Genomic DNA, 144,179 nt, shown 5'->3' with positions numbered 1-144,179 from the left:
TGGACAGATATTATATTTTAATCGTGTTGGTACAATTTTTTAACCTTTTTTAATTCACCCTTTTATTTTTATTTTTTTCAATAATGTCAGTATCGTGCGTAGCACGGGTATTCACACTAGTTCTTAGCGTATTTTGGAGTAAAAAACCATAAAACCCTGCATACAAAGTAGTCATAACTTTTCACTGCACAAAACCAAGAAAAATGCAAATGGAAAACTCAAGTATAATGACCTTCCAAGTTCCACCATAAATAGCAAATAATAATAAACCAACAAATAAGAAATGGAATATTTCACTTCTTAAATAGTGCTACAAGACCGTTGAAATTTAGTGGTAATATACCCCAGATGCCTATAAATTTCTACCGTAAGAATACCACATCCAAAAAAAAAAAAAATTTAATATCTTAGAAAGAATACCATATCCTGTTTCTTTACTTACCATAAGAAATTGTTAACTGGGCACAAGTGCATGGGCATGATTCACCAGTTGATTTACCCTTCCACATCTCAATTTCGCTACTATTGCATAAGAGAATATATTTGTTAATCAAATACAACAAAGTTTTCTAGTTTATAAAAAATATTTTTTTTATTTTCGGTATTAATTTACCTGGCGACACTTCTCATCCTCAACCCAACACCATTGTTTTCCTTCGCATTTGTTTTAATCGCCACCTTAGTCTTACCTTATCAACCACTAAAGTTGCCCTTTCGATGCTGTCTCAGAATCTCTTTTGTTCCTCATTCGACCCATTCTCATCTCTTTTCTCATCTTTATCTTTTGAAACACCCACACCCATAGTTGATCTCGAACCTTTCTCTAGACAAGTCCAAGTGATCCCGGTTGGATATGAGATCCTAACAACAAGTTTTTCCTTATCTTCCCAATATCATCCTGCCCCAGTGGGTGCTCCATGAACTTTTGAATTCAAACATTTCTATTATATCCTATATATGCAAATCTGTTAACAAAATAATGTCATCCTGTCCCCAGCGGTGCTCCATGAATTTTTAAATTCAAACATTTCTATTCCATCCTCTGCATGCGAATCTATCAACAAGACTGCATGTGTGCCTCTAGGGCCCTTAACTCTAATCTCTTCCTCTACTGTTGGTCCAGCATAGATTCTATACAAAAGAAAAAAATTAGTTTGATCTTACAAGGTGTATATTTATGAATTCTTATACGTATTTAATACACTAGATTTGAACCTTCTTCCAATCTATTAAACATTCTATATGTGCACTACTCCATCAATAGGAAACTTTGAGATTGCTTCCCTAATTTTTTCATCAATCTTTGGAACAACATAATCTTGGACCAAAAAACAGCTGAGTCTATACATTTATAATGAATTAATAATGTATTATGATCAGTCAATAGACTCCTAGACAATATAAAAAGTTATTCAAAACAAGTTTTTAGTTGCAACCTATGCTTTCACCACGAGATGGGTTAGATCTCTTATCTTGACTATTGAACTAGTAAGAATATTGTGTTGGTACGGATATTATGCACATTTTATCATATTTCAAACTATTATAATTTTTAATGCACATTCTATCATATTTCAAATAATTGTTGGACAGATATTATATTTTAATCGTGTTGGTACAATTTTTTAACCTTTTTTAATTCACCCTTTTATTTTTATTTTTTTCAATAATGTCAGTATCGTGCGTAGCACGGGTATTCACACTAGTTCTTAGCGTATTTTGGAGTAAAAAACCATAAAACCCTGCATACAAAGTAGTCATAACTTTTCACTGCACAAAACCAAGAAAAATGCAAATGGAAAACTCAAGTATAATGACCTTCCAAGTTCCACCATAAATAGCAAATAATAATAAACCAACAAATAGGAAATGGAATATTTCACTTTTTAAATAGTGCTACAAGACCGTTGAAATTTAGTTGTAATATACCCCAGATGCCTATAAATTTCCACCATAAGAATACCACATCCAAAAAAAAAAAAAAACTTTATGATACGGATACGGGTGTGCAATAAATAACTTCAGCCTTGGGTCAAGGATCCTTTGATCAACATTGGTGGTCCGATGACAAGATCAAGATCCAAGAAGGTGAAGGAAGCTTTACGAGCCTTGATCATTCACCATACAAGCAAGGAGTAAGCTAAGTTTGAATAATTGATGGACCATGAAGTTACCTTGCTCACTTGTACGTTTGAAGTAAAGGAATGATCTCCTACTTGGTAGATTAGTTAGTAGTTGTTTTAAGACTGTCTAGTTTAGTAGTTGTTAGGCGTTGAGTATTTTATTACTTATTGGGCCTTATCGGAAAGCCTTAAAGAGCTGGCTCTTTAAGCTCTTTATGCGGACCGAATTTCTTCCAGGTTTATGTGGGCCGGATTTTACCCTAGTTTTAGCCTATAAAAAGGCACCTCTTGTATCAGATAGGACAGAATATTTTACAACCAGAAATCGTGAGGAATTTTCCTTTGAAACACCCACACCCATAGTTGATCTCGAACCTTTCTCTAGACAAGTCCAAGTGATTCCGGTTGGATATGAGATCCTAAACACAAGCTTTTTCCTTATCTTCCCAATGTCATCCTGCCCCCAGTGGGTGCTCCATAAACTTTTAAATTCAAACATTTCTATTATATCCTATATATGCAAATCTGTTAACAAAATAATGTCATTCTGTCCCCAGCGGTGCCCCATGAATTTTTAAATTCAAACATTTCTATTCCATCCTCTACATGCGAATCTATCAACAAGACTGCATGTGTGCCTCTAGGGCCCTTAACTCTAATCTCTTCCTCTACTGTTGGTCCAGCATAGATTCTATACAAAAGAAAAAAATTAGTTTGATCTTACAAGGTATATGTAAGGCCCAAAAACAACCAATGCAAAGATCATAAACGAAACAATAAGTAAATAAAAAGGAAAGGATTGCAAACCAATTAACTACCCAACTCCTCTTGAGCTTGTAGATTAATTGAAACAAGCTACTTCAAGTTGATGAATTACAATCACTCTTGTGTACAAAGGAAAGTTCACCTCCTCCTTGCCCCAAGCAGCACTCGGTCAAGCCAGGACGTTTTACTATCCCTCAGGACAACCCTCACAGAGCTACACTCATGAAAGATTCACTCACAAATGAAAAGCTTACAATGAACCTCACACCACTAAGACTACAAATATTCTTTTTGGAGTATTTTCTCACTAAAATCTCTCTAGATCTTTTGTATCTTCAGTGTGCCAAAATTGTTTGAAGTATCTGACCAACCACTATTTATATAGGACCAAGAAAGAGCCTCATTAAAGCTTCCAACGGATAGAAAGTAGCTGAACAGTCAACTAGCCGTTGGTAGTGTCGGACGTCCGATAGCACTGTTTTATGCGTCCGACAGCAGTCAGTGAGTTTGAGAAATTTTCTTCAATTCTTTCGGACGTCCGATAGGCTGGTTTTCTGCGTCCGAAGGTATGATGTAAAACTGAGAATTTTTCTTCAATTCCTTAGGACGTCCGATAGGCTGGTTTTCTGCGTCCGAAGGTATGATGTAAAACTGAGAATTTTTCTTCAATTCCTTAGGACGTCCGATAGGCTGGTTTTCTGCGTCCGAAGATACTCAATGGTTGTCGGACGTCCGATGCAGTCTTTTTGAGCGTCCGACAGCTTCAGCATACTTTGTCTTCTTCCAATTGCACTTGTTCATGGAATCAAATAATTTCATAACTGAAAATATATCTTGAAGAAATATTAGTATCATCAATTTGTTTTGTAAACATCAAAAGATAGGGATCAAACTCAACAATCTCCCCCTTTTTGATGATGACAAAACAATGGATGGAAAGAAACAAAAATAAGTATAAGCTCCCCCTCAATCATTGCAATCAAAACTTTTAAGAGCCAAACTCATAATCTCATAATAACTCCCCCTTACACATTGCATCCATCTCTCCCCCTTTTTGTCATCATAAGATGAGAGTAATAACCAGCAACCATAATCCAACAACAATAACAGAAAATCCAATATTTCAAACAAAAACAGAGAAATGATAGCAGAATTCAGCAATACCAACATACCAACTTATTACTGAGAAATTAGCAAATCATCGTTAGATCAGAATAGTTCTTTTCTCTCCCTTTTTGACATCATATAGATTCAGTAGTATTCAAAAATATCAGCGAAAACTCAAATCAAAATATCAGAAATATCAAAAGAAGAATATTGTGAACAAGAATCACTGCAATGATTAACAAAATCTCCTACTTGTTAAAGTTAGCATCATGCCTAACTATCCACATGTATTTCATGCCTTTTTTTATATTCTTTCTCACATAGCAATCACTTTTCATATGACCTTTTTGACAACAGAAATTACACATAATCAGGGAATTATTTATATGAACAAGTTTAATAAATCTTACTTGTCTTCTCCTATGGATAGCAAACTCATTTGCAGCAGAATTTATCTTAAAATGAGTTTTTGATTTATTACTTTGAAAACAGTCCTGTTTTTTATGTTGAAGCAACTCATTTAAATCATCCATTCTTCTTTTCAAATCATCTTGTTCCCTTTTGAACATTTCACAAAAACCTGTTTTTCTATCAAGATCCAAGTGTAAAGCAGTCTCACTTTTTTTGAAGTAATCATTTTCAGCTTTCAACTTTTTATTTTGTTGAAAAAGATTTGCATTATCTCGAAGCAAAAAACTAATTTTCTGTTTTAACTCCTTGTTTCTAACATAAGATTCTTTCAAACTATCATGCAATTTTATAATGAAATATTCAAGATCATCATCATCTTCATCATCACTTTCAAATTGAGAGTTAGAAGATGTTACCTCATCATCTCCAATGGCCATGAAAGCCAATTGAGCAGATTGATCTTCCTCTTCAATTTCACCATCGGAATTGCATTCATTCCATGTGAATTGAAATTTGTTTATTCTTGGTTTTCTTCCTTCTTTTTTCTTCATCATTGGACAGTCACTTGCATAGTGTCCAGGTTGGCCGCATTCAACGCACTGATCAGTTTGCTTTTTGTTGAACTCTAGCTTCCCTTTGTTTCTCGAGTTGTTGAACTGATTTGGGAATGAATTGCTAGATCCACCATTTCTGAATCTACTCTTGTTGAGTATTCGTTTGAAACTTTTTGTGATGAGAGCGATATCATTGTCATCACCTTCCACATCTTCTTCATCTAGGGAGGCAGAATCATCTTCATCTTATGAGGCTTTTAGAGCAATATTCTTTCGCACTTTTGCATCCTCTTCCTCTTGCACCTTAGTCTTAAGTTTCAGCTCATAAGAGGTAAGAGAGTTAATAAGAGATTCAATAGGCATAGTATTCAAATCTCTAACCTCCTCAATAGCAGTCACTTTATTTTCCCAATCATTGGACAAGGCATTCAGGATTTTTCTATTTTTCTCACCAAGAGAATATTCTTTTTCCAGCACCTCTAAATCTTTAATGAGATCATTGAATCTACAATACATTTGATCAACATTTTCATGAGGTTCCATCTTGAAAGATTCATACTTTGTAACTAGAATGGACTTCTTTTGTTCTCTAACATTCTCACTACCTTCATGAATTTCTTTCAGTTTGTCCCAAATTTCTTTAGCTGACTTGCAACCCTTGACTCTAATAGATTCATTTGAGTCTAATGCACAATATAACACATTCATGGCTTTTGCATTTAAGGTGAGATGAGCTCTATCCACAGCAGTCAGTTCACTTCTTGTTTTCGGTCTAGATGCATGAGTATTTTCATCTATAAGAGAGGCATCATATGGACCTTCACTAATAATAAACCACAATTCGATATCAATAGATTGCAAAAAGATAATCATTCTTTCTTTCCAACTCATATAATTTGACCCATTAAACGCAGGTGGTCTAATAACAGAATGTCCTTCAAAAAACATAGCATTATTGGTTGTCATCTTTACTCCAAAGCCGATTGAGCTTAATCTCAAGGAGACCAAGCTCTGATACCAATTGTAAGGCCCAAAAACAACCAATGCAAAGATCATAAACGAAACAATAAGTAAATAAAAAGGAAAGGATTGCAAACCAATTAACTACCCAACTCCTCTTGAGCTTGTAGATTAATTGAAACAAGCTACTTCAAGTTGATGAATTACAATCACTCTTGTGTACAAAGGAAGGTTCACCTCCTCCTTGCCCCAAGCAGCACTCGGTCAAGCCAGGACGTTTTACTATCCCTCAGGACAACCCTCACAGAGCTACACTCATGAAAGATTCACTCACAAATGAAAAGCTTACAATGAACCTCACACCACTAAGACTACAAATATTCTTTTTGGAGTATTTTCTCACTAAAATCTCTCTAGATCTTTTGTATCTTCAGTGTGCCAAAGTTGTTTGAAGTATCTGACCAACCACTATTTATATAGGACCAAGAAAGAGCCTCATTAAAGCTTCCAACGGATAGAAAGTAGCTGAACAGTCAACTAGCCGTTGGTAGTGTCGGACGTCCGATAGCACTGTTTTATGCGTCCGACAGCAGTCAGTGAGTTTGAGAAATTTTCTTCAATTCTTTCGGACGTCCGATAGGCTGGTTTTCTGCGTCCGAAGGTATGATGTAAAACTGAGAATTTTTCTTCAATTCCTTAGGACGTCCGATAGGCTGGTTTTCTGCGTCCGAAGATACTCAATGGTTGTCGGACGTCCGATGCAGTCTTTTTGAGCGTCCGACAGCTTCAGCATACTTTGTCTTCTTCCAATTGCACTTGTTCATGGAATCAAATAATTTCATAACTGAAAATATATCTTGAAGAAATATTAGTATCATCAATTTGTTTTGTAAACATCAAAAGATAGGGATCAAACTCAACAATCTCCCCCTTTTTGATGATGACAAAACAATGGATGGAAAGAAACAAAAATAAGTATAAGCTCCCCCTCAATCATTGCAATCAAAACTTTTAAGAGCCAAACTCATAATCTCATAATAACTCCCCCTTACACATTGCATCCATCTCTCCCCCTTTTTGTCATCATAAGATGAGAGTAATAACCAGCAACCATAATCCAACAACAATAACAGAAAATCCAATATTTCAAACAAAAACAGAGAAATGATAGCAGAATTCAGCAATACCAACATACCAACTTATTACTGAGAAATTAGCAAATCATCGTTAGATCAGAATAGTTCTTTTCTCTCCCTTTTTGACATCATATAGATTCAGTAGTATTCAAAAATATCAGCGAAAACTCAAATCAAAATATCAGAAATATCAAAAGAAGAATATTGTGAACAAGAATCACTGCAATGATTAACAAAATCTCCTACTTGTTAAAGTTAGCATCATGCCTAACTATCCACATGTATTTCATGCCTTTTTTTATATTCTTTCTCACATAGCAATCACTTTTCATATGACCTTTTTGACAACAGAAATTACACATAATCAGGGAATTATTTATATGAACAAGTTTAATAAATCTTACTTGTCTTCTCCTATGGATAGCAAACTCATTTGCAGCAGAATTTATCTTAAAATGAGTTTTTGATTTATTACTTTGAAAACAGTCCTGTTTTTTATGTTGAAGCAACTCATTTAAATCATCCATTCTTCTTTTCAAATCATCTTGTTCCCTTTTGAACATTTCACAAAAACCTGTTTTTCTATCAAGATCCAAGTGTAAAGCAGTCTCACTTTTTTTGAAGTAATCATTTTCAGCTTTCAACTTTTTATTTTGTTGAAAAAGATTTGCATTATCTCGAAGCAAAAAACTAATTTTCTGTTTTAACTCCTTGTTTCTAACATAAGATTCTTTCAAACTATCATGCAATTTTATAATGAAATATTCAAGATCATCATCATCTTCATCATCACTTTCAAATTGAGAGTTAGAAGATGTTACCTCATCATCTCCAATGGCCATGAAAGCCAATTGAGCAGATTGATCTTCCTCTTCAATTTCACCATCGGAATTGCATTCATTCCATGTGAATTGAAATTTGTTTATTCTTGGTTTTCTTCCTTCTTTTTTCTTCATCATTGGACAGTCACTTGCATAGTGTCCAGGTTGGCCGCATTCAACGCACTGATCAGTTTGCTTTTTGTTGAACTCTAGCTTCCCTTTGTTTCTCGAGTTGTTGAACTGATTTGGGAATGAATTGCTAGATCCACCATTTCTGAATCTACTCTTGTTGAGTATTCGTTTGAAACTTTTTGTGATGAGAGCGATATCATTGTCATCACCTTCCCAAAGCCGATTGAGCTTAATCTCAAGGAGACCAAGCTCTGATACCAATTGTAAGGCCCAAAAACAACAAATGCAAAGATCATAAACGAAACAATAAGTAAATAAAAAGGAAAGGATTGCAAACCAATTAACTACCCAACTCCTCTTGAGCTTGTAGATTAATTGAAACAAGCTACTTCAAGTTGATGAATTACAATCACTCTTGTGTACAAAGGAAGGTTCACCTCCTCCTTGCCCCAAGCAGCACTCGGTCAAGCCAGGACGTTTTACTATCCCTCAGGACAACCCTCACAGAGCTACACTCATGAAAGATTCACTCACAAATGAAAAGCTTACAATGAACCTCACACCACTAAGACTACAAATATTCTTTTTGGAGTATTTTCTCACTAAAATCTCTCTAGATCTTTTGTATCTTCAGTGTGCCAAAGTTGTTTGAAGTATCTGACCAACCACTATTTATATAGGACCAAGAAAGAGCCTCATTAAAGCTTCCAACGGATAGAAAGTAGCTGAACAGTCAACTAGCCGTTGGTAGTGTCGGACGTCCGATAGCACTGTTTTATGCGTCCGACAGCAGTCAGTGAGTTTGAGAAATTTTCTTCAATTCTTTCGGACGTCCGATAGGCTGGTTTTCTGCGTCCGAAGGTATGATGTAAAACTGAGAATTTTTCTTCAATTCCTTAGGACGTCCGATAGGCTGGTTTTCTGCGTCCGAAGATACTCAATGGTTGTCGGACGTCCGATGCAGTCTTTTTGAGCGTCCGACAGCTTCAGCATACTTTGTCTTCTTCCAATTGCACTTGTTCATGGAATCAAATAATTTCATAACTGAAAATATATCTTGAAGAAATATTAGTATCATCAATTTGTTTTGTAAACATCAAAAGATAGGGATCAAACTCAACAATCTCCCCCTTTTTGATGATGACAAAACAATGGATGGAAAGAAACAAAAATAAGTATAAGCTCCCCCTCAATCATTGCAATCAAAACTTTTAAGAGCCAAACTCATAATCTCATAATAACTCCCCCTTACACATTGCATCCATCTCTCCCCCTTTTTGTCATCATAAGATGAGAGTAATAACCAGCAACCATAATCCAACAACAATAACAGAAAATCCAATATTTCAAACAAAAACAGAGAAATGATAGCAGAATTCAGCAATACCAACATACCAACTTATTACTGAGAAATTAGCAAATCATCGTTAGATCAGAATAGTTCTTTTCTCTCCCTTTTTGACATCATATAGATTCAGTAGTATTCAAAAATATCAGCGAAAACTCAAATCAAAATATCAGAAATATCAAAAGAAGAATATTGTGAACAAGAATCACTGCAATGATTAACAAAATCTCCTACTTGTTAAAGTTAGCATCATGCCTAACTATCCACATGTATTTCATGCCTTTTTTTATATTCTTTCTCACATAGCAATCACTTTTCATATGACCTTTTTGACAACAGAAATTACACATAATCAGGGAATTATTTATATGAACAAGTTTAATAAATCTTACTTGTCTTCTCCTATGGATAGCAAACTCATTTGCAGCAGAATTTATCTTAAAATGAGTTTTTGATTTATTACTTTGAAAACAGTCCTGTTTTTTATGTTGAAGCAACTCATTTAAATCATCCATTCTTCTTTTCAAATCATCTTGTTCCCTTTTGAACATTTCACAAAAACCTGTTTTTCTATCAAGATCCAAGTGTAAAGCAGTCTCACTTTTTTTGAAGTAATCATTTTCAGCTTTCAACTTTTTATTTTGTTGAAAAAGATTTGCATTATCTCGAAGCAAAAAACTAATTTTCTGTTTTAACTCCTTGTTTCTAACATAAGATTCTTTCAAACTATCATGCAATTTTATAATGAAATATTCAAGATCATCATCATCTTCATCATCACTTTCAAATTGAGAGTTAGAAGATGTTACCTCATCATCTCCAATGGCCATGAAAGCCAATTGAGCAGATTGATCTTCCTCTTCAATTTCACCATCGGAATTGCATTCATTCCATGTGAATTGAAATTTGTTTATTCTTGGTTTTCTTCCTTCTTTTTTCTTCATCATTGGACAGTCACTTGCATAGTGTCCAGGTTGGCCGCATTCAACGCACTGATCAGTTTGCTTTTTGTTGAACTCTAGCTTCCCTTTGTTTCTCGAGTTGTTGAACTGATTTGGGAATGAATTGCTAGATCCACCATTTCTGAATCTACTCTTGTTGAGTATTCGTTTGAAACTTTTTGTGATGAGAGCGATATCATTGTCATCACCTTCCACATCTTCTTCATCTAGGGAGGCAGAATCATCTTCATCTTATGAGGCTTTTAGAGCAATATTCTTTCGCACTTTTGCATCCTCTTCCTCTTGCACCTTAGTCTTAAGTTTCAGCTCATAAGAGGTAAGAGAGTTAATAAGAGATTCAATAGGCATAGTATTCAAATCTCTAGCCTCCTCAATAGCAGTCACTTTATTTTCCCAATCATTGGACAAGGCATTCAGGATTTTTCTATTTTTCTCACCAAGAGAATATTCTTTTTCCAGCACCTCTAAATCTTTAATGAGATCATTGAATCTACAATACATTTGATCAACATTTTCATGAGGTTCCATCTTGAAAGATTCATACTTTGTAACTAGAATGGACTTCTTTTGTTCTCTAACATTCTCACTACCTTCATGAATTTCTTTCAGTTTGTCCCAAATTTCTTTAGCTGACTTGCAACCCTTGACTCTAATAGATTCATTTGAGTCTAATGCACAATATAACACATTCATGGCTTTTGCATTTAAGGTGAGATGAGCTCTATCCACAGCAGTCAGTTCACTTCTTGTTTTCGGTCTAGATGCATGAGTATTTTCATCTATAAGAGAGGCATCATATGGACCTTCACTAATAATAAACCACAATTCGATATCAATAGATTGCAAAAAGATAATCATTCTTTCTTTCCAACTCATATAATTTGACCCATTAAACGCAGGTGGTCTAATAACAGAATGTCCTTCAAAAAACATAGCATTATTGGTTGTCATCTTTACTCCAAAGCCGATTGAGCTTAATCTCAAGGAGACCAAGCTCTGATACCAATTGTAAGGCCCAAAAACAACCAATGCAAAGATCATAAACGAAACAATAAGTAAATAAAAAGGAAAGGATTGCAAACCAATTAACTACCCAACTCCTCTTGAGCTTGTAGATTAATTGAAACAAGCTACTTCAAGTTGATGAATTACAATCACTCTTGTGTACAAAGGAAGGTTCACCTCCTCCTTGCCCCAAGCAGCACTCGGTCAAGCCAGAACGTTTTACTATCCCTCAGGACAACCCTCACAGAGCTACACTCATGAAAGATTCACTCACAAATGAAAAGCTTACAATGAACCTCACACCACTAAGACTACAAATATTCTTTTTGGAGTATTTTCTCACTAAAATCTCTCTAGATCTTTTGTATCTTCAGTGTGCCAAAGTTGTTTGAAGTATCTGACCAACCACTATTTATATAGGACCAAGAAAGAGCCTCATTAAAGCTTCCAACGGATAGAAAGTAGCTGAACAGTCAACTAGCCGTTGGTAGTGTCGGACGTCCGATAGCACTGTTTTATGCGTCCGACAGCAGTCAGTGAGTTTGAGAAATTTTCTTCAATTCTTTCGGACGTCCGATAGGCTGGTTTTCTGCGTCCGAAGGTATGATGTAAAACTGAGAATTTTTCTTCAATTCCTTAGGACGTCCGATAGGCTGGTTTTCTGCGTCCGAAGATACTCAATGGTTGTCGGACGTCCGATGCAGTCTTTTTGAGCGTCCGACAGCTTCAGCATACTTTGTCTTCTTCCAATTGCACTTGTTCATGGAATCAAATAATTTCATAACTGAAAATATATCTTGAAGAAATATTAGTATCATCAATTTGTTTTGTAAACATCAAAAGATAGGGATCAAACTCAACAATCTCCCCCTTTTTGATGATGACAAAACAATGGATGGAAAGAAACAAAAATAAGTATAAGCTCCCCCTCAATCATTGCAATCAAAACTTTTAAGAGCCAAACTCATAATCTCATAATAACTCCCCCTTACACATTGCATCCATCTCTCCCCCTTTTTGTCATCATAAGATGAGAGTAATAACCAGCAACCATAATCCAACAACAATAACAGAAAATCCAATATTTCAAACAAAAACAGAGAAATGATAGCAGAATTCAGCAATACCAACATACCAACTTATTACTGAGAAATTAGCAAATCATCGTTAGATCAGAATAGTTCTTTTCTCTCCCTTTTTGACATCATATAGATTCAGTAGTATTCAAAAATATCAGCGAAAACTCAAATCAAAATATCAGAAATATCAAAAGAAGAATATTGTGAACAAGAATCACTGCAATGATTAACAAAATCTCCTACTTGTTAAAGTTAGCATCATGCCTAACTATCCACATGTATTTCATGCCTTTTTTTATATTCTTTCTCACATAGCAATCACTTTTCATATGACCTTTTTGACAACAGAAATTACACATAATCAGGGAATTATTTATATGAACAAGTTTAATAAATCTTACTTGTCTTCTCCTATGGATAGCAAACTCATTTGCAGCAGAATTTATCTTAAAATGAGTTTTTGATTTATTACTTTGAAAACAGTCCTGTTTTTTATGTTGAAGCAACTCATTTAAATCATCCATTCTTCTTTTCAAATCATCTTGTTCCCTTTTGAACATTTCACAAAAACCTGTTTTTCTATCAAGATCCAAGTGTAAAGCAGTCTCACTTTTTTTGAAGTAATCATTTTCAGCTTTCAACTTTTTATTTTGTTGAAAAAGATTTGCATTATCTCGAAGCAAAAAACTAATTTTCTGTTTTAACTCCTTGTTTCTAACATAAGATTCTTTCAAACTATCATGCAATTTTATAATGAAATATTCAAGATCATCATCATCTTCATCATCACTTTCAAATTGAGAGTTAGAAGATGTTACCTCATCATCTCCAATGGCCATGAAAGCCAATTGAGCAGATTGATCTTCCTCTTCAATTTCACCATCGGAATTGCATTCATTCCATGTGAATTGAAATTTGTTTATTCTTGGTTTTCTTCCTTCTTTTTTCTTCATCATTGGACAGTCACTTGCATAGTGTCCAGGTTGGCCGCATTCAACGCACTGATCAGTTTGCTTTTTGTTGAACTCTAGCTTCCCTTTGTTTCTCGAGTTGTTGAACTGATTTGGGAATGAATTGCTAGATCCACCATTTCTGAATCTACTCTTGTTGAGTATTCGTTTGAAACTTTTTGTGATGAGAGCGATATCATTGTCATCACCTTCCACATCTTCTTCATCTAGGGAGGCAGAATCATCTTCATCTTATGAGGCTTTTAGAGCAATATTCTTTCGCACTTTTGCATCCTCTTCCTCTTGCACCTTAGTCTTAAGTTTCAGCTCATAAGAGGTAAGAGAGTTAATAAGAGATTCAATAGGCATAGTATTCAAATCTCTAGCCTCCTCAATAGCAGTCACTTTATTTTCCCAATCATTGGACAAGGCATTCAGGATTTTTCTATTTTTCTCACCAAGAGAATATTCTTTTTCCAGCACCTCTAAATCTTTAATGAGATCATTGAATCTACAATACATTTGATCAACATTTTCATGAGGTTCCATCTTGAAAGATTCATACTTTGTAACTAGAATGGACTTCTTTTGTTCTCTAACATTCTCACTACCTTCATGAATTTCTTTCAGTTTGTCCCAAATTTCTTTAGCTGACTTGCAACCCTTGACTCTAATAGATTCATTTGAGTCTAATGCACAATATAACACATTCATGGCTTTTGCATTTAAGGTGAGATGAGCTCTATCCACAGCAGTCAGTTCACTTCTTGTTTTCGGTCTAGATGCATGAGTATTTTCATCTATAAGAGAGGCATCATATGGACCTTCACTAATAATAAACCACAATTCGATATCAATAGATTGCAAAAAGATAATCATTCTTTCTTTCCAACTCATATAATTTGACCCATTAAACGCAGGTGGTCTAATAACAGAATGTCCTTCAAAAAACATAGCATTATTGGTTGTCATCTTTACTCCAAAGCCGATTGAGCTTAATCTCAAGGAGACCAAGCTCTGATACCAATTGTAAGGCCCAAAAACAACCAATGCAAAGATCATAAACGAAACAATAAGTAAATAAAAAGGAAAGGATTGCAAACCAATTAACTACCCAACTCCTCTTGAGCTTGTAGATTAATTGAAACAAGCTACTTCAAGTTGATGAATTACAATCACTCTTGTGTACAAAGGAAGGTTCACCTCCTCCTTGCCCCAAGCAGCACTCGGTCAAGCCAGGACGTTTTACTATCCCTCAGGACAACCCTCACAGAGCTACACTCATGAAAGATTCACTCACAAATGAAAAGCTTACAATGAACCTCACACCACTAAGACTACAAATATTCTTTTTGGAGTATTTTCTCACTAAAATCTCTCTAGATCTTTTGTATCTTCAGTGTGCCAAAGTTGTTTGAAGTATCTGACCAACCACTATTTATATAGGACCAAGAAAGAGCCTCATTAAAGCTTCCAACGGATAGAAAGTAGCTGAACAGTCAACTAGCCGTTGGTAGTGTCGGACGTCCGATAGCACTGTTTTATGCGTCCGACAGCAGTCAGTGAGTTTGAGAAATTTTCTTCAATTCTTTCGGACGTCCGATAGGCTGGTTTTCTGCGTCCGAAGGTATGATGTAAAACTGAGAATTTTTCTTCAATTCCTTAGGACGTCCGATAGGCTGGTTTTCTGCGTCCGAAGATACTCAATGGTTGTCGGACGTCCGATGCAGTCTTTTTGAGCGTCCGACAGCTTCAGCATACTTTGTCTTCTTCCAATTGCACTTGTTCATGGAATCAAATAATTTCATAACTGAAAATATATCTTGAAGAAATATTAGTATCATCAATTTGTTTTGTAAACATCAAAAGATAGGGATCAAACTCAACAATCTCCCCCTTTTTGATGATGACAAAACAATGGATGGAAAGAAACAAAAATAAGTATAAGCTCCCCCTCAATCATTGCAATCAAAACTTTTAAGAGCCAAACTCATAATCTCATAATAACTCCCCCTTACACATTGCATCCATCTCTCCCCCTTTTTGTCATCATAAGATGAGAGTAATAACCAGCAACCATAATCCAACAACAATAACAGAAAATCCAATATTTCAAACAAAAACAGAGAAATGATAGCAGAATTCAGCAATACCAACATACCAACTTATTACTGAGAAATTAGCAAATCATCGTTAGATCAGAATAGTTCTTTTCTCTCCCTTTTTGACATCATATAGATTCAGTAGTATTCAAAAATATCAGCGAAAACTCAAATCAAAATATCAGAAATATCAAAAGAAGAATATTGTGAACAAGAATCACTGCAATGATTAACAAAATCTCCTACTTGTTAAAGTTAGCATCATGCCTAACTATCCACATGTATTTCATGCCTTTTTTTATATTCTTTCTCACATAGCAATCACTTTTCATATGACCTTTTTGACAACAGAAATTACACATAATCAGGGAATTATTTATATGAACAAGTTTAATAAATCTTACTTGTCTTCTCCTATGGATAGCAAACTCATTTGCAGCAGAATTTATCTTAAAATGAGTTTTTGATTTATTACTTTGAAAACAGTCCTGTTTTTTATGTTGAAGCAACTCATTTAAATCATCCATTCTTCTTTTCAAATCATCTTGTTCCCTTTTGAACATTTCACAAAAACCTGTTTTTCTATCAAGATCCAAGTGTAAAGCAGTCTCACTTTTTTTGAAGTAATCATTTTCAGCTTTCAACTTTTTATTTTGTTGAAAAAGATTTGCATTATCTCGAAGCAAAAAACTAATTTTCTGTTTTAACTCCTTGTTTCTAACATAAGATTCTTTCAAACTATCATGCAATTTTATAATGAAATATTCAAGATCATCATCATCTTCATCATCACTTTCAAATTGAGAGTTAGAAGATGTTACCTCATCATCTCCAATGGCCATGAAAGCCAATTGAGCAGATTGATCTTCCTCTTCAATTTCACCATCGGAATTGCATTCATTCCATGTGAATTGAAATTTGTTTATTCTTGGTTTTCTTCCTTCTTTTTTCTTCATCATTGGACAGTCACTTGCATAGTGTCCAGGTTGGCCGCATTCAACGCACTGATCAGTTTGCTTTTTGTTGAACTCTAGCTTCCCTTTGTTTCTCGAGTTGTTGAACTGATTTGGGAATGAATTGCTAGATCCACCATTTCTGAATCTACTCTTGTTGAGTATTCGTTTGAAACTTTTTGTGATGAGAGCGATATCATTGTCATCACCTTCCACATCTTCTTCATCTAGGGAGGCAGAATCATCTTCATCTTATGAGGCTTTTAGAGCAATATTCTTTCGCACTTTTGCATCCTCTTCCTCTTGCACCTTAGTCTTAAGTTTCAGCTCATAAGAGGTAAGAGAGTTAATAAGAGATTCAATAGGCATAGTATTCAAATCTCTAGCCTCCTCAATAGCAGTCACTTTATTTTCCCAATCATTGGACAAGGCATTCAGGATTTTTCTATTTTTCTCACCAAGAGAATATTCTTTTTCCAGCACCTCTAAATCTTTAATGAGATCATTGAATCTACAATACATTTGATCAACATTTTCATGAGGTTCCATCTTGAAAGATTCATACTTTGTAACTAGAATGGACTTCTTTTGTTCTCTAACATTCTCACTACCTTCATGAATTTCTTTCAGTTTGTCCCAAATTTCTTTAGCTGACTTGCAACCCTTGACTCTAATAGATTCATTTGAGTCTAATGCACAATATAACACATTCATGGCTTTTGCATTTAAGGTGAGATGAGCTCTATCCACAGCAGTCAGTTCACTTCTTGTTTTCGGTCTAGATGCATGAGTATTTTCATCTATAAGAGAGGCATCATATGGACCTTCACTAATAATAAACCACAATTCGATATCAATAGATTGCAAAAAGATAATCATTCTTTCTTTCCAACTCATATAATTTGACCCATTAAACGCAGGTGGTCTAATAACAGAATGTCCTTCAAAAAACATAGCATTATTGGTTGTCATCTTTACTCCAAAGCCGATTGAGCTTAATCTCAAGGAGACCAAGCTCTGATACCAATTGTAAGGCCCAAAAACAACCAATGCAAAGATCATAAACGAAACAATAAGTAAATAAAAAGGAAAGGATTGCAAACCAATTAACTACCCAACTCCTCTTGAGCTTGTAGATTAATTGAAACAAGCTACTTCAAGTTGATGAATTACAATCACTCTTGTGTACAAAGGAAGGTTCACCTCCTCCTTGCCCCAAGCAGCACTCGGTCAAGCCAGGACGTTTTACTATCCCTCAGGACAACCCTCACAGAGCTACACTCATGAAAGATTCACTCACAAATGAAAAGCTTACAATGAACCTCACACCACTAAGACTACAAATATTCTTTTTGGAGTATTTTCTCACTAAAATCTCTCTAGATCTTTTGTATCTTCAGTGTGCCAAAGTTGTTTGAAGTATCTGACCAACCACTATTTATATAGGACCAAGAAAGAGCCTCATTAAAGCTTCCAACGGATAGAAAGTAGCTGAACAGTCAACTAGCCGTTGGTAGTGTCGGACGTCCGATAGCACTGTTTTATGCGTCCGACAGCAGTCAGTGAGTTTGAGAAATTTTCTTCAATTCTTTCGGACGTCCGATAGGCTGGTTTTCTGCGTCCGAAGGTATGATGTAAAACTGAGAATTTTTCTTCAATTCCTTAGGACGTCCGATAGGCTGGTTTTCTGCGTCCGAAGATACTCAATGGTTGTCGGACGTCCGATGCAGTCTTTTTGAGCGTCCGACAGCTTCAGCATACTTTGTCTTCTTCCAATTGCACTTGTTCATGGAATCAAATAATTTCATAACTGAAAATATATCTTGAAGAAATATTAGTATCATCAATTTGTTTTGTAAACATCAAAAGATAGGGATCAAACTCAACAATCTCCCCCTTTTTGATGATGACAAAACAATGGATGGAAAGAAACAAAAATAAGTATAAGCTCCCCCTCAATCATTGCAATCAAAACTTTTAAGAGCCAAACTCATAATCTCATAATAACTCCCCCTTACACATTGCATCCATCTCTCCCCCTTTTTGTCATCATAAGATGAGAGTAATAACCAGCAACCATAATCCAACAACAATAACAGAAAATCCAATATTTCAAACAAAAACAGAGAAATGATAGCAGAATTCAGCAATACCAACATACCAACTTATTACTGAGAAATTAGCAAATCATCGTTAGATCAGAATAGTTCTTTTCTCTCCCTTTTTGACATCATATAGATTCAGTAGTATTCAAAAATATCAGCGAAAACTCAAATCAAAATATCAGAAATATCAAAAGAAGAATATTGTGAACAAGAATCACTGCAATGATTAACAAAATCTCCTACTTGTTAAAGTTAGCATCATGCCTAACTATCCACATGTATTTCATGCCTTTTTTTATATTCTTTCTCACATAGCAATCACTTTTCATATGACCTTTTTGACAACAGAAATTACACATAATCAGGGAATTATTTATATGAACAAGTTTAATAAATCTTACTTGTCTTCTCCTATGGATAGCAAACTCATTTGCAGCAGAATTTATCTTAAAATGAGTTTTTGATTTATTACTTTGAAAACAGTCCTGTTTTTTATGTTGAAGCAACTCATTTAAATCATCCATTCTTCTTTTCAAATCATCTTGTTCCCTTTTGAACATTTCACAAAAACCTGTTTTTCTATCAAGATCCAAGTGTAAAGCAGTCTCACTTTTTTTGAAGTAATCATTTTCAGCTTTCAACTTTTTATTTTGTTGAAAAAGATTTGCATTATCTCGAAGCAAAAAACTAATTTTCTGTTTTAACTCCTTGTTTCTAACATAAGATTCTTTCAAACTATCATGCAATTTTATAATGAAATATTCAAGATCATCATCATCTTCATCATCACTTTCAAATTGAGAGTTAGAAGATGTTACCTCATCATCTCCAATGGCCATGAAAGCCAATTGAGCAGATTGATCTTCCTCTTCAATTTCACCATCGGAATTGCATTCATTCCATGTGAATTGAAATTTGTTTATTCTTGGTTTTCTTCCTTCTTTTTTCTTCATCATTGGACAGTCACTTGCATAGTGTCCAGGTTGGCCGCATTCAACGCACTGATCAGTTTGCTTTTTGTTGAACTCTAGCTTCCCTTTGTTTCTCGAGTTGTTGAACTGATTTGGGAATGAATTGCTAGATCCACCATTTCTGAATCTACTCTTGTTGAGTATTCGTTTGAAACTTTTTGTGATGAGAGCGATATCATTGTCATCACCTTCCACATCTTCTTCATCTAGGGAGGCAGAATCATCTTCATCTTATGAGGCTTTTAGAGCAATATTCTTTCGCACTTTTGCATCCTCTTCCTCTTGCACCTTAGTCTTAAGTTTCAGCTCATAAGAGGTAAGAGAGTTAATAAGAGATTCAATAGGCATAGTATTCAAATCTCTAGCCTCCTCAATAGCAGTCACTTTATTTTCCCAATCATTGGACAAGGCATTCAGGATTTTTCTATTTTTCTCACCAAGAGAATATTCTTTTTCCAGCACCTCTAAATCTTTAATGAGATCATTGAATCTACAATACATTTGATCAACATTTTCATGAGGTTCCATCTTGAAAGATTCATACTTTGTAACTAGAATGGACTTCTTTTGTTCTCTAACATTCTCACTACCTTCATGAATTTCTTTCAGTTTGTCCCAAATTTCTTTAGCTGACTTGCAACCCTTGACTCTAATAGATTCATTTGAGTCTAATGCACAATATAACACATTCATGGCTTTTGCATTTAAGGTGAGATGAGCTCTATCCACAGCAGTCAGTTCACTTCTTGTTTTCGGTCTAGATGCATGAGTATTTTCATCTATAAGAGAGGCATCATATGGACCTTCACTAATAATAAACCACAATTCGATATCAATAGATTGCAAAAAGATAATCATTCTTTCTTTCCAACTCATATAATTTGACCCATTAAACGCAGGTGGTCTAATAACAGAATGTCCTTCAAAAAACATAGCATTATTGGTTGTCATCTTTACTCCAAAGCCGATTGAGCTTAATCTCAAGGAGACCAAGCTCTGATACCAATTGTAAGGCCCAAAAACAACCAATGCAAAGATCATAAACGAAACAATAAGTAAATAAAAAGGAAAGGATTGCAAACCAATTAACTACCCAACTCCTCTTGAGCTTGTAGATTAATTGAAACAAGCTACTTCAAGTTGATGAATTACAATCACTCTTGTGTACAAAGGAAGGTTCACCTCCTCCTTGCCCCAAGCAGCACTCGGTCAAGCCAGGACGTTTTACTATCCCTCAGGACAACCCTCACAGAGCTACACTCATGAAAGATTCACTCACAAATGAAAAGCTTACAATGAACCTCACACCACTAAGACTACAAATATTCTTTTTGGAGTATTTTCTCACTAAAATCTCTCTAGATCTTTTGTATCTTCAGTGTGCCAAAGTTGTTTGAAGTATCTGACCAACCACTATTTATATAGGACCAAGAAAGAGCCTCATTAAAGCTTCCAACGGATAGAAAGTAGCTGAACAGTCAACTAGCCGTTGGTAGTGTCGGACGTCCGATAGCACTGTTTTATGCGTCCGACAGCAGTCAGTGAGTTTGAGAAATTTTCTTCAATTCTTTCGGACGTCCGATAGGCTGGTTTTCTGCGTCCGAAGGTATGATGTAAAACTGAGAATTTTTCTTCAATTCCTTAGGACGTCCGATAGGCTGGTTTTCTGCGTCCGAAGATACTCAATGGTTGTCGGACGTCCGATGCAGTCTTTTTGAGCGTCCGACAGCTTCAGCATACTTTGTCTTCTTCCAATTGCACTTGTTCATGGAATCAAATAATTTCATAACTGAAAATATATCTTGAAGAAATATTAGTATCATCAATTTGTTTTGTAAACATCAAAAGATAGGGATCAAACTCAACAATCTCCCCCTTTTTGATGATGACAAAACAATGGATGGAAAGAAACAAAAATAAGTATAAGCTCCCCCTCAATCATTGCAATCAAAACTTTTAAGAGCCAAACTCATAATCTCATAATAACTCCCCCTTACACATTGCATCCATCTCTCCCCCTTTTTGTCATCATAAGATGAGAGTAATAACCAGCAACCATAATCCAACAACAATAACAGAAAATCCAATATTTCAAACAAAAACAGAGAAATGATAGCAGAATTCAGCAATACCAACATACCAACTTATTACTGAGAAATTAGCAAATCATCGTTAGATCAGAATAGTTCTTTTCTCTCCCTTTTTGACATCATATAGATTCAGTAGTATTCAAAAATATCAGCGAAAACTCAAATCAAAATATCAGAAATATCAAAAGAAGAATATTGTGAACAAGAATCACTGCAATGATTAACAAAATCTCCTACTTGTTAAAGTTAGCATCATGCCTAACTATCCACATGTATTTCATGCCTTTTTTTATATTCTTTCTCACATAGCAATCACTTTTCATATGACCTTTTTGACAACAGAAATTACACATAATCAGGGAATTATTTATATGAACAAGTTTAATAAATCTTACTTGTCTTCTCCTATGGATAGCAAACTCATTTGCAGCAGAATTTATCTTAAAATGAGTTTTTGATTTATTACTTTGAAAACAGTCCTGTTTTTTATGTTGAAGCAACTCATTTAAATCATCCATTCTTCTTTTCAAATCATCTTGTTCCCTTTTGAACATTTCACAAAAACCTGTTTTTCTATCAAGATCCAAGTGTAAAGCAGTCTCACTTTTTTTGAAGTAATCATTTTCAGCTTTCAACTTTTTATTTTGTTGAAAAAGATTTGCATTATCTCGAAGCAAAAAACTAATTTTCTGTTTTAACTCCTTGTTTCTAACATAAGATTCTTTCAAACTATCATGCAATTTTATAATGAAATATTCAAGATCATCATCATCTTCATCATCACTTTCAAATTGAGAGTTAGAAGATGTTACCTCATCATCTCCAATGGCCATGAAAGCCAATTGAGCAGATTGATCTTCCTCTTCAATTTCACCATCGGAATTGCATTCATTCCATGTGAATTGAAATTTGTTTATTCTTGGTTTTCTTCCTTCTTTTTTCTTCATCATTGGACAGTCACTTGCATAGTGTCCAGGTTGGCCGCATTCAACGCACTGATCAGTTTGCTTTTTGTTGAACTCTAGCTTCCCTTTGTTTCTCGAGTTGTTGAACTGATTTGGGAATGAATTGCTAGATCCACCATTTCTGAATCTACTCTTGTTGAGTATTCGTTTGAAACTTTTTGTGATGAGAGCGATATCATTGTCATCACCTTCCACATCTTCTTCATCTAGGGAGGCAGAATCATCTTCATCTTATGAGGCTTTTAGAGCAATATTCTTTCGCACTTTTGCATCCTCTTCCTCTTGCACCTTAGTCTTAAGTTTCAGCTCATAAGAGGTAAGAGAGTTAATAAGAGATTCAATAGGCATAGTATTCAAATCTCTAGCCTCCTCAATAGCAGTCACTTTATTTTCCCAATCATTGGACAAGGCATTCAGGATTTTTCTATTTTTCTCACCAAGAGAATATTCTTTTTCCAGCACCTCTAAATCTTTAATGAGATCATTGAATCTACAATACATTTGATCAACATTTTCATGAGGTTCCATCTTGAAAGATTCATACTTTGTAACTAGAATGGACTTCTTTTGTTCTCTAACATTCTCACTACCTTCATGAATTTCTTTCAGTTTGTCCCAAATTTCTTTAGCTGACTTGCAACCCTTGACTCTAATAGATTCATTTGAGTCTAATGCACAATATAACACATTCATGGCTTTTGCATTTAAGGTGAGATGAGCTCTATCCACAGCAGTCAGTTCACTTCTTGTTTTCGGTCTAGATGCATGAGTATTTTCATCTATAAGAGAGGCATCATATGGACCTTCACTAATAATAAACCACAATTCGATATCAATAGATTGCAAAAAGATAATCATTCTTTCTTTCCAACTCATATAATTTGACCCATTAAACGCAGGTGGTCTAATAACAGAATGTCCTTCAAAAAACATAGCATTATTGGTTGTCATCTTTACTCCAAAGCCGATTGAGCTTAATCTCAAGGAGACCAAGCTCTGATACCAATTGTAAGGCCCAAAAACAACCAATGCAAAGATCATAAACGAAACAATAAGTAAATAAAAAGGAAAGGATTGCAAACCAATTAACTACCCAACTCCTCTTGAGCTTGTAGATTAATTGAAACAAGCTACTTCAAGTTGATGAATTACAATCACTCTTGTGTACAAAGGAAGGTTCACCTCCTCCTTGCCCCAAGCAGCACTCGGTCAAGCCAGGACGTTTTACTATCCCTCAGGACAACCCTCACAGAGCTACACTCATGAAAGATTCACTCACAAATGAAAAGCTTACAATGAACCTCACACCACTAAGACTACAAATATTCTTTTTGGAGTATTTTCTCACTAAAATCTCTCTAGATCTTTTGTATCTTCAGTGTGCCAAAGTTGTTTGAAGTATCTGACCAACCACTATTTATATAGGACCAAGAAAGAGCCTCATTAAAGCTTCCAACGGATAGAAAGTAGCTGAACAGTCAACTAGCCGTTGGTAGTGTCGGACGTCCGATAGCACTGTTTTATGCGTCCGACAGCAGTCAGTGAGTTTGAGAAATTTTCTTCAATTCTTTCGGACGTCCGATAGGCTGGTTTTCTGCGTCCGAAGGTATGATGTAAAACTGAGAATTTTTCTTCAATTCCTTAGGACGTCCGATAGGCTGGTTTTCTGCGTCCGAAGATACTCAATGGTTGTCGGACGTCCGATGCAGTCTTTTTGAGCGTCCGACAGCTTCAGCATACTTTGTCTTCTTCCAATTGCACTTGTTCATGGAATCAAATAATTTCATAACTGAAAATATATCTTGAAGAAATATTAGTATCATCAATTTGTTTTGTAAACATCAAAAGATAGGGATCAAACTCAACAATCTCCCCCTTTTTGATGATGACAAAACAATGGATGGAAAGAAACAAAAATAAGTATAAGCTCCCCCTCAATCATTGCAATCAAAACTTTTAAGAGCCAAACTCATAATCTCATAATAACTCCCCCTTACACATTGCATCCATCTCTCCCCCTTTTTGTCATCATAAGATGAGAGTAATAACCAGCAACCATAATCCAACAACAATAACAGAAAATCCAATATTTCAAACAAAAACAGAGAAATGATAGCAGAATTCAGCAATACCAACATACCAACTTATTACTGAGAAATTAGCAAATCATCGTTAGATCAGAATAGTTCTTTTCTCTCCCTTTTTGACATCATATAGATTCAGTAGTATTCAAAAATATCAGCGAAAACTCAAATCAAAATATCAGAAATATCAAAAGAAGAATATTGTGAACAAGAATCACTGCAATGATTAACAAAATCTCCTACTTGTTAAAGTTAGCATCATGCCTAACTATCCACATGTATTTCATGCCTTTTTTTATATTCTTTCTCACATAGCAATCACTTTTCATATGACCTTTTTGACAACAGAAATTACACATAATCAGGGAATTATTTATATGAACAAGTTTAATAAATCTTACTTGTCTTCTCCTATGGATAGCAAACTCATTTGCAGCAGAATTTATCTTAAAATGAGTTTTTGATTTATTACTTTGAAAACAGTCCTGTTTTTTATGTTGAAGCAACTCATTTAAATCATCCATTCTTCTTTTCAAATCATCTTGTTCCCTTTTGAACATTTCACAAAAACCTGTTTTTCTATCAAGATCCAAGTGTAAAGCAGTCTCACTTTTTTTGAAGTAATCATTTTCAGCTTTCAACTTTTTATTTTGTTGAAAAAGATTTGCATTATCTCGAAGCAAAAAACTAATTTTCTGTTTTAACTCCTTGTTTCTAACATAAGATTCTTTCAAACTATCATGCAATTTTATAATGAAATATTCAAGATCATCATCATCTTCATCATCACTTTCAAATTGAGAGTTAGAAGATGTTACCTCATCATCTCCAATGGCCATGAAAGCCAATTGAGCAGATTGATCTTCCTCTTCAATTTCACCATCGGAATTGCATTCATTCCATGTGAATTGAAATTTGTTTATTCTTGGTTTTCTTCCTTCTTTTTTCTTCATCATTGGACAGTCACTTGCATAGTGTCCAGGTTGGCCGCATTCAACGCACTGATCAGTTTGCTTTTTGTTGAACTCTAGCTTCCCTTTGTTTCTCGAGTTGTTGAACTGATTTGGGAATGAATTGCTAGATCCACCATTTCTGAATCTACTCTTGTTGAGTATTCGTTTGAAACTTTTTGTGATGAGAGCGATATCATTGTCATCACCTTCCACATCTTCTTCATCTAGGGAGGCAGAATCATCTTCATCTTATGAGGCTTTTAGAGCAATATTCTTTCGCACTTTTGCATCCTCTTCCTCTTGCACCTTAGTCTTAAGTTTCAGCTCATAAGAGGTAAGAGAGTTAATAAGAGATTCAATAGGCATAGTATTCAAATCTCTAGCCTCCTCAATAGCAGTCACTTTATTTTCCCAATCATTGGACAAGGCATTCAGGATTTTTCTATTTTTCTCACCAAGAGAATATTCTTTTTCCAGCACCTCTAAATCTTTAATGAGATCATTGAATCTACAATACATTTGATCAACATTTTCATGAGGTTCCATCTTGAAAGATTCATACTTTGTAACTAGAATGGACTTCTTTTGTTCTCTAACATTCTCACTACCTTCATGAATTTCTTTCAGTTTGTCCCAAATTTCTTTAGCTGACTTGCAACCCTTGACTCTAATAGATTCATTTGAGTCTAATGCACAATATAACACATTCATGGCTTTTGCATTTAAGGTGAGATGAGCTCTATCCACAGCAGTCAGTTCACTTCTTGTTTTCGGTCTAGATGCATGAGTATTTTCATCTATAAGAGAGGCATCATATGGACCTTCACTAATAATAAACCACAATTCGATATCAATAGATTGCAAAAAGATAATCATTCTTTCTTTCCAACTCATATAATTTGACCCATTAAACGCAGGTGGTCTAATAACAGAATGTCCTTCAAAAAACATAGCATTATTGGTTGTCATCTTTACTCCAAAGCCGATTGAGCTTAATCTCAAGGAGACCAAGCTCTGATACCAATTGTAAGGCCCAAAAACAACCAATGCAAAGATCATAAACGAAACAATAAGTAAATAAAAAGGAAAGGATTGCAAACCAATTAACTACCCAACTCCTCTTGAGCTTGTAGATTAATTGAAACAAGCTACTTCAAGTTGATGAATTACAATCACTCTTGTGTACAAAGGAAGGTTCACCTCCTCCTTGCCCCAAGCAGCACTCGGTCAAGCCAGGACGTTTTACTATCCCTCAGGACAACCCTCACAGAGCTACACTCATGAAAGATTCACTCACAAATGAAAAGCTTACAATGAACCTCACACCACTAAGACTACAAATATTCTTTTTGGAGTATTTTCTCACTAAAATCTCTCTAGATCTTTTGTATCTTCAGTGTGCCAAAGTTGTTTGAAGTATCTGACCAACCACTATTTATATAGGACCAAGAAAGAGCCTCATTAAAGCTTCCAACGGATAGAAAGTAGCTGAACAGTCAACTAGCCGTTGGTAGTGTCGGACGTCCGATAGCACTGTTTTATGCGTCCGACAGCAGTCAGTGAGTTTGAGAAATTTTCTTCAATTCTTTCGGACGTCCGATAGGCTGGTTTTCTGCGTCCGAAGGTATGATGTAAAACTGAGAATTTTTCTTCAATTCCTTAGGACGTCCGATAGGCTGGTTTTCTGCGTCCGAAGATACTCAATGGTTGTCGGACGTCCGATGCAGTCTTTTTGAGCGTCCGACAGCTTCAGCATACTTTGTCTTCTTCCAATTGCACTTGTTCATGGAATCAAATAATTTCATAACTGAAAATATATCTTGAAGAAATATTAGTATCATCAATTTGTTTTGTAAACATCAAAAGATAGGGATCAAACTCAACAATCTCCCCCTTTTTGATGATGACAAAACAATGGATGGAAAGAAACAAAAATAAGTATAAGCTCCCCCTCAATCATTGCAATCAAAACTTTTAAGAGCCAAACTCATAATCTCATAATAACTCCCCCTTACACATTGCATCCATCTCTCCCCCTTTTTGTCATCATAAGATGAGAGTAATAACCAGCAACCATAATCCAACAACAATAACAGAAAATCCAATATTTCAAACAAAAACAGAGAAATGATAGCAGAATTCAGCAATACCAACATACCAACTTATTACTGAGAAATTAGCAAATCATCGTTAGATCAGAATAGTTCTTTTCTCTCCCTTTTTGACATCATATAGATTCAGTAGTATTCAAAAATATCAGCGAAAACTCAAATCAAAATATCAGAAATATCAAAAGAAGAATATTGTGAACAAGAATCACTGCAATGATTAACAAAATCTCCTACTTGTTAAAGTTAGCATCATGCCTAACTATCCACATGTATTTCATGCCTTTTTTTATATTCTTTCTCACATAGCAATCACTTTTCATATGACCTTTTTGACAACAGAAATTACACATAATCAGGGAATTATTTATATGAACAAGTTTAATAAATCTTACTTGTCTTCTCCTATGGATAGCAAACTCATTTGCAGCAGAATTTATCTTAAAATGAGTTTTTGATTTATTACTTTGAAAACAGTCCTGTTTTTTATGTTGAAGCAACTCATTTAAATCATCCATTCTTCTTTTCAAATCATCTTGTTCCCTTTTGAACATTTCACAAAAACCTGTTTTTCTATCAAGATCCAAGTGTAAAGCAGTCTCACTTTTTTTGAAGTAATCATTTTCAGCTTTCAACTTTTTATTTTGTTGAAAAAGATTTGCATTATCTCGAAGCAAAAAACTAATTTTCTGTTTTAACTCCTTGTTTCTAACATAAGATTCTTTCAAACTATCATGCAATTTTATAATGAAATATTCAAGATCATCATCATCTTCATCATCACTTTCAAATTGAGAGTTAGAAGATGTTACCTCATCATCTCCAATGGCCATGAAAGCCAATTGAGCAGATTGATCTTCCTCTTCAATTTCACCATCGGAATTGCATTCATTCCATGTGAATTGAAATTTGTTTATTCTTGGTTTTCTTCCTTCTTTTTTCTTCATCATTGGACAGTCACTTGCATAGTGTCCAGGTTGGCCGCATTCAACGCACTGATCAGTTTGCTTTTTGTTGAACTCTAGCTTCCCTTTGTTTCTCGAGTTGTTGAACTGATTTGGGAATGAATTGCTAGATCCACCATTTCTGAATCTACTCTTGTTGAGTATTCGTTTGAAACTTTTTGTGATGAGAGCGATATCATTGTCATCACCTTCCACATCTTCTTCATCTAGGGAGGCAGAATCATCTTCATCTTATGAGGCTTTTAGAGCAATATTCTTTCGCACTTTTGCATCCTCTTCCTCTTGCACCTTAGTCTTAAGTTTCAGCTCATAAGAGGTAAGAGAGTTAATAAGAGATTCAATAGGCATAGTATTCAAATCTCTAGCCTCCTCAATAGCAGTCACTTTATTTTCCCAATCATTGGACAAGGCATTCAGGATTTTTCTATTTTTCTCACCAAGAGAATATTCTTTTTCCAGCACCTCTAAATCTTTAATGAGATCATTGAATCTACAATACATTTGATCAACATTTTCATGAGGTTCCATCTTGAAAGATTCATACTTTGTAACTAGAATGGACTTCTTTTGTTCTCTAACATTCTCACTACCTTCATGAATTTCTTTCAGTTTGTCCCAAATTTCTTTAGCTGACTTGCAACCCTTGACTCTAATAGATTCATTTGAGTCTAATGCACAATATAACACATTCATGGCTTTTGCATTTAAGGTGAGATGAGCTCTATCCACAGCAGTCAGTTCACTTCTTGTTTTCGGTCTAGATGCATGAGTATTTTCATCTATAAGAGAGGCATCATATGGACCTTCACTAATAATAAACCACAATTCGATATCAATAGATTGCAAAAAGATAATCATTCTTTCTTTCCAACTCATATAATTTGACCCATTAAACGCAGGTGGTCTAATAACAGAATGTCCTTCAAAAAACATAGCATTATTGGTTGTCATCTTTACTCCAAAGCCGATTGAGCTTAATCTCAAGGAGACCAAGCTCTGATACCAATTGTAAGGCCCAAAAACAACCAATGCAAAGATCATAAACGAAACAATAAGTAAATAAAAAGGAAAGGATTGCAAACCAATTAACTACCCAACTCCTCTTGAGCTTGTAGATTAATTGAAACAAGCTACTTCAAGTTGATGAATTACAATCACTCTTGTGTACAAAGGAAGGTTCACCTCCTCCTTGCCCCAAGCAGCACTCGGTCAAGCCAGGACGTTTTACTATCCCTCAGGACAACCCTCACAGAGCTACACTCATGAAAGATTCACTCACAAATGAAAAGCTTACAATGAACCTCACACCACTAAGACTACAAATATTCTTTTTGGAGTATTTTCTCACTAAAATCTCTCTAGATCTTTTGTATCTTCAGTGTGCCAAAGTTGTTTGAAGTATCTGACCAACCACTATTTATATAGGACCAAGAAAGAGCCTCATTAAAGCTTCCAACGGATAGAAAGTAGCTGAACAGTCAACTAGCCGTTGGTAGTGTCGGACGTCCGATAGCACTGTTTTATGCGTCCGACAGCAGTCAGTGAGTTTGAGAAATTTTCTTCAATTCTTTCGGACGTCCGATAGGCTGGTTTTCTGCGTCCGAAGGTATGATGTAAAACTGAGAATTTTTCTTCAATTCCTTAGGACGTCCGATAGGCTGGTTTTCTGCGTCCGAAGATACTCAATGGTTGTCGGACGTCCGATGCAGTCTTTTTGAGCGTCCGACAGCTTCAGCATACTTTGTCTTCTTCCAATTGCACTTGTTCATGGAATCAAATAATTTCATAACTGAAAATATATCTTGAAGAAATATTAGTATCATCAATTTGTTTTGTAAACATCAAAAGATAGGGATCAAACTCAACAATCTCCCCCTTTTTGATGATGACAAAACAATGGATGGAAAGAAACAAAAATAAGTATAAGCTCCCCCTCAATCATTGCAATCAAAACTTTTAAGAGCCAAACTCATAATCTCATAATAACTCCCCCTTACACATTGCATCCATCTCTCCCCCTTTTTGTCATCATAAGATGAGAGTAATAACCAGCAACCATAATCCAACAACAATAACAGAAAATCCAATATTTCAAACAAAAACAGAGAAATGATAGCAGAATTCAGCAATACCAACATACCAACTTATTACTGAGAAATTAGCAAATCATCGTTAGATCAGAATAGTTCTTTTCTCTCCCTTTTTGACATCATATAGATTCAGTAGTATTCAAAAATATCAGCGAAAACTCAAATCAAAATATCAGAAATATCAAAAGAAGAATATTGTGAACAAGAATCACTGCAATGATTAACAAAATCTCCTACTTGTTAAAGTTAGCATCATGCCTAACTATCCACATGTATTTCATGCCTTTTTTTATATTCTTTCTCACATAGCAATCACTTTTCATATGACCTTTTTGACAACAGAAATTACACATAATCAGGGAATTATTTATATGAACAAGTTTAATAAATCTTACTTGTCTTCTCCTATGGATAGCAAACTCATTTGCAGCAGAATTTATCTTAAAATGAGTTTTTGATTTATTACTTTGAAAACAGTCCTGTTTTTTATGTTGAAGCAACTCATTTAAATCATCCATTCTTCTTTTCAAATCATCTTGTTCCCTTTTGAACATTTCACAAAAACCTGTTTTTCTATCAAGATCCAAGTGTAAAGCAGTCTCACTTTTTTTGAAGTAATCATTTTCAGCTTTCAACTTTTTATTTTGTTGAAAAAGATTTGCATTATCTCGAAGCAAAAAACTAATTTTCTGTTTTAACTCCTTGTTTCTAACATAAGATTCTTTCAAACTATCATGCAATTTTATAATGAAATATTCAAGATCATCATCATCTTCATCATCACTTTCAAATTGAGAGTTAGAAGATGTTACCTCATCATCTCCAATGGCCATGAAAGCCAATTGAGCAGATTGATCTTCCTCTTCAATTTCACCATCGGAATTGCATTCATTCCATGTGAATTGAAATTTGTTTATTCTTGGTTTTCTTCCTTCTTTTTTCTTCATCATTGGACAGTCACTTGCATAGTGTCCAGGTTGGCCGCATTCAACGCACTGATCAGTTTGCTTTTTGTTGAACTCTAGCTTCCCTTTGTTTCTCGAGTTGTTGAACTGATTTGGGAATGAATTGCTAGATCCACCATTTCTGAATCTACTCTTGTTGAGTATTCGTTTGAAACTTTTTGTGATGAGAGCGATATCATTGTCATCACCTTCCACATCTTCTTCATCTAGGGAGGCAGAATCATCTTCATCTTATGAGGCTTTTAGAGCAATATTCTTTCGCACTTTTGCATCCTCTTCCTCTTGCACCTTAGTCTTAAGTTTCAGCTCATAAGAGGTAAGAGAGTTAATAAGAGATTCAATAGGCATAGTATTCAAATCTCTAGCCTCCTCAATAGCAGTCACTTTATTTTCCCAATCATTGGACAAGGCATTCAGGATTTTTCTATTTTTCTCACCAAGAGAATATTCTTTTTCCAGCACCTCTAAATCTTTAATGAGATCATTGAATCTACAATACATTTGATCAACATTTTCATGAGGTTCCATCTTGAAAGATTCATACTTTGTAACTAGAATGGACTTCTTTTGTTCTCTAACATTCTCACTACCTTCATGAATTTCTTTCAGTTTGTCCCAAATTTCTTTAGCTGACTTGCAACCCTTGACTCTAATAGATTCATTTGAGTCTAATGCACAATATAACACATTCATGGCTTTTGCATTTAAGGTGAGATGAGCTCTATCCACAGCAGTCAGTTCACTTCTTGTTTTCGGTCTAGATGCATGAGTATTTTCATCTATAAGAGAGGCATCATATGGACCTTCACTAATAATAAACCACAATTCGATATCAATAGATTGCAAAAAGATAATCATTCTTTCTTTCCAACTCATATAATTTGACCCATTAAACGCAGGTGGTCTAATAACAGAATGTCCTTCAAAAAACATAGCATTATTGGTTGTCATCTTTACTCCAAAGCCGATTGAGCTTAATCTCAAGGAGACCAAGCTCTGATACCAATTGTAAGGCCCAAAAACAACCAATGCAAAGATCATAAACGAAACAATAAGTAAATAAAAAGGAAAGGATTGCAAACCAATTAACTACCCAACTCCTCTTGAGCTTGTAGATTAATTGAAACAAGCTACTTCAAGTTGATGAATTACAATCACTCTTGTGTACAAAGGAAGGTTCACCTCCTCCTTGCCCCAAGCAGCACTCGGTCAAGCCAGGACGTTTTACTATCCCTCAGGACAACCCTCACAGAGCTACACTCATGAAAGATTCACTCACAAATGAAAAGCTTACAATGAACCTCACACCACTAAGACTACAAATATTCTTTTTGGAGTATTTTCTCACTAAAATCTCTCTAGATCTTTTGTATCTTCAGTGTGCCAAAGTTGTTTGAAGTATCTGACCAACCACTATTTATATAGGACCAAGAAAGAGCCTCATTAAAGCTTCCAACGGATAGAAAGTAGCTGAACAGTCAACTAGCCGTTGGTAGTGTCGGACGTCCGATAGCACTGTTTTATGCGTCCGACAGCAGTCAGTGAGTTTGAGAAATTTTCTTCAATTCTTTCGGACGTCCGATAGGCTGGTTTTCTGCGTCCGAAGGTATGATGTAAAACTGAGAATTTTTCTTCAATTCCTTAGGACGTCCGATAGGCTGGTTTTCTGCGTCCGAAGATACTCAATGGTTGTCGGACGTCCGATGCAGTCTTTTTGAGCGTCCGACAGCTTCAGCATACTTTGTCTTCTTCCAATTGCACTTGTTCATGGAATCAAATAATTTCATAACTGAAAATATATCTTGAAGAAATATTAGTATCATCAATTTGTTATTATCTCGAAGCAAAAAACTAATTTTCTGTTTTAACTCCTTGTTTCTAACATAAGATTCTTTCAAACTATCATGCAATTTTATAATGAAATATTCAAGATCATCATCATCTTCATCATCACTTTCAAATTGAGAGTTAGAAGATGTTACCTCATCATCTCCAATGGCCATGAAAGCCAATTGAGCAGATTGATCTTCCTCTTCAATTTCACCATCGGAATTGCATTCATTCCATGTGAATTGAAATTTGTTTATTCTTGGTTTTCTTCCTTCTTTTTTCTTCATCATTGGACAGTCACTTGCATAGTGTCCAGGTTGGCCGCATTCAACGCACTGATCAGTTTGCTTTTTGTTGAACTCTAGCTTCCCTTTGTTTCTCGAGTTGTTGAACTGATTTGGGAATGAATTGCTAGATCCACCATTTCTGAATCTACTCTTGTTGAGTATTCGTTTGAAACTTTTTGTGATGAGAGCGATATCATTGTCATCACCTTCCACATCTTCTTCATCTAGGGAGGCAGAATCATCTTCATCTTATGAGGCTTTTAGAGCAATATTCTTTCGCACTTTTGCATCCTCTTCCTCTTGCACCTTAGTCTTAAGTTTTAGCTCATAAGAGGTAAGAGAGTTAATAAGAGATTCAATAGGCATAGTATTCAAATCTCTAGCCTCCTCAATAGCAGTCACTTTATTTTCCCAATCATTGGACAAGGCATTCAGGATTTTTCTATTTTTCTCACCAAGAGAATATTCTTTTTCCAGCACCTCTAAATCTTTAATGAGATCATTGAATCTACAATACATTTGATCAACATTTTCATGAGGTTCCATCTTGAAAGATTCATACTTTGTAACTAGAATGGACTTCTTTTGTTCTCTAACATTCTCACTACCTTCATGAATTTCTTTCAGTTTGTCCCAAATTTCTTTAGCTGACTTGCAACCCTTGACTCTAATAGATTCATTTGAGTCTAATGCACAATATAACACATTCATGGCTTTTGCATTTAAGGTGAGATGAGCTCTATCCACAGCAGTCAGTTCACTTCTTGTTTTCGGTCTAGATGCATGAGTATTTTCATCTATAAGAGAGGCATCATATGAACCTTCACTAATAATAAACCACAATTCGATATCAATAGATTGCAAAAAGATAATCATTCTTTCTTTCCAACTCATATAATTTGACCCATTAAACGCAGGTGGTCTAATAACAGAATGTCCTTCAAAAAACATAGCATTATTGGTTGTCATCTTTACTCCAAAGCCGATTGAGCTTAATCTCAAGGAGACCAAGCTCTGATACCAATTGTAAGGCCCAAAAACAACCAATGCAAAGATCATAAACGAAACAATAAGTAAATAAAAAGGAAAGGATTGCAAACCAATTAACTACCCAACTCCTCTTGAGCTTGTAGATTAATTGAAACAAGCTACTTCAAGTTGATGAATTACAATCACTCTTGTGTACAAAGGAAGGTTCACCTCCTCCTTGCCCCAAGCAGCACTCGGTCAAGCCAGGACGTTTTACTATCCCTCAGGACAACCCTCACAGAGCTACACTCATGAAAGATTCACTCACAAATGAAAAGCTTACAATGAACCTCACACCACTAAGACTACAAATATTCTTTTTGGAGTATTTTCTCACTAAAATCTCTCTAGATCTTTTGTATCTTCAGTGTGCCAAAGTTGTTTGAAGTATCTGACCAACCACTATTTATATAGGACCAAGAAAGAGCCTCATTAAAGCTTCCAACGGATAGAAAGTAGCTGAACAGTCAACTAGCCGTTGGTAGTGTCGGACGTCCGATAGCACTGTTTTATGCGTCCGACAGCAGTCAGTGAGTTTGAGAAATTTTCTTCAATTCTTTCGGACGTCCGATAGGCTGGTTTTCTGCGTCCGAAGGTATGATGTAAAACTGAGAATTTTTCTTCAATTCCTTAGGACGTCCGATAGGCTGGTTTTCTGCGTCCGAAGATACTCAATGGTTGTCGGACGTCCGATGCAGTCTTTTTGAGCGTCCGACAGCTTCAGCATACTTTGTCTTCTTCCAATTGCACTTGTTCATGGAATCAAATAATTTCATAACTGAAAATATATCTTGAAGAAATATTAGTATCATCAATTTGTTTTGTAAACATCAAAAGATAGGGATCAAACTCAACAATCTCCCCCTTTTTGATGATGACAAAACAATGGATGGAAAGAAACAAAAATAAGTATAAGCTCCCCCTCAATCATTGCAATCAAAACTTTTAAGAGCCAAACTCATAATCTCATAATAACTCCCCCTTACACATTGCATCCATCTCTCCCCCTTTTTGTCATCATAAGATGAGAGTAATAACCAGCAACCATAATCCAACAACAATAACAGAAAATCCAATATTTCAAACAAAAACAGAGAAATGATAGCAGAATTCAGCAATACCAACATACCAACTTATTACTGAGAAATTAGCAAATCATCGTTAGATCAGAATAGTTCTTTTCTCTCCCTTTTTGACATCATATAGATTCAGTAGTATTCAAAAATATCAGCGAAAACTCAAATCAAAATATCAGAAATATCAAAAGAAGAATATTGTGAACAAGAATCACTGCAATGATTAACAAAATCTCCTACTTGTTAAAGTTAGCATCACGCCTAACTATCCACATGTATTTCATGCCTTTTTTTATATTCTTTCTCACATAGCAATCACTTTTCATATGACCTTTTTGACAACAGAAATTACACATAATCAGGGAATTATTTATATGAACAAGTTTAATAAATCTTACTTGTCTTCTCCTATGGATAGCAAACTCATTTGCAGCAGAATTTATCTTAAAATGAGTTTTTGATTTATTACTTTGAAAACAGTCCTGTTTTTTATGTTGAAGCAACTCATTTAAATCATCCATTCTTCTTTTCAAATCATCTTGTTCCCTTTTGAACATTTCACAAAAACCTGTTTTTCTATCAAGATCCAAGTGTAAAGCAGTCTCACTTTTTTTGAATTAATCATTTTCAGCTTTCAACTTTTTATTTTGTTGAAAAAGATTTGCATTATCTCGAAACAAAAAACTAATTTTCTGTTTTAACTCCTTGTTTCTAACATAAGATTCTTTCAAACTATCATGCAATTTTATAATGAAATATTCAAGATCATCATCATCTTCATCATCACTTTCAAATTGAGAGTTAGAAGATGTTACCTCATCATCTCCAATGGCCATGAAAGCCAATTGAGCAGATTGATCTTCCTCTTCAATTTCACCATCGGAATTGCATTCATTCCATGTGAATTGAAATTTGTTTATTCTTGGTTTTCTTCCTTCTTTTTTCTTCATCATTGGACAGTCACTTGCATAGTGTCCAGGTTGGCCGCATTCAACGCACTGATCAGTTTGCTTTTTGTTGAACTCTAGCTTCCCTTTGTTTCTCGAGTTGTTGAACTGATTTGGGAATGAATTGCTAGATCCACCATTTCTGAATCTACTCTTGTTGAGTATTCGTTTGAAACTTTTTGTGATGAGAGCGATATCATTGTCATCACCTTCCACATCTTCTTCATCTAGGGAGGCAGAATCATCTTCATCTTATGAGGCTTTTAGAGCAATATTCTTTCGCACTTTTGCATCCTCTTCCTCTTGCACCTTAGTCTTAAGTTTCAGCTCATAAGAGGTAAGAGAGTTAATAAGAGATTCAATAGGCATAGTATTCAAATCTCTAGCCTCCTCAATAGCAGTCACTTTATTTTCCCAATCATTGGACAAGGCATTCAGGATTTTTCTATTTTTCTCACCAAGAGAATATTCTTTTTCCAGCACCTCTAAATCTTTAATGAGATCATTGAATCTACAATACATTTGATCAACATTTTCATGAGGTTCCATCTTGAAAGATTCATACTTTGTAACTAGAATGGACTTCTTTTGTTCTCTAACATTCTCACTACCTTCATGAATTTCTTTCAGTTTGTCCCAAATTTCTTTAACTGACTTGCAACCCTTGACTCTAATAGATTCATTTGAGTCTAATGCACAATATAACACATTCATGGCTTTTGCATTTAAGGTGAGATGAGCTCTATCCACAGCAGTCAGTTCACTTCTTGTTTTCGGTCTAGATGCATGAGTATTTTCATCTATAAGAGAGGCATCATATGGACCTTCACTAATAATAAACCACAATTCGATATCAATAGATTGCAAAAAGATAATCATTCTTTCTTTCCAACTCATATAATTTGACCCATTAAACGCAGGTGGTCTAATAACAGAATGTCCTTCAAAAAACATAGCATTATTGGTTGTCATCTTTACTCCAAAGCCGATTGAGCTTAATCTCAAGGAGACCAAGCTCTGATACCAATTGTAAGGCCCAAAAACAACCAATGCAAAGATCATAAACGAAACAATAAGTAAATAAAAAGGAAAGGATTGCAAACCAATTAACTACCCAACTCCTCTTGAGCTTGTAGATTAATTGAAACAAGCTACTTCAAGTTGATGAATTACAATCACTCTTGTGTACAAAGGAAGGTTCACCTCCTCCTTGCCCCAAGCAGCACTCGGTCAAGCCAGGACGTTTTACTATCCCTCAGGACAACCCTCACAGAGCTACACTCATGAAAGATTCACTCACAAATGAAAAGCTTACAATGAACCTCACACCACTAAAACTACAAATATTCTTTTTGGAGTATTTTCTCACTAAAATCTCTCTAGATCTTTTGTATCTTCAGTGTGCCAAAGTTGTTTGAAGTATCTGACCAACCACTATTTATATAGGACCAAGAAAGAGCCTCATTAAAGCTTCCAACGGATAGAAAGTAGCTGAACAGTCAACTAGCCGTTGGTAGTGTCGGACGTCCGATAGCACTGTTTTATGCGTCCGACAGCAGTCAGTGAGTTTGAGAAATTTTCTTCAATTCTTTCGGACGTCCGATAGGCTGGTTTTCTGCGTCCGAAGGTATGATGTAAAACTGAGAATTTTTCTTCAATTCCTTAGGACGTCCGATAGGCTGGTTTTCTGCGTCCGAAGATACTCAATGGTTGTCGGACGTCCGATGCAGTCTTTTTGAGCGTCCGACAGCTTCAGCATACTTTGTCTTCTTCCAATTGCACTTGTTCATGGAATCAAATAATTTCATAACTGAAAATATATCTTGAAGAAATATTAGTATCATCCATTTGTTTTGTAAACATCAAAAGATAGGGATCAAACTCAACAATCTCCCCCTTTTTGATGATGACAAAACAATGGATGGAAAGAAACAAAAATAAGTATAAGCTCCCCCTCAATCATTGCAATCAAAACTTTTAAGAGCCAAACTCATAATCTCATAATAACTCCCCCTTACACATTGCATCCATCTCTCCCCCTTTTTGTCATCATAAGATGAGAGTAATAACCAGCAACCATAATCCAACAACAATAACAGAAAATCCAATATTTCAAACAAAAACAGAGAAATGATAGCAGAATTCAGCAATACCAACATACCAACTTATTACTGAGAAATTAGCAAATCATCGTTAGATCAGAATAGTTCTTTTCTCTCCCTTTTTGACATCATATAGATTCAGTAGTATTCAAAAATATCAGCGAAAACTCAAATCAAAATATCAGAAATATCAAAAGAAGAATATTGTGAACAAGAATCACTGCAATGATTAACAAAATCTCCTACTTGTTAAAGTTAGCATCACGCCTAACTATCCACATGTATTTCATGCCTTTTTTTATATTCTTTCTCACATAACAATCACTTTTCATATGACCTTTTTGACAACAGAAATTACACATAATCAGGGAATTATTTATATGAACAAGTTTAATAAATCTTACTTGTCTTCTCCTATGGATAGCAAACTCATTTGCAGCAGAATTTATCTTAAAATGAGTTTTTGATTTATTACTTTGAAAACAGTCCTGTTTTTTATGTTGAAGCAACTCATTTAAATCATCCATTCTTCTTTTCAAATCATCTTGTTCCCTTTTGAACATTTCACAAAAACCTGTTTTTCTATCAAGATCCAAGTGTAAAGCAGTCTCACTTTTTTTGAATTAATCATTTTCAGCTTTCAACTTTTTATTTTGTTGAAAAAGATTTGCATTATCTCGAAGCAAAAAACTAATTTTCTGTTTTAACTCCTTGTTTCTAACATAAGATTCTTTCAAACTATCATGCAATTTTATAACGAAATATTCAAGATCATCATCATCTTCATCATCACTTTCAAATTGAGAGTTAGAAGATGTTACCTCATCATCTCCAATGGCCATGAAAGCCAATTGAGCAGATTGATCTTCCTCTTCAATTTCACCATCGGAATTGCATTCATTCCATGTGAATTGAAATTTGTTTATTCTTGGTTTTCTTCCTTCTTTTTTCTTCATCATTGGACAGTCACTTGCATAGTGTCCAGGTTGGCCGCATTCAACGCACTGATCAGTTTGCTTTTTGTTGAACTCTAGCTTCCCTTTGTTTCTCGAGTTGTTGAACTGATTTGGGAATGAATTGCTAGATCCACCATTTCTGAATCTACTCTTGTTGAGTATTCGTTTGAAACTTTTTGTGATGAGAGCGATATCATTGTCATCACCTTCCACATCTTCTTCATCTAGGGAGGCAGAATCATCTTCATCTTATGAGGCTTTTAGAGCAATATTCTTTCGCACTTTTGCATCCTCTTCCTCTTGCACCTTAGTCTTAAGTTTCAGCTCATAAGAGGTAAGAGAGTTAATAAGAGATTCAATAGGCATAGTATTCAAATCTCTAGCCTCCTCAATAGCAGTCACTTTATTTTCCCAATCATTGGACAAGGCATTCAGGATTTTTCTATTTTTCTCACCAAGAGAATATTCTTTTTCCAGCACCTCTAAATCTTTAATGAGATCATTGAATCTACAATACATTTGATCAACATTTTCATGAGGTTCCATCTTGAAAGATTCATACTTTGTAACTAGAATGGACTTCTTTTGTTCTCTAACATTCTCACTACCTTCATGAATTTCTTTCAGTTTGTCCCAAATTTCTTTAGCTGACTTGCAACCCTTGACTCTAATAGATTCATTTGAGTCTAATGCACAATATAACACATTCATGGCTTTTGCATTTAAGGTGAGATGAGCTCTATCCACAGCAGTCAGTTCACTTCTTGTTTTCGGTTTAGACGCATGAGTATTTTCATCTATAAGAGAGGCATCATATGGACCTTCACTAATAATAAACCACAATTCGATATCAATAGATTGCAAAAAGATAATCATTCTTTCTTTCCAACTCATATAATTTGACCCATTAAACGCAGGTGGTCTAATAACAGAATGTCCTTCAAAAAACATAGCATTATTGGTTGTCATCTTTACTCCAAAGCCGATTGAGCTTAATCTCAAGGAGACCAATCTCTGATACCAATTGTAAGGCCCAAAAACAACCAATGCAAAGATCATAAACGAAACAATAAGTAAATAAAAAGGAAAGGATTGCAAACCAATTAACTACCCAACTCCTCTTGAGCTTGTAGATTAATTGAAACAAGCTACTTCAAGTTGATGAATTACAATCACTCTTGTGTACAAAGGAAGGTTCACCTCCTCCTTGCCCCAAGCAGCACTCGGTCAAGCCAGGACGTTTTACTATCCCTCAGGACAACCCTCACAGAGCTACACTCATGAAAGATTCACTCACAAATGAAAAGCTTAAAATGAACCTCACACCACTAAGACTACAAATATTCTTTTTGGAGTATTTTCTCACTAAAATCTCTCTAGATCTTTTGTATCTTCAGTGTGCCAAAGTTGTTTGAAGTATCTGACCAACCACTATTTATATAGGACCAAGAAAGAGCCTCATTAAAGCTTCCAACGGATAGAAAGTAGCTGAACAGTCAACTAGCCGTTGGTAGTGTCGGACGTCCGATAGCACTGTTTTATGCGTCCGACAGCAGTCAGTGAGTTTGAGAAATTTTCTTCAATTCTTTCGGACGTCCGATAGGCTGGTTTTCTGCGTCCGAAGGTATGATGTAAAACTGAGAATTTTTCTTCAATTCCTTAGGACGTCCGATAGGCTGGTTTTCTGCGTCCGAAGATACTCAATGGTTGTCGGACGTCCGATGCAGTCTTTTTGAGCGTCCGACAGCTTCAGCATACTTTGTCTTCTTCCAATTGCACTTGTTCATGGAATCAAATAATTTCATAACTGAAAATATATCTTGAAGAAATATTAGTATCATCAATTTGTTTTGTAAACATCAAAAGATAGGGATCAAACTCAACAATCTCCCCCTTTTTGATGATGACAAAACAATGGATGGAAAGAAACAAAAATAAGTATAAGCTCCCCCTCAATCATTGCAATCAAAACTTTTAAGAGCCAAACTCATAATCTCATAATAACTCCCCCTTACACATTGCATCCATCTCTCCCCCTTTTTGTCATCATAAGATGAGAGTAATAACCAGCAACCATAATCCAACAACAATAACAGAAAATCCAATATTTCAAACAAAAACAGAGAAATGATAGCAGAATTCAGCAATACCAACATACCAACTTATTACTGAGAAATTAGCAAATCATCGTTAGATCAGAATAGTTCTTTTCTCTCCCTTTTTGACATCATATAGATTCAGTAGTATTCAAAAATATCAGCGAAAACTCAAATCAAAATATCAGAAATATCAAAAGAAGAATATTGTGAACAAGAATCACTGCAATGATTAACAAAATCTCCTACTTGTTAAAGTTAGCATCATGCCTAACTATCCACATGTATTTCATGCCTTTTTTTATATTCTTTCTCACATAGCAATCACTTTTCATATGACCTTTTTGACAACAGAAATTACACATAATCAGGGAATTATTTATATGAACAAGTTTAATAAATCTTACTTGTCTTCTCCTATGGATAGCAAACTCATTTGCAGCAGAATTTATCTTAAAATGAGTTTTTGATTTATTACTTTGAAAACAGTCCTGTTTTTTATGTTGAAGCAACTCATTTAAATCATCCATTCTTCTTTTCAAATCATCTTGTTCCCTTTTGAACATTTCACAAAAACCTGTTTTTCTATCAAGATCCAAGTGTAAAGCAGTCTCACTTTTTTTGAATTAATCATTTTCAGCTTTCAACTTTTTATTTTGTTGAAAAAGATTTGCATTATCTCGAAGCAAAAAACTAATTTTCTGTTTTAACTCCTTGTTTCTAACATAAGATTCTTTCAAACTATCATGCAATTTTATAATGAAATATTCAAGATCATCATCATCTTCATCATCACTTTCAAATTGAGAGTTAGAAGATGTTACCTCATCATCTCCAATGGCCATGAAAGCCAATTGAGCAGATTGATCTTCCTCTTCAATTTCACCATCGGAATTGCATTCATTCCATGTGAATTGAAATTTGTTTATTCTTGGTTTTCTTCCTTCTTTTTTCTTCATCATTGGACAGTCACTTGCATAGTGTCCAGGTTGGCCGCATTCAACGCACTGATCAGTTTGCTTTTTGTTGAACTCTAGCTTCCCTTTGTTTCTCGAGTTGTTGAACTGATTTGGGAATGAATTGCTAGATCCACCATTTCTGAATCTACTCTTGTTGAGTATTCGTTTGAAACTTTTTGTGATGAGAGCGATATCATTGTCATCACCTTCCACATCTTCTTCATCTAGGGAGGCAGAATCATCTTCATCTTATGAGGCTTTTAGAGCAATATTCTTTCGCACTTTTGCATCCTCTTCCTCTTGCACCTTAGTCTTAAGTTTCAGCTCATAAGAGGTAAGAGAGTTAATAAGAGATTCAATAGGCATAGTATTCAAATCTCTAGCCTCCTCAATAGCAGTCACTTTATTTTCCCAATCATTGGACAAGGCATTCAGGATTTTTCTATTTTTCTCACCAAGAGAATATTCTTTTTCCAGCACCTCTAAATCTTTAATGAGATCATTGAATCTACAATACATTTGATCAACATTTTCATGAGGTTCCATCTTGAAAGATTCATACTTTGTAACTAGAATGGACTTCTTTTGTTCTCTAACATTCTCACTACCTTCATGAATTTCTTTCAGTTTGTCCCAAATTTCTTTAGCTGACTTGCAACCCTTGACTCTAATAGATTCATTTGAGTCTAATGCACAATATAACACATTCATGGCTTTTGCATTTAAGGTGAGATGAGCTCTATCCACAGCAGTCAGTTCACTTCTTGTTTTCGGTCTAGATGCATGAGTATTTTCATCTATAAGAGAGGCATCATATGGACCTTCACTAATAATAAACCACAATTCGATATCAATAGATTGCAAAAAGATAATCATTCTTTCTTTCCAACTCATATAATTTGACCCATTAAACGCAGGTGGTCTAATAACAGAATGTCCTTCAAAAAACATAGCATTATTGGTTGTCATCTTTACTCCAAAGCCGATTGAGCTTAATCTCAAGGAGACCAAGCTCTGATACCAATTGTAAGGCCCAAAAACAACCAATGCAAAGATCATAAACGAAACAATAAGTAAATAAAAAGGAAAGGATTGCAAACCAATTAACTACCCAACTCCTCTTGAGCTTGTAGATTAATTGAAACAAGCTACTTCAAGTTGATGAATTACAATCACTCTTGTGTACAAAGGAAGGTTCACCTCCTCCTTGCCCCAAGCAGCACTCGGTCAAGCCAGGACGTTTTACTATCCCTCAGGACAACCCTCACAGAGCTACACTCATGAAAGATTCACTCACAAATGAAAAGCTTAAAATGAACCTCACACCACTAAGACTACAAATATTCTTTTTGGAGTATTTTCTCACTAAAATCTCTCTAGATCTTTTGTATCTTCAGTGTGCCAAAGTTGTTTGAAGTATCTGACCAACCACTATTTATATAGGACCAAGAAAGAGCCTCATTAAAGCTTCCAACGGATAGAAAGTAGCTGAACAGTCAACTAGCCGTTGGTAGTGTCGGACGTCCGATAGCACTGTTTTATGCGTCCGACAGCAGTCAGTGAGTTTGAGAAATTTTCTTCAATTCTTTCGGACGTCCGATAGGCTGGTTTTCTGCGTCCGAAGGTATGATGTAAAACTGAGAATTTTTCTTCAATTCCTTAGGACGTCCGATAGGCTGGTTTTCTGCGTCCGAAGATACTCAATGGTTGTCGGACGTCCGATGCAGTCTTTTTGAGCGTCCGACAGCTTCAGCATACTTTGTCTTCTTCCAATTGCACTTGTTCATGGAATCAAATAATTTCATAACTGAAAATATATCTTGAAGAAATATTAGTATCATCAATTTGTTTTGTAAACATCAAAAGATAGGGATCAAACTCAACAATCTCCCCCTTTTTGATGATGACAAAACAATGGATGGAAAGAAACAAAAATAAGTATAAGCTCCCCCTCAATCATTGCAATCAAAACTTTTAAGAGCCAAACTCATAATCTCATAATAACTCCCCCTTACACATTGCATCCATCTCTCCCCCTTTTTGTCATCATAAGATGAGAGTAATAACCAGCAACCATAATCCAACAACAATAACAGAAAATCCAATATTTCAAACAAAAACAGAGAAATGATAGCAGAATTCAGCAATACCAACATACCAACTTATTACTGAGAAATTAGCAAATCATCGTTAGATCAGAATAGTTCTTTTCTCTCCCTTTTTGACATCATATAGATTCAGTAGTATTCAAAAATATCAGCGAAAACTCAAATCAAAATATCAGAAATATCAAAAGAAGAATATTGTGAACAAGAATCACTGCAATGATTAACAAAATCTCCTACTTGTTAAAGTTAGCATCACGCCTAACTATCCACATGTATTTCATGCCTTTTTTTATATTCTTTCTCACATAGCAATCACTTTTCATATGACCTTTTTGACAACAGAAATTACACATAATCAGGGAATTATTTATATGAACAAGTTTAATAAATCTTACTTGTCTTCTCCTATGGATAGCAAACTCATTTGCAGCAGAATTTATCTTAAAATGAGTTTTTGATTTATTACTTTGAAAACAGTCCTGTTTTTTATGTTGAAGCAACTCATTTAAATCATCCATTCTTCTTTTCAAATCATCTTGTTCCCTTTTGAACATTTCACAAAAACCTGTTTTTCTATCAAGATCCAAGTGTAAAGCAGTCTCACTTTTTTTGAATTAATCATTTTCAGCTTTCAACTTTTTATTTTGTTGAAAAAGATTTGCATTATCTCGAAGCAAAAAACTAATTTTCTGTTTTAACTCCTTGTTTCTAACATAAGATTCTTTCAAACTATCATGCAATTTTATAATGAAATATTCAAGATCATCATCATCTTCATCATCACTTTCAAATTGAGAGTTAGAAGATGTTACCTCATCATCTCCAATGGCCATGAAAGCCAATTGAGCAGATTGATCTTCCTCTTCAATTTCACCATCGGAATTGCATTCATTCCATGTGAATTGAAATTTGTTTATTCTTGGTTTTCTTCCTTCTTTTTTCTTCATCATTGGACAGTCACTTGCATAGTGTCCAGGTTGGCCGCATTCAACGCACTGATCAGTTTGCTTTTTGTTGAACTCTAGCTTCCCTTTGTTTCTCGAGTTGTTGAACTGATTTGGGAATGAATTGCTAGATCCACCATTTCTGAATCTACTCTTGTTGAGTATTCGTTTGAAACTTTTTGTGATGAGAGCGATATCATTGTCATCACCTTCCACATCTTCTTCATCTAGGGAGGCAGAATCATCTTCATCTTATGAGGCTTTTAGAGCAATATTCTTTCGCACTTTTGCATCCTCTTCCTCTTGCACCTTAGTCTTAAGTTTCAGCTCATAAGAGGTAAGAGAGTTAATAAGAGATTCAATAGGCATAGTATTCAAATCTCTAGCCTCCTCAATAGCAGTCACTTTATTTTCCCAATCATTGGACAAGGCATTCAGGATTTTTCTATTTTTCTCACCAAGAGAATATTCTTTTTCCAGCACCTCTAAATCTTTAATGAGATCATTGAATCTACAATACATTTGATCAACATTTTCATGAGGTTCCATCTTGAAAGATTCATACTTTGTAACTAGAATGGACTTCTTTTGTTCTCTAACATTCTCACTACCTTCATGAATTTCTTTCAGTTTGTCCCAAATTTCTTTAGCTGACTTGCAACCCTTGACTCTAATAGATTCATTTGAGTCTAATGCACAATATAACACATTCATGGCTTTTGCATTTAAGGTGAGATGAGCTCTATCCACAGCAGTCAGTTCACTTCTTGTTTTCGGTCTAGATGCATGAGTATTTTCATCTATAAGAGAGGCATCATATGGACCTTCACTAATAATAAACCACAATTCGATATCAATAGATTGCAAAAAGATAATCATTCTTTCTTTCCAACTCATATAATTTGACCCATTAAACACAGGTGGTCTAATAACAGAATGTCCTTCAAAAAACATAGCATTATTGGTTGTCATCTTTACTCCAAAGCCGATTGAGCTTAATCTCAAGGAGACCAAGCTCTGATACCAATTGTAAGGCCCAAAAACAACCAATGCAAAGATCATAAACGAAACAATAAGTAAATAAAAAGGAAAGGATTGCAAACCAATTAACTACCCAACTCCTCTTGAGCTTGTAGATTAATTGAAACAAGCTACTTCAAGTTGATGAATTACAATCACTCTTGTGTACAAAGGAAGGTTCACCTCCTCCTTGCCCCAAGCAGCACTCGGTCAAGCCAGGACGTTTTACTATCCCTCAGGACAACCCTCACAGAGCTACACTCATGAAAGATTCACTCACAAATGAAAAGCTTACAATGAACCTCACACCACTAAGACTACAAATATTCTTTTTGGAGTATTTTCTCACTAAAATCTCTCTAGATCTTTTGTATCTTCAGTGTGCCAAAGTTGTTTGAAGTATCTGACCAACCACTATTTATATAGGACCAAGAAAGAGCCTCATTAAAGCTTCCAACGGATAGAAAGTAGCTGAACAGTCAACTAGCCGTTGGTAGTGTCGGACGTCCGATAGCACTGTTTTATGCGTCCGACAGCAGTCAGTGAGTTTGAGAAATTTTCTTCAATTCTTTCGGACGTCCGATAGGCTGGTTTTCTGCGTCCGAAGGTATGATGTAAAACTGAGAATTTTTCTTCAATTCCTTAGGACGTCCGATAGGCTGGTTTTCTGCGTCCGAAGATACTCAATGGTTGTCGGACGTCCGATGCAGTCTTTTTGAGCGTCCGACAGCTTCAGCATACTTTGTCTTCTTCCAATTGCACTTGTTCATGGAATCAAATAATTTCATAACTGAAAATATATCTTGAAGAAATATTAGTATCATCAATTTGTTTTGTAAACATCAAAAGATAGGGATCAAACTCAACAATCTCCCCCTTTTTGATGATGACAAAACAATGGATGGAAAGAAACAAAAATAAGTATAAGCTCCCCCTCAATCATTGCAATCAAAACTTTTAAGAGCCAAACTCATAATCTCATAATAACTCCCCCTTACACATTGCATCCATCTCTCCCCCTTTTTGTCATCATAAGATGAGAGTAATAACCAGCAACCATAATCCAACAACAATAACAGAAAATCCAATATTTCAAACAAAAACAGAGAAATGATAGCAGAATTCAGCAATACCAACATACCAACTTATTACTGAGAAATTAGCAAATCATCGTTAGATCAGAATAGTTCTTTTCTCTCCCTTTTTGACATCATATAGATTCAGTAGTATTCAAAAATATCAGCGAAAACTCAAATCAAAATATCAGAAATATCAAAAGAAGAATATTGTGAACAAGAATCACTGCAATGATTAACAAAATCTCCTACTTGTTAAAGTTAGCATCATGCCTAACTATCCACATGTATTTCATGCCTTTTTTTATATTCTTTCTCACATAGCAATCACTTTTCATATGACCTTTTTGACAACAGAAATTACACATAATCAGGGAATTATTTATATGAACAAGTTTAATAAATCTTACTTGTCTTCTCCTATGGATAGCAAACTCATTTGCAGCAGAATTTATCTTAAAATGAGTTTTTGATTTATTACTTTGAAAACAGTCCTGTTTTTTATGTTGAAGCAACTCATTTAAATCATCCATTCTTCTTTTCAAATCATCTTGTTTCCTTTTGAACATTTCACAAAAACCTGTTTTTCTATCAAGATCCAAGTGTAAAGCAGTCTCACTTTTTTTGAATTAATCATTTTCAGCTTTCAACTTTTTATTTTGTTGAAAAAGATTTGCATTATCTCGAAGCAAAAAACTAATTTTCTGTTTTAACTCCTTGTTTCTAACATAAGATTCTTTCAAACTATCATGCAATTTTATAATGAAATATTCAAGATCATCATCATCTTCATCATCACTTTCAAATTGAGAGTTAGAAGATGTTACCTCATCATCTCCAATGGCCATGAAAGCCAATTGAGCAGATTGATCTTCCTCTTCAATTTCACCATCGGAATTGCATTCATTCCATGTGAATTGAAATTTGTTTATTCTTGGTTTTCTTCCTTCTTTTTTCTTCATCATTGGACAGTCACTTGCATAGTGTCCAGGTTGGCCGCATTCAACGCACTGATCAGTTTGCTTTTTGTTGAACTCTAGCTTCCCTTTGTTTCTCGAGTTGTTGAACTGATTTGGGAATGAATTGCTAGATCCACCATTTCTGAATCTACTCTTGTTGAGTATTCGTTTGAAACTTTTTGTGATGAGAGCGATATCATTGTCATCACCTTCCACATCTTCTTCATCTAGGGAGGCAGAATCATCTTCATCTTATGAGGCTTTTAGAGCAATATTCTTTCGCACTTTTGCATCCTCTTCCTCTTGCACCTTAGTCTTAAGTTTCAGCTCATAAGAGGTAAGAGAGTTAATAAGAGATTCAATAGGCATAGTATTCAAATCTCTAGCCTCCTCAATAGCAGTCACTTTATTTTCCCAATCATTGGACAAGGCATTCAGGATTTTTCTATTTTTCTCACCAAGAGAATATTCTTTTTCCAGCACCTCTAAATCTTTAATGAGATCATTGAATCTACAATACATTTGATCAACATTTTCATGAGGTTCCATCTTGAAAGATTCATACTTTGTAACTAGAATGGACTTCTTTTGTTCTCTAACATTCTCACTACCTTCATGAATTTCTTTCAGTTTGTCCCAAATTTCTTTAGCTGACTTGCAACCCTTGACTCTAATAGATTCATTTGAGTCTAATGCACAATATAACACATTCATGGCTTTTGCATTTAAGGTGAGATGAGCTCTATCCACAGCAGTCAGTTCACTTCTTGTTTTCGGTCTAGATGCATGAGTATTTTCATCTATAAGAGAGGCATCATATGGACCTTCACTAATAATAAACCACAATTCGATATCAATAGATTGCAAAAAGATAATCATTCTTTCTTTCCAACTCATATAATTTGACCCATTAAACACAGGTGGTCTAATAACAGAATGTCCTTCAAAAAACATAGCATTATTGGTTGTCATCTTTACTCCAAAGCCGATTGAGCTTAATCTCAAGGAGACCAAGCTCTGATACCAATTGTAAGGCCCAAAAACAACCAATGCAAAGATCATAAACGAAACAATAAGTAAATAAAAAGGAAAGGATTGCAAACCAATTAACTACCCAACTCCTCTTGAGCTTGTAGATTAATTGAAACAAGCTACTTCAAGTTGATGAATTACAATCACTCTTGTGTACAAAGGAAGGTTCACCTCCTCCTTGCCCCAAGCAGCACTCGGTCAAGCCAGGACGTTTTACTATCCCTCAGGACAACCCTCACAGAGCTACACTCATGAAAGATTCACTCACAAATGAAAAGCTTACAATGAACCTCACACCACTAAGACTACAAATATTCTTTTTGGAGTATTTTCTCACTAAAATCTCTCTAGATCTTTTGTATCTTCAGTGTGCCAAAGTTGTTTGAAGTATCTGACCAACCACTATTTATATAGGACCAAGAAAGAGCCTCATTAAAGCTTCCAACGGATAGAAAGTAGCTGAACAGTCAACTAGCCGTTGGTAGTGTCGGACGTCCGATAGCACTGTTTTATGCGTCCGACAGCAGTCAGTGAGTTTGAGAAATTTTCTTCAATTCTTTCGGACGTCCGATAGGCTGGTTTTCTGCGTCCGAAGGTATGATGTAAAACTGAGAATTTTTCTTCAATTCCTTAGGACGTCCGATAGGCTGGTTTTCTGCGTCCGAAGATACTCAATGGTTGTCGGACGTCCGATGCAGTCTTTTTGAGCGTCCGACAGCTTCAGCATACTTTGTCTTCTTCCAATTGCACTTGTTCATGGAATCAAATAATTTCATAACTGAAAATATATCTTGAAGAAATATTAGTATCATCAATTTGTTTTGTAAACATCAAAAGATAGGGATCAAACTCAACAATCTCCCCCTTTTTGATGATGACAAAACAATGGATGGAAAGAAACAAAAATAAGTATAAGCTCCCCCTCAATCATTGCAATCAAAACTTTTAAGAGCCAAACTCATAATCTCATAATAACTCCCCCTTACACATTGCATCCATCTCTCCCCCTTTTTGTCATCATAAGATGAGAGTAATAACCAGCAACCATAATCCAACAACAATAACAGAAAATCCAATATTTCAAACAAAAACAGAGAAATGATAGCAGAATTCAGCAATACCAACATACCAACTTATTACTGAGAAATTAGCAAATCATCGTTAGATCAGAATAGTTCTTTTCTCTCCCTTTTTGACATCATATAGATTCAGTAGTATTCAAAAATATCAGCGAAAACTCAAATCAAAATATCAGAAATATCAAAAGAAGAATATTGTGAACAAGAATCACTGCAATGATTAACAAAATCTCCTACTTGTTAAAGTTAGCATCATGCCTAACTATCCACATGTATTTCATGCCTTTTTTTATATTCTTTCTCACATAGCAATCACTTTTCATATGACCTTTTTGACAACAGAAATTACACATAATCAGGGAATTATTTATATGAACAAGTTTAATAAATCTTACTTGTCTTCTCCTATGGATAGCAAACTCATTTGCAGCAGAATTTATCTTAAAATGAGTTTTTGATTTATTACTTTGAAAACAGTCCTGTTTTTTATGTTGAAGCAACTCATTTAAATCATCCATTCTTCTTTTCAAATCATCTTGTTTCCTTTTGAACATTTCACAAAAACCTGTTTTTCTATCAAGATCCAAGTGTAAAGCAGTCTCACTTTTTTTGAATTAATCATTTTCAGCTTTCAACTTTTTATTTTGTTGAAAAAGATTTGCATTATCTCGAAGCAAAAAACTAATTTTCTGTTTTAACTCCTTGTTTCTAACATAAGATTCTTTCAAACTATCATGCAATTTTATAATGAAATATTCAAGATCATCATCATCTTCATCATCACTTTCAAATTGAGAGTTAGAAGATGTTACCTCATCATCTCCAATGGCCATGAAAGCCAATTGAGCAGATTGATCTTCCTCTTCAATTTCACCATCGGAATTGCATTCATTCCATGTGAATTGAAATTTGTTTATTCTTGGTTTTCTTCCTTCTTTTTTCTTCATCATTGGACAGTCACTTGCATAGTGTCCAGGTTGGCCGCATTCAACGCACTGATCAGTTTGCTTTTTGTTGAACTCTAGCTTCCCTTTGTTTCTCGAGTTGTTGAACTGATTTGGGAATGAATTGCTAGATCCACCATTTCTGAATCTACTCTTGTTGAGTATTCGTTTGAAACTTTTTGTGATGAGAGCGATATCATTGTCATCACCTTCCACATCTTCTTCATCTAGGGAGGCAGAATCATCTTCATCTTATGAGGCTTTTAGAGCAATATTCTTTCGCACTTTTGCATCCTCTTCCTCTTGCACCTTAGTCTTAAGTTTCAGCTCATAAGAGGTAAGAGAGTTAATAAGAGATTCAATAGGCATAGTATTCAAATCTCTAGCCTCCTCAATAGCAGTCACTTTATTTTCCCAATCATTGGACAAGGCATTCAGGATTTTTCTATTTTTCTCACCAAGAGAATATTCTTTTTCCAGCACCTCTAAATCTTTAATGAGATCATTGAATCTACAATACATTTGATCAACATTTTCATGAGGTTCCATCTTGAAAGATTCATACTTTGTAACTAGAATGGACTTCTTTTGTTCTCTAACATTCTCACTACCTTCATGAATTTCTTTCAGTTTGTCCCAAATTTCTTTAGCTGACTTGCAACCCTTGACTCTAATAGATTCATTTGAGTCTAATGCACAATATAACACATTCATGGCTTTTGCATTTAAGGTGAGATGAGCTCTATCCACAGCAGTCAGTTCACTTCTTGTTTTCGGTCTAGATGCATGAGTATTTTCATCTATAAGAGAGGCATCATATGGACCTTCACTAATAATAAACCACAATTCGATATCAATAGATTGCAAAAAGATAATCATTCTTTCTTTCCAACTCATATAATTTGACCCATTAAACACAGGTGGTCTAATAACAGAATGTCCTTCAAAAAACATAGCATTATTGGTTGTCATCTTTACTCCAAAGCCGATTGAGCTTAATCTCAAGGAGACCAAGCTCTGATACCAATTGTAAGGCCCAAAAACAACCAATGCAAAGATCATAAACGAAACAATAAGTAAATAAAAAGGAAAGGATTGCAAACCAATTAACTACCCAACTCCTCTTGAGCTTGTAGATTAATTGAAACAAGCTACTTCAAGTTGATGAATTACAATCACTCTTGTGTACAAAGGAAGGTTCACCTCCTCCTTGCCCCAAGCAGCACTCGGTCAAGCCAGGACGTTTTACTATCCCTCAGGACAACCCTCACAGAGCTACACTCATGAAAGATTCACTCACAAATGAAAAGCTTACAATGAACCTCACACCACTAAGACTACAAATATTCTTTTTGGAGTATTTTCTCACTAAAATCTCTCTAGATCTTTTGTATCTTCAGTGTGCCAAAGTTGTTTGAAGTATCTGACCAACCACTATTTATATAGGACCAAGAAAGAGCCTCATTAAAGCTTCCAACGGATAGAAAGTAGCTGAACAGTCAACTAGCCGTTGGTAGTGTCGGACGTCCGATAGCACTGTTTTATGCGTCCGACAGCAGTCAGTGAGTTTGAGAAATTTTCTTCAATTCTTTCGGACGTCCGATAGGCTGGTTTTCTGCGTCCGAAGGTATGATGTAAAACTGAGAATTTTTCTTCAATTCCTTAGGACGTCCGATAGGCTGGTTTTCTGCGTCCGAAGATACTCAATGGTTGTCGGACGTCCGATGCAGTCTTTTTGAGCGTCCGACAGCTTCAGCATACTTTGTCTTCTTCCAATTGCACTTGTTCATGGAATCAAATAATTTCATAACTGAAAATATATCTTGAAGAAATATTAGTATCATCAATTTGTTTTGTAAACATCAAAAGATAGGGATCAAACTCAACAATCTCCCCCTTTTTGATGATGACAAAACAATGGATGGAAAGAAACAAAAATAAGTATAAGCTCCCCCTCAATCATTGCAATCAAAACTTTTAAGAGCCAAACTCATAATCTCATAATAACTCCCCCTTACACATTGCATCCATCTCTCCCCCTTTTTGTCATCATAAGATGAGAGTAATAACCAGCAACCATAATCCAACAACAATAACAGAAAATCCAATATTTCAAACAAAAACAGAGAAATGATAGCAGAATTCAGCAATACCAACATACCAACTTATTACTGAGAAATTAGCAAATCATCGTTAGATCAGAATAGTTCTTTTCTCTCCCTTTTTGACATCATATAGATTCAGTAGTATTCAAAAATATCAGCGAAAACTCAAATCAAAATATCAGAAATATCAAAAGAAGAATATTGTGAACAAGAATCACTGCAATGATTAACAAAATCTCCTACTTGTTAAAGTTAGCATCATGCCTAACTATCCACATGTATTTCATGCCTTTTTTTATATTCTTTCTCACATAGCAATCACTTTTCATATGACCTTTTTGACAACAGAAATTACACATAATCAGGGAATTATTTATATGAACAAGTTTAATAAATCTTACTTGTCTTCTCCTATGGATAGCAAACTCATTTGCAGCAGAATTTATCTTAAAATGAGTTTTTGATTTATTACTTTGAAAACAGTCCTGTTTTTTATGTTGAAGCAACTCATTTAAATCATCCATTCTTCTTTTCAAATCATCTTGTTCCCTTTTGAACATTTCACAAAAACCTGTTTTTCTATCAAGATCCAAGTGTAAAGCAGTCTCACTTTTTTTGAAGTAATCATTTTCAGCTTTCAACTTTTTATTTTGTTGAAAAAGATTTGCATTATCTCGAAGCAAAAAACTAATTTTCTGTTTTAACTCCTTGTTTCTAACATAAGATTCTTTCAAACTATCATGCAATTTTATAATGAAATATTCAAGATCATCATCATCTTCATCATCACTTTCAAATTGAGAGTTAGAAGATGTTACCTCATCATCTCCAATGGCCATGAAAGCCAATTGAGCAGATTGATCTTCCTCTTCAATTTCACCATCGGAATTGCATTCATTCCATGTGAATTGAAATTTGTTTATTCTTGGTTTTCTTCCTTCTTTTTTCTTCATCATTGGACAGTCACTTGCATAGTGTCCAGGTTGGCCGCATTCAACGCACTGATCAGTTTGCTTTTTGTTGAACTCTAGCTTCCCTTTGTTTCTCGAGTTGTTGAACTGATTTGGGAATGAATTGCTAGATCCACCATTTCTGAATCTACTCTTGTTGAGTATTCGTTTGAAACTTTTTGTGATGAGAGCGATATCATTGTCATCACCTTCCACATCTTCTTCATCTAGGGAGGCAGAATCATCTTCATCTTATGAGGCTTTTAGAGCAATATTCTTTCGCACTTTTGCATCCTCTTCCTCTTGCACCTTAGTCTTAAGTTTCAGCTCATAAGAGGTAAGAGAGTTAATAAGAGATTCAATAGGCATAGTATTCAAATCTCTAGCCTCCTCAATAGCAGTCACTTTATTTTCCCAATCATTGGACAAGGCATTCAGGATTTTTCTATTTTTCTCACCAAGAGAATATTCTTTTTCCAGCACCTCTAAATCTTTAATGAGATCATTGAATCTACAATACATTTGATCAACATTTTCATGAGGTTCCATCTTGAAAGATTCATACTTTGTAACTAGAATGGACTTCTTTTGTTCTCTAACATTCTCACTACCTTCATGAATTTCTTTCAGTTTGTCCCAAATTTCTTTAGCTGACTTGCAACCCTTGACTCTAATAGATTCATTTGAGTCTAATGCACAATATAACACATTCATGGCTTTTGCATTTAAGGTGAGATGAGCTCTATCCACAGCAGTCAGTTCACTTCTTGTTTTCGGTCTAGATGCATGAGTATTTTCATCTATAAGAGAGGCATCATATGGACCTTCACTAATAATAAACCACAATTCGATATCAATAGATTGCAAAAAGATAATCATTCTTTCTTTCCAACTCATATAATTTGACCCATTAAACACAGGTGGTCTAATAACAGAATGTCCTTCAAAAAACATAGCATTATTGGTTGTCATCTTTACTCCAAAGCCGATTGAGCTTAATCTCAAGGAGACCAAGCTCTGATACCAATTGTAAGGCCCAAAAACAACCAATGCAAAGATCATAAACGAAACAATAAGTAAATAAAAAGGAAAGGATTGCAAACCAATTAACTACCCAACTCCTCTTGAGCTTGTAGATTAATTGAAACAAGCTACTTCAAGTTGATGAATTACAATCACTCTTGTGTACAAAGGAAGGTTCACCTCCTCCTTGCCCCAAGCAGCACTCGGTCAAGCCAGGACGTTTTACTATCCCTCAGGACAACCCTCACAGAGCTACACTCATGAAAGATTCACTCACAAATGAAAAGCTTACAATGAACCTCACACCACTAAGACTACAAATATTCTTTTTGGAGTATTTTCTCACTAAAATCTCTCTAGATCTTTTGTATCTTCAGTGTGCCAAAGTTGTTTGAAGTATCTGACCAACCACTATTTATATAGGACCAAGAAAGAGCCTCATTAAAGCTTCCAACGGATAGAAAGTAGCTGAACAGTCAACTAGCCGTTGGTAGTGTCGGACGTCCGATAGCACTGTTTTATGCGTCCGACAGCAGTCAGTGAGTTTGAGAAATTTTCTTCAATTCTTTCGGACGTCCGATAGGCTGGTTTTCTGCGTCCGAAGGTATGATGTAAAACTGAGAATTTTTCTTCAATTCCTTAGGACGTCCGATAGGCTGGTTTTCTGCGTCCGAAGATACTCAATGGTTGTCGGACGTCCGATGCAGTCTTTTTGAGCGTCCGACAGCTTCAGCATACTTTGTCTTCTTCCAATTGCACTTGTTCATGGAATCAAATAATTTCATAACTGAAAATATATCTTGAAGAAATATTAGTATCATCAATTTGTTTTGTAAACATCAAAAGATAGGGATCAAACTCAACAATCTCCCCCTTTTTGATGATGACAAAACAATGGATGGAAAGAAACAAAAATAAGTATAAGCTCCCCCTCAATCATTGCAATCAAAACTTTTAAGAGCCAAACTCATAATCTCATAATAACTCCCCCTTACACATTGCATCCATCTCTCCCCCTTTTTGTCATCATAAGATGAGAGTAATAACCAGCAACCATAATCCAACAACAATAACAGAAAATCCAATATTTCAAACAAAAACAGAGAAATGATAGCAGAATTCAGCAATACCAACATACCAACTTATTACTGAGAAATTAGCAAATCATCGTTAGATCAGAATAGTTCTTTTCTCTCCCTTTTTGACATCATATAGATTCAGTAGTATTCAAAAATATCAGCGAAAACTCAAATCAAAATATCAGAAATATCAAAAGAAGAATATTGTGAACAAGAATCACTGCAATGATTAACAAAATCTCCTACTTGTTAAAGTTAGCATCATGCCTAACTATCCACATGTATTTCATGCCTTTTTTTATATTCTTTCTCACATAGCAATCACTTTTCATATGACCTTTTTGACAACAGAAATTACACATAATCAGGGAATTATTTATATGAACAAGTTTAATAAATCTTACTTGTCTTCTCCTATGGATAGCAAACTCATTTGCAGCAGAATTTATCTTAAAATGAGTTTTTGATTTATTACTTTGAAAACAGTCCTGTTTTTTATGTTGAAGCAACTCATTTAAATCATCCATTCTTCTTTTCAAATCATCTTGTTCCCTTTTGAACATTTCACAAAAACCTGTTTTTCTATCAAGATCCAAGTGTAAAGCAGTCTCACTTTTTTTGAAGTAATCATTTTCAGCTTTCAACTTTTTATTTTGTTGAAAAAGATTTGCATTATCTCGAAGCAAAAAACTAATTTTCTGTTTTAACTCCTTGTTTCTAACATAAGATTCTTTCAAACTATCATGCAATTTTATAATGAAATATTCAAGATCATCATCATCTTCATCATCACTTTCAAATTGAGAGTTAGAAGATGTTACCTCATCATCTCCAATGGCCATGAAAGCCAATTGAGCAGATTGATCTTCCTCTTCAATTTCACCATCGGAATTGCATTCATTCCATGTGAATTGAAATTTGTTTATTCTTGGTTTTCTTCCTTCTTTTTTCTTCATCATTGGACAGTCACTTGCATAGTGTCCAGGTTGGCCGCATTCAACGCACTGATCAGTTTGCTTTTTGTTGAACTCTAGCTTCCCTTTGTTTCTCGAGTTGTTGAACTGATTTGGGAATGAATTGCTAGATCCACCATTTCTGAATCTACTCTTGTTGAGTATTCGTTTGAAACTTTTTGTGATGAGAGCGATATCATTGTCATCACCTTCCACATCTTCTTCATCTAGGGAGGCAGAATCATCTTCATCTTATGAGGCTTTTAGAGCAATATTCTTTCGCACTTTTGCATCCTCTTCCTCTTGCACCTTAGTCTTAAGTTTCAGCTCATAAGAGGTAAGAGAGTTAATAAGAGATTCAATAGGCATAGTATTCAAATCTCTAGCCTCCTCAATAGCAGTCACTTTATTTTCCCAATCATTGGACAAGGCATTCAGGATTTTTCTATTTTTCTCACCAAGAGAATATTCTTTTTCCAGCACCTCTAAATCTTTAATGAGATCATTGAATCTACAATACATTTGATCAACATTTTCATGAGGTTCCATCTTGAAAGATTCATACTTTGTAACTAGAATGGACTTCTTTTGTTCTCTAACATTCTCACTACCTTCATGAATTTCTTTCAGTTTGTCCCAAATTTCTTTAGCTGACTTGCAACCCTTGACTCTAATAGATTCATTTGAGTCTAATGCACAATATAACACATTCATGGCTTTTGCATTTAAGGTGAGATGAGCTCTATCCACAGCAGTCAGTTCACTTCTTGTTTTCGGTCTAGATGCATGAGTATTTTCATCTATAAGAGAGGCATCATATGGACCTTCACTAATAATAAACCACAATTCGATATCAATAGATTGCAAAAAGATAATCATTCTTTCTTTCCAACTCATATAATTTGACCCATTAAACACAGGTGGTCTAATAACAGAATGTCCTTCAAAAAACATAGCATTATTGGTTGTCATCTTTACTCCAAAGCCGATTGAGCTTAATCTCAAGGAGACCAAGCTCTGATACCAATTGTAAGGCCCAAAAACAACCAATGCAAAGATCATAAACGAAACAATAAGTAAATAAAAAGGAAAGGATTGCAAACCAATTAACTACCCAACTCCTCTTGAGCTTGTAGATTAATTGAAACAAGCTACTTCAAGTTGATGAATTACAATCACTCTTGTGTACAAAGGAATGTTCACCTCCTCCTTGCCCCAAGCAGCACTCGGTCAAGCCAGGACGTTTTACTATCCCTCAGGACAACCCTCACAGAGCTACACTCATGAAAGATTCACTCACAAATGAAAAGCTTACAATGAACCTCACACCACTAAGACTACAAATATTCTTTTTGGAGTATTTTCTCACTAAAATCTCTCTAGATCTTTTGTATCTTCAGTGTGCCAAAGTTGTTTGAAGTATCTGACCAACCACTATTTATATAGGACCAAGAAAGAGCCTCATTAAAGCTTCCAACGGATAGAAAGTAGCTGAACAGTCAACTAGCCGTTGGTAGTGTCGGACGTCCGATAGCACTGTTTTATGCGTCCGACAGCAGTCAGTGAGTTTGAGAAATTTTCTTCAATTCTTTCGGACGTCCGATAGGCTGGTTTTCTGCGTCCGAAGGTATGATGTAAAACTGAGAATTTTTCTTCAATTCCTTAGGACGTCCGATAGGCTGGTTTTCTGCGTCCGAAGATACTCAATGGTTGTCGGACGTCCGATGCAGTCTTTTTGAGCGTCCGACAGCTTCAGCATACTTTGTCTTCTTCCAATTGCACTTGTTCATGGAATCAAATAATTTCATAACTGAAAATATATCTTGAAGAAATATTAGTATCATCCATTTGTTTTGTAAACATCAAAAGATAGGGATCAAACTCAACAATCTCCCCCTTTTTGATGATGACAAAACAATGGATGGAAAGAAACAAAAATAAGTATAAGCTCCCCCTCAATCATTGCAATCAAAACTTTTAAGAGCCAAACTCATAATCTCATAATAACTCCCCCTTACACATTGCATCCATCTCTCCCCCTTTTTGTCATCATAAGATGAGAGTAATAACCAGCAACCATAATCCAACAACAATAACAGAAAATCCAATATTTCAAACAAAAACAGAGAAATGATAGCAGAATTCAGCAATACCAACATACCAACTTATTACTGAGAAATTAGCAAATCATCGTTAGATCAGAATAGTTCTTTTCTCTCCCTTTTTGACATCATATAGATTCAGTAGTATTCAAAAATATCAGCGAAAACTCAAATCAAAATATCAGAAATATCAAAAGAAGAATATTGTGAACAAGAATCACTGCAATGATTAACAAAATCTCCTACTTGTTAAAGTTAGCATCATGCCTAACTATCCACATGTATTTCATGCCTTTTTTTATATTCTTTCTCACATAGCAATCACTTTTCATATGACCTTTTTGACAACAGAAATTACACATAATCAGGGAATTATTTATATGAACAAGTTTAATAAATCTTACTTGTCTTCTCCTATGGATAGCAAACTCATTTGCAGCAGAATTTATCTTAAAATGAGTTTTTGATTTATTACTTTGAAAACAGTCCTGTTTTTTATGTTGAAGCAACTCATTTAAATCATCCATTCTTCTTTTCAAATCATCTTGTTCCCTTTTGAACATTTCACAAAAACCTGTTTTTCTATCAAGATCCAAGTGTAAAGCAGTCTCACTTTTTTTGAAGTAATCATTTTCAGCTTTCAACTTTTTATTTTGTTGAAAAAGATTTGCATTATCTCGAAGCAAAAAACTAATTTTCTGTTTTAACTCCTTGTTTCTAACATAAGATTCTTTCAAACTATCATGCAATTTTATAATGAAATATTCAAGATCATCATCATCTTCATCATCACTTTCAAATTGAGAGTTAGAAGATGTTACCTCATCATCTCCAATGGCCATGAAAGCCAATTGAGCAGATTGATCTTCCTCTTCAATTTCACCATCGGAATTGCATTCATTCCATGTGAATTGAAATTTGTTTATTCTTGGTTTTCTTCCTTCTTTTTTCTTCATCATTGGACAGTCACTTGCATAGTGTCCAGGTTGGCCGCATTCAACGCACTGATCAGTTTGCTTTTTGTTGAACTCTAGCTTCCCTTTGTTTCTCGAGTTGTTGAACTGATTTGGGAATGAATTGCTAGATCCACCATTTCTGAATCTACTCTTGTTGAGTATTCGTTTGAAACTTTTTGTGATGAGAGCGATATCATTGTCATCACCTTCCACATCTTCTTCATCTAGGGAGGCAGAATCATCTTCATCTTATGAGGCTTTTAGAGCAATATTCTTTCGCACTTTTGCATCCTCTTCCTCTTGCACCTTAGTCTTAAGTTTCAGCTCATAAGCGGTAAGAGAGTTAATAAGAGATTCAATAGGCATAGTATTCAAATCTCTAGCCTCCTCAATAGCAGTCACTTTATTTTCCCAATCATTGGACAAGGCATTCAGGATTTTTCTATTTTTCTCACCAAGAGAATATTCTTTTTCCAGCACCTCTAAATCTTTAATGAGATCATTGAATCTACAATACATTTGATCAACATTTTCATGAGGTTCCATCTTGAAAGATTCATACTTTGTAACTAGAATGGACTTCTTTTGTTCTCTAACATTCTCACTACCTTCATGAATTTCTTTCAGTTTGTCCCAAATTTCTTTAGCTGACTTGCAACCCTTGACTCTAATAGATTCATTTGAGTCTAATGCACAATATAACACATTCATGGCTTTTGCATTTAAGGTGAGATGAGCTCTATCCACAGCAGTCAGTTCACTTCTTGTTTTCGGTCTAGATGCATGAGTATTTTCATCTATAAGAGAGGCATCATATGGACCTTCACTAATAATAAACCACAATTCGATATCAATAGATTGCAAAAAGATAATCATTCTTTCTTTCCAACTCATATAATTTGACCCATTAAACACAGGTGGTCTAATAACAGAATGTCCTTCAAAAAACATAGCATTATTGGTTGTCATCTTTACTCCAAAGCCGATTGAGCTTAATCTCAAGGAGACCAAGCTCTGATACCAATTGTAAGGCCCAAAAACAACCAATGCAAAGATCATAAACGAAACAATAAGTAAATAAAAAGGAAAGGATTGCAAACCAATTAACTACCCAACTCCTCTTGAGCTTGTAGATTAATTGAAACAAGCTACTTCAAGTTGATGAATTACAATCACTCTTGTGTACAAAGGAAGGTTCACCTCCTCCTTGCCCCAAGCAGCACTCGGTCAAGCCAGGACGTTTTACTATCCCTCAGGACAACCCTCACAGAGCTACACTCATGAAAGATTCACTCACAAATGAAAAGCTTACAATGAACCTCACACCACTAAGACTACAAATATTCTTTTTGGAGTATTTTCTCACTAAAATCTCTCTAGATCTTTTGTATCTTCAGTGTGCCAAAGTTGTTTGAAGTATCTGACCAACCACTATTTATATAGGACCAAGAAAGAGCCTCATTAAAGCTTCCAACGGATAGAAAGTAGCTGAACAGTCAACTAGCCGTTGGTAGTGTCGGACGTCCGATAGCACTGTTTTATGCGTCCGACAGCAGTCAGTGAGTTTGAGAAATTTTCTTCAATTCTTTCGGACGTCCGATAGGCTGGTTTTCTGCGTCCGAAGGTATGATGTAAAACTGAGAATTTTTCTTCAATTCCTTAGGACGTCCGATAGGCTGGTTTTCTGCGTCCGAAGATACTCAATGGTTGTCGGACGTCCGATGCAGTCTTTTTGAGCGTCCGACAGCTTCAGCATACTTTGTCTTCTTCCAATTGCACTTGTTCATGGAATCAAATAATTTCATAACTGAAAATATATCTTGAAGAAATATTAGTATCATCCATTTGTTTTGTAAACATCAAAAGATAGGGATCAAACTCAACAATCTCCCCCTTTTTGATGATGACAAAACAATGGATGGAAAGAAACAAAAATAAGTATAAGCTCCCCCTCAATCATTGCAATCAAAACTTTTAAGAGCCAAACTCATAATCTCATAATAACTCCCCCTTACACATTGCATCCATCTCTCCCCCTTTTTGTCATCATAAGATGAGAGTAATAACCAGCAACCATAATCCAACAACAATAACAGAAAATCCAATATTTCAAACAAAAACAGAGAAATGATAGCAGAATTCAGCAATACCAACATACCAACTTATTACTGAGAAATTAGCAAATCATCGTTAGATCAGAATAGTTCTTTTCTCTCCCTTTTTGACATCATATAGATTCAGTAGTATTCAAAAATATCAGCGAAAACTCAAATCAAAATATCAGAAATATCAAAAGAAGAATATTGTGAACAAGAATCACTGCAATGATTAACAAAATCTCCTACTTGTTAAAGTTAGCATCATGCCTAACTATCCACATGTATTTCATGCCTTTTTTTATATTCTTTCTCACATAGCAATCACTTTTCATATGACCTTTTTGACAACAGAAATTACACATAATCAGGGAATTATTTATATGAACAAGTTTAATAAATCTTACTTGTCTTCTCCTATGGATAGCAAACTCATTTGCAGCAGAATTTATCTTAAAATGAGTTTTTGATTTATTACTTTGAAAACAGTCCTGTTTTTTATGTTGAAGCAACTCATTTAAATCATCCATTCTTCTTTTCAAATCATCTTGTTCCCTTTTGAACATTTCACAAAAACCTGTTTTTCTATCAAGATCCAAGTGTAAAGCAGTCTCACTTTTTTTGAAGTAATCATTTTCAGCTTTCAACTTTTTATTTTGTTGAAAAAGATTTGCATTATCTCGAAGCAAAAAACTAATTTTCTGTTTTAACTCCTTGTTTCTAACATAAGATTCTTTCAAACTATCATGCAATTTTATAATGAAATATTCAAGATCATCATCATCTTCATCATCACTTTCAAATTGAGAGTTAGAAGATGTTACCTCATCATCTCCAATGGCCATGAAAGCCAATTGAGCAGATTGATCTTCCTCTTCAATTTCACCATCGGAATTGCATTCATTCCATGTGAATTGAAATTTGTTTATTCTTGGTTTTCTTCCTTCTTTTTTCTTCATCATTGGACAGTCACTTGCATAGTGTCCAGGTTGGCCGCATTCAACGCACTGATCAGTTTGCTTTTTGTTGAACTCTAGCTTCCCTTTGTTTCTCGAGTTGTTGAACTGATTTGGGAATGAATTGCTAGATCCACCATTTCTGAATCTACTCTTGTTGAGTATTCGTTTGAAACTTTTTGTGATGAGAGCGATATCATTGTCATCACCTTCCACATCTTCTTCATCTAGGGAGGCAGAATCATCTTCATCTTATGAGGCTTTTAGAGCAATATTCTTTCGCACTTTTGCATCCTCTTCCTCTTGCACCTTAGTCTTAAGTTTCAGCTCATAAGAGGTAAGAGAGTTAATAAGAGATTCAATAGGCATAGTATTCAAATCTCTAGCCTCCTCAATAGCAGTCACTTTATTTTCCCAATCATTGGACAAGGCATTCAGGATTTTTCTATTTTTCTCACCAAGAGAATATTCTTTTTCCAGCACCTCTAAATCTTTAATGAGATCATTGAATCTACAATACATTTGATCAACATTTTCATGAGGTTCCATCTTGAAAGATTCATACTTTGTAACTAGAATGGACTTCTTTTGTTCTCTAACATTCTCACTACCTTCATGAATTTCTTTCAGTTTGTCCCAAATTTCTTTAGCTGACTTGCAACCCTTGACTCTAATAGATTCATTTGAGTCTAATGCACAATATAACACATTCATGGCTTTTGCATTTAAGGTGAGATGAGCTCTATCCACAGCAGTCAGTTCACTTCTTGTTTTCGGTCTAGATGCATGAGTATTTTCATCTATAAGAGAGGCATCATATGGACCTTCACTAATAATAAACCACAATTCGATATCAATAGATTGCAAAAAGATAATCATTCTTTCTTTCCAACTCATATAATTTGACCCATTAAACACAGGTGGTCTAATAACAGAATGTCCTTCAAAAAACATAGCATTATTGGTTGTCATCTTTACTCCAAAGCCGATTGAGCTTAATCTCAAGGAGACCAAGCTCTGATACCAATTGTAAGGCCCAAAAACAACCAATGCAAAGATCATAAACGAAACAATAAGTAAATAAAAAGGAAAGGATTGCAAACCAATTAACTACCCAACTCCTCTTGAGCTTGTAGATTAATTGAAACAAGCTACTTCAAGTTGATGAATTACAATCACTCTTGTGTACAAAGGAAGGTTCACCTCCTCCTTGCCCCAAGCAGCACTCGGTCAAGCCAGGACGTTTTACTATCCCTCAGGACAACCCTCACAGAGCTACACTCATGAAAGATTCACTCACAAATGAAAAGCTTACAATGAACCTCACACCACTAAGACTACAAATATTCTTTTTGGAGTATTTTCTCACTAAAATCTCTCTAGATCTTTTGTATCTTCAGTGTGCCAAAGTTGTTTGAAGTATCTGACCAACCACTATTTATATAGGACCAAGAAAGAGCCTCATTAAAGCTTCCAACGGATAGAAAGTAGCTGAACAGTCAACTAGCCGTTGGTAGTGTCGGACGTCCGATAGCACTGTTTTATGCGTCCGACAGCAGTCAGTGAGTTTGAGAAATTTTCTTCAATTCTTTCGGACGTCCGATAGGCTGGTTTTCTGCGTCCGAAGGTATGATGTAAAACTGAGAATTTTTCTTCAATTCCTTAGGACGTCCGATAGGCTGGTTTTCTGCGTCCGAAGATACTCAATGGTTGTCGGACGTCCGATGCAGTCTTTTTGAGCGTCCGACAGCTTCAGCATACTTTGTCTTCTTCCAATTGCACTTGTTCATGGAATCAAATAATTTCATAACTGAAAATATATCTTGAAGAAATATTAGTATCATCCATTTGTTTTGTAAACATCAAAAGATAGGGATCAAACTCAACAATCTCCCCCTTTTTGATGATGACAAAACAATGGATGGAAAGAAACAAAAATAAGTATAAGCTCCCCCTCAATCATTGCAATCAAAACTTTTAAGAGCCAAACTCATAATCTCATAATAACTCCCCCTTACACATTGCATCCATCTCTCCCCCTTTTTGTCATCATAAGATGAGAGTAATAACCAGCAACCATAATCCAACAACAATAACAGAAAATCCAATATTTCAAACAAAAACAGAGAAATGATAGCAGAATTCAGCAATACCAACATACCAACTTATTACTGAGAAATTAGCAAATCATCGTTAGATCAGAATAGTTCTTTTCTCTCCCTTTTTGACATCATATAGATTCAGTAGTATTCAAAAATATCAGCGAAAACTCAAATCAAAATATCAGAAATATCAAAAGAAGAATATTGTGAACAAGAATCACTGCAATGATTAACAAAATCTCCTACTTGTTAAAGTTAGCATCATGCCTAACTATCCACATGTATTTCATGCCTTTTTTTATATTCTTTCTCACATAGCAATCACTTTTCATATGACCTTTTTGACAACAGAAATTACACATAATCAGGGAATTATTTATATGAACAAGTTTAATAAATCTTACTTGTCTTCTCCTATGGATAGCAAACTCATTTGCAGCAGAATTTATCTTAAAATGAGTTTTTGATTTATTACTTTGAAAACAGTCCTGTTTTTTATGTTGAAGCAACTCATTTAAATCATCCATTCTTCTTTTCAAATCATCTTGTTCCCTTTTGAACATTTCACAAAAACCTGTTTTTCTATCAAGATCCAAGTGTAAAGCAGTCTCACTTTTTTTGAAGTAATCATTTTCAGCTTTCAACTTTTTATTTTGTTGAAAAAGATTTGCATTATCTCGAAGCAAAAAACTAATTTTCTGTTTTAACTCCTTGTTTCTAACATAAGATTCTTTCAAACTATCATGCAATTTTATAATGAAATATTCAAGATCATCATCATCTTCATCATCACTTTCAAATTGAGAGTTAGAAGATGTTACCTCATCATCTCCAATGGCCATGAAAGCCAATTGAGCAGATTGATCTTCCTCTTCAATTTCACCATCGGAATTGCATTCATTCCATGTGAATTGAAATTTGTTTATTCTTGGTTTTCTTCCTTCTTTTTTCTTCATCATTGGACAGTCACTTGCATAGTGTCCAGGTTGGCCGCATTCAACGCACTGATCAGTTTGCTTTTTGTTGAACTCTAGCTTCCCTTTGTTTCTCGAGTTGTTGAACTGATTTGGGAATGAATTGCTAGATCCACCATTTCTGAATCTACTCTTGTTGAGTATTCGTTTGAAACTTTTTGTGATGAGAGCGATATCATTGTCATCACCTTCCACATCTTCTTCATCTAGGGAGGCAGAATCATCTTCATCTTATGAGGCTTTTAGAGCAATATTCTTTCGCACTTTTGCATCCTCTTCCTCTTGCACCTTAGTCTTAAGTTTCAGCTCATAAGAGGTAAGAGAGTTAATAAGAGATTCAATAGGCATAGTATTCAAATCTCTAGCCTCCTCAATAGCAGTCACTTTATTTTCCCAATCATTGGACAAGGCATTCAGGATTTTTCTATTTTTCTCACCAAGAGAATATTCTTTTTCCAGCACCTCTAAATCTTTAATGAGATCATTGAATCTACAATACATTTGATCAACATTTTCATGAGGTTCCATCTTGAAAGATTCATACTTTGTAACTAGAATGGACTTCTTTTGTTCTCTAACATTCTCACTACCTTCATGAATTTCTTTCAGTTTGTCCCAAATTTCTTTAGCTGACTTGCAACCCTTGACTCTAATAGATTCATTTGAGTCTAATGCACAATATAACACATTCATGGCTTTTGCATTTAAGGTGAGATGAGCTCTATCCACAGCAGTCAGTTCACTTCTTGTTTTCGGTCTAGATGCATGAGTATTTTCATCTATAAGAGAGGCATCATATGGACCTTCACTAATAATAAACCACAATTCGATATCAATAGATTGCAAAAAGATAATCATTCTTTCTTTCCAACTCATATAATTTGACCCATTAAACACAGGTGGTCTAATAACAGAATGTCCTTCAAAAAACATAGCATTATTGGTTGTCATCTTTACTCCAAAGCCGATTGAGCTTAATCTCAAGGAGACCAAGCTCTGATACCAATTGTAAGGCCCAAAAACAACCAATGCAAAGATCATAAACGAAACAATAAGTAAATAAAAAGGAAAGGATTGCAAACCAATTAACTACCCAACTCCTCTTGAGCTTGTAGATTAATTGAAACAAGCTACTTCAAGTTGATGAATTACAATCACTCTTGTGTACAAAGGAATGTTCACCTCCTCCTTGCCCCAAGCAGCACTCGGTCAAGCCAGGACGTTTTACTATCCCTCAGGACAACCCTCACAGAGCTACACTCATGAAAGATTCACTCACAAATGAAAAGCTTACAATGAACCTCACACCACTAAGACTACAAATATTCTTTTTGGAGTATTTTCTCACTAAAATCTCTCTAGATCTTTTGTATCTTCAGTGTGCCAAAGTTGTTTGAAGTATCTGACCAACCACTATTTATATAGGACCAAGAAAGAGCCTCATTAAAGCTTCCAACGGATAGAAAGTAGCTGAACAGTCAACTAGCCGTTGGTAGTGTCGGACGTCCGATAGCACTGTTTTATGCGTCCGACAGCAGTCAGTGAGTTTGAGAAATTTTCTTCAATTCTTTCGGACGTCCGATAGGCTGGTTTTCTGCGTCCGAAGGTATGATGTAAAACTGAGAATTTTTCTTCAATTCCTTAGGACGTCCGATAGGCTGGTTTTCTGCGTCCGAAGATACTCAATGGTTGTCGGACGTCCGATGCAGTCTTTTTGAGCGTCCGACAGCTTCAGCATACTTTGTCTTCTTCCAATTGCACTTGTTCATGGAATCAAATAATTTCATAACTGAAAATATATCTTGAAGAAATATTAGTATCATCCATTTGTTTTGTAAACATCAAAAGATAGGGATCAAACTCAACAATCTCCCCCTTTTTGATGATGACAAAACAATGGATGGAAAGAAACAAAAATAAGTATAAGCTCCCCCTCAATCATTGCAATCAAAACTTTTAAGAGCCAAACTCATAATCTCATAATAACTCCCCCTTACACATTGCATCCATCTCTCCCCCTTTTTGTCATCATAAGATGAGAGTAATAACCAGCAACCATAATCCAACAACAATAACAGAAAATCCAATATTTCAAACAAAAACAGAGAAATGATAGCAGAATTCAGCAATACCAACATACCAACTTATTACTGAGAAATTAGCAAATCATCGTTAGATCAGAATAGTTCTTTTCTCTCCCTTTTTGACATCATATAGATTCAGTAGTATTCAAAAATATCAGCGAAAACTCAAATCAAAATATCAGAAATATCAAAAGAAGAATATTGTGAACAAGAATCACTGCAATGATTAACAAAATCTCCTACTTGTTAAAGTTAGCATCATGCCTAACTATCCACATGTATTTCATGCCTTTTTTTATATTCTTTCTCACATAGCAATCACTTTTCATATGACCTTTTTGACAACAGAAATTACACATAATCAGGGAATTATTTATATGAACAAGTTTAATAAATCTTACTTGTCTTCTCCTATGGATAGCAAACTCATTTGCAGCAGAATTTATCTTAAAATGAGTTTTTGATTTATTACTTTGAAAACAGTCCTGTTTTTTATGTTGAAGCAACTCATTTAAATCATCCATTCTTCTTTTCAAATCATCTTGTTCCCTTTTGAACATTTCACAAAAACCTGTTTTTCTATCAAGATCCAAGTGTAAAGCAGTCTCACTTTTTTTGAAGTAATCATTTTCAGCTTTCAACTTTTTATTTTGTTGAAAAAGATTTGCATTATCTCGAAGCAAAAAACTAATTTTCTGTTTTAACTCCTTGTTTCTAACATAAGATTCTTTCAAACTATCATGCAATTTTATAATGAAATATTCAAGATCATCATCATCTTCATCATCACTTTCAAATTGAGAGTTAGAAGATGTTACCTCATCATCTCCAATGGCCATGAAAGCCAATTGAGCAGATTGATCTTCCTCTTCAATTTCACCATCGGAATTGCATTCATTCCATGTGAATTGAAATTTGTTTATTCTTGGTTTTCTTCCTTCTTTTTTCTTCATCATTGGACAGTCACTTGCATAGTGTCCAGGTTGGCCGCATTCAACGCACTGATCAGTTTGCTTTTTGTTGAACTCTAGCTTCCCTTTGTTTCTCGAGTTGTTGAACTGATTTGGGAATGAATTGCTAGATCCACCATTTCTGAATCTACTCTTGTTGAGTATTCGTTTGAAACTTTTTGTGATGAGAGCGATATCATTGTCATCACCTTCCACATCTTCTTCATCTAGGGAGGCAGAATCATCTTCATCTTATGAGGCTTTTAGAGCAATATTCTTTCGCACTTTTGCATCCTCTTCCTCTTGCACCTTAGTCTTAAGTTTCAGCTCATAAGCGGTAAGAGAGTTAATAAGAGATTCAATAGGCATAGTATTCAAATCTCTAGCCTCCTCAATAGCAGTCACTTTATTTTCCCAATCATTGGACAAGGCATTCAGGATTTTTCTATTTTTCTCACCAAGAGAATATTCTTTTTCCAGCACCTCTAAATCTTTAATGAGATCATTGAATCTACAATACATTTGATCAACATTTTCATGAGGTTCCATCTTGAAAGATTCATACTTTGTAACTAGAATGGACTTCTTTTGTTCTCTAACATTCTCACTACCTTCATGAATTTCTTTCAGTTTGTCCCAAATTTCTTTAGCTGACTTGCAACCCTTGACTCTAATAGATTCATTTGAGTCTAATGCACAATATAACACATTCATGGCTTTTGCATTTAAGGTGAGATGAGCTCTATCCACAGCAGTCAGTTCACTTCTTGTTTTCGGTCTAGATGCATGAGTATTTTCATCTATAAGAGAGGCATCATATGGACCTTCACTAATAATAAACCACAATTCGATATCAATAGATTGCAAAAAGATAATCATTCTTTCTTTCCAACTCATATAATTTGACCCATTAAACACAGGTGGTCTAATAACAGAATGTCCTTCAAAAAACATAGCATTATTGGTTGTCATCTTTACTCCAAAGCCGATTGAGCTTAATCTCAAGGAGACCAAGCTCTGATACCAATTGTAAGGCCCAAAAACAACCAATGCAAAGATCATAAACGAAACAATAAGTAAATAAAAAGGAAAGGATTGCAAACCAATTAACTACCCAACTCCTCTTGAGCTTGTAGATTAATTGAAACAAGCTACTTCAAGTTGATGAATTACAATCACTCTTGTGTACAAAGGAAGGTTCACCTCCTCCTTGCCCCAAGCAGCACTCGGTCAAGCCAGGACGTTTTACTATCCCTCAGGACAACCCTCACAGAGCTACACTCATGAAAGATTCACTCACAAATGAAAAGCTTACAATGAACCTCACACCACTAAGACTACAAATATTCTTTTTGGAGTATTTTCTCACTAAAATCTCTCTAGATCTTTTGTATCTTCAGTGTGCCAAAGTTGTTTGAAGTATCTGACCAACCACTATTTATATAGGACCAAGAAAGAGCCTCATTAAAGCTTCCAACGGATAGAAAGTAGCTGAACAGTCAACTAGCCGTTGGTAGTGTCGGACGTCCGATAGCACTGTTTTATGCGTCCGACAGCAGTCAGTGAGTTTGAGAAATTTTCTTCAATTCTTTCGGACGTCCGATAGGCTGGTTTTCTGCGTCCGAATGTATGATGTAAAACTGAGAATTTTTCTTCAATTCCTTAGGACGTCCGATAGGCTGGTTTTCTGCGTCCGAAGATACTCAATGGTTGTCGGACGTCCGATGCAGTCTTTTTGAGCGTCCGACAGCTTCAGCATACTTTGTCTTCTTCCAATTGCACTTGTTCATGGAATCAAATAATTTCATAATTGAAAATATATCTTGAAGAAATATTAGTATCATCCATTTGTTTTGTAAACATCAAAAGATAGGGATCAAACTCAACAGTATAGGTATTTAATACACTAGATTTGAACCTTCTTCCAATCTATTAAACATTCTATATGTGCATTACTCCATCAATAGGAAACTTTGAGATTGCTTCCCTGATTTCTTCATCAATCTTTGGAACAACATAATCTTGGACCACAAAACAGCTGAGTCTGTACATTTATAATGAATTAATAATGTATTATGATCAGTCAATAGACTCCTAAACAATATAAAAAGTTATTCAAAACAAGTTTTTAGTGGCAACCTATGCTTTCACCACGAGATGGGTTAGATCTCTTATCTTGACTATTGAACTAGTAATCCTGATCCAAACAAATTCCTAGATCTCCCTCATATAGAAATACTCAATTGATAGTATATTTAGTATCTTTTTCATTATCTTCTACTACCAACTTTTTGCACAGTTAACAACTTGTTGGATGGATGGTGGTAAATATTCTTCATTTGTGATGATATTGCCTCTGGAGCTACATATGCCCAGCATATGTCTTGGCACAATGTAAAACAGAAAAATGCACAATAATATCCTGTCCAAATATAAAATAATAATAATAATAAATAACATAATCATGAATATTACCCAATCACTATAGGTAGTACAACTCATGGAACCTTTAACCATGAAGTGATAGCCTGTTAAGAAGAAGGTAAAAATGGATGATAAAAAAACCATTAATGGATAGGCAGACTGTGAAGAAGAAGTGTTTTTCAACACTCGCTTCCTTACCTTAAGTCAAGTTCAGTCTACTTTTTCGATTCGTCTTAATCAGCTTGATAGATTTTTTTTTTCCAAGTTCAAGGGGAAGGAGAGGATTGATTTTTTTTCCGGATTCAAGACAAAGGAGAGGTTTGAAGATGCTCAACCAAGAGGATAGGTAACTCTAAATCATGATATTACTAGGATATACAAACATAGGAATGCCTAAGAGTCTACCTACAAGACGCAATTGTAAATCATGACATTAGTAAGGGATATATAAATATGAAAATCCCTAAAATCAAGGAAATAAGTTATCCTTTAATTTGTTTCTGTCGCTTAAGCCATATGTTGGGTTGTCCTTTAATTTGTTTCTATTCATATGTAGTATGGTTCATTTCTAAAATCAAGAAAGTAGATTATCCTTGGCTTATTTCTAAAATCAAGGAAGTGGGTTATCCTTTAATTTGTTTCTATTGCTTAAGTTATATGTCCCTTAGTACAAAATTTTTTGAACAGAATATTCCTAGAGTGTTTCAATTTCATACTTTATTCCCATAGTAACATTTTCTACCATCCATCCAATAAGAATCAAACGAAAATGAATAAGCCCTTTCATTAGCCATTAATACAATCTAAAATGAATCCATCATCCCTTTTTTGATTAGAATACTCTATCTCTATTTGTCACTCTTCTACAATTTCTCTCATCTGAAAAGTTTTGGATACTTCAACCTCAACCTAAGTATGCCTCCATAAATGGGCCCAAAATCTAAAATTTGATTATTCACCTCCATTCCAATTCTGGTGATTTTCTCTTTCTGATGTCCTCCTTATTTTAAATAAAAAAGAGAAACTCACTACAAATCCAACGAAATTGGAATTAACAGTATGTTTGTACAAAAGTCTCCTTCACTTGTTTATTCTATTGACTCTTTCTATGGTTTTAGTTTTGATTTTTTGTTGTACAACAATGGGTGGGAATTCATTATGCACATGGCTATATTGGAGGAATAGCAAGTAAGATTAAGGATGGGAGACTTGTGCTTTTATTTTAGACCTCATGTGTTGCTAATGATGTTGACAAGAAGTTGCCGATTTTAGAGAATTTGACTGAAAAAACATAGAGGAGGTTGGTATTTGTTAGGAGATATGGTCAAAAGATTAGATTAGTAATAAAATTTGGAGTTGAATAATTGTAGGAATGTTTTTTGACAAACAAGGTTATTTTGGCAAAAGACTCTGTTTATGCAAAGCAAAAAGACAATAATATCCTCATTACAAGGATATGGTCTAATAACCTTTTTTTAAACCTTTTTCTTCCTCTCTTTTTCTTTGTTAGCTATGCATCTTTTTATTCTTCATTTTGTATACAAACTTCAACAATAATGTGTTTAAGAATTTCCTTTTATGATCAAATATATAGTGTAACTTTCTTTCTAAAAATAGGGGTGTCAACTGTCAACAAGTTCAATCGAACTTGAATACTAGCATGTTCAAGCTCGAGCTGGAACTATATAATCTAAGCTTGAACTTGATGAATCTCTGATATTAAAGTTTGAACTCGACTCGTATAAAGTATAAGGAGCTCGAGAAGCAAATTGAAGTGAAGTTCGTGCTTGAGTTTGAGTGGTAAAATATGTAATTTATTCTCAAAAAAATGTGTTTTATGTTTTTAGTTAATTTAATAAGGATTAATCTTTTGAAATAATAGATTTTTTAGATTTTAATATATATATATTTATTTAAGTATATAATGTAAAATATTTTCTGATTTTTACTAGTCAAAATGTTTAACTTATAAAGATTTTTTTTAAAAATTTCAATAATCTAAGAGAGGAAAACCTAATTTTATAAAATTCTGGGGGCCCCTCTAATTCTGTCCATGATCACAAACCGATTGCCTTTACCTAATAAAAAAGAAATGAGATTTTCCACTTTGCATACTACTACTTCTTACGTCCCGTGAGGATGTGACAACTTTTCTTTTGTGTTTGTTCCAAATTATAGAATTGTTTCCTTTTTTGAAAGGATAAATTAGTATATGAATGTATTAGTCATCCATTCTACCAGAAGTATTAAATACAATACTAAAACAAGTATTAATAGAAGGGGGCATATAAGAAAACTACTAACCAAAAAGGATCCCAATAACTATCATCTTAATATGTTTAAAAGTGAAAATAAGCTTATTTTTATGAGATGGAGTGCAAAATATATAACTAGAAAACCAGCGGTGAAAATAAGCTTATTTTTATGAGACGGATGGAGTACAAAATATCTAACTCGAAAACCAATGTGCCAGTATAACTATTTTTAAACTATTTAATAATTTTCGAACACATTCCAATTCATTTTAGATAGTTTGTATATGTTTGTAATAAAAATGTTACATTCGACTCCGATTTATGTAAGCACGTAAATGTTCAATTCATCAATGTCATGTGGCGTTCTCCTTTCCTTGAGATTTTAATGTGACATTGTGGGCCACTTTTGGAGCCTACACGGCAGGTTATGAATCATCTAATAGTGGGCTCCAAACCTTGGATGGTATCAACAGCATCAGCAGCAGGAGAATCGTAGGCTTGGAAGGTTATGTGATAGTTTCCTTGACACCACAATACCAAATTTATGAGTTCGCATTCTCAACCTTCTCGAACTTGTATTTTGTTTCCTGGAAGAAATTAAGGTTCCTCGATTCACCTCAACCGATGATAGAGAAAGGGGCAAGTACAGAACTACCAATGATTTATAGGTTGAAAAAAAAAAAAAGGAATTTGTCTGGCTGAATTCAATAATTGCAGCAATAGAGAAATCGATAATTGAACACACACACACTTCCTTCTGGCCTACACCTTTTGCAGAGAACAAGAACAAATGACAGATGCAGATCAGATGAAGGCTCCACCTAAATTTCTAGGAAATCACCTAAATTAGCAACCCTCAGATAGTTTAATAGGGCGTTTCAATTCAAAAGACTTTCTGTTTTCTCTTCATGTCTTTATCTCTCCATCTCTGTAGTTCAGTATTCGGATAGCCACCAAGTTGACAACATACATATGTGATTATCAATTCAAGGTATGTTTTGTATCCCATAACGTAAGTTTATGCTTATCATACATATTTGTTTCTCTACCTGCTGGTACTGATTTGAGTTCTTCTTTCTTTTTTATTTTCTCTCATTTACATGTAAACTTCAAATTACTGACGGGGGTTCTTATTATTGTAAATGGATGTGTAAGTTTATGCTGATGTTAGGTCAAAATGTTAAAATACTCTCACAAGATTTAGAAAGTAAGAGCTAAATTCTCAAATATATATATATATATATAAGGCTCTTTCTTGCAACGGTTATGTTTTATGGTTGGGTAATTTATGGGAGGTGGCTGCACGCAAAGCTGTTCGACTTGCAAAAATTTACGGGCTGTATCTTTGAAGGGGATTATGCTTCCATTATTCAAGCCTTGACAAAAGAAGGAGACGATTACAAGTTGGGTAAGTTTGAGTTTGGGGTGATATCACAACGTTCTTGGCTCTAAATCTGGTTAGAATTTGTTCCAAATTTCGCAACCTTAATTTTGTAGAACCCTTAATTATCCAACCAAGAGCAAAGAAAGACAGACCCGCAAGTAGAGGTGGCAAAATGGGCGGGATGGGCGGGATTTGCTTGGGTTTAAGATGGAACCGAGTCATATGGGTTTGGGCCCAACCTTACCCATATATGTTTTGGGACTAATTTGGGCGGGATCACTTTGGGATGGGTTTAGATTGATCCCGCCCAATACCCAAATATATTTTCTATATATATTTTTTCTTTAATTTATTTTTTTATTTTTTATATAATTTTAATATTTTTGATTTATTAAATTTCTTTTAGTTTTATTAAATAAACATGCAAGTGCTTTATACTCAGGATTATCACTAAAAATTGGATTAACAAATAAAGGAAAAGATAGATATACAATCATGACTATAAAAATTGTTAAAGATAATTTTTGAATCTAAGACTCCGTTTGGATTGGCTATTTTTTCAAAAAATAAGTTTTTCAAATACAATGTTACAGTAATATACAATAACTCAAAAAACATTTCATCCATATTAGTATATCAAATATTTCAAAAAAATTTTATAGTAAAAATTTTTCATATACACTAATACAATAAAATATTTCAAAAACACCCCTAAAAAATAGTTAATCCAAACGGAGCCCTTGCTATTTGAGCCCAATGGGTACCCAAGCATTTTCCAAAATTTCCCATCAATTAATGGGTACAATTGGGATTTGTCCCATTTTAAACCCAATATTAAATTTCAATACCCATCCCGCCCAAAGTCTCAATGGGCATGGGTAACCCATTGGGACTTGGGACAAATTGCCACCTCTACCCGCAAGTATAGCGGCGCCCCAAGCTTGAGAATACCATCTACTATACTGCCTAGTAGCATACCTCCACTGCTCCCTGAGAGTGGCCGGGTCCGGGTTAGTCGTCTCAGGTGGGTTCGGGTACTTTGGCCCGGAAGAGAACCCGCTACCAGAGGATCCAACTGGGAATTTCTCGGAAGAAGGTTGAGGAAGGTTTTTGTTGGGTTTTCCGTCTCGCGTCTCGTGCTGGTCCGTCATGGTGGAAGCTTTGAAGGGGCAATACTGTGATAGAATATAACGACTACCTTGCTGACACAAAATGTCATCAGTAGACAAAATATGAGCTCGTCATCAGAAATCTGGGTAGGTTATAATTCGTAATAAATTTTGAATAGTTAATACCAACACACATAAACTCAAAACTATAAAATAACAGCCGTTGGAAGGCTTGGAGCGTATTCTTGGGTAATTTTCTTCTAATAATTTGTTCCTCGTTTAGGAAGGAATTAGAGTCAAACGAAGACAACCAAAATTTTTAAGGAACTTGATATCCTTTACTTTTCTCTAATTTTTCTTTTTATTGTTTAGAACAGTTGCACTGTCATTAATAAAGACGAGTTTATAGTCGATTGTTGCATTACTCGGACATTGTAAGCTAACACATGGGGCTGAGCTCGAAAGAGACTTCATTGGCTAAATCTGAATTGAGAACTGCAGGGCACTCATTTCTTCCTTGGAAGATTTGTGCTCTCACATGTTTCCCAATCCAACAAATTTTCCTAATCTCCTAAAAACAATTAAAACATCATCCACTTCTCAAGATAGCCAAGTAAAAGCAAAATCACATGTAATACGATCTAGAATGCCCAATAGCAAAATGTGTAGCAACGTTGACAGACTAACACAGCCCGTTGAATGTAATCCCACACACTTTAAGTAAAATAACCAGTTATCAGCAAAATCAAGTCATAATCGAAGTTCAAGAACTTCAACAGCACAAAGTGTGTCATCCAGCATCCAAGGTGAGATTTGGTGCCACATACAGAACTTACATGACAGCCAAATTTGTCACGAATCAAGTCTCCTGTTACTAAGTTCAAGAACCTTAGCAGCAATCTGCTTCAGCCAGCAGCCATCTAACTTCATCAAACAAAGTTCTATTTCTTACATACATTAGTCATCTATATCAGCTAAAAAGAAGCAAACTAATAGTGCGATATGGAACAATCTCCATAACCTGCACGTTTAACAGAAAACCTGTGAATGACATTTATTAAACAACAACAATTTCAACTTGTTTATCATCGACTCGGAAAGAGAACTGGCCAGGTGCCAAGAATTACCATAGAACTAGTACGGGCAAGGCCTTACTTGACAATCAAGGCAGCCACAAGATTGCAGCTAAAGCATTTTGTCAAGTTGAATAAAGTAACTAATAAATCCAACCGTCCTCCTCATAGGATCAAATATGCCCAGTTCTTAAAACTTTAGCTATAGATCATAAGCCTCTGCCCTAATTATCTTATCCAGTGAGTTTTTGCCAAGACAATATATACAACACACTACCCTTCTTAGAGGAGCATATCAACACAGGATTGAAACAAACAAATTCTGCATAAATGTTTAGCTACATGCGATAAACCTCTCCCATACTTGGTTTTGCTAATAAATTCTAGCAGAGAGGCATATTCTACAGTCTGCAGGGATCCAAAATCACATTCACAGGCTTGTCAAATTCACTTATCTTTTGGTTCAATGTTGTTGGCAGTGGACTCAAAGATTCTAAAGTTGAATACCAAGTTAGTAAACATGGATCTTTGAAGCTCATCAAACTTCATTTATACTTGCAGAACATAATTGGCCTATCAATTCACATAAATTTTCTTTTAAGTCTTTAAACTCCTTTAATAACCTTAAAGTTGATTGCAGATGAGAAATTTTAGTTTCAGAAAGTTTGCGAGGATACATTTCTTCTAAAAGCAAAAAGGGCACCTGTAGATTTGTGATATTACAGCCACCAAAATGAACGCAGCAACTGAACAAGAATTCATAAGCTAAAAGAACAAACTGAAACACAAAAAGGTCCACAAACAAAAAATATATATATATAATGCACTTTACAAACTTGGAAACATCACAAACAATAAACTCAAAAACTTAAAATTGCGCCTTAATTAGAATATGTACATTGCATGAGCAGCATTACTACCAGATTATATGGGAACGAAATGCTAAAATCAAGCAACATGTGAGATATGAAACACATACTAAAATGCCAAGCAACATTTCCAGTTAACCTTGATGATTGTGAAAAGTAGCAATCTTTAATTCCAATAGCATGTGTAGTTATGCAACAAAGTTGACTTGTAATCAGAACATATATATTATGCCACACCAGAAAAACAAGACATTACACAACATGTTATGCCTATTCGAGTCCCTCGCAAACTAAAATCACCAGAAAAAATGAAGTACAGATTATCTGCAACAAAGTGACAAAATAGCCTCCCCACCACACCTAAATTACCTTTGCATCCAAGAATAGCATATTCAATAGCAACAAAGGGTTCGGACTAGGCAACAAATTTGAAGTTTTTGAAAGACAGAGCTGAATATCCCACATCCATAACAAGTCAATGTATAGCAGCAGCCAAGACAATAATTGTTGCTTTGCATAAAGATTGCAACAACAACAAAATCAAACCCACATCAAGCCTCAAAACATGCATGTAGCATGCCCATGATTACACCCAGCAAAAACCATATGTCAACTTAACAGACTCATAGACTAGAACTCTGATGATTGTAGAACCAGCATATTAGTCAACTGCCAACCGTAGTTTTCATGTCAAGACCAGATTTCACTATATGACAACCCTGAGGAGGAAGAAGCCGACTATATCATCAACTTAGTAGATTTCTGTAAAGTTATTTGTGTGGACATAGCAGAGGAAGTACGATATAAACCATGGAGAAAGTTCCTGAATAAATTGTTCCAGAAGGACCTCCACTGCTGACTTTTGGTATCTTTCTAAAATCATGAGACATGGGCTCATTATACTTACCCAGTATATGGAAGAAAAACACAGGAAAACACAGTGTGGAGATCATGCTGCTATTCTAGCGAATTCCTAATTTCCACCTATAAACTGATAACTCATAAAAGTTCAAAACCAATATCAGAAACCCAATTAGATTGAATTACCTGGAACAGCATAGGTCAAGTTGCAGGAACTGATTTGAGCCGGCAGAATTGCACATCAATAGATTCTGGATTCCACCCGTTCCAGACTAAGGCTTGGAAGGTATCAAAAGCATTAGTAACAAAATCCTTGGCTTGAAAGGTTATGTAGTAATTGACACCAGCACCGCCAAGTTGTGCATTTGCCTTCTCAACCTTTTCCAATTTGTAATTCTTAATCTGAAAGATTTTACTGTTTAATTCACTTGAAATAGGTAACAGACTAATGCAGCTGTAAAAAGTGATAAATATTAACAGAGGAAAAGAGTAAAAGAAAAATTAATTTTTGGAACATTTACTTTTTCTTTGTTGAAATGCACAATTGCAGCTTTTGACGGTTCAGCCAAGTCGCTCGAGAAATTGTCAACATCCAGGGGAGTAAATCGAGCCATCAAACATAGACCAGGATAATGATAAATGTCAAAACCCTAACACAAAGGAATGATGCCCCAAATAAGATCAATCTAGATTAAGAGAGACAAAGGGGGGGGGGGGGGGGGGGGGGCAAAAGAAAAAACAATGCAGAACATCACAAATACCACACATAAATACCTCACTCTCCTCGATCTCTTTAAAATACTTGGTCCATACATCTTGATCAATCTCTTCGACCCCTTCGGGGCAATAGTCCAACTTCAATTTCTCAAATTGCTCATCAGAAATGGTAAAAATTTCATTTGAACAACAGGAATCCTTTTCTGATGTTGGCATCTCCTTTTCCTTCTCCTTGGCACCATGGCATTCTTTATCATCAAGCTTGTGCTTCTTTTGGGGTGGTGAAGCCCCTAAAGAATCTTCCTGATCTCCACCTATATCACCAACAATGGGATTTTCAAATGAAATACTCATGTCAGCTGATGTTATCTGCCCCAGTTATTCCCCTCGCCCTACCCAAAACACAAATTAAAAATCCTAATTCAATCCTCTGCGGTTGTTTGCCAATCTCCTCGCCCAAGATGTGTACTTAAAAAGTTACCCTGTTTGACTTTTCTATCCAACTATTCTTGACATATACAGGAGAGGGGAGAGGGCAAAGCAGTCAAAACGTTTCACTGCAAAATACCAAGAAAAGACCGAAATGGAAACACAAGCAAGAAGGTCTTCCAAGTTCCACCATAAATAACCATTAATAACAAACCGAAAAATAGGAACCGGAAGCTATCTAAACTACAAAAAGCCGCGAAGCCAAATCTACAGTTGATTGTGCCGGTTTCGCTGTGGTTTCGCAGCTGATTTCGTCCTTTTTGATCCTTTCCAGCTTCCGTGCAGCCCCTTTGGCTGCTGGTGCCTTTTTGCTCATTTCTGCTTTTGTTCCCTTCTTCCAATTGTGCCCTTGTCCTGGTTTCTTTGTAATTTTATGCTCAGTTTTGTCCTTTTGTTTGCTGTCCATCCTTCGCTGCTGCAATATGTTATCGGACCCTTTTGTTTCCTGTCCATCTTTCGCTGTTGCAATTGTTATCGGACTCTATTGACAAAAATTAGATATATTAATTTATCAATTTTATTAATTAACTTCCTTCAACGTATAACTTCCTTCTTTAACTTTGTAAACGTTTCCTTCTTCAAAATATAATTTCCTCTGCTTTTTTATATATTAACAAAGATATTGATTTTCAAAAAATTATGCAAATCAATAAAAATGCTATATGCGGAAGTGTTCAAATCGTTTACTAAACTAGATATACTGCTATTTTTTAAAATTCTTTTGGAAAAATGTATTATAGTAATTTAATATTTATAAAATAAAAAATATTATCTTAATTTTCAAGCCGTGTATATTGACCAACGTATTTTTATGTTTACAATTTTATCACTTTTTTATATTTATTCGCTTACTTATTAACTTTCTCTAAAATGTGTATATCAACAAACATATTAAATATAAACAAAATATGCAGGTTGCTATATACACAAACATATTAAATATCAAAAAAAATATGCAAGTCGCTAAAAATCCTATATACATCTAATACATACAAATGAATAAAAATTCTATATGTATCTAATCAATATATATAAATCGATTATGGTGTTTTGTATTAATGCAGATCAATGAAAATCATATATGTTTAGCATGCATCTAATATATATAAATTAATAATACTACTTTGTATTAACATATAATAAGTGTTATTTATGTGAAATAATTATAATTTTGACACTATTTTTATGTTTATAATTTCTGTCCTTCTTTATATTTATCCACTTATTTATTAACTTTGTCAAAAGTGTGTGTATTGAAAAAAAAATATTAAATATCAAAAAATTATGTTGGTCACTAAAAATCCTATGTATATCTAATACATACTAACGAATAAAAATTTTATATGTATCTAATCAATATATATAAATCGATTATGCTATTTTGTATTAATGCAGATCAATGAAAATTATATGTGTTTAACCTATATCTAATATATATAAATTAATAATACTGCCTTGTATTAACATATAATAAGTGTTACTTATATCAAATAATTATGATTTTGAGACTATTTCTATATTTATAATTTTCTCTCCCTCTTTATATTTATCCGCTTATTTATTAACTCACTTATTTATTAATTTTGTCGAAAGTGTGTATATTGACAAAAATATTAACTATTAAAAAAAATATGCAAATCACTAAAAATGCTATGCACGTCTAATACATAAAATAGTCTTCTTTTATATTTATTCACTTATTTATTAATTTCTCCAAAATACATATATTAGCAAAAATATTAAATATGAAAAAAATATGGAAATTCCTAAAAAACCTACGTACATCTAATATATGCAGATGAATAAAAATTCTATGTGTATCTAATCAGTATATATAAATCAATTATACTGTTTCGTATTAATACAAATCAATGAAAATCATATGTACTTAACATGTATCTAATAAATATAAATTTAATTAATTTTCTCCAAAATGTATATATTAGCAAAAATATTAAATATGAAAAAATATGCAAATCGCTAAATATCCTACGTGCATCTCTAAAATGTGTATATTAACAAACATATTAAATATAAAAAAATGCAGGTTGCTATATACACAAACATATTAATCAATATATATATCAATATATATAAATCGATTATGGTGTTTTGTATTAATGCAGATCAATGAAAATCATATATGTTTATCATGAATCTAATAGATATAAATTAATAATACTACTTTGTATTAACATATAATAAGTGTTATTTATGTGAAATAATTATAATTTTGACACTATTTCTATGTTTATAATTTTCCATCCTTCTTTATATTTATCCACTTATTTATTAACTCACTTATTTATTAACTTTGTCAAAAGTGTGTGCATTGAAAAAATATTAAATATCAAAAAATTGCACAGGTCACTAAAAATCCTATGTATATCTAATACATACTAACGAATAAAAATTCTATATGTATCTGATCATTATATATAAATCGATTATGTTGTTTTATATTAATGCAGATCAATGAAAATTATATGTGTTTATCGTATATCTAATATATATAAATTAATAATACTACATTGTATTAACGTATAATAAGTGTTATTTATATCAAGTAATTATAATTTTGAGACTATTTCTATATTTATAATTTTCCTTCCTTCTTTATATTTATCTGCTTATTTATTAACTCACTTATTTATTAATTTTATCTAAAGTGTGTATATTGATAAAAATATTAACTATTAAAAAATATGCAAATCACTAAAAATGCTATGCACATCTAATACATAAAATAGCCTTCTTTTATATTTATTCACTTGTTTATTAATTTTCTCCAAAATATATATATTAGCAAAAATATTAAATATGAAAAAATATGGAAATTCCTAAAAAACCTACGTACATCTAATATATGCAGATGAATAAAAATTCTATGTGTATCTAATCAGTATATATAAATCAATTATACTGTTTCGTATTAATACAAATCAATGAAAATCATACGTACTTAACATGTATCTAATAAATATAAATTTAATTAATTTTCTCCAAAATGTATATATTAGCAAAAATATTAAATATGAAAAAATATGCAAATCGCTAAATATCCTACATGCATCTAATATATGCAAATGAATACAAATTTTATGTGTATCCAGTCAATATATATAAATTGATTATGTTATTTCGTATTGATACAAATGAATGAAAATCATATGTACTTGACATGTATCTAATATATATAAACTTAAAAAATAAATCAATCCAATATTTATTGATTCAAAAAACAATTATTCATCAATAAATACAAATATATGATTATAAATTTATAATTTCAAATTGTTAAAAATCCTTATTTTGTATATATTATATTTATGAATTTATATTCTTCACTATAGTTCTTTTCTTTTAGTTTTTCTAATACTAAATTCTTCCACTATCTATCGCACGATCTTGAATCTTTGGTGAGTTTCATACAAATTACATTTCAATCAATATAATTCATACACTACATTGCTACTATCATTTCATAATACAAATATATTTTTTCCCTATTTTCTATCTCAGGTACTCATTGGTGATATACCCTCGCATATACAAACAGACAACATAAGAGTCATCAATTGCAATCATGCTAAAACTCGATGGATCTTTCAACTAGAAGGAATAGAAATAACAGAAAGTTGGCCAATATTCCCACAAAAACACTTCTTACACGAAAGAAGTGTCATCATGTTCACCCTACTCAATGAAAACAATTATCAACTAGCAGATACTTTATCCAACAATTATAATTAAACGTGTCCACTACAGCTTCTTGCACATAGCAATTATCTGTTCCCTAAATTTTCTTTATTCTACTTCCACTTATATTTAACAATATAAAAATAAACATATCGAAATTATTTGAATTATTAATTTATCTCAACTCTTAAAAAATGATTTACATTCCATTAATTTAAATAATATTTACATCATGTTACTCTTAAAAAATTAAATACAAATATCTATTTATAAATATATTAATCCAATATATTGTTCCTCTATTTATTATTCCAACCCTACTATCATATAAAACACTCTAAATATTAATTATTAAATAAATCTAACATTATTCTTAAACAATCAATAATGGACACCCCACAAAAATCGCGGGGCACAATGCCTAGTATTATTTTTAAACGGTGTTACAAGACTATTAAATTTTAGTTTTAATATACCCAAAATACCTATAATTTTCCAATAAAAGAATACCACATCCAAAATATACTTGTACACCTTACAAAGAATACAATATCCTGTTTCTTTACTTACCATAAGACAACTGTGAGTACGTACCAGTGCACGGGCATGATTGGCCAATTAGTTCACCCTTCAACATCTCAATTCCACTAATATTTCGTCAGAGAAAATAAGCATTAATCATACACAACAACAAATAGTATATAAATGTTAGAAAAAAACAAATAGTATATAAAACTATTTTTTCTCTTTTTGTTACTCTTTTAACCGTAAAATTTGTCATTTACCTGGCGCCACTTCTTAGCCTTGACCTGCCACCTTTGCTTCCCTTCACACCTGTTTTAGTTGCCACCTGGGTTTTACCTTTTAACTAAGCCACTAAATTTACCTCCTTTTGATTTTGTTCTAGAATCCCTTTTGTCCCCTCCATCCCCATCTCTTTTTTGATCTTTTGAAACACCCACGTCCATAGTTGATTTCAAGCCTTTCTCTAGCCAAGACCAACTAATCCCGGTTGAATATGAGATTCTAAAAACAAGCTCTTTCCTTATCTTTCCAATGCCATCTTGCCCCCAGTCGCCCCAAGAATTCTTAAACTCAAACATTTCTATCCCATCCTCTACACGCAAATCGGTCAACAAGATTGCGTGTGTGCCCAAGGTGCCAGAACTATTAATCTCTTCATCCAGAGTCGGTCCAGCGTAGATGCCCTGTAAAAGGTTTAGTGTTACAAGGTTTTCATGCATGAATTCTTAAACGTGTTTAATAATCGTATTTGTTCCAACCTCCTTCCAATTTATTAAGCTGTCGTATATATGCACTGCTCCAGCAATTGGAAACTTTGAGATTGCTTCTCTAATTTCTTCATCACTCTCTGGAACAACGATATCTTGCACAAAAAAATGCTGGGTCTGTGTGTTTACAATGAATTAATAACCTATTACGATGAGTTAACAAACACAATATAAAGGTTTTTTCAAAACAAGTACCACTTGCCCCACGAGGTGGGTTACATCTCTTATCTTCACTGTTGAATGGCTAATCCCACTCCAGACAAATTTCTACAGCTGCCGTGTATAGAAATATTCGCTTGATAGTAAATGTAGCATCTTTTTCAGCATCAGCTACCTCACTGTTCAGGTACCAACTTTTTGTACAGTTAACAACTTGTTGTTTGGATAATGGCAAATGATCTTTGTCTGCATGCAATGCCTTGTGTTGCGAGGACATTGTCTCTGGAGCCACGTAAGCCCAACATATGTCTTGACACAACGCAAAAACGAATTATACAAATTAATATCCTCTCCAAGTACAAAAAAATATGAAAAATAAAAAAATCATGAATTTACTTATATTACCATGAGGACCTTGATCAGCTACGGGTAGTACAACCCCTGGCACCTTCAGCCATGAATGGTCTGCCTGTTAAGAAGAAAGTAAAATGAATGACTTAAAAAAAATTCATTAAAGGGGCAGGCAGGCAGTCACGAGTAAAAATGGAGGAAAATGAAAAAAAAAAAAGGTGTCATTTAGCTATATACCACGTATAATTTCTAATTTGAGTCAAAAACTGTGTATGACTTCTTTCTTTTTTTTTTTGTTTTTTTTTGAGGAGGTGCTCTGGCTACAAGAAACCAACAAAAGAGGTAGATACTGTAGTGCTTTAACGTAATAAGCATCAACCTTTCTCTTATGCAATAACCGTATATATAACTTGCTCTATTTTAGAAATGTCCAGAAAAGGAAAGAAAAATTAGAAGACAAAGTATTAATTGTTTGCTTAAAATCCAAATTTTAGAGTAAAGATACAATTTTAACCGACATTAGGAGCATGGAAAATACGGGAAAATGCGATTTTTGCAAGTGAAACAAAGCGAAAATTTGCTTCGTTTACCGTTGACGTCAAGAAGACTAAAGCAAAGGCACTCGGATACCTGATTAGCCATGGAGGAAACTGCTAAGAACAAGACGAGGAAGGAAGTAAGATGGTGTGGGTGAGGAATTGTCTAAGAGAAAGGGACGGAGAGGGTTTTAGACTAGCCTAGATACAGAAAGTTCAGAGATGCTTGTTTTAACTTTTGGTACTAGCAGGGTGTTTATTATTATTGTGGCGGGAAAAAGTTTATTATTTGACTAGATTTTCCAAATTATTGTGGCGGGAAAAAGTTTAATTTACAAGGACAGTTTTGAAAACTTTATATGTTTAAGGGGAGAAAACCATGAATTTTAAGTATTACATATCATCCATCCAATACATAATAAGTATGAAGTATGCATCCATATAACATACCTAAGCACTTAATAAGTACTTTTATTTTAAACTCTATTAGATCAAGTATTTTTTTTAATAAGTCACTAAGCACTTTAAAAAATTTCTATCAAATTAAATTCTGTTTAATAAGCCACTATAATTCCAAACAGGCACTAAGGGTGGCAAGCATTCCTGCACCACTGGAAAAAGAGTATTCAAAAAATGGTGATTTAAGGAGAGTATGCTGTACATTTGATTTCTCAATTCGTTTCTGTCATAATCGCTAAATTGGTCTTGCTTTTAGTTTGAGCAATATTTTTTGTTCGTAGGACTCTTATCCCTAATCATCGCGGTCCACTGTAAAGCTCGATGAAAACTGCGATTACAATTTGCTAATCCGTTTTCAAATATTGAGTCAATTCCCAAGAAGTGAATTAATTTAGAATAAGTAATTCTCAAATAGGAATGGCAATGGGCAGTGTAAAATCCAATACCCCCGCAAGTACACGACCCAATGGTTAATCCGATTAGATGACCGATGGATAATCCGTTAGAATTTGATATTGATGAGAGATAACGATGAATAATCCAATAGGATTTGATAAGAGAATCCTAAAAATTCCAAACTTGAAACTCAACACACACACACGACTCTACCAAAATTTAAATTTAACATAATATATTGATTTAACATTATGTGTGTATGCAATTTTAGTTTGATGTTAATTACCTTTTTTGAATTATCCAAATGAGGGGGCACCCAATAAATAATCCGAACTCAAGAGTGAGAGAATTTGGTAATGGAAATTAAAATCAGTAGGCTTATCCGATAGAGTTTGATTAAAAAAAAAAATACAAGATGTTTTTCTCAAAAGACCACATGCACTGCGTTTTTCGACTTGTCTAGGCCATTATTACTAAATCAACGTATTCGAAAAATACATCGATTAGTAAATACATTGAACTAGTTTCTTCGGCACTTTTGATTATTTGAGCACGCTTTTCAAAAACTTGGGGATTTCCTCCATAAACGCGCCATCTGCTGTCAAGAAAGCAGGCGGTTCTGCTTGATGCTCTGGTCAAGTCTCGAAGAAAATCCCGGAGATTTTATTACTGTAATTCGGTTAAACTGCTAGAAAGCCTTGTACATGCTTCAAAAAGCATTGGCAGAAACCAGCACTACTGCACCGCCTGGAGAGGGCTAATCCCTTCTGACCTGACATAGAAACAGAGAGGGGAATGAGAGATGTAAGAAATAATAGTATAGTCTAACACATAGCTTCTAGTACTTCTAATTACTGATTCCTTGTTCCAGCAAGCAATGTGCACCGCATTTTATAACTTCGAGTGAAATCTTACTTGTATTTGCCGGTAATTAAGAGCAAACTTTGGCGGTTATGAAAAGAAAAAGATGTCCCCGTATGCAGTTTGTGAGTTCGAAAGGTGGAGAGGGGGATGTTTGAAAGAGAAGGGGAAAATTACAATACGAAAATAATCTCGTATATCTACACAGATATCACGACGTAGTTGGTGTCGTTGGAACTATCTATGAAAGGCAAAGGAAGAAGGATGGAATAGAAATGAAATATAAAACCAATTGCGAAGACATCCACATGAAATTGTCAGCTAAAATAAGCTTTGGTGTCGAGGCAACAACAACACTAATAGAGGACATAACGAACTTGACTCCATTGTTCTATAACCTTACAAGTGCTCTTTTTCTTTCTCATCAACAAATGGTATTAGTGTTAATTAATCATACTATAGGAAACTTGCTCAAGAAATCACAATGGATTGTCAAAGACCACTGGTTTTTTTTCCAACCAGTGGTTAAAAGGAACTACGATTTTCCAAAATTGGCAATAGCCCATTTATTTTGGCTTATGAATGCGATTAGTGACATAAAAGGGCGCCAAAAAAAAACAAAAAATGGCGAGATTTGCTCTCTAACTGCTGTTTAACTTTTTCCGTCGCCGCCTGGTTTGGTGCTTTGCTACTGGCTGTTGACCAGACGAATGAATGACCGGGCACTACTCAAAATATTTAAGGCGAAAAAAAAGAGACATCTTTCTGTAAAATTTCTTAGAGCATAGCCGCAATGTAGTATGTAAAACGCTAGAGCACTGGCGGATAGTTTCGCTACAGATTTTAATTTGACAGGGAAAACATGACCATCTCATTATTTCCGTTTTGAATTCACCGTGTAGTTTTTAAGTTTTGGATAAATTATATTTTATCCCCTTGTGATTTAGCATTTTTACATAATCCCTTTATAATTTTAAAAGCTATGCATAATCCCCTCTGGTTTGAATTAAAAATGTCAAAGTGACAAAAATAGAAGAAAATGGGGAAAAAAAAAAAAGAGAGAGAAGAAAATGCAGCCAAAAACTACATACATAAAAGCAAAAAAATACCTTCCTTTCAATTTCCTACATTTTTCCTTGCAACCAAAAACTACCTTGCGCCTCTGAAACGGAGAGCGATTTTTCCCCTTGTAAGTGCGCCAATTTTTATGATTTTTTGCTAAATAATTTAATAATCGACTAAATATCGAAAGCAACTTGCCTTCCACAGATTTCCTCGAGTGCAGAAAACAATCAAATCCATTTAGACCGTCAAAAGTAAAACTATTAACATCTCACTAGTCCACTAATGCCTCAAATATCCAATGGTCAGCATAATGCGCGCGCGCAGAGTAGTGCCATATGACTGCCAACTATATCACACAAATTAAAACCCCATAGTACGAAATTCAAGGACTTCAGCAGCACATACTGTCATCCCTCATCCACGATGGAATGTAGCACCAAATAGATAACTTAACAGACGTTATAATAACCAACCGTGACCCGAAGCTAGTCTTCTTTTACACAGTTCAAGACCTGCATTAACTATAAAGAGCATCAAATTACTCAAGCTTCATAATCTTTTGCATGATAAAATCTCCATAACCTCCTGCAGGTCGAACAAAAAAGCTGCCAATGATGTGCAAAAAATAATCCCTGGAAACAATTTCAACTATATCATCTTTGCCTCTGAAATTGTCGAACAAAAAAGCTGTGAATGATGTGCAAAAAATAATCCCTGGAAACAATTTCAACTATATCATCTTTGCCTCTGAAATTGTGGAACTTGCAATTTAGAATTGAAAAGCTATACTGCATCACCAATTGCCAAGAATTGCAATAGAATGAGGATGGGGCCACATGTTACACGATAAGCAAACTAACCGCCAGATTGCATCTTAAGCATTTCATGGACTAAAGTCCTACGGCAGCACAATATCCTTCTACAACCAAATCCACTAAATATTGAAAAGCACAAGTTCTCCTTGAGAGCAGAAATTTAGCCATAGGTAATAAGTCTATCCCATAATTGTTTTAGCTTGTGAAATTCAGGTATTTCTGGGCACAACAACGTTTGAAGTGATCTCCCAGATTCTACTGTTGGAAGTGATCTGCATATATCAGATCTATTCAAAATTCACTTTTATTTTCTGAACACACACCCATCAATTCACATGCAAATTGCTTTAAGCCTTTCTAATCCTTCAATTTGTTTGCCAGAACTCACAGAACAACACTGCAATCACATTTTGTGAGACATTCACAAGATAATTCTCATAAATAGAGGGTATACTAGAAGAATTAAAGTATAAACTAACTAGAGAAAATCATGAATAAATTACCAAAAATTCACCTCCATTTTGGGGTGTTGGCTTTCAGCAGAAAAGTTAAAAAAGAGTATGCTTGTTAAATAATGGGATAATTTCACAAAACTCCCTTGAGATTTCTGATTGTTTCACTTAATCTCCTGCACTTTTATCAGGAAATCCTCAAAATGTGGATCAAATCTGGACTTGTCTGATCCTGTAGAAGCATTCAATGCAGCCAAACCTAACGAACTAACGAAGTAATGAAGAAGACAGAAAAGCTGAAGTACAAATATGAGAGGTGCAACAACTAAGAAGCTTCAACCCAGGTAAAACTTGAATGCTACCCCTTCTTTTCCTTGCCAGCGAAATAGAAGTGGTAGTAGTGTATGGATTCTGAGCTTTTATTCCCACTGTTTTCTTCCCTTTCTTTTCTTATGTATAGATTTAGCTTATCTTCTCTATTCAGCTTTTTAACTTTCAATTTCCAGTAATATTTTGTGAGGTATACCCATCAGTAGTATTAGGATCTTGAGCTCCCTGAGTCTACCAGTTTCTTCCCTTCCTTACCTTATATGCAGATCTAATTTTCTCCTCTGTTTTTAGCATTTTTAATTTTCATTTCCCAGTACTAGAGCGAGGAATACCCTTAGCACCTCTTATAATATCAATGGAGTCGGAATTAGAAGAAATCTTGCAAAAATTCTCCCTAGCTGGGAACAAACTCTCTAGAGCTACTTTGGACCTGAGAGATCTGGAAGGTGGAGTAAGAGAGTGCAAGGACAGTCACATTGGAAGAGTAGTAGGAGAGAAAAATGCAAACTTGACAGGTGTTAAAAATTTTGTACAGCTGCCTGGGGATATCCAAAAAATCTGACAGTGGTGCAACTAGGACCTGACCTGTTCCAATTCAACATCTCTAACAAAGAGGACAAGGAAAGAATAGTGGAAGGAGGACCGTGAATGATAGACAACCAAATCCTGGTTCTGAATAGATGAACAGAGGGGATAGAAGAAACAACAGAAGCCTTTGAGATAGCCCCCTTGTGGGTGCAGGCATGGAATCTACCTATACATTGGGTAACAAAAGAAGTGGGGAGGAAGATAGGAGCAGTATTTAAAAAGGGTAAAGATGTTATAATCCCACAGATGGGAGGAAAGGAAGGAAGACACTTGAAGATGCTATTTCTAGCAGACCTGCCAAAGCCTTTACTTAGAGGAACCATTGTGAAAATGGCAGGCACGATGAAATGGGTTGCCTTCAAGTATGAAAGGTGCCTTTAATAAAGCTCTGCTAGGGAAACAGATCTGGAGACTACTTACCAAACCAAATCTTTTGGTCAGCGAAGTGTTGAAAGCTAAGTACTTCCCCAAGGAGTCAATTCTCTCATTTAAAGCACAAAGCAATGCATCCTGGATCTGGAAAGGACTACTGAAAGCCAGGGGTCAAATTGAAAAAGGGATATAATGGAAGAAGCACTAACATTTGGGAGCACAGGTGGATACCAGAATCACCTTCTGGCAAACCAACTACTCCCAGACCTAATAATTGTGATTTTGAAACAGTGCAGCAGCTCATCAACCACAGAAGATGGAACAGAAATACCATTTTCAGACTTTTCAATCAGACTGATGCAGAGAGGATCCTAAACATTCCTATTAATCTGTCAGACAGAGAAGACTTCAACTATTGGCAGCTCAGTGCAGGAGGGAATTACACTGTAAGCTTTGGGTACAAGTGGCCAATGGGAGAAAGCTCAACAAGAAAGGAAAACAGGGAGGCTGCTAGAACAAATTTTGAAGAAGGCAGTCAACAAAGCAAGCAAATCTGAAGCACCCTGCGGAAGCTCAACATCAAACACAAAATCAAGGTATTCATCTGGAAATGTATTAATGGTGCTCTCCCAGTCAGAGAAGCACTCATTTCTTCCTTGGAAGATTTGTACTTTCACATGTTTCCCAATCCAACAAATTTTCCTAATCTCCTAAAAACAATTAAAACATCATCCACTTCTCAAGATAGCTACGTAAAAGCAAAATCACATGTAATACAATCTAGAATGCCCAATAGCAAAATGTGTAGCAACGTTGACAGACTAACACAGCCCGTTGAATGTAATCCCACACACTTAAGTAATAACCAGTTATCAGCAAAATCAAGTCATAATCGAAGTTCAAGAACTTCAACAGCACAAAGTGTGTCATCCAGCATCCAAGGTGAGATTTGGTGCCACATACAGAACTTACATGACAGCCAAATTTGTCACGAATCAAGTCTCCTGTTACTAAGTTCAAGAACCTTAGCAGCAATCTGCTTCAGCCAGCAGCCATCTAACTTCATCAAACAAAGTTCTATTTCTTACATACATTAGTCATCTATATCAGCTAAAAAGAAGCAAACTAATAGTGCGATATGGAACAATCTCCATAACCTGCACGTTTAACAGAAAACCTGTGAATGACATTTATTAAACAACAACAATTTCAACTTGTTTATCATCGACTCGGAAAGAGAACTGGCCAGGTGCCAAGAATTACCATAGAACTAGTATGGGCAAGGCCTTACTTGACAATCAAGGCAGCCACAAGATTGCAGCTACATGCGATTGAAACAAACAAATTCTGCATAAATGTTTAGCTACATGCGATAAACCTCTCCCATACTTGGTTTTGCTAATAAATTCTAGCAGAGAGGCATATTCTACAGTCTGCAGGGATCCAAAATCACATTCACAGGCTTGTCAAATTCACTTATCTTTTGGTTCAATGTTGTTGGCAGTGGACTCAAAGATTCTAAAGTTGAATACCAAGTTAGTAAACATGGATCTTTGAAGCTCATCAAACTTCATTTATACTTGCAGAACATAATTGGCCTATCAATTCACATAAATTTTCTTTTAAGTCTTTAAACTCCTTTAATAACCTTAAAGTTGATTGCAGATGAGAAATTTTAGTTTCAGAAAGTTTGCGAGGATACATTTCTTCTAAAAGCAAAAAGGGCACCTGTAGATTTGTGATATTACAGCCACCAAAATGAACGCAGCAACTGAACAAGAATTCATAAGCTAAAAGAACAAACTGAAACACAAAAAGGTCCACAAACAAAAAATATATATATATAATGCACTTTACAAACTTGGAAACATCACAAACAATAAACTCAAAAACTTAAAATTGGCCCTTAATTAGAATATGTACATTGCATGAGCAGCGTTACTACCAGATTATATGGGAACGAAATGCTAAAATCAAGCAACATGTGAGATATGAAACACATACTAAAATGCCAAGCAACATTTCCAGTTAACCTTGATGATTGTGAAAAGTAGCAATCTTTAATTCCAATAGCATGTGTAGTTATGCAACAAAGTTGACTTGTAATCAGAACATATATATTATGCCACACCAGAAAAACAAGACATTACACAACATGTTATGCCTATTCGAGTCCCTCGCAAACTAAAATCACCAGAAAAAATGAAGTACAGATTATCTGCAACAAAGTGACAAAATAGCCTCCCCACCACACCTAAATTACCTTTGCATCCAAGAATAGTATATTCAATAGCAACAAAGGGTTCGGACTAGGCAACAAATTTGAAGTTTTTGAAAGACAGAGCCGAATATCCCACATCCATAACAAGTCAATGTATAGCAGCAGCCAAGACAATAATTGTTGCTTTGTATAAAGATTGCAACAACAACAAAATCAAACCCACATCAAGCCTCAAAACATGCATGTAGCATGCCCATGATTACACCCAGCAAAAACCATATGTCAACTTAACAGACTCATAGACTAGAACTCTGATGATTGTAGAACCAGCATATTAGTCAACTGCCAACTGTAGTTTTCATGTCAAGACCAGATTTTCACCATATGACAACCCTGAGGCGGAAGAAGCCTACTATATCATCAACTTAGTAGATTTCTGTAAAGTTATTTGTGTGGACATAGCAGAGGAAGTACGATATAAACCATGGAGAAAGTTCCTGAATAAATTGTTCCAGAAGGACCTCCACTGCTGACTTTTGGTATCTTTCTAAAATCATGAGACACGGGCTCATTATACTTACCCAGTATATGGAAGAAAAACACAGTGTGGAGATCATGCTGCTATTCTAGCCAATTCCTAATTTCCACCTATAAACTGATAACTCATAAAAGTTCAAAACCAATATCAGAAACCCAATTAGATTGAAATACCTGGAACAGCATAGGTCAAGTTGCAGGAACTGATTTGAGCCGGCAGAATTGCACATCAATAGATTCAGGATTCGGTGGTTTTCGCCCCTGCCAGACTAAGGCTTGGAAGGTATCAAGAGCATTAGTAACAAAATCCTTGGCTTGAAAGGTTATGTAGTAATTGACACCAGCACCGCAAAGTTGTGCATTTGCCGTCTCAACCTTTTCCCATTTGTAATTCTTAATCTGAAAGATTTTACTGTTTAATTCACTTGAAATAGGTAACAGACTAATGCAGCTGTAAAAAGTGATAAATATTAACAGAGGAAAAGAGTAAAAGAAAAATTAATTTTTGGAACACATACTTTTTCCTTGTTGAAATGCACAATTGCAGCTTTTGACAGTTCAGCCATGTCGCTCGAGAAATTGTCAACATCCAGGGGAGTAAATCGAGCCATCAAACATAGACCAGGATAATGATAAATGTCAAAACCCTAACACAAAGGTATGATGCCCCAAATAAGATCAATCTAGATTAAGAGAGACAAAGGGGGGAAAAAAGAAAAAACAATGCAGAACATCACAAATACCACACATAAATACCTCACTCTCCTCGATCTCTTTAAAATACTTGGTCCATACATCTTGATCAATCTCTTCGACCCCTTCGGGGCAATAGTCCAACTTCAATTTCTCAAATTGCTCATCAGAAATGGTAAAAATTTCATTTGAACAACAGGAATCCTTTTCTGATGTTGGCATCTCCTTTTCCTTCTCCTTGGCACCATGGCTTTCTTTATCATCAAGCTTGTGCTTCTTTTGGGGTGGTGAAGGCCCTGAAGAATCTTCCTGATCTCCACCTATATCACCAACATTGTGATTTTCAAATGAATTACTCATATCAGCTGATGTTATCTGCCCCAGTTATTCCCCTCTCCCAACCCAAAACACAAATTAAAAAGGGAAAATCGATCAAAACGTAACTCACATTTTGTAAAATAATTTTTTTTGTCCCTCATTTTTTAAAGTGTAATTTTATGTCTCTTAAATATTCACATCGATCAAATTTAGTCCCTAACTAGGTTTTCGATCATTTTTTTGGCCGAAATCCATCATATGCAAAGCACGTGATCATTCTTTAAGGGTAAATTTATCAAATTATATTTTACATAATCTAATCTATAGTCTTCCATATTTTATAAAATAAAATTTTTCGTCCCTCACATTTCACAAAATAAATTTCTCCATTCTTCACATTTTAAAAAATTAATATTTCCATCCCTCACTAATTATGTGTGTGAGAAAAACCCTAAAAATATATATATGTGTGTGTGTGTGTGTGTGAATACATTTTGTTTAAACACATATATATGTCTATTTGATTTTGCTTAATAATACGAATAGCATAAATATATGTATATGTCTATTTGATTTCACTTAACAATACAAATACCATATATTATGCGTGATCATTTGATTTCATCTGGTATTAGCTAGTAAAATATCTTGCATTCATTGTCAAGTTGGCCAATAAAATTATTTTCGATCAAGATACAATAAGAATATGCAAATTAAGGTTCTATTGGTAAATATTAGTCATAATCATACAAAAAGAGAAGATAGCCCACAAGTTGGGCCCAATTACATACATGTATTTATGCTATTATTATTAAGTAAAATCAAATAGACATATACATGTGTTTAAAAAAATGTATTCACACATAATTAGTGAGAAATGAAAATTCATTTTTTGAAATGTGAGGGATGGAGAAATTCATTTTGTGAAATGTGAAGGATAAAAAAATCATTTTATAAAATGTGAGGGACGAAAAAATTATTTTATAAAATATGGAGGACTATAGATCAGATTATATAGAATATAATTTGACAAATTTACCCTTAAAAAATGATCACGTGCTTTGCACATGATGAATTCCGGCCAAAAAATGTTCGGAAACCTAGTTAGGGACTAAATTTGACCGATGTGAATATGTAAGAGACATAAAATTATACTTTTAAAAGTGAGAGACGTAAAAAGTTATTTTACAAAATATGAGAGACATTTTGGACGATTTTCCCAATTAAAAATCCGAATTCAATCCTCCACAGTTGTTTGCCAATCTCCCCGCCCAAGATGTGTACTTAAAAAGTTACCCTATTTGACTTTTCTATCCAACTATTCTTGACATATACAGGAGAGGGGGGAGGGCAAAGCAGTCAAAACATTTCACCGCAAAATACCAAGAAAAGACCGAAATGGAAACACAAGCAAGAAGGCCTTCCAAGTTCCACCATAAATAACCATTAATAACAAACCGAAAAATAGGAACTGGACGTTATAATTTTAAATTAATCTTATATATGATGACATTATATATAAGATTTATTCAATATTTTTTAAAAGCTGTGACGTATGTGATTAGAAAATGTGTAAAGAGAATATTTTTAAAAAATTCCATAAAAATGCAATCCGAACTCTCCTTTTGTCTGGGGCAAAAAGGGGAATAAATTTAGATATATATCAATATTGGTATTTTCCAAAAAAAGTTAAGCTAGGTTGTGCCATGTGCCAACTTCCTTACGTGTTCAACCAAGTATGGGCAACAAATTTTTTAAGGGTAATAGCAAAAAATACCAAATCACTTAAGGCAACGCAGTGACAAAAGTTCATCTACAATTGCGGGGGCTTATTATAAAGGAAAAATTACAAAAGGAAGGGAAGAATTTGTTCTAATCGCGCCAATCTTAAACTTTTTCTAAAGGTGCATTTGATAAAATTGAAATTTAAAATCTAAAATTTGAAGTTTGAATCCATTAAATTATTGAATTGTTAAATATTAAATCAAATATATTTGAATAGTTTATCATTTATTTTTTGGAGCAAGTTTTGCTTAAGAAATTCACTGTCAATTAATTAATTCAGACGTTTAATTTTTTATTATCAAACACGTTTGAATATATTAAAATTTGAATCCATTAAGTTTAAGTGTTGAATTGAGTTATCAAACAAGATTTAAATGTGCTATTACATAACGAGTAACAAAACATAAAAGTGCAATTTTGAGAATTGATGCATGTTTCTGTCACTCCAAACTTATCACTCGGGTAGAAAAAGGGGAAGCTTCAGCAACAATCTTTATAATTAATTGACTAATTCACTCTAAACTTTACAAGTGGAAATAAAAAAGGAGAGAGCTTCAGGATTAACAACGTTATGATTACTTTTTTTTTTTTTCAATTTTTTGGGGATTACTTGGTTAATGTCTTCAATGTTATGTGGCGTTCTCCTTTCCTTATTAAGATTTTAATGTGGCATGGTTGGCAGTTGGCACAACGTTTGGAGCATACGCGGCTGGTTCTGAATCGTCTAATAGTGGGCTCCACACTTTGGAAGGCATCAGCATCATCAGCTGCAGAATCGTAGGCTTGGAAGGTTATGTGATAGTTTCCTTGACACCACAATACCAAATTTTGTGAGTTCGCATTCTCAACCTTCTCGAACAAAATCGATAATTGAACACACACACACACACACACTTCCTTTTGGCCTACACCTTTTGCAGAGAACAAGAACAAATGACAGATGCAGATCAGATGAAGGCTCCACCTAAATTTCTAGGAAATCACCTAAATTAGCAACCCTCAGATAGTTTAATAGGGCGTTTCAATTCAAAAGACTTTCTGTTTTCTCTTCATGTCTTTATCTCTCCATCTCTGTAGTTCAGTATTCGGATTGCCACCAAGTTGACAACATACATATGTGATTGTCAATTCAAGGTATGTTTTGTATCCCATAACGTAAGTTTATGCTTATCATACATATTTGTTTCTCTACCTGCTGGTACTGATTTGAGTTCTTCTTTCTTTTTTATTTTCTCTCATTTACATGTAAACTTCAAATTACTGACGGGGGTTCTTATTATTGTAAATGGATGTGTAAGTTTATGCTGATGTTAGGTCAAAATGTTAAAATACTCTCACAAGATTTAGAAAGTAAGAGCTAAATTCTCAAATATATATATATATATATATATGGGGTCTCCCTCTTTTGGTTGAAATTCGTATTATACTTATAAGGCTCTTTCTTGCAACGGTTATGTTTTATGGTTGGGTAATTTATGGGAGGTGGCTGCACGCAAAGCTGTTCGACTTGCAAAAATTTACGGGCTGTATCTTTGAAGGGGATTATGCTTCCATTATTCAAGCCTTGACAAAAGAAGGAGACGATTAGTCAGTGATAGGACCTTTAGTTAATGAAGTTTGATTAGCAGCCTTGTTAGAATTGCATTTTAAAAGTGTTGTGCATGAATTCGCCCATTTTGCCAAATATATATATAGCAACCAATTTGTACTTTTGGTGGAATTTCCATCAGGATTTTGTCAAGCATTTCATGCTAGACGATATCCAACAATTTCAACGATAAAATTTGATTTCGAATCGTATGTTACACAAATAGGTGTAACATCCAAATTACCCTGCTCCTTAAGTGGCATTCATCTTGTAATATTTGGTGCATAATACCACTGGGTTAGTGTACGCTGATATTTCAGTGTAAAGCTGTACCAAATATTAACGAACACCAAGCCAGTGAAACAGCACACCAAATATTGAAAGATGTATAGCATAATATGGGCGTAATATCCACTTGTATAACAGAGAATCTGGAGCCATAAAGCTTGTTTCTTGTTTTATCATGTCAAAAAAAAAAAAAAAAACGCCAAGGGAAGTAGTTATACCTAAGAATATCATTCATCTAATTAAAACATAACTAATTAATTAGTAACTATTGTCATGAAAATTTTTTTTGACCAATACGTATCTGATAACAAAGTGTCAAACCACCAAACTTTCACCCATATCTTCACCAGATCGACTTGAAGTTTCTACAAGTTGGGTAGGTTTGAGTTTGGGGTAATATTACAACGTTCTTTGGCTCTAAAACTGGTTAGAATTTGTTCCAAATTTCGCAGCTAGCCTTCAGATTGTTTAATGGCACATTTACATTTAAAAAGAAGATCTACCTTCTGTTTTCTCATTAATTATAACAACAATGATAATCATAGTAGTAATAACAATAATGCAGATTATTATATAACAGATAACAAGAGGAACTTGGAAAATATTGTACTTGTAACTCTCCCATAAAGGATGCATGAAACCTGGAAAAATTCTATCAGAAACTTTTCAAGCATGGTAGTTACATGTTCCTTCCAAGTTCCAAACCAGCCCCATCTTCATCATTCAGTATAAAGATGTATTAATTTCTCTGGTCATTTTCTCAGCATATACCTCTATACATCTTTATCTCTCTATCCCTGCAGTTCAATGTTCGGATCTCCACCAAGTTGACAATAGATCTACCTATGGGGTTATCAATTCAGGTATGTTCTCATATCATATTCATTTCTATACTTGTTGGTGTTTTGAGCTTTTCTCATTATTGTACATGCGCACGCGCACATATATATACACATACATGTACATGTGTGTATGCGCGCACGTGCCAATATAAGCACAAATGAATGTGAATTGGATCAAAAACACAAATGATTGGAGGACATATACTATCAGATTGACGCTTTTCCATCGATTCTCAGTTTATCCAGGACCACTCAACTCTTTCCCCTCCACTCTTGATCTCCAGATCTGCATACAAATGAACAAAAGTAGAATTCCAAAATTCCAGACCTACCGAGCAATTGGAGACGTTTTATTTAAGGATTTTCCAGATTAAACTGTCTTTGCTCTCACATATTAGATGACCTAACAAAAATTGCCGCTACAGTTGTTGGACTATCATTTTTTGCTCGTGTGATGTTATTCAGATTCTTTTATTTTTTTAGCGTCAAAATTTAGAAGTACTCCTATAAGATTTTGAATGCAAGAGATAGTTTCTCCATTGAATAGTTTCTCCATTGAAAACTGGGATGAGTTAATATATTCCTCAGTTGGTTAAAATCCATATTGTGCTTATAAAAAAAAAAAGGCCATGGAAGAAGTCAGAATAATTTTTTCAATAAAAAGGGGTGCCATTCTTATCATAACCAGATTCATTGGTATGGTAGACCATAAAGAAGAAAAACGTAAACTGTGGGAAAAAACGGACAGAAACAAAAAGGTTAAGAGGATGAGCAGATGTGGCAATGTTTCGACACATTTAATGTTTCTTTCTAGCGATGGTTGCGTTTTATGATTGGATAATTTTACCTTAGATGTGTTCTCTGCTTCGACAGATGATGTGAGTCAATGAAAATTTTATTTTCATTTTAAAAAAGGAAAAAAAGAAATGGAAAAATCAATATAATGTTGCATATACACTTGCAGGTAGTGGAAAATCGGCAGGACCATTTTAACGATAGATTTCTGTATTACCATGTACTATATTTCTGCTTCCTTTCCTTGCATGCCAAGAAATAAAATAAAAGCACTAGTGGATCACCAGTATCCATTTCCTTGTCGATCCATTCATTGTATGTTCTAGCAAAATTTTTATACTGCTTAATTAGCTAGCTTTATTTTTCCTTTTCCTTTTTTCCAGTTAATATTATAAGCTAGCTTGATTTTATCTCGAGAATAAAGCATTTGAATCCCTAGCTTATTATTTCTCATGGCTGAGTTACCATGCTAAAGAAAAAAGAATGTAGAGCTCAAATTGTTATTAGAATATTTTTGCAAGGTAACTGAGGTAAAAATACCTTAAGCATACCTCCCCAATCAAGAAAAATAAGCAGGCATATATACTAAGATAGCAAACTAGAAACTAGCATCTCCATCTCCTCTGAGACTGAATAGAAATTGATATCTTATGCAGGTAAGCACTTGGAGATACACATAGTAACATGAAAAATGTTGGATAGGTTCAGCATCAATAGTCGAGAGAGTGAATAGTGAAAAGTGTGTACATGACCTAATTTGAATTCCATCCATCAAGTGTCCTTCCCAACTCTCTTCTGCTCTTTCCACAAGACGAAGCACAAGGACATAGAAATGGTGGATGACAAACACAATTCTATGAGCATTGTTATGTACCCGTGGTTTGCCATGGGTCATCTCACTGCATTTCTTCATTTGTCTAACAAGCTTGCTGACGGAGGCCACAAAATCTTCTTCTTGCTGCCCACAAAAACACAAGCCCAGTTGAAACAGTTCAATCTCTATCCAGACCTCATCAACTTCATACCCTTATGTGTTCCTCAAGTTGAAGGCCTTCCTCCTGGTGCAGAAACCACTGCTGACATTACTTTTCATTTGCAACCTAATCTGCGCCTAGCCATGGATAACACACAGCCCCAGATTGAATCTATTCTCCAAGAGATCAAACCCCAGGTTGTTTTCTTTGATTTTACACATTGGTTGCCAAAACTGGCTAGGCATTTAGGCATTAAATCCATCTTCTTTATCACAACGAGCTCTGCAATGTCCGGCTACACCTTTCGCAGAGAACAGACGACAGATGCTGATCTGATGAAGGCTCCGCCTGGTTTTCCTTCTTCCTGCATTAAGCTCCTTAGTCATGAAGCACGTGGATTGAATTTTGCTGGAAAGGTTAAGGAGATTGGCAGTGGTTTGTCGTTCCTGGAGCGCCTGTTAATAAGTGCTGAGGATTGTGATGCCATAGGCTTCAAGACTTGTAGAGAAATGGAAGGCCCTTATTGTGAGTTTATTGAAAGAGAGTTCAAGAAGCCGGTCATTCTTGCTGGACCTGTACTGCCAGAGCAGCCAACCACAACTCTGGAAGAAAAATGGGAAAAGTGGCTGAGTGGATTCAAAGCTAAAAGTGCGATTTTCTGTGCATTTGGCAGTGAATGCAGACTACAAAAGGATCAGTTTCAAGAACTACTTAAGGGACTTGAGCTAACAGGTCTGCCCTTTTTGGCTGCCCTTAAACCACCTATAGGATCTGAGACCATTGAAATGGCTTTACCAGAGGGTTTCAACGAGAGAATTCAAGGAAGAGGTGTCGTTTATGGAGGTTGGGTGCAACAACAATTGATTTTGGCGCACTCTTCTGTGGGGTGTTTTGTTACTCATTGTGGTTCAGGATCATTATCAGAGGGTTTGGTGAATGAGTGCCAGATGGTGCTGCTGCCACAATTTGGAGATCAATTCATCAATGCAAGACTTATGGGTGGAGATCTTAGAGTTGGAGTCGAAGTGGAGAAAGGCGATGAAGATGGATTGTTTACAAAAGAAGGTGTTTGCAAAGCTATAAGAATGGTGATGGATGATGGCAGTGAGATTGGAAAGGAGGTGAGAGCTAACCATGCTAAATGGAGGGATTTCTTGTTAAGAGAAGGCACCGAAAGTTCTTATATTGATGAGTTTATTAACAAGATGAAAGGGCTGTTGAACTAATGGTGGATTAATTACATATTAAAATTCCATTGTGAATCCATTTCATTCCTCATGTCTGGCTATTGAATTTAAACAACTCGGACTCCTTCTTCTGAACTTTGTTGAATTCTCCAGTAAAAGATAATGTAGCAGGATCAACATTTTTTGCCGCGCTCATTTTCTATCGAGATGATCAAATATATCCTGTAATTACAAATTTGCGTACAATTCTCATCGTTATCTTGGAGTTTACTTTTGTGATGTGATGTTTTCTTCCCTGTTTATAACGCTAAGTAGGAAATTAATTAATATAACCTGATGGTTTGGCATGTATAAGTGTAAGTATTAATCAAGTGCAAATTTCAATTATCTCCAGTTTTGTGGATGGTATTTCTTAGCATCTTTTTATACAATTTGGCACTCAAGAATTATGCTCTTTTTGACATGCATGTGATTAATTATCCCATACACTCTATGATCCTTTTTGTCTTTGTTGTCTTACAATTGAAATTGTCCTAAGTAATAACCTTAATTACTTGTTAGAGTTATCAAGCCGTTCTGATCTTTTACATGCTGTTGACCGCTGAAACAAATGGAACTAAACCAAACACTACTCGATGATCTTTACTAATAATGACTAAATTAAAGATGGCCAAGTTTAGTCGTCTTTAATTTGTTCTGGTAACCACATCCGAAAACTGACAAATGAAATCTTAGAATGATTTTCTTTGTTAACTCTTTTTCTTTGCTTAGAATTGATAAAGGCCTTGCTTTCATTATCTCGATTCATTCCTGACCGTGTAATACTTTACTAAGATATATGCAATTTCCCCAAACTTGAATGTTGTCTAAGAAAACAAAAACGGAATAGTAGACCCTCAAATTTTGCTCCTCATAGTGGCTATCTAGTAGTATCTAAGCACCGTCCATATATACTTTGATTGAATTCTGAAACAGAGAATCATCCAATCGTCCATAAGCCCCCCAATATTAGTCTCTTTCATTTTCGTTTATATCTTTTATAGGTTCCTAAGCTAAATCGAATATGTCCTTGTAACACCTGGAGAGCAAAATTCAAGACTAAATCAGAACTCAGACAAAATTACATTACACTGGGAAAAAACTTTTTTCCTCGATCTGTAATATTTTATGAGTTGGGCTTTAGTAGGACCAAATTATTTTGTTCAAAACATTAAACTGTTGGGCACAAATTTGCCCGTCAAAGTTCACAAGCCCAAGGCCTGTTATCGGCTCGCGCGTCACGTTATTGATCAGATGTTCAGGCGGCCCCGGCTCATTGCTGCTCTCTAATTTTCATTTTTACTTTTTTTGGTTAATTTATTGAAATAAAACTGTTCCTAATATAAAAAGCTATTGCATCCTCTCAAAGAGAAAAAAAAAAAAAAGAATTTTCATTATGTAAACTAAATGGATCATTTGTATTATTTTAAAAGAAAATAGAGTTTTTTTTTTTATTTTACCAGCAAACTCCGTCGACAAGGTGAGGATGCCAGCCTCTTGTTTTATTAATAAAAATGGAAAATAATTACAAAGAATTTAAGAAAATACCAAACAAAGAGCTCAAGAACTTCCTAACATAGGAGTACTACTCCTTTTACAAAAAAAATGTACGTATTGATGAAAACCCTTTACAATCTAATAACATTGATGTCCAAATAATTCAAGGAAGCTGGTGATATGACGTGCAATAAAGCTCAGAGGAAAATTGCAAGTTTGCCAATTTATTCGCCGCTGGATTGGCCTCTCTAAAATTACGTGAAGTCGAAGATGAAAAGGAATTTAACAAAACTCTTATCCTTTGCAATGTATCGTACAATGGCCACTTCGACATCATCCTTGAATTCATCAAACGGACCAAAAGAGAGTTTAATTTCTTCAATTTTGTGTAATAAAAAAATAAGTACAAGATTAAAGCATGGATATCCTTATACTATATAAGAATGAGTTTAGGATAAAGATGATCTTTGGATTTTAAATACAAGGGTAGGGTTATTTTGGGAATGTGAGAGTGTTTGAAGTGCAATTAGAGCATTGAATATGAGTCATTGTAGTTAATTTGGTTTTGTTGTAATTATTTAGATGTCCTTTTAAACATTCAAAGCTAGGGGTAAGTTTGACATGTAACAGTGTTCGATATCCGATCCAACATTGGGTACAATTGAATTTACCTTGTGTTTTAGTAAAATTACATAAAAGCCCTTCTAATCATTTAATTGTATTAATATCCAAGTCTTTTAATTTTCTGAAGCCTTTCTCATCAGTTATTTGCAAACTTATTATATATAGATGTTAATACATAATTAATGCCAATTAGTAGAGAAGTTTGGTTACTTGACGATTACCATGGCAACTCTCATCTATTCAAATTCATTTTATTTACTTATAGTTTTGTTCCATCACAATCATGCAACCTATTTGTTTCTCAATAGGTACGTTTTCTTTAGTCAATCTACTTTTTGGTTGAAGAAATCTATAATCTTGCAAGTTGTATATGAAATAAATTTTTAGTGTTTTAATTCAATTATCCATGTTAGACAAGCTTAATAGGGAGAAGATCACATTTGCTAATTGTTATTTGTGGTTTAAAATAAGTTTATCATCATAAAATTTTCCATTTATAGATTGTAGCTACTTCTTTTGTTGTTTTTAACTATTAGTTATGGTAATTTTCAAATCGTTTACTATTTTATTGATGATTCCATCTAGGCAAATTTTCACTTCATTTGATTTGCTGCAAATCTACTTAAAACTATCTACTTAAAACTATTTTGCTGCAAATCTAAAAGTATGTATTTCATTACTTTTAATTGTTTTCTTGAATTGAGTGGATTGAGACGCTTTAGTACTTTTTTGAGGTAATTATTCCTCTAAACTAGCATGTTAGGTGTTGTATATTTTTGCAATTAGCTCAAAAACTGATGTTTCGTGATTGTAACCCTTATTGAGGAGATTCTTTGTTATATGCCCTAAATCATACAATAAATCATAATTGATTGATTGGTCAATGTGGAGGTTTCGTGATGATATATCCTTGAAATCAATATAAAATCAAGAATTTGGCTTGCAAGAACCGAAATTCCACCAGCAATGATTTCTTTAAGTATGTAATTGTCCAAATCTCATTTGTATGACAAGATAATGTGGTGGATTGCCCTCATATCAAGATTAAATTCAAACTAAACAATAGATTTTAATATTCCTAAAGTGCATAAGCGGATATAAGTAGGTTTTTTATTCTACTAGATTATATGCAAAGTGGTTGATCGTATCTTATAATTATGTTTCATTGCATATTATATATTTTGACTAATGATTTTTCTGTTTAATATTACATAATAAAATTGTCATACTTCAATTCTTATACTACAAAATATCAAATAATAATTATTAACCATCTCTAATTACAAGCACTAAACTCCCGCGCGTTGTGCGGGCTTTTTCCCCCAGTAATGTTCTAAATTGCACATTCAACTCTTAAATTGGATCTTTTTTTCATCTCTTTGGTATTGAAGGGTTATGACTGTATTTTGATATACTAGTCCAATTGAAATTGTGTGGGCAGTTACAATAAATTGCTTATCTCAAATATAGAACATCAGAGCTAACTTGAACAAACTTCATAGTGTTCTCATCTCTATTATTGAATCAAACTTAGAAATATATATATATATATATATATATCCTAACACAATGTACACAAATGCATCCCCTATCCATGAATTCTTATACTTTTCTAGTAGGATCTCGTTGAAAATATATGATTCACAAGGCGCAAGTTTCACCCTATCTAAAATTAAGTTTAAAATTGCAATCCAAGTTTGGTATGACCTTTTCTAATGTTAATTTGTTTAATGGTTATAACTCCATGAAAAAAAAGTAAGAGGTCGAATTGAGTTTAGTCAATTAGCATCAATCGACATTGATTTATCATCAATCAAACTAAAATCGAATAAACTTTATCATTGACTAATTTCTCAAATACATATCAATCTGATTGATTTATTATTAATCAAACTAAAGCAGAATAAAGTTTATTATCGAATAACTTCTCAAGTACATATCGATTTTCAATTAAGAAGCATAAAATACAATAATATTAACATTGTGCTAAGCAATGTAGATTCAAGCTTGGCTCTTTCAAACACAATTTTAACAATGCAAATTATTTGACGTCTAGCAACAATATAGAGAGGAGTAAAGGGATATTATATGCAAATATGGCAATAGTTGGAGGTGAAAGTTGAAAGTAACCCGTGATAAAAAGTGAATCCGCTTTTGTTCAAGTATCCGGGGCGTTTTACATTCCAATATTCCCCTTCCACTACAATCCATGAATATCTCCCGCAGCGCTTCCCACAACTAGTGAGGGTTCTTTGCCGATAAAAAAACTTATTCCCATTTAGCAGAAAGAACCCAGAACCACCCCCCAAAGAATCTTCTTGCTCTTGTTCTTTTGCCTCTTCTTCAGGAGCAGAGGATTAACTGATTATTTCGTTTCTGTGGTTCCATTTTTGCGTTTGAAATTCTCAGTTATTTTCACAGACTCGAAGCAGACAAAAGATGGGAAGGGGAAAGTTTAAGGGAAAGCCCACCGGTCGCCGCCAATTCTCTACTCCTGAAGAGATGAGTATGTCACTGCTTATTTGGTTTGGATGGAATTAAGTCGGAAATTTCCAGTTTCTGATTGTGGATCTGATTTTTTATTAGATAGATTGATTGAAGGTTTACTTAAATTGGGTCTGTTGTTTGGTTTAGTTTGCAAGCTGTTGGGATCTCTCAGCTGACTTTTGGCTGATCTGTATGATGGGTTTGGTTAATTAGATACATACGTATACATACTATATTGTTTGAATAAAAAATTTATGTCTAAGGTTGGATTTCTTTTGAGAAATTGAGTTCGGAATTTTGTTGTCTTATTAAGATTGGGCTGCTGTAAAGTGTAATTGACTAATTCTGAAACCAACTTTCTGTTGGGTCGGATGGATTGAGAACAAAATTGTCTAGTATTCACGCGGACTAGATTCACGATAAGCTTATACTATCACTTATTTTGAATAAATAAAATAAAGAAGACTGTATCATCCAACGTTTGTGTTCCCGTCCATTGTTTGAGATATTACAGTACAGCACAGCTGTGTAGAGTACAGTTGCGTATTAGATTAATAATTGCCTTAATAAGAGAATTTGGTAGCATGGTAGATAGTGTGGTTATCCGTATTAATTATCAGAAATTTGTACTGTGTCTTGTAAGAAATGGCTATGTGCTTGGTAATCTATGAGTTTGGAAGTATATTACTGAAGATGTTGAGAAGGAAGTAGAGAAGTCTAATTAGGAACTATGTACAGAGTTAATAACTTGTGATTTAGTCTTAACAATAGTTTTGGACAATGTCTAATTCTGATCATGTGATTTAGTCTAATATTGGCATTTGTACATGGTGCAGCGGTCAAGTTTGTTGTGCAACTCATATATAGTGTACTGACCTGTCTTTGACTTGTACATGTGAATTTGGATATTACACGGCCAGGCTTGATTTTGGTATAGCAGTTGTTGAGTTTAAGGTTCTTATAAAGAAGCTTTCATTTACTGAAGAGTGTCAGATTAGTTCATTTGGAGGACCTATTTCTTCTTCATTTTATTTCATGTTTGGGTCCTTTTTGCATGATAAGGGGGCTTTCTTTTTAGCTTTATTTTGTCATCATACATTTTTTTTTTTGGAGTGGAAGGGGTTATTTAGGAATCTGAACTATGCTTGAATCTCTTGATATTTCAGTGTGAGTGGCTTATTAAATTGTAGTCTCTAAAGAAGCTACCGAATTAATAAGTTTCATTATGGAAACTGAAAATCATGCTGTCCATTGTAGTTTCTCACATGTGTTTGAAAATTTCATACATGTGGATTAAGGGTTTGTATTGAAGTAATATACAGTTGCTTAACATAGCTTTGTTTCCTCTGACAATGTAACAGTTGCTGGAACATCTGCTTCTCGTCCTCGCACATTCAGACAGGTAGATATATTTGCTTTGAACTCCGGTATATAACAACTCACTGATGGTATTCTACAAATCTCTTTTCTACAGGCTATTCATCTTTGGTTGGGGATGCTTACCCTTTCCTTAAATTCTCCATGATCCGTTTTACGTAATTAATATATATTTATTGACTGGTGATCTGCAAAACATTGAGAACTAAATATCTGAACATTAATCAATGGGATTATTTGGGGTCATGGCTTCAAGTCTACATAACTTAATGGAAAATGAGTTTTGGATGTTCTGTATTGTACTTGTTAAACCTATAGAAGTGACTAACTAGGGATGCAGTTGATAAGACAGCATCAGAATGCTTAAGATGTGCACAAAAACTTTTGAGTTACTTGATAAGTGTTAAAAAGATAATTTTGCTATCTGGTGTTCAAACACAAATCATTAGTGATGTTTGATAAATTAACTGTATATAGGGAGTCTCGAACTTTACCATTTTGCTGGGCCAAGTAATTGACTTGTGTGTGAAGAGGCATGAGGATGTGAAGGAAGGGTATCGGGGGAACCTTGTCCTCGTACAAATTTATCTCTCCATGTGTGCATATCATTTGATGCATCATGTTATGTCACAATGGATATTACAAATTCTTATAAAATGTGAAATACTATTTGAAAAGAAGTATAATTTATTTAAGTAAATGCCCCCTTATATTCATTTCGAAAATAATAGGGGTCAGTAAGATTATGCTTTCTATTGACTGCGGAGGATTGTAATGATACCTTACTTGTAACAAAGAAGGAAAAATTCAATTTTGCTGCAGAATTGAACTTTGAAGTGCTGAAAAAAGCAATTCACATTATTATACCAAACATTATTCAGCACATAACCACATCGAGAGCTCAGTTGGCAAGCAATTAGGTTACTGTATTGAAAGTGTAATGTTCAGAAAGCTGATACCCCTGGCTTGTATTCCCCAGAGATAATTAGGCAGGGAAGGCTCAAGTTGTGATATATGGAAGGGGGATGCAGAGGAAGAGAGTGTGTGGATAGGGACGAGTTTGAAGAGTGACTCTTATGATGGGTTGGAGGAAAAGTTCTAGTGGTATATAAGTTAAATGCGTCTTTAAGGTTCAAGTGAATCACTTGCTAGGGATTAATTTTTGTTGGCTTTCATTTTGAGATACATCAGTCTAGGATTTCTATCATAGTTATCAAATTGTTTTAGATTATTAAGTCCAATTGTCCTCGCCCTGTCCATCCACCAACACAGAGGGACAGAGAAGTTGAAGAGATGATGCAGTTATTAAATGCCTCTTAAATGTACAAATAAGTGGAATAAAATGCCAATGGTAGTCGATTTACTCTTGGTGGATTATGTCAGATTTGGCATAGTTTTGTAGGCTTCTAGGTAAGAGGTGATGTCAATGTATTATGTGTTGGATGGGACAGGATAGTTGAACGGTTTCAAGCTGTTACTTATCTGTTTCCATTTTGTGAATATTAAATGTCCATTTGTGCTTTCATAAATGCTTGGGATCTAAAGGTTTTCTGAGACTGTATGTTGATTGGGAAACCCCCCCCCCCCCCGCCCAAAAAAAACACAACAAAAAAGAAAAAGAAAAAGGTATTCTGGTGCTGCTCTTTCTGACAAACACATTTTGTTAAATCTGTGATGCCTTCAGGAAGAAGCTCAAGTGGAAGAAGATGTGAGATCAGAGGAAGAGTCTGAAGAGGAATCTGAGGATGAGGTGGAACTAAGTAAATTGTGGCTTTGTATTGCATGAATAGTATCTCTTTTTAAATTACTGTATTGCATAGTTTAGTGCGATTTATAGTTCTTTGCAGAAAAGGCAGGTGCTTTAACTTACAATTCTTTTTTTTTTTTTCTTTTTTTTTGGTATTTTCTTTTGTCAGGAGAAGCGTAAAGGCACCCAGGGTGTTATTCAGATTGAGAATCCCAATTTGGCTAAGCCAAAAAATGTGAAAGCTAGAGACATTGATGTAAGAGAGCCTCAAATGATGTGTACACTCTTTTGATTATATCATGGTATCTAGGTTGAACCGTTCCTTGTGTTTTGCAGATGGAGAAAACAACTGAACTTTCACGTCGTGAAAGGTTTGTAATGGTTACTCGTCTATTCTTCTAGTAGTCTACATTGATTATATCAAGCATTTCCTATTTTTATTGTTTGTTTTTGCAGTAGGTGGTTCATGTTTGAATTTTTTTCTGCAATTCTAACAAACTTTTCTTGTTTGCAGAGAGGAGATAGAAAGACAGAAAGCCCATGAAAGGTATATGAAGCTTCAAGAACAGGGGAAAACAGAACAAGCGAGGAAAGATTTAGGTATGCTATTTGCAGTTTGCAACTGAGTTTTGTTAGAAGGTGTTATCTTTGAATTTTTCCATTTAAATTAGAAAATTTAGCATGTCACATAACTCTTAAAAGATCTTGGAGCATGGTTTTTGTACAACTCAATCTGATCCATCTTAAATTGAATGCGCTCATCTACAACTTGCATGATGCTGGAGCAGTATATGTTATTATAGTTGATGGGTTTTTGAAGCATAAGAGTGGGATCTCTTTTATTGATATGTTTCTGTTGCTAACTTAATAACCTTGTTTGGCACTATAAAAATCTGAGGTCCATTGGTTTTGTAAATGCCATATAGTTTCCTGCACAAACTTGAGCCTTGGCCTTGTTTGCTTGTAGATTTGAAATCTGGAAAAAATCTAGCATCTTCTCCATTCATTCCCAGTGTTTTCTTTCCTTTTTCTTTGTGTTTGGCATACTAATATGTGATTGCCTTTGTGGATTAGGACTTCTAAGCGTGACACTGACTTATTATCTTTGTTTCATTCTTTGCGGATGAGATGATGATTGATTGGCTGATATACTCGGCCTTGAATGCTGCTTAGTTTTGAAAGATGATGTACTTCCACAAAACTTATGTCGACTAAACATTGTTGAACTTGCAGAACGCTTAGCCCTTATAAGGCAACAAAGAGCAGAGGCTGCTAAAAAACGTGAAGAGGAGAAAGCTGGTAGTTTTCATTTTTTTAACTGTTCAACATGCTATTTTATTTATCCCGAGTCTACAACTTGAGGCTAAGTCTCGTTGATTACTCTTGCAGCCAAAGAGCAGAAGAAGGTGGAAGCTCGCAAATGAGGTTGATAGATTCCAAGATATGAAATTAGTATTTTGATGGTTTAAAAGCAGTTAGTAGTTTCTACAGTTAAAGATTGTTATACAGCCATGTTGGCCAATTGTTAAGACTGGTGTTTCTCATAAGTTTGACAATTCGTGGTTGTTGAAACAGGATCAATACCTTTCAGTATTTTTGCCTTATGTTCTGTAACACAAGTTACACAATGGCGTATATTTGGCCTTAACGGTTCTATGAAGTGTATGCCTGTCTTTGTTGAATTACGGAAATTCTGAAACAAAATGGGATCTAGGTAACCTATTTGAATGGCCTTGTGACACAGAGTTTGCTCTGTTAACAGCTTGGCTGTTGTTTTGGCTCCCTTGAGGTACCGAGCTGATACGGGCATGCCGTATTCCTGCAGGCTGCAGTTGAGCGATAACTTTGGGGCAGGAGTCATTCAGAAGCGTCTTTAATTTAGTTACAAAAAATAATCATAAACTATTTTCGAGATGTATTATATATTCCACTTCCACAATCCCCAGTATTCATTCTGGCCTTGTGCCAGCATTTTTTGCCTTACACAAGCTTCTGTTCATGGTCAATGCAAGAGCTAATATTGTTTGGTACTTTGTTGAATGATACTCGAACATTGAGTTGGTCCTTCATGTGCTGCTGTGTCCGGTGTTAGACCTTTAATTTGCTTGAATGACGGCCACGCAATTTATTTGCATTTGGATGTACACAAATTCTGTGAGGGAGACCAATACCCTGCGTCTAAATTGTGATAATGTAGGTGTATCTTGGCTTTTATTCAGCATCATTAGTAACACAACTAGATGCTCTACTGACCACTGGGGGTTTGGTCCGTTGCTCAGGAGAAGGCTCTTAAAGTTCTCTCCTCAAATTTAGGGTTCGAATTCTAGATCCGAAAAATGGCAGTCAGGAATGGGAGAGGTGTGAGGATGAGGTGGGAGGTCTCCTTAAATTTAGGACTCGTATTCTAGGTTAAAAAATGATAGTTGGGTATGAGGAGGGTGTGAGGATGGGATGGGAGATTAAAAGATAAAAAGGTAGACATGATGCCACATTCTTTTACAAGATTACACGTTTACGGCCATAAAAAATTGGCTTTGTTGATCCACGGGAATTTGGAGATTGTTAGCAGATTCATTGTAGGTGAGTAAAGCAAAACGTGTTTGTTTTCTTTTTTTTTTTTTTAAATAAAGACGACGTAATACAAAAATATGAAAGTTAAAAGGGCAATACATAGCAGATGGTTCCCAAATCCTAATTCCTCGATAGCAGATGGTACAAGTATCAGCAAGGAATATGTGATTATATCATGGAGAACTCATTTATTTTTATTATATGTAATAAATATTATGTGTTAATTGAGAAAAAGGTTTAGCCAATGAGTTGTTTAGTCAAATTTTCTACCTAACATTTTCTTCTAAAACATTTTCACCATACAAGGACAAAAGGTTGGAGTGCTAATTTATGGTATAAATATAGAGTTTTTCAACAAATTTTTTGACGCCTATAAATGGTGCTACATCTCCAATGCAAAAGTTCAATTCATTTTGACCACAAGTTCCACCAAAAAAAAAAAATGAACATTGATGGATCATCAACACCACATCTGCTATCCAACAAATTGACAGGTGACTCATTTCAGATGTCTCTGTCTCCCACCTAAACAGAAATTACAAAATAAGTACAATCCAAATTTTGTTTCAAAAACTAACAAGCAAGCATGCCTCTTAGATAACACTATCAAAAAATTCATATGTTCAAACCTTCTTGCAATTGCTATTCACATTCAACCACAATCTATAACAGCAGATCCACGTACTAGCAAGTCATCATTATTGACCAACAGTTCGACTAATACCTATCCAATTAATAAAAGCGCACTATAGATATATTCTCACTAAGAATGTTATACAACTGTCAACCAATGACACTAATAGTTGACATTGCTCCCGTCCCTTTGTAAGCATCGTACCACAATAAGTATTACAAAAATTACAAATCTTCAAACGAAATTATTACACTAAAAAATAGCTTCTAATAATATATCCAAAACTTTTGCTGCTCTCAACCTATCTACAAGATAATAGAGCCAGTACAAGGAAAGACATGATTACAACAAACTACTATCATCTACAAGAAAAAGTTAAATCCCATAGATTACTACTTTAGTTTCATGCAAACGAGAAGCACTATGAAGGAAACTTATGAATTCCATTTTTACCTAATCTTCTATATTTATACTTTAATATACAGTTACACTAAATCTTTTAATAGCTTTCTTTTTCTTATTACAAATTATACTTTTTTACTATAACACCAAACAAAAGCTACAAACTATCTTCAGCCATAGGTACCAAACTCCCACGCTCCCCTCCCCCACATTTAAATGGGTTGTGGTGTATTCTATAGATATAGATATATTGTTGTCAAAGTCCATGACTATTGGGGTGAAATTGCAGCGATTGTCACCGAAGTAATAAACGGCGACAATAAGTTTGGGTGAAAATCAACTAGTGGCGTAAACTTTTTGTCAATTTTCAACAGCTCAGTCCATGGATATTATTGTCTTGTTATGTTATCAGATAGAAGATTAACCAAAAGGAGAGTGTTAATATCATATCACTTCTCTAAAAAGAATTGGAGGAGGTAAAATGGTAGTCCTGGCATATATAGTTACCACTTACAAGGTGACTACATATAATTCACCTGTATGCAATATCCAGTTTTATTATGCTTTTGTACCGTGTATTTTGAGAGCACTAGCCAGGCTAGACATTGGCCAGTTATTTTAAGGGTTAATTATAGAGATGTCAAAATGGGTGACTTGGACGGGTTTAGGTTTGGTAAAATGGGTAATAGGTATAAGTGAGTCAACTAATTTATACCTATTTAATTAGATGGATATAAATGGGTAAGTCAAAAAATGAATTGGGTAACCCAATTACCCATTTATAATCCATTTATTTTAATTTTTTGTAAACTCATTTAAATTCATTTTTGAAATCTAAGTTATCAATTTATACTACTCTTTGTACCCATCATTAGTTTTAAATATTTACTTATAATACTCAATAAGGATAATTACCAATTTTTTTCCATTTATACTCTGTGTCGCAAAATTACAAATTATTTAATAATTGAATAATAAGAATAAAAAAATTTGAACTAAATACTATAAAAGTTAATATAAAAACTTAATCCAAAAATTTTGAACCCCTAACATTTTTTTCATATATAAATTAAAATTTTCATTTTAGAAAGATAAGAAAAGAGGCTAAAATTTATCATAAATTGGTAATCTAAAAAATGAGCAAGTTAACAACTTAAGAGAAAATAAAATAATAAGATAAAACCGACAAATAATAATAATAATGAAACAAAAGTAGTTAACATCATGACAAAATGAAAATTTTGAAAAAAAAAAATGGGTGGGAGAAGAGAAGAGACTTGGGGGAAAAGAATTCTAAATGGATTAATTGGGTTTGATGGGTTATTCAATAATACCCATTTATTAAATATGTATTATTGGGTAACCCATTTATACCCATATACAAAAATTTAATATACCCATACCCATCTATTCATGGACGGGTATGGGTAAATTTAGTTAAGTGGGTTGGTTTGCCGCTTATAGTTAATTACAACTAATCCCTACCTCATTTTGCTCACTTTACCCTCTAACCTTTAATTTTGCTCACTTAATTCTCTATAGGATAAAATTACCCTTCCATTATTTTGACTTTTCATTTACCTTTTTTCCTCTCTTTTATTTTTTTTCTCTTTCTTCTCTCTCTCATCCTTCCCAATAGAAAACTCTATCTCAATGAAAATTTTATTTTGAATTTGTATTTGCATTTCTGGGGTGAAGGCTTAAAAGGCATCAAAAATTAATTTTGATTTTTTATATGATGCCACGTGTCACAAATTTCAATTGATAATTATTAATCAAGTTACAATTTCATCTTATCATATTTTTTTGATAATAAAATGAGAAACTAAAAAGAAAAGAGGAAAAACCAAAATTAAAAGAATTGAAAGGCTAAAAATTGTATTTTAGGAAAGTGATTTGAATATTCTTTTAATCATTTAAGGAGAAGATAGATCTCTGCAATTTCTCTTTTTTAATTCAAATCATTAAAATGAAAATTTTTGTCGGAAAAAGGAAGAATTAAAGAAAGAAGAAAGAGACAGAGAAAATAAAGAGCAAAAAAGGGGAAAGAAAAAAAATAAAAGAGAAAAATAAGAGTTTAGAATAATAGAGGGATAATTTTGTCCAATGGGGGATAAAGTGAGACAAAAAAATGATTAGGGGATAAAGTGAAAAATGTGATATACTTTAAAAGATTAATTGTGATTAATTTAAATTAAAGTAATAATAGAGTGATATACCCTTTACCTTTGGAGTAGGCATGTCAAGTTATCAATGGATCGAGATTTACCCAACTATGCCGTTAGGTCCTTGATGGATCTGGATCCAACTTTTTAAGTCTAGATTCTGTAGAAGAGATATGGGTCGAGATGGGTTTTTGTTGCGTACAATGCGAAGCAAATTTACAGTGTCTTACAGTGTTTTATTACTTTAAAATACTTGACACTAAAGTAGTTTGAAAGTGCTAATAGTATTTTCACTTTCGTGTAAATGGCTTTCAATCATTAACTTCCATTCGCAGAATTTCTGATTACATAACAACAACTAGATACAAATGCTTGCTTCGACAAGAAAAGGTGAAAAAAGTGGAGTTTCAGTTACATGCAAACTGGACTGGACAAGGACGGATCCAGCTGCATCCCAAGAATTTTAAAAATCTCATTTGCTCCCTTATAAATTTTAAAAATTTTGTTTGTATTGTGAATTTAAACTTACAAAATTATTCTGATATCAATTACTTGCTGTACTCCCCCTATAGCTTGAGAATTTGGTATTCATTAGATATATGTTTTACATTTTACTTTTGCCCCACAAAAATTTCAAAAATGTTACTAGCAAATAGGAGTATAAATGAACACAATCAAACCAAATACTCTAGTATTGAAGCTTGTCAATCTATTTTAACAAGTTTCAAATTGTTTTTAGGTTTGGCTTATTTATTCATCAAGCCGAATTCATATGAGTTTTTAAAGAGGCGAATTCATATTTCTTCGTATGAATTTTATGTTAATCGAGCCAAGTTTGAACCAAATTGAAAGTTTACTGAATACAAAATGTAATTCATGTTTGATTTAATTGGTTAGAGAATCAATATAAATAAGCTATTATCAAATTATATTTCACATAATCGAATCTATAGTTTCTCATATTTCATAAATGAATTTTTTCATCCCTCATATTTCACAAAATAAAATTTTTCACCCCTCATATTTTACAAAATTAAAATTTTCATTCTTCATTGATTATGCGTATGAATAATCTTTTTTTTTATTTTTGAAAACTAATGTATATGTTTATTTGATTTCATTTAAACAGTACAAATAGCATGTAATATAGTTGTATTTGATTTCATTTAACAAATATATTATATGCACATGCGTTATCGAATACATAAATACTACTAGTATTCTTTAACAGGTAAAAAAAAAAGTATTCTTTAATGGGTGCGTTATTGAATATGGTTTTGGACTAACCTCAATCAAGAAAGAACTTCAAAATAAATAAAAAAAAAAAAATATATATATATATATATATATATATATATCTTTACTATACTAAAAGCGCGAGTTTGGTTTGCTCCAGTAAAAATGGGCCGGTTATACTGTGATTTGTGTGAGCTTGAGGGGCGGTTTGGTCTTTTGTTGTGGGCGGTGGGTTTGTGCTATCAGCTGTCTGCATGGCCGTGGAACTTCAATGCTGTCCGCGTGGCTTTGCTGCTGTCTGCATGGCTTTGGAACTTCGATGCTGCGTGGCTTTGCTGCTGTCTGCATGGCTTTGGAACTTCGGTGCTGTCCGCGTGGCCACAAGAAGTGCAAGCTTTATTACACAAAAGTTTTTTGAAGACTGATTGCTTCTGTTTTCCTGCGCTTCAACTGCTTTCGACCCCTGTGGGAAAAAAAAAAGCATATCCGTTGATAATGATCTTCCAGTTCCGGGGAGAATTCGATCTCCTCTTAAGCTCTTAAGGCCTGGAACTCTTTTCCCGGCCTGGTACTAACTTCCGACTAAAGAAGGAGAGGAGCGAAAAGCCTCGTTCACCTTTTGGCCCAACCCCTCCTGCTTACTCCTTTTGTTCGGCCGCTTCTAGGCAGTATGATTTGGAACATCTTTCTTCCCAATGACCATTACTGTGTCTCGTTCGTTTCTTCGCCTGTGCAAATTCCTCATGTGATCAAAGCTACAAAGCCCTAAAATCTCATCAACCACTCCTGCTGTCTCTTCCTCTTGAGAAATTGGACAACCCAAGAACTCGGCAAGATGTTTCGGGTTAAAAGCTGGTTCTTGTGTCATTTCTTCATACTTCAGAAAAAGTACCTTTTGGGGCTTGTCCAAGCTTGCTTTCCAGTAACCTAAAACATGATCCCAAACAGGTCCAGATAAGCTCACTCCCTTACAAAACAGGTCAAAAAATTCCTCAAAAGAGGTTTCAGTACTCCCCAACTTATTAGTGAAGTGCCAATACGAGACAAAAATATCCTTAATGTTTCTGCATAGATAGACAATCTTGCAACCCGAGTTCATCACTGACTCCGGCAGTAGCACAAGCGGGCAGTGGGTTCCAAGCAGTCTTCTTGATCCTTGGAAAGAATAATCAGGGTGCTGTTTATCATAAGGGTTAGGATATTCCAAGTGTAGCACAAGAGTATGAGGATTTTGGTTGAGCAAAGGGTGGTTCTGGTTGATGGGATAAATATTTCGGTTCATCAAGGCAAATGCGAGGGCCTTCAGCCATGTGGTGCCCGACTTGGGAGTGGTGATTATTAGGACATCACTGTCTCGAGCCTGGAAGTGCTTTCGGAATTCAGCGAGCCCTGGCACTTGAAATGCACCGTGAAGATTTTTTGGTATCATATATGATATATGAGGCTGCAAATGAATCGATTCGAGTCGAGTTTTGACTTAATTAAAACGAGTCTTGATCTCAATTTAATTTTCCCAAATTCGAATTCGAACTTGACGAGCTCTCAATGTAAAACTCGAGCTCGATTTAAAAAAAAATAAATATAATTATTTATTTTTTTAAAAATATATAAAATAATAATTTTTCTTAACATATAATAAAATATTAGGGATACATATGTAATTTTATTATTAAAATAATATATATATATATATATATATATATATATATATATATATATCTTTCTTACCTATACTAAAAGCGGGAGTTTGCAATTTGAGTTCAATTGATTTGGTCCGCTTATCAGGCTTGTGATTGGTTATTGCGAGTCCGATTATTCGTCACCATTTTATATCGGAATCGGACCTGGCATAACGACATAGTCACCGCCCATCTTGAAATGCACCGTGAAGATTTTTTGGTATCATATACGATATATGAGGCTGCAAATGAATTGAGTCGAGTCGAGTTTTGACTTAATTAAAACGAGTTTTGATCTCAATTTAATTTTTCCAAACTCGAATTCGAATTCGAACTTGACGAACTCTCAATGTAAAACTCGAGCTCGATTTAAAAAAAATAAATATAATTATTTATTTTTTTTAAATGCACCGTGAAGATTTTTTGGTATCATAAATGAGGTTGCAAATGAGTCGAGTCGAGTTTTGACTTAATTAAAACGAGTCTTGATCTCAATTTAATTTTCCCAAACTCGAATTCGAATTCGAACTTGACGAGCTCTCAATGTAAAACTCGAGCTCGATTTAAAAAAAAAATAAATATAATTATTTATTTTTTTAAAAATATATAAAATAATAATTTTTCTTAACATATAATAAAATATTAGGGATACATATGTAATTTTATTATTAAAATAATATATATATATATATCTTTACTATACTAAAAGCGTCAGTTGGCTTAGCTACAGTGAAAATGGGCCGGTTATAGCGTGATTTGTGTGAGCTTGAGGGGCAGTTTGGTCTTTTGCCATTCAGTGGTGGTGGCTTTGCTATCCGCGTGGCTTTGTTATGGGCACTGAATAGGGAGCCGCCGAATACACCAGCTACGCCTAACATGTGAAATGAGAAATTCCATTTCAACGAAAATTTTGCCACTTTGGATACATTGAGCCCAACAGAGATAGAGAGAGCGAGAGATGGTCCTGCACTCGTGGCATCTACCTTTGACTTTGATTTTCAAACCCTCATCTTACCTGGCCTAACATTTTCAGTATAGATTGTAGAAGAAACAACTTACCATGTTGGACGAAATTCGTACTCATTTTTCATAGCCATTTTGTTGACAATATTAATAAAACTCAAACCCATTGTTATAATGGCTCGATACTAGAGGTGACAAATCAACCCACCTAATTAAATTTACCTATACCCGTCCATGAATAGATGGTATAAGTTCAAAATTTTTGAATTAAATTTTTATATTAATTTTTATAGTACTTAGTTCAAATTTTTATATTCTTATTATTCAATTATTAAATAATAGATAATTTTGTAACATAGAGTATAAATGAAAAAAAATTGGTAATTAAATTTATTGAACATTATAAATAAATATTTAAAACTAATAATGGGTACAAAGAGTGGTAAAAATTGATAACTTGTTTTGCAAAAATAAATTTAAATGAGTTACCAAAAGTTAAAATAAATAAGTTGTAAATGGGTAATTGAGTTACACAATTCATTTTTTGACTTATCCATTTATACCTATCTAATTAAATGGGTATAAATGAGTTAATTTACTTAAACCCATTACCCATTTTATCCAATCCAAATTCGTACTCATTTTTCGTAGCCATTTTGTTGACAATATTAATAAAACTCAAACCAATTGTTATAATGGCTCGATACTAGAGGTGACAAATCAACCCACCTAATTAAATTTACCGATACCGGTCCATGAATAGATGGTATAAGTTCAAAATTTTTGAATTAAATTTTTATATTAATTTTTATAGTACTTAGTTCAAATTTTTATATTCTTATTATTCAATTATTAAATAATAGATAATTTTGTAACATAGAGTATAAATGAAAAAAAATTGGTAATTAAATTTATTGAACATTATAAATAAATATTTAAAACTAATAATGGGTACAAAGAGTGGTATAAATTGATAACTTGTTTTGCAAAAATAAATTTAAATGAGTTTACCAAAAGTTAAAATAAATAAGTTGTAAATGGGTAATTGAGTTACACAATTCATTTTTTGACTTACCCATTTATACCTATCTAATTAAATGAGTATAAATGAGTTAATTTACTTATACCCATTACCCATTTTATTCAACCCAAATTCGTACTCATTTTTCGTAGCCATTTTGTTGACAATATTAATAAAACTCAAACCAATTGTTATAATGGCTCGATACTAGAGGTGACAAATCAACCCACCTAATTAAATTTACCTATATCGGTCCATGAATAGATGGTATAAGTTCAAAATTTTTGAATTAAATTTTTATATTAATTTTTATAGTACTTCGTTCAAATTTTTATATTCTTATTATTCAATTATTACTAGAGGTGACAAATCAACTCACCTAATTAAATTTACCTATATCGGTCCATGAATAGATGGTATAAGTTCAAAATTTTTGAATTAAATTTTTATATTAATTTTTATAGTACTTAGTTCAAATTTTTATATTCTTATTATTCAATTATTAAATAATAGATAATTTTGTAACATAGAGTATAAATGAAAAAAAATTGATAATTAAATTTATTGAACATTATAAATAAATATTTAAAACTAATAATGCGTACAAAGAGTGGTATAAATTGATAACTTGTTTTGCAAAAATAAATTTAAATGAGTTTACCAAAAGTTAAAATAAATAAGTTGTAAATGGATAATTGAGTTACCCAATTCATTTTTTAACTTACCCATTTATACCTATCTAATTAAATGGGTATAAATGAGTTAATTCACTTATACCCATTATCCATTTTATCCAACCCAAACCCACCCAAGTCACCCATTTCAACACCTCTACTCCATACTTTATATTCAAGCCCAACATTTTTGTTTTCCCACTTTAGCTTTCTTGCTTTGTTTTACCTTGAGAAGCAAGAATTTTCATGATAAACTGAATTTGTTCTTCACTACGATTTCCCTTGTGTTCCAACAAAGGAACGTTTAACTTAAAATAAATATTTCAACCAGGGGAAAAAAAAACCAGTTTAAAAACAACTAATATAACGGTTGATATATACATACACTGATACATCTATACCTTCTATACAAAATGACTTTCTAATTATCGAATGCAATCATATTACCAATTATCATCGTTTAACCTACTCCATAAAATTAAATTAAATTAACACAAGTTAGGGCAACCTCGCGCGTAGCGCGAGGCCTAAAAAACTAGTATATATATAAAAGGCGTGGTATTTGGGCCATGGGGATCCGGGACCATCCCAGCCAGTAGGTCGGTTTTGTTACATACCCATAAATAAAACGTCGCAGCGCCGAAGTTTTAGCCTGTCATTAGACGAGTAGGGCTTCGTCCTATTACCGGAAATACAGAATAAACGAAATTAGGGCGTCGTTGGTTCATCCATGGCAGAGATTGAGGTACCGTGGGATGATGCTGGAAGAGGAGGGATTGCGGTGGTTGGAGATTTGAAAGAGTCATCGTCGCCGGTCCATAAGAAGCAGAGATCGGACGAAAAAGATGAACTGGAGTTATATGACGAAGACATTCGGCAAATAAATTTACAAGCTGATCAATTGGTTTATACCGAAAAAGACCATGCGTTGGATAGCATCGTTTCAATTCTGAACGACTACTACCCTGATGGCTGCAATGACGAGAATGATGTATGGTTTAAGTATTGGCGACAGCTCGTAGATAGCGAGGTACCCGGGTTTTTCTTTGTCCCTTTGTTCCTTTCTTCCTCCCCATGCTATGCCTGCCTTCATGCTTGCTGGCAATTCTATCTTTGTTGCCCGTATTGTTTATTTAAATTTGTTGTATTCTGAAATTCCTGTCGCTTTGTTTTTGTATGTGTTGCCCAGGGCTTTGATATTGACCCTATCCCGTACCATGATACTACGAAGCTGCCTATCCCGTACCATGATGCTAGGAACCTGGCCTTCGTTCCATTACTGGAGTTGGAAAGTATTACTAAACTGGCAAAGCTTGCAATTGAGCATCACAACCAAAAGAAAGTATGCCTTCTTTTTCTTGCTATATTGCATTCCTCCTTCTTTTGATACCCCCCATAAATCAGCCGTAGTTAATGTCTTTTGATTAACTTCTTGGAAAGAAATTATTTATTTATTCTGCAGGACACAGACTATGAGTTTGCGAAGGTTGAGAAGGCAAACGCACGATTTTGGGGTCCAATTTGTGCCAATTTTTATATTACCTTCCTGGCCAAGGATCCTTATGCTGCTTGTGGTTTGACTACCTTTCAAGCTCTGGTATGGGAAGGTCCAGAACCTGATGAATACTATGTCAAGTTCTGCAGGCCTAAAGTAGTTGCAAATTGACTTATCTCTTGTAAGTAGTTGCAAATAGGTAAGTACTTTTGCTAACCTGTTCCAATGCGTTAGCTATGAAGGCAATCAAGTCAATTTTGTGCATTGCTCAAACATTTTAATTCTTGCATGCTAATTCCGTTTAGCAAATTTGTTCATGATGCAATTGAAATATGAGGTTGGAAAGCTACGTACTTCATTGCTCCTTATTGTACTCAAATGACTCCAAAAGTGTCGAATCCTTGAAATCTTGCATAATTTAAGAAACTAAATTATTATGACAAGCATCCGTTAAGTAAACAAATTACTCAATTTTCCCTGCCAAATATATGCCTTGTTCCTTTCTCCCACCCCATTATCATTATCCCCTGAGTCCTAATATTTGTTTGTTTCATCCTTGTCAGTACGGATAATCATTTTTTCAGTGTTCATATTTCTCAGCATACTTTTCTTAGCTAGAGGGCCACATAGTTTAACTTTGTTGCATGATCAATTTTGATGTAATTGAGCCAGCGTTCTTGACTCTTCAGTATGCTAGTTGATTTTTAGTTGATTTCTAATTCTTTGATGATTCAAGCTACCAGTAAAGCCTCTCAGATACAAGCATAATTGGATAATGAAATCGATTGGTTTGCTTTTTCCCCAGGCATAGGGATGATAGCGTTAAACTCATAGGTTACATAATTTGTGATGTGATGCGATATTTTGTATCCCATCTTTGCATATGCGAAAGATTTTAATCCTTGTTTCTGTAATTGCGTTCAGTGGTTTGTTCATAGTATGTTACAGGGGTTTAGTATTCTACTTCACGGTGAAACCATGAAAACTACTGTGTCATATTTATAATTAATTACCCCAGAGCATCCCACTGAAGAAACAACCTATCATGGTTAAAATGTAAAAATAAAAATGTTCTGAATTTTTTTCCTGGTGTAGACCCTCTTTGTGCCTTTCTCCATTCCCAATTTCCCTTTCGTCCTTTGGTATCTTCTCCCTCCCTGCCTCCTCCTTGTTTGTGGTTTGTGCATGTAATTGACAGCCTTTTTCTATTCAACTTGCAGGTGGTGGTGATTCCATCATGACATGATCATGGTCCGATGGAAGTTTGCTGCTTTTTGTTGGTTATGTAGAATGACCTTGTGTTTCTGAGCTTGAATTAAAATACTGCTGACGTATCTGAATTTCATATGTAGGACTTGATTTGGTTTGTGAAGTTGGCTTATATGTCATATTCATGTATGCCGGCGTAGGCAAAATGGATGCTTGATAACCCTTTTATGTGCCATGTTGGTTATGGTTATCTTGCCGTTGAAGTTGTCGACCGGCTCATACTGCTTGAGACTCCTGCATGATTTATTATTTTATGCTTTTCTGTGTCTACCTCACAAACTAGTTGGATACTCATATGTTTTTTATAACATCAGTCGTTTGTGGCTTATGCTGGGCTTGAAAAATAGATTTAGCTAAACAAAAGGCGATTAGTAATCCTTCTTTTAGTTGTTGAATTTAAGTGATAGATGAACTGCTTTAGTTTATATTACTGCAAATAGAAAGCCGAATTTTGCATCACCTGGTCCACTTCTCAAGGGTACCATTACCTTTATCATATTGTATTGCACCTATCTTGTAGAATTTTATTTGGTCAACTGAAAATGAAGTGTTTATTGCTCGAGGAACTCCGGATCCTTATCCTTGTACCTGAGGGAGCCTATAAACATGTGGATCATAGAAATGTTTGGAAATCAAGCAGAGGGACTTGGACTCGTGGATTCTGTAAAATATGTGGGAGGTTATCAACTCATTTGCCAAGCACTTGAAGGGATCATTAACTTTTTCAGCTTCTCCATCGTCATCAATTGACAAGATCGTCTTAAAACTCTTTCTTCATTTTCTGCTTCCACCGCTTCGTTCAGTGGATCCTCCCATCTTTCAGAGACTCTCAGGCTCGCTACAGAGCCTTAATCTTAAATCTAAAAGACTATAATGTTCTAGTTTGATGCTCAATTCCCCGTACCTTCTTCTTCTTCTTGTTGCCCATCCATATGTAAAGCCATTACGAATCCCCTAGACTAGCAGGACTGGCTTCTTCTTCTTCTTTTTATTATTTGGTTGGTTCTTTTTTTTTTGGGGGGGGGGGGAGGGGGGTGTTGGTTGGTTCAGATAGGAGAAAAGAAGGCAACTTTCTTTTCGGGCTGCTTTGCATGGGCATTTATCTACAAAACACAATCAAAAGATTGTCACTTGAAAGAGTCTTTTTGTGAAATTAAATTACCAAGTCATTGATCGAGGTCCACAGACAATTGGTTAACTATTTGAGTACTCTGCTACGTTTGGATATGGATTATGTGATATTTGTTTTATGGTTTTGTAAAAGAAGAACAAAATTTTGCATATCTTGCTTTTAACACGCACAAGACCTTTTTTTTTTTTTTTTTTGACAACCAACATGCACAAGACTCAACCACGTCATCCAATGCTCTTAAGATGTCCACAATCAACATTAATTGCACGGAAAAAGAATATGCGAACTAAAAATAAAACATGTCTTTTTGCGTGTAGTCAAAACTTCCGCCGATTTCATCTTTTTTTTTTTTTTTATTCTTTAGGTCCTCAAATTTTGCAATTTTTGCTTTGACTAAAAATGTTTCTTTTTATGGGTAGGCCAATAACTGAAAATGTTGCTATTAATGTACAAAATCTTTAATATACCCTTTAACTCTGTTGTTAATCAAGTTAATTTGTATCCTTGAACATATCATCTGATGTTCTCATGTCAATTTCAATGAAAATAACATCATAGATTTGGTCTAGTAGAATTGCCAATTTTACATTATTAAGTCCAACATGATATGCCACGGGAGTTAGAAGAGGAAAAGTTTGTAACCATAACACTTATGACATCGATATATCTTTTTTTTTTCCTCTTTTTTTTTTTACCTTATAATTTGCCATAGTAATTAATGCTACACTACTACATCGGTATCTTCTCATTGCGCCTCTGCCCGGAGACAGATGGGAGCACAGCTTTTACTGGGCTGAGGTACCCTGTACAAGCCGTCAAATTATGAAGCCCTATTATAAGCATTTTGTCCACTTCAATGGAAATTCTTTTGACAATTTGGATGATCAGCAGAAGTATAATTGTTTGGCTCAATAGGGAAACTTTCCTAACTCTGACTCGGCAAAAGTAGGAACGGAGTGAAACTTTGGATAAATCACATGTTTTCCTGTATGAAAGCACATTAATTCGTTTCGGCGGGCCACGCTCAGAACAGGTGCTTCTATATACTAATAAAGTTAAGGAGGTAATGCAACTTGAATGTTGTAAATCTATTTTGTGCTTTTCCTTTTAGCCAAAAAGAAAAAAAAAATCCAATTCGCACTTTTTTTTTTCTTGAAAGATATTAAAATTTCATTAATATAAAAAGGCACCCCAGATTACAACAAAAGCTCCCTCAAAGTGCATTCATCATTCGTCAAAACAGGCAAAAGTGAGGGAGTAAGGGTGCTAAAGATTTTACATCCTTCTTCTACAGGCACCCCAGATTGAGCATATTTTGACAGGTGATCAGCAGTCTGTTTGAATTCTCGTTTACAATGACATAGCTTTTGATGGGGGGATCCTTTTTAGCAGCTGCAAGCAGTCTTGCAGGAGTGCTTTCTTTTAGTTTTCCTTCGATCTCCCTGCTTCTTGAAGCTCCAGTAGGCTGTCCACAACAATTTTTGAGTCGGAAAGAATTAAAATTTCAGTAAAATTGCATGTTGTGTGTGAAGTAAAGCAATTTTACATTCTTCTATGCGTACTTGGTTGCACAATAGTACATGTGTTCATGGACTCAAAAAAGAAAAAGAAATTAAAAGAACCCCAAATGATTAGAAAAATTAAAGCCCAAGATAGTTTGTGCTCCTACTAGTTAATTGGCGGAAAGATCAAGTTAATTATTTTGGAAACTCTCTATGGCATATCATGCATCTCATTTACACAAGGGAAGAAAAACAGGATATCAAAAACTATGAAAGAAATAAAAAGATAAGAAACTTATGAGAAAATTGCTATTGCTCATACGTTTCAACGATTAAGATTTGTTGTATATTTGAAAATTGCGAACGTACATTAATAAAATTAAGTGCCTGCCCGCACTAGTCCCAACTACATACACACGCACATCAAAATATACGAATACAAGGAGAAAACATAATCAGTAATTCACTTAAATTTGAGAAAATCAATTTTTAGGTGTAGAAAATTTAAAACTACAAACAAAATTGTCTAGCTTGATGAGTTAGCAAATTAAGTTTGAAGGAATCTTTAACAAGCCAAGTGCATTTTGAATATTGAGTAATTTAATTCATTTTTTAATTTAAAAAGAGAAAAAGAATTATTGAAAGTCAAACAAAAAACCTTAGTTATGTTGTAAAACTAATAAAATAAACAATCTAAAGGAGGGATTGAAATAGTAGAGTGAGAAGAGAGGAGAGAACTATAGTATTATTATATTCACTGATTAAAGTACTTCCAGGTTCCAAGGTTACAAAGGAAGTAGGATACACCCCTATATATAGGTGATCCAAAATCAAAGGTACATGAACCTTATTAAATACAAATACATGAATTTAGTACATCAAGTACATCCATAAATGAGTTCATCTAATGTACCAATGAATCTAGGGAGAATACATATGTCTATCATCTTGAAAATACAAACGGACATCTTCATCTTGTAATCCTTCTTGAGAATACCAATGGACATCCACATCTTATCATTATTTCATAACACTCCCCCTTGGATGTCCATGACACAAAGAATATGCCTTGTTAAAACCTTATTAGGGAAAAACCCAATGGGATAAAAACCCTAGTGAAGGAAAAAGAGTACACTATTCTTGTGTAATAAATTCTCCCCCTGATGCAAACATTATATGAGATCTTTTAGCCGACGCATACCAATATTCTTCACCAGCTTTTCCAATGTAGCAGTCGGCAATGTCTTGGTAAACAAATCTACCAAATTATTATCCGATCGGATTTGTAGCACGTCAATCTCACCATTCTTCATTCCAATGTCGTCTTGTAGGTGAGGAACTAATTATATATCTGGTCTTGTACAGTTAGCAAGATACATAAGCGCACCAATTGCACTGAGATATGGTATTTCAGGACCAAATATCTCTTCATGTTCCTCTTGTGGCCTAAAGGGATCCTTATAAGGATCCAATAATCTGACAATCATTGGGGTACTTAATGTATGTGCTTTATCCATATGGAACCGCTTTAATACCTTCTGGGTATAAGTAGTTTGGTGAACAAAAATTTCACCTTCTAAATGCTCAATTTGTAAACTAAGACAGAATTTTGTCTTTCCAAAATCTTTGATCTCAAATTCTTTCTTCAAATATTTGACAGTCTTTTGGATCTCTTCAGGAGTTCCAATCAAATTGAGATCATCAACATATATCGCAATAATCACAAAATTTGACCCATTTTTCTTGATAAAAACAAATGGACATATTGGGTCATTGGTATAACCTTCTTTAGTTAAGTATTCATTGAGACGGTTATACCACATACGTCCAGATTGCTTGAACCCATACAAAGACTTTTGTATTCTAATAAAATACACATCTCTAGTATTTGATTTACATGTTTCAGGCATGTTGAATCCTTCGGGGATTCTCATGTAAATATTATTGTCTAGATTCTCATACAAATAAGCAGTGACAACGTCCATCAGACGCATATCAAGTTTTTCATGCACTGCAATACTTACAAGATATCTAAATGTGATCGTATCCACTGCAGGTGAATACGTTTCATCATAATCAAATCCAGACCTTTGTGAAAAGGCTTGGGCTACAAGTCTTGCTTTATATCTCACTATTTCATTATTTTCATTCCTTTTTCTCACAAAAATCCATTTATATCCAACTGGCTTTACATTTTCAGGTATTTGGACTACATGTCCAAATACATTTCTTTTAGCCAGTGAATCTAATTCAGATTGTATCGGCCTTTTCATTTTGGTCAATCATTTATATGCCGACATTCATCAACCGATCTAGATTCATGATTCTCATCAACTTCTATAATATCAAGTGCTACATTTCATTAGGCTCCAATTAACTTTTCTATAATTTCATTCTCTTCAAGAGTTGGCTCTTCGGGAGCTGGCTCTTCAGGAGCGACCTCTTCAGGAGGTTAAATTTTGTCATGACATTTATTTAATCTCTGGAGATATTTGAAATCAATTTATACCTTATATAGGTAGGTCGGCCTTTATTTGTAACACTTGTACATGTCCTTCAGGGACGTCAATTTTAACAAGAGTGTTTCCTGCAGGAAGAGTTGATTTAATGACTCTTCTGGGTCGATAAATATAACTTTCTTCAAATGAAGAATTTCTTGAACTTCTAGTTCACATTATTTTATATGAGAATCGAGAAAATCTAATTTTCAAATATGAGGATCGAGAAAATATAATTTTCAAATATGAGGATCGAGGAAATCTAATTTTCAGATATGAGGATCGAGGAAATCTAATTTTCAGATAATTTCCTTTCGGTTGATCTTTTCCTCCCCCTAATGTCGGGATAGATCACTCATCAATAGATCATTCATTAATATTTAATCGTAAAAGGTGATGCATATCCGACATCAATTTCTTTTGGAGCCATGTATAATATAAAGGGGGTATGTATAAATACTTATCGACATTCAAATACTCTCATATATGCATTGGAATCAGTAAACTTCGAGTTTACTGCAGGTGATGATTATAAAGCAAATGAGAATGAAGATAACTATATCGATAACCATTACACCCTCGAATGATTAATATGATATAATCAACCTTTATCTCACTTGATTTTTATTATTATCTCATTCAGTGTCTCGGATAAATTTCTTTGTGACTTGGGAGAGAGTAGTGCGTGATTTATAACAATTTTAATTCATTCAGGGAGAAATGGAGTGGCTCTTCCGGAGCTCTCAATTAATTTTGCACTACCACTGATGGTATTAACATTTGTCTCTCCCATCTCCAAAGAAGAAAAATATCTTTTATTTGTCAATATAGTGTGCGCAGAAGCACTATTAACGAGACAAATGTTATCATCACCATTATTTGATCCCAAACATTTGGCATCCATTTCTTCTTCAGGAAGAAAATAAATGAAACTAAATATTGATAAAAGATACGAGAATAGACATATGCAAAGTAAATAGATAAAACTAACAACATATCAAACAACATACCAAAGTAATTGACAATCCTGCAAGACTAACAACATATCAAACATCCAGACATATATTAAATATATGATCATTTTGCATCTTCAGGATGCTCAAAGAAATCGGCAATATCCAGGTGTGTCATGTCAGCATCATCATCATCATAAGCATCCTTTTGGTATATAAAATTTGTCTCGACATCTTTGTCCTTCTTTTTCAATGATGCTTGATAGAGGTCAACAAGATGTTCAGCCGTACGACAGGTACGGGACCAATGACCTTCCATATCACATCGGTAGCATTTTTCTTCATAAACTTTCTTTTCTCCTTCTTTCGGATTGTAGTCATTTTCTCTCTCTTGAGAAATATTTTGTTGCTTGCCACGGTGATAATTTTCACTGGGCATAAATCTACTACGATCACGTCTACGGCCACGGTCATGTCCACGGCCTCTTCCACGGCCACCTCTACGGCCACGTCTACGACCTCGACCAGAATTTTGAAATTGAGTCCCATTCGCTTCAGGGAATGGACTTGCACCAGTTGGTCGGGACTTATGATTTTTCAGCAATAATTCATTATTTTGTTCAGCCAACAGAAGACATGTAATAAGTTCAGAATACTTCTTAAATCCTTTCTCTCTATATTGCTGCTGCAGGAGCATATTAGAGACATGAAAAGTAGAGAATGTTTTCTCTAACATATTTTTATCAGTGACTTTTTCGTCACACAATGATAATTGAGAAGTAATTCTGAACATGGCTGAATTATATTCGTTGACAGATTTGAAATCTTGTAGTCGTAAGTGGAGCCAATCATATCGGGCTTTTGGAAGAACGGCCAACTTCAGGTGGTCGAATCTTTCTTTCAAATCTCGCCAAAGAACAAGAGGATCTTTGACAGTAAGATACTCTACTTTTAATCCTTCATCTAAATGACGACGAAGGAAAATCATGGCCTTAGCACGGTCTTGGTTTGAGGCATCATTCTCATCAACAATAGTATTACCAAGACCCATTGCCTCAAGATGAATTTCAACATCCAAAACCCACGATAAATAATTTTTTTCAGAAATATCAAGAGGTACGAACTCTTGTTTTGTGAGATTAGCCATAAGAATATGCAATAGATTCGTAGGAAAGAATTTTACCTTGATAAGTAATCAAAAGTTGTTTGGGCAGAATCTTGACACGTCTCGTGCTTCACTTTTGCTTCGCGCCTTTCCTTCACTCAAAGTAGAGACTCGTGCTTTTCCTTAGCTCAAGGTAAAGACTCGTGCTGATAACGTGTTGTAAAACTAATAAAATAAACAATCAAAAGGAGGGATTGAAATAGTAGAGTGAGAAGAGAGGAGAGAACTATAGTATTATTATATTCACTGATTAAAGTACTTCCAGGTTCCAAGGTTACAAAGGAAGTAGGATACACCCCTATATATAGGTGATCCAAGATCAAAGGTACATGAACCTTATTAAATACAAATACATGAATTTAGTACATCAAGTACATCCATAAATGAGTTCATCCAATGTACCAATGAATCTAGGGGGAATACATGTGTCTATCATCTTGAGAATACAAACGGACATCTTCATCTTGTAATCCTTCTTGAGAATACCAATGGACATCCACATCTTATCATTATTTCATAACAAATTACTACTGATTAATACACCTATCAGGATCTCAAGGACAGCCATTAAGCATTTAGTTTGCATTAACCTCCCTTACCTCCGTTCCAAATTACATATAGCAGATTTATATATATATATATATATATATACACATTTTGGCCCCTGCCACTGAAAAGCCCGTAGGGTGATGTCTCAGAACTTTGGACGAACAGGGCTTGCATCCTTCCATCAGTTCCCGCCAGTTAACCCCCATTGTATCTGAACATTATCAAGAAACACTCCAGAACCCCTCATCAGTTCCGGAGTTAACCCCCATTCTGTTTTCCCCTTCTACACTTTTCCCGCCAAGTCTGATTCAGTTCCGGAGTTAACCCCCATTAATGAATGCAATGAAGGTGTTCGTTTGAATTCATTGTGTCTGCAAACCTGCTAAATTCATTTCTGAAGTCTACTTATTTCCATTTCCTGCAACAATTCTGGTTCTGTACCACAACAGTGTCGCTACTTGTTATGCCTTAGATTTTTTTTTTTTTATCTTTTTAATTCGTTTTTGCATCTTTGTGATGGCACTTGGATTTGCCATAAAAAATTATGCAATACTTAAACTATAGGTTGATGCTTAGTATAAGTTGTTTACAAACTTTTATTTCTTTACTTATAGGAATCTTTTTCATGGCGATCTGAACCTAATGTCCTGCTCCCTGTCCAGAAATTAAGAACGAGTAAGCTTTTTGAGCTTTAAAAGAAAATTATAGTTTTTTCAATTTCAACTGAAATCACAATTATTAAAATTTTGTACAGATACCTGTTGGGCAGTTGATGGTTCAGAAGCAATCGCATCCCAATATCAGACTTGTCACAGGGAAGGGTCACAAATCCCCTTATCCATGCAAGAAATTCTCAACTGTGTAAAAAGGAGGGATGGGGCCAGAGATGAAGACATCAAACGACAGAGATTTGAAGCATACCAGACAATTAGAGTTTTTGACTATGCTAAAGCAAGAGGTCTTACCCTAAGGAGTGAATATCCGTATATTCATGACTGCATTAGTTGTCGGCCGCCCCTTCAGGTAAGATGAAAATGCATACCTTTATATCTGCAATTTGGTTTAAAATAATATGTTAACAACTAAATTATTTCTCAATTTGTAGGCAACGAGAATTTTTGTCACTAGCTACGATAGTCGAACCCTACTCCCTGACCATGAACTCAATGCTGACCAAGTGCAAAAGCAAAAACGAGAAGTTGATGACATAATAAAAAGGGTTTCCAGTTGTTGGTCTAATGTCTGTATATCGCCCCAGCTTCAAGGAATATGGAAAAATTGGCCAGGTTGGCATTAGATAAGAAGCAACTGATATTAGTGGACATTGGGTGAGTGGTAAAACTAAAATTTGTGAATTTTTTGCAGGGAGTATATAAAGGAAAATCTTCAACTGACAGTTACATTGGGGAACATGCCGTGCTCCTAACTGGTTTTGACAAAGAAGAAGATGGAACAGAGGTTTTTGAGTTCAAAAATACAAACGGTTTAGCTTTTGGTGACCAAGGATTCGGCAAACTCAAAAGAGATCTCATCTTTAGCATATCATATCCCAAAGGAGTGTTAAAAGTTGACAAAATAGATAAGGATGGGATAGGACACAAATATATAATGGTAAGAGGGTTGCAAATTCATGTTGTTGAGATAGGGACCGGATCTAGAGTTATGTTGTTCTGCTACGGGTTTCCCGAAATGTGGTACTCATGACGTTACCAGATGCTTGCGGTAGCTAACAAAGGCTTGAGAGCCATTGTACCGGCTAATTGATTAGAATATAGGTGTAAAAAAAAAAATTCAGACACTTGCGGGTCTGACAGGGGTTCTTTTATTATAATTTTAATATATATAATATTTTTCATCCATGCATAATTCGTTTTTTCGAGTGTCCAATATACTTCTTTATGCATCTCCATATTTGCATTGCTTCTGCTTATTGTGCGCAGAAAAGTGAACTTTCCACCATAGAAATGTAACCAATGTTTAATTCTTACCTCCACTTTAATTCCGTGGATGGAAGAATATTGTCAGAAATGCATTCTTCTGTGGCTAATTGATTAGAATATAGGTGTAAAAAAGAAAAATTAGACAGGTTTAAAAAAAATAGATATGTTCCTTTTTTTAAAAAAAGATATCAGCCTGGCACCTGACAGATTCCCTATTTTTAAAAAAGATATCAGGTGCCTTTTTTTTAAAAAAAAAAAGATGTCAAGTGCTGGACTGGGTCAGCCCAGCACCTTAATTAAATACATTTAATCAAACCTCTTTAAATTAATTCATTCAATTAATTAAACTAATTAATCCACTAAAATAATTAAAATAATTGTATACTAAAAAACGTAAACTAATTATCAACTATCTTAACAAATAAAGTGAATCGCATTAAACTTTTGTAATGTGACATATAGATTAAAAAAGTAATTAGTAAAACAAAAACATGATAAAATCTGAAATTTTTGCTAAATAATATTTGGCTTGCATTATCAACACATTTTTTAACCAATATTTTTATATTTTTAATCATTTTTTTATAACAAATTTTTCATTTACTGTTTAACTTACGGATATGAAATATTGCATTTATTTTCTTATTTTTCAATTCAGATAGTCATCTTTTTATAAATTTAATCTTCTTCAATATCTTTTTAACTATCTTTTATTTTTTAAGCCACTTTTTGTACCATATGATTACAATCAAGAAAAGAATTCTTGTTTATTCTAATACTTTTTGTAATGTGACATATAGATTAAAAAAGTAATTAGTAAAACAAAAACATGATAAAATACAGAAATCTGAAATTTTTTCTAAATAATATTTGACTTGCATTATCAACACATTTTTTAATCAATTTTTTTATATTTTTTATTATTTTATTATTTCATATATATTGTATTATAAAAAATATTATAATATTTATTTTAAATAATATCTCAAATAATACCCTATCCAAACACTACATAAAAAAATGCACCGAAAAAACCTCCTTATTATTGATAGAGTCGGTGCGCGTTGAGGTTATGAAGTTATTCGATAATCTACAATAGGCTAGGCTCGTAGGCTGTCAAAGAATCTTTGCCTCGTTAGATTTTACGTCAATTCACATAGTATTAAGTGCTTGCTTGTGGGACGGAATAAAAAACTGGTGACCATGAGAAAAGCGAAGCCAAGGGACAAGGAGGGCAAGCCAGCTTTTTTTTTTGAAGCCTGCCGATTTTTTTTTAACAATTTGACTGGCTACCGGGCACTCTCTGCCGACAGCCAGCTTTTGCAGTCTTTGTCAGGTGCCGGGTTGTGTGTGTCTTTTAAAAAAAAAAAAAAAAATTTTTGGTGTCAGGTGCCGGGCAGACAGAGCCCAGCACCCATAGATATATACAAAACCCCTGTCAGACTCGCAAGTGTCTGAATTTTTTTTTTACACCTATATTCTAATCAATTATCCCATTGTACCTGATTACCAAGGATATGGAGTCTCTGAGATGCCTCAAGAACCTGAGAAAACCACATTTTTACAATTGGTGAGCGACCTCTTTGCTGTTCTTCGTAACATGGGAATTTCTAAGGTAAAAATTGTTAAGTACAAGAATGAACATGTTCTGAACCAGAAACCAAAAGCATTCTTATGTGTTCACAATCTCTAAATATATTCTAAAAAATCTTTCAGGTCTTTCTTGTGACCAAAGGCTTTGGGGTGCAAATAGCTAGCCTATTCGCTATTCGTCACCAAGAAATGGTTAATGGAATTATAACCATTGGACCACCATCTATCCCTGGAACTTAGTTTTCGCCTTTTCAAAATCTGTCTCCTAAGTGCTATCTTTCAAGATGGAAGGTTAGTTGCCTTTTTTACAGTTACGTTCAAAATGTTAGGTAAAAGCTTTCTTTACTAACTACTAAAACCTTTTCCAATAATATTAGGTGATTTTTTGTGCCAAAAAAGTTTTTGTCCATATAATTTTCATTCGAATATAATTTAGTTTTGGTTTTTAAGTACGATAGTGTAATCATTTTCAGGATCCTTTATAAAGATGAATTCAATTGCTTTGATCCAACATCCTCTTTTCCCAGGATGAGATTCCAGAAACTTGCGATGGTGAGAACAGCCTAAATTTGATTGATGATTCCCTTTGTCCGTCGTGGATTACGGAGGATGATCTGACATTCTATGGAACTTGGTATGAGAGAACTGGATTCAGCACTACCTTAAATGTGCCTTTTAGGTACGCAAACAATACAATATTGTGATGCTACCCCTCAAAACAAAGGATAATTGATTAGAATATAGGTGTAAAAAAAAAAATTCAGACACTTGTGGATCTAACAGGGGTTCTGTATATATCTATGGGTGCCGGGTTTGTCTGCCCGGCACCTGACACCAAAATTTTTTTTTTTTTTTTTTTATAAAAGACAAAGACTGCAAAAGCTGGCTGCCGGGCAGAGAATGCCCGGCAGCCAGTCAAATTGTTAAAAAAAAATCGGCAGGCTTCAAAAAAAAAAAGCTGGCTAGCCCTCCTTGTCCCTTGGCTTCGCTTTTCTCATGGCCACCAGTTTTTTATTCCGTCCCACAAGCAAGCACTTAATACTATGTGAATTGACGTAAAATCTAACGAGGCAAAGATTCTGTGACAGCCTACGAGCCTAGCCTATTGTAGATTATCGAATAACTTCATAACCTCAACGCGCACTGACTCTATCAATAATAAGGAGGTTTTTTCGGTGCATTTTTTTATGTAGTGTTTGGATAGGGTATTATTTGAGATATTATTTAAAATAAATATTATAATATTTTTTATAATACAATATATATGAAATAAAAAAATAATAAAAAATATAAAAAAATTGATTAAAAATGTGTTGATAATGCAAGTCAAATATTATTTAGAAAAAATTTCAAATTTCTGTATTTTATCATGTTTTTGTTTTACTAATTACTTTTTTAATCTATATGTCACATTACAAAAAGTATTAGAATAAACAAGAATTCTTTTCTTGATTGTAATCATATGGTACAAAAAGTGGCTTAAAAAATAAAAGATAGTTAAAAAGATACTGAAGAAGATTAAATTTATAAAAAGATGACTATCTGAATTGAAAAATAAGAAAATAAATGCAATATTTCATATCCGTAAGTTAAACAGTAAATGAAAAATTTGTTATAAAAAAATGATTAAAAATATAAAAATGTTGGTTAAAAAATGTGTTGATAATGCAAGCCAAATATTATTTAGCAAAAATTTCAGATTTTATCATGTTTTTGTTTTACTAATTACTTTTTTAATCTATATGTCACATTACAAAAGTTTAATGCGATTCACTTTATTTGTTAAGATAGTTGATAATTAGTTTACGTTTTTTAGTATACAATTATTTTAATTATTTTAGTGGATTAATTAGTTTAATTAATTGAATGAATTAATTTAAAGAGGTTTGATTAAATGTATTTAATTAAGGTGCTGGGCTGACCCAGTCCGGCACTTGACATCTTTTTTTTTTTTTTAAAAGGCACCTGATATCTTTTTTAAAAATAGGGAATCTGTCAGGTGCCAGGCTGATATCTTTTTTTAAAAAAAGGAACATATCTGTTTTTTTTAAACCTGTCTGATTTTTTTTTTACACCTATATTCTAATCAATTAGCCACAGAAGAATGCATTTTTGACAATATTCTTCCATCCACGGAATTAAAGTGGAGGTAAGAATTAAACATTGGTTACATTTCTATGGTGGAAAGTTCACTTTTCTGCGCACAATAAGCAAAAGCAATGCAAATGTGGAGATGCATAAAGAAGTATATTGGACACTCGAAAAAACGAATTATGCATGGATGAAAAATATTATATATATTAAAATTATAATAAAAGTCTTTTTAAAAATTTATTCATTATTTAATGTTCAATACTTATATTTGGTATATTAAAATAATTAATTAAATATTCTATTATATTATAAGTAACTATATATCGTTAAGTCGATTGAATAATATGCAAGCAGTTATTTTTTTTGGCATTTCAATTAGTTGTCTATTAAGTTTTAATTGAAATAAAGATTTTATAATTATTTGAAATTATGCAATAAAAAAATCAATGTAAGATGAACATAAATGTAAACCTAAACCCTAAAACCCTGAACCCTGAACCCTAAACCCTAGACTATACACAGCGTAGAAGTACAAAATAATGTAACCTTAAAGAAGGATTCCTAAATAGAAGATTAAATAGCGATAAGCATTATAATAATGAAAGATTAAATTAACGCTAAATCCCCATATTCAAATATTTGAAATTGTAAAACATGCAATTGAAATGATCATTTAGGAATATGGGGATTTCAATTGCATGTTTTACAATTTCAAATATTTGAATATGGGGATTTAGCGTTAATTTAATCTTTCATTATTATAATGCTTATCGCTATTTAATCTTCTATTTAGGAATCCTTCTTTAAGGTTACATTATTTTGTACTTCTACGCTGTGTATAGTCTAGGGTTTAGGGTTCAGGGTTCAGGGTTTAGGGTTTAGGGTTTAGGGTTTAGGGTTTAGGCTTTTAGGGTTTAGGTTTACATTTATGTTCATCTTACATTGATTTTTTTATTGCATAATTTCAAATAATTATAAAATCTTTATTTCAATTAAAACTTAATAGACAACTACTTGAAATGCCAAAAAAAATAACTGCTTGCATATTATTCAATCGACTTAACGATATATAGTTACTTATAATATAATAGAATATTTAATTAATTATTTTAATATACCAAATATAAGTATTGAACATTAAATAATGAATAAATTTTTAAAAGACTTTTATTATAATTTTAATATATATAATATTTTTCATCCATGCATAATTCGTTTTTTCGAGTGTCCAATATACTTCTTTATGCATCTCCACATTTGCATTGCTTCTGCTTATTGTGCGCAGAAAAGTGAACTTTCCACCATAGAAATGTAACCAATGTTTAATTCTTACCTCCACTTTAATTCCGTGGATGGAAGAATATTGTCAGAAATGCATTCTTCTGTGGCTAATTGATTAGAATATAGGTGTAAAAAAGAAAAATCAGACAGGTTTAAAAAAAACAGATATGTTCCTTTTTTTAAAAAAAGATATCAGTCTGGCACCTGACAGATTCCCTATTTTTAAAAAAGATATCAGGTGCCTTTTTAAAAAAAAAAAAAAAAGATGTCAAGTGCCGGACTGGGTCAGCCCAGCACCTTAATTAAATACATTTAATCAAACCTCTTTAAATTAATTCATTCAATTAATTAAACTAATTAATCCACTAAAATAATTAAAATAATTGTATACTAAAAAACGTAAACTAATTATCAACTATCTTAACAAATAAAGTGAATCGCATTAAACTTTTGTAATGTGACATATAGATTAAAAAAGTAATTAGTAAAACAAAAACATGATAAAATCTGAAATTTTTGCTAAATAATATTTGGCTTGCATTATCAACACATTTTTTAACCAACATTTTTATATTTTTAATCATTTTTTATAACAAATTTTTCATTTACTGTTTAACTTACGGATATGAAATATTGCATTTATTTTCTTATTTTTCAATTCAGATAGTCATCTTTTTATAAATTTAATCTTCTTCAGTATCTTTTTAACTATCTTTTATTTTTTAAGCCACTTTTTGTACCATATGATTACAATCAAGAAAAGAATTCTTGTTTATTCTAATACTTTTTGTAATGTGACATATAGATTAAAAAAGTAATTAGTAAAACAAAAACATGATAAAATACAGAAATCTGAAATTTTTTCTAAATAATATTTGACTTGCATTATCAACACATTTTTTAATCAATTTTTTTATTTTTTTATTATTTTTTTATTTCATATATATTGTATTATAAAAAATATTATAATATTTATTTTAAATAATATCTCAAATAATACCCTATCCAAACACTACATAAAAAAATGCACCGAAAAACCTCCTTATTATTGATAAAGTCGGTGCGCGTTGAGGTTATGAAGTTATTCGATAATCTACAATAGGCTAGGCTAGTAGACTGTCAAAGAATCTTTGCCTCGTTAGATTTTACGTCAATTCACATAGTATTAAGTGCTTGCTTGTGGGACGGAATAAAAAACTGGTGGCCATGAGAAAAGCGAAGCCAAGGGACAAGGAGGGTTAGCCAGCTTTTTTTTTTTTAAGCCTGCTGATTTTTTTTTTAACAATTTGACTGGCTGCCGGGCACAGAAGCTTTTGCAGTCTTTGTCAGGTGCCGGATGTGTCTTTTATAAAAAAAAAAAATTTTTTGGTGTCAGGTGCCGGGCTGACAGAGCCCGGCACCCATAGATATATACAGAACCCCTGTCAGACCCGCAAGTGTCTGAATTTCTTTTTTTACACCTATATTCTAATCAATTAGCCCAAAACAAAAAGATAAAGTTTCTTAGTCCACAACCATGTATAAAAGAGCTAAACTGACCAGAATATACTCTATTTTTACTGATGTCTTGACCTTAGTTTGGTTAACATACTTTTTTTCAGGTCACTTGATGAAAATGTCAAAATAGTAAATCAACAAATCAGAGTACCGGCCCTTATGATAATTGCTGGAAAGGATCATTTCCTAAAGTTTCCTGGTATACATGATTACATACAGAGTGAAAGAGTGAACAAATTTGTTAGTGATTTGGAGATGAAATATTTGCCCGAGGGAACACACTTTGTTCAGGAGCAACTTCCTGATGATGTGAATGAAGCAATCTTGACCTTCATGAGCAAACATAGTCTGTTGTGATCTATAACGAACTATTTTTTATTGAAAGATAATACATACTTTGGCACTATGTTTTGTTTTGGAATGTTAAGATGTATCACATGCATCTTTGGGAAATCATTTCAGTTTGTTTTATCGAAATTTTACCAAATACAAAATGTTATTGATGTTTGATTTGATTAGTTAGAAAATCAATATAAAATGAGCTATTAGTGATCCAAGCTTGATTACAACATCAAATAATTTGGCTTGTTTCTCAATCCTATATGCAAGTATATAATTATTATTAAATCCATGCCCTCTAAACTTATACAATTATTTTGGCCCCACCCTCCCTCCAAAAAAAAAATCCTAGGTCACCATTCCTATTGGATGCATATAAAATTCTTGGAAGAATTATAATTAGTTGACACAACATTATGCTTTCATTTTTAATTCTTATGAGAAACATTCTTCGATGTTTATTTTGTTATTTGAAAGTAGTAGTTTGATTAGATTTATGTTATTAATTAATTCTAATATTTTTAGTCTTATTTTTAACACGTTTTCACATAATATTAAATATATAATTTGTAGTTACACATTATAGAAATGTTGACCGATACCTTATCAATTACCCATACCTATTAGTTTTTGAGGAGCAATCTTGTTTTTCAAATCTATTAAAACTTTGGTTTGGGTATGGAAAAAAGCATGTTCTAACTTAGACTTTACTCACGTACCGACCTCTTCGAAGAGTAAAATTTTTCAAATCACATACGTCACGTTATTATATCCCAAATATGCTATTTTTGTTGAAGGCATATCCCAAATATGTTAACTATTTAAATTCTATGTACATAAATACTAGTATTCTTTAACGGGTAATAAAATAGTATTCTTTAACGTGTACATTATGAAATATGGATTTGGACTAACCTCAATCAAGAATGAACTTCAAAATAAATACATAAAAAAGGCGTGGTATTTGGGCCATGGGTAGAGCTTTTAACAAGCCTAATCGAGCCGAACATTCCGAATTCGACTTGAATATTAACGAATTATAAATATTGTTTAAATTTGATTCGTTTATTTGTATAAATATTCAAGCTCAACCTCAACCTCAACTCGTTAAACTATATGAGCCGAATTTGAGCTCGAATTCGAGTTCGAATTTGATTTTAAATTTATTTAATTATATTTTAATAAATAATACAATATTTAGAATAAGTTTAATGGTATTTATTGATTTTTAAAAAATAATTAAAGCTAATTTATGAATAATTACTTTTTTAGTAATATATATTTAATAATAATTTTATTTTTATTTTTATTTATATATATACTTATAAGTATAAGTATATATATAATATACTATAATATATTTTAATAATACTGTGAAGATAAAATTCAACTGACCGGCACCATCAATCAAGTTTTCCAGTACGCTACGCTATTGACAACGGTGTCTGCTTGGCGTTTGACGAGAATAGAGAATGCAGACCTCCAAAGGTGGCT

The 144,179-nt window shown here is 34.2% G+C and overlaps 7 protein-coding genes across 19 annotated transcripts; 3 read left to right on the top strand and 4 right to left on the bottom strand.

The window, feature by feature from the left end:
* Window positions 1-78,264: 78,264 nt before the first annotated feature.
* On the bottom strand, window positions 78,265-81,988 carry LOC113726093 (uncharacterized). 3 transcript variants are annotated; one of them, XM_027249623.2, is made up of 4 exons: window positions 81,228-81,988; window positions 80,975-81,103; window positions 80,640-80,855; window positions 78,265-78,591 (listed from the first exon to the last, which is right to left on the bottom strand). In XM_027249623.2, the coding sequence occupies exons 1-3, from the start codon at window positions 81,522-81,524 to the stop codon at window positions 80,655-80,657; spliced, it is 627 nt and encodes a 208-aa protein (XP_027105424.2). In that variant the 5' UTR covers window positions 81,525-81,988; the 3' UTR covers window positions 78,265-78,591; window positions 80,640-80,654. The 3 variants fall into 3 exon arrangements, with proteins under 3 accessions (XP_027105424.2, XP_027105422.2, XP_071930543.1); XM_027249621.2 differs by having other exon boundaries at window positions 78,265-78,671; window positions 81,228-81,983; XM_072074442.1 differs by having other exon boundaries at window positions 78,265-80,855; window positions 81,228-81,985.
* A 6,904-nt stretch (window positions 81,989-88,892) lies between these two features.
* LOC113726092 (uncharacterized) lies at window positions 88,893-96,902 on the bottom strand. 10 transcript variants are annotated; one of them, XM_027249620.2, is made up of 4 exons: window positions 96,549-96,894; window positions 96,311-96,439; window positions 95,967-96,191; window positions 88,893-89,323 (listed from the first exon to the last, which is right to left on the bottom strand). In XM_027249620.2, the coding sequence occupies exons 1-3, from the start codon at window positions 96,843-96,845 to the stop codon at window positions 95,982-95,984; spliced, it is 636 nt and encodes a 211-aa protein (XP_027105421.1). In that variant the 5' UTR covers window positions 96,846-96,894; the 3' UTR covers window positions 88,893-89,323; window positions 95,967-95,981. The 10 variants fall into 10 exon arrangements, with proteins under 10 accessions (XP_027105421.1, XP_027105419.1, XP_071930538.1 ...); XM_027249618.2 differs by lacking the exon at window positions 88,893-89,323 and adding an exon at window positions 90,693-91,109; XM_072074437.1 differs by lacking the exon at window positions 88,893-89,323 and adding an exon at window positions 90,693-91,062.
* Window positions 96,903-99,464: 2,562 nt separating this feature from the next.
* LOC113726091 (cyanidin 3-O-galactoside 2''-O-xylosyltransferase FGGT1) lies at window positions 99,465-104,457 on the top strand. Its single transcript, XM_027249615.2, has 3 exons — window positions 99,465-99,722; window positions 101,268-101,327; window positions 102,758-104,457. Exon 3 carries the CDS (start codon window positions 102,934-102,936, stop codon window positions 104,299-104,301), a length of 1,368 nt encoding a protein of 455 aa, XP_027105416.1. The 5' UTR covers window positions 99,465-99,722; window positions 101,268-101,327; window positions 102,758-102,933; the 3' UTR covers window positions 104,302-104,457.
* A 4,129-nt stretch (window positions 104,458-108,586) lies between these two features.
* On the top strand, window positions 108,587-113,715 carry LOC113726090 (uncharacterized). Its single transcript, XM_027249614.2, has 8 exons — window positions 108,587-108,928; window positions 110,271-110,311; window positions 111,971-112,036; window positions 112,203-112,289; window positions 112,370-112,404; window positions 112,548-112,633; window positions 113,267-113,332; window positions 113,423-113,715. The coding sequence occupies exons 1-8, from the start codon at window positions 108,862-108,864 to the stop codon at window positions 113,455-113,457; spliced, it is 483 nt and encodes a 160-aa protein (XP_027105415.1). The 5' UTR covers window positions 108,587-108,861; the 3' UTR covers window positions 113,458-113,715.
* A 5,987-nt stretch (window positions 113,716-119,702) lies between these two features.
* LOC113723919 (cytosolic sulfotransferase 5-like) lies at window positions 119,703-120,470 on the bottom strand. The gene has a single exon (XM_027246879.2). It carries the CDS (start codon window positions 120,468-120,470, stop codon window positions 119,703-119,705), a length of 768 nt encoding a protein of 255 aa, XP_027102680.1.
* A 3,479-nt stretch (window positions 120,471-123,949) lies between these two features.
* On the top strand, window positions 123,950-126,363 carry LOC113726089 (uncharacterized). Of its 2 annotated transcripts, none has more exons than XM_027249612.2 (4): window positions 123,950-124,408; window positions 124,568-124,720; window positions 124,841-125,054; window positions 126,094-126,363. In XM_027249612.2, exons 1-3 carry the CDS (start codon window positions 124,109-124,111, stop codon window positions 125,042-125,044), a joined length of 657 nt encoding a protein of 218 aa, XP_027105413.1. In that variant the 5' UTR covers window positions 123,950-124,108; the 3' UTR covers window positions 125,045-125,054; window positions 126,094-126,363. The 2 variants fall into 2 exon arrangements, with proteins under 2 accessions (XP_027105413.1, XP_027105412.1); XM_027249611.2 differs by having other exon boundaries at window positions 124,841-125,072.
* Window positions 126,364-132,351: 5,988 nt separating this feature from the next.
* On the bottom strand, window positions 132,352-133,278 carry LOC113723918 (uncharacterized). The gene has a single exon (XM_027246878.2). The coding sequence runs from the start codon at window positions 133,276-133,278 to the stop codon at window positions 132,352-132,354; it is 927 nt and encodes a 308-aa protein (XP_027102679.2).
* Window positions 133,279-144,179: the final 10,901 nt, after the last annotated feature.

The sequence above is a fragment of the Coffea arabica genome, chromosome 2c (assembly GCF_036785885.1).
Source record: "Coffea arabica cultivar ET-39 chromosome 2c, Coffea Arabica ET-39 HiFi, whole genome shotgun sequence".
Lineage (NCBI taxonomy): Eukaryota > Viridiplantae > Streptophyta > Magnoliopsida > Gentianales > Rubiaceae > Coffea > Coffea arabica.
Note: the sequence above shows the minus strand (reverse complement) of the source record. Positions and strands in the feature narration are given on the sequence as shown.

Bases quoted from the DNA above. Each gene is read 5' to 3' on its own strand.
- LOC113726093 (XM_027249623.2), bottom strand. From the start codon at position 81,524: ATGAGTATTTCATTTGAAAATCCCATTGTTGGTGATATAGGTGGAGAT. The intron at 81,104-81,227 runs GTATTTATGTGT...CCTTTGTGTTAG, and splicing joins AAGAGATCGAGGAGAGTGAG to GGTTTTGACATTTATCATTA. The intron at 80,856-80,974 runs GTAAATGTTCCA...AAAATCTTTCAG, and splicing joins TGCATTTCAACAAAGAAAAA to ATTAAGAATTACAAATTGGA.
- LOC113726092 (XM_027249616.2), bottom strand. From the start codon at position 96,845: ATGAGTAATTCATTTGAAAATCACAATGTTGGTGATATAGGTGGAGAT. The intron at 96,440-96,548 runs GTATTTATGTGT...CCTTTGTGTTAG, and splicing joins AAGAGATCGAGGAGAGTGAG to GGTTTTGACATTTATCATTA. The intron at 96,192-96,310 runs GTATGTGTTCCA...AAAATCTTTCAG, and splicing joins TGCATTTCAACAAGGAAAAA to ATTAAGAATTACAAATGGGA.
- LOC113726091 (XM_027249615.2), top strand. From the start codon at position 102,934: ATGGTGGATGACAAACACAATTCTATGAGCATTGTTATGTACCCGTGG.
- LOC113726090 (XM_027249614.2), top strand. From the start codon at position 108,862: ATGGGAAGGGGAAAGTTTAAGGGAAAGCCCACCGGTCGCCGCCAATTC. The intron at 112,037-112,202 runs GTGGAACTAAGT...TTCTTTTGTCAG, and splicing joins AAGAGGAATCTGAGGATGAG to GAGAAGCGTAAAGGCACCCA. The intron at 112,290-112,369 runs GTAAGAGAGCCT...TGTGTTTTGCAG, and splicing joins TGAAAGCTAGAGACATTGAT to ATGGAGAAAACAACTGAACT.
- LOC113723919 (XM_027246879.2), bottom strand. From the start codon at position 120,470: ATGATACCAAAAAATCTTCACGGTGCATTTCAAGTGCCAGGGCTCGCT.
- LOC113726089 (XM_027249612.2), top strand. From the start codon at position 124,109: ATGGCAGAGATTGAGGTACCGTGGGATGATGCTGGAAGAGGAGGGATT. The intron at 124,409-124,567 runs GTACCCGGGTTT...TGTGTTGCCCAG, and splicing joins GACAGCTCGTAGATAGCGAG to GGCTTTGATATTGACCCTAT. The intron at 124,721-124,840 runs GTATGCCTTCTT...TTTATTCTGCAG, and splicing joins AGCATCACAACCAAAAGAAA to GACACAGACTATGAGTTTGC.
- LOC113723918 (XM_027246878.2), bottom strand. From the start codon at position 133,278: ATGGGTCTTGGTAATACTATTGTTGATGAGAATGATGCCTCAAACCAA.